At 43.4% G+C, this 144,179-nt stretch overlaps 2 protein-coding genes, 1 non-coding gene and 1 pseudogene across 6 annotated transcripts; 2 read left to right on the forward strand and 2 right to left on the reverse strand.

Moving 5' to 3' along the window:
• The first annotated feature begins 7,218 nt into the window (after positions 1-7,218).
• Positions 7,219-61,505, forward strand: LOC136489574 (uncharacterized; annotated as a pseudogene).
• Positions 61,506-67,856: 6,351 nt separating this feature from the next.
• Positions 67,857-70,521, reverse strand: LOC136489575 (transcription factor bHLH84-like). Its single transcript, XM_066486167.1, is given in 6 exon segments — positions 67,857-68,219; positions 68,433-68,498; positions 68,625-68,683; positions 68,749-68,965; positions 69,061-69,409; positions 70,001-70,521. Coding segments are annotated over 6 exon segments (1,308 nt in total). The 3' UTR covers positions 67,857-68,123.
• A 25,803-nt stretch (positions 70,522-96,324) lies between these two features.
• LOC136487193 (uncharacterized) lies at positions 96,325-104,151 on the forward strand. Of its 4 annotated transcripts, none has more exons than XM_066484318.1 (24): positions 96,325-96,576; positions 98,564-98,787; positions 98,953-99,052; positions 99,146-99,247; positions 99,375-99,434; positions 99,502-99,583; positions 100,094-100,241; positions 100,334-100,457; positions 100,585-100,762; positions 100,855-100,883; positions 100,991-101,139; positions 101,209-101,311; positions 101,415-101,510; positions 101,716-101,774; positions 101,868-102,006; positions 102,217-102,279; positions 102,425-102,484; positions 102,646-102,807; positions 102,914-102,987; positions 103,070-103,163; positions 103,272-103,408; positions 103,503-103,583; positions 103,680-103,785; positions 103,884-104,151. In XM_066484318.1, the coding sequence occupies exons 1-24, from the start codon at positions 96,385-96,387 to the stop codon at positions 103,938-103,940; spliced, it is 2,619 nt and encodes an 872-aa protein (XP_066340415.1). In that variant the 5' UTR covers positions 96,325-96,384; the 3' UTR covers positions 103,941-104,151. The 4 variants fall into 4 exon arrangements, with proteins under 4 accessions (XP_066340415.1, XP_066340417.1, XP_066340416.1 ...); XM_066484320.1 differs by having other exon boundaries at positions 101,871-102,006; XM_066484319.1 differs by having other exon boundaries at positions 99,505-99,583.
• Positions 104,152-133,768: 29,617 nt separating this feature from the next.
• On the reverse strand, positions 133,769-133,877 carry LOC136490328 (small nucleolar RNA R71). Its single transcript, XR_010767616.1, has one exon. It is a non-coding gene; the product is annotated as a small nucleolar RNA R71 (small nucleolar RNA).
• Between the last annotated feature and the right edge of the window lie 10,302 nt (positions 133,878-144,179).

Consider the following 144,179-nt stretch of genomic DNA (forward strand, 5'->3'; position numbering starts at 1 on the left):
TGAAACCGACAGTGATATTTATATATATTAAAAAATTTCTTTTATATATTGAATAAATAGAAGTATATGTATTTCTATGTCGAAATGGATTGAAATTTTTTTGGCAAGCTTGTACACCCGAATTAAGACCCCACACAGGATCTTAGGTTTTTTTGATCAATTTTTTATTTATTATATTTTTCTGTGTGCTGAATGAGACAAAAGAGGGTGAATTTCATCTTGGACCCAATAGATTTTGTCATCCACCTCTACAAAGTTCTTATCCCTATAGCACATTAGAGCCTGTGTAAAAGTTTGGCACCATTCTAGATCTTTTCGTGGGTAGACACAGTTCAACCTATAATTAAACTGTCTCGTTGCGCGGAAATTTAATTAAACCTCAAAAAATAGCAAACCATCTCTGAAAAATCTGAAACTTGGTGTTTGCTTCACACGTGGCGCGTGCAAGCCTAAAAAAAGTTTGAGACCAATACGATACCGAAATTCCTATGAACCACAGAAACCTTGATAACCTATGTGTATAGTCATGGTTCGATGAAAGAGCACATGTACCTCTGTGGAGCATGTGTACTCCGCCTATGTCAAAATGGCTTGATTTTTTTGGCAAGCATGTACACCCAAATTAAGACCCACATAGGATCTGAGGTTTTTCTGATTAGTTTTTTATTTATTATACTTTTCTCTGTGCCGAATGAGACAAAAGATGGTGAATTTCATCTTGGACCCAATAGATTTTGTCATCCACCTCTACAAAATTCTTATCCCTAGGGCACATTAGAGCCAGTGTAAAAGTTTGGCACCGTTTGGGATCTTTTCGTGAGTAGACTCAGTTTAACCTATAATTAAACGGTGTCATCGCACGAAAATTCAATTAAACATCAAAAGGTAGCAAACCATCTCTGAAAAATCCTAAACTTGGTGTTTCCTTCACACGTGGCGCGTGCAAGCCTAAGAAAAAGTTTGAGACCAATATGACACCAAAATGCCTATGAACCACATAAACCTTGATAACCTATGTGTATAGTCATGGTTCTATAAAAGGGCACATGTACCTCTGTGAAGTATGTATACTCCGCCTATGTTAAAATGGTTTGAATTTTTTTTGGCAAGCATGTACACCCAAATTAAGACCCCACACAGGATTTGAGGTTTTTTTGATCAGTTTTTTTATTTATTATATTTTTCTCTATGCCTAATGAGACAAAAGGGGGTGAATTTCATCTTGGATCCAATAGATTTTGTCATCCACCTCCACAAAATTCTTATCCCTAGGGAACATTAGAGCCTGTGTAAAAGTTTAGCACCATTCAGGATCTTTTTGTGGGTAGACTCAGTTCAACCTATAATTAAACGGTATCGTCGCACGAAAATTCAATTAAACCTCAGAAAGTAGCAAACCATCTCCAAAAAATCCCAAACTAGGTGTTTCCTTCACACGTGGCACGTGGAAGCCTAAGACAAAGTTTGAGACGAATATGATATCAGAATGTATATTTCTATTTGCCCAATAAATGTTACACGAATTACATGCATGACAATATTAAACACACAAAGCCTTTTTCAGATGCGCACCGTAGTGGATGGCTCTGTGAACCTCATGGCATCTCCAATCTTCGGCATTGCTCTATCTTCAGTAGCATTCTTCTAGTACATCTTGTGTGCACCATTTTGGTATACTACGACGCATAACGATATCTGTGGTTTGTTGTGAGAGGAAAACATTGTATAATGGCTGATAAGGCCTGCCTGAAACCAACATGGAGAGGCTAGCTCCTGGTTGAGGGCCATTTTATAGGGGCTAGCAGCCGTGGTATATTTTTATTTCTGAACTAAAGTTGTCTGGGTAGGTGGGAGCAGTGTTTCAACTGTTATGGTCAGTGGGAGCACTATTGGCATGTGAGAAGCATCTACACATCACTGTCGGTTTTAGTTTAAAAACCGATAGTGAAAGGGGACATCACTGTCGGTTTTGCTTGTAAATCGATAGTAATGGGGTACATTACTGCCGGGTCATTCTCCAAACCGGTAGTGATGTGGTTTAGCAGTTAGGTCTTAAGTATTATAACTTTTCATTTTGTTTCGAACTCCTCTGACTGTCTCAATGGTTAAGACCCTTCAACCAAGCCTCCGAGACCCGTGTTTGAGTCCCAGGTGGCCTAATTTTTTTTTGTTTTTTTATAAATTATTAATTTACTTAGGAAAATAGCTCATCACTGTCGGTTTTGATTGTAAACCGACAGTGATGGGGTACATCACTGCCGGGTCATTCCCCAAACCAGCAGTGATATGGTGTAGCAGTTAGGTGTTAAATAGGATAACTTTTCATTTTGTTTTGAACTCCTCCTACTGGCGCAGTGGTTAACACCCCTCAACTTGCCCCCGAGACCCATGTTCGAGTTCTAGGTGGCCCAAATTTTTTTGTTCTATTTTATAATTTATTAAATGAATTTTCTCTATGCACCTTCTTTCTTCGTGGCCTTCTTAGCGTTCCTCTTCATCTCGGCCTGATCTGGAGACTAGAAGAATACACGCATCAAATAAATGGATCACTCAACAGTCAACACACAAGCCACATACATTCCCATTCACATCTCTAGGAGCACATACATCAATGGTCAATGAAGGTTGGAGGAGGAATGGAGCTACTACACCTTTGCTCAATGCGGACTGTGGGCTGGGCTCCTTCGAGTATTGCGAGCAGGGACTACAAACTGGTTGGGGACCAGTGGCGCCGAGGAGCCGTGGATCCCTCACTACTAGTAGTAGCTCGAAAGAGAATGGCCGCCCCAATGTCCTTCTATCGGAAGTCTAGACATATATATATATTTATATTTATATTTAGCTGGTGTTTAAATTCAGAGAGTAAAGTTTAGAAATGTTATGTCCAGTGTCTAATCGAATGTTTGAATAGTAATAAGGTCAGTCTCAATGGTAGTTTTAAATTACTTTTATTCTCATTAATTGCTATGATACGTCGACATATTTGCTGAGTTGGCAGAGTATTAACGAGGAGGATAGAGGAGATGAGAGTTTCATCAGGATCAAACATCCTTCACGGTTATGTGCATAATGATTACATAGTTAACAATAATCAAACTATCTTTACGTGCATTAATAATGAGGGCCTCATTGTGATCAAGCCGTACGTAAGCATGTTCGTCACCCTCTTGAAGGATAGGTAGGGGTACGTTCACCCCAAATGGAGGCATTTCTTGATAGCCCCTGTAGTCTTCTTCATCCGTCACTCTATCGACACCGACAATCTTCCTTTTCCCTTCTAGGACTACTTTTAGCCTTCTTTTTGTCTTGTTGTTCCTTGCATAGAAGACTTGCATAACATCTCTTGCAAGGACGAAGGGGTCATCTCTATATGCGGTCTTTGTGAGATCAACGGTAGTGAACCCTTTGCTGTCAGTGTTGATTTCCTCGAGCCGGAACCACTGGCAGCGAAAAAGAGCTGCCTTCAACGGATCATAGGATAGCTCCCATATCTCCTCTATGAAACCATAGTATGTCGCCTGCACATTGCCGTTTTTGTCGTGAGCATCAAAACGAACACCACAATTTTGGTATGTGCTCTTTCCATCTTGCTTTTTTTTGTGTAAAATGTGAATCCATTGATCTCATACCCTTGGTACTTAAGAAATGTACTTGAAGGTCCCTTGGCTAAGGCATCTAGTTGATTACCCAACTTTATTCCAAGCAAGCGACGTCACAACAAGTTGACAAATTCCTCCTTATGTTTTTTATCCAGCCAAGCCTGTGACCTGCTTGGATATAGAATTTGTAGTGACTACCTATGCTCATCAATGTATGGCATCACACCCTCGACTTGCTAGAGAACAACAAACTATGCCTGTTTGAAAGAAACAGGGTCGTCTACTGTAACAGATTTCTCCCCAATCGTTCCTTTGCCACGTAGTCTTCCCTCGTGATGAGATTCTAGAACTCTGACCCTTTTGATGTCTAGATAATATGTGCAGAACTCAATGGCCTCCTCCATTGACCATCCTTCAACCATGCCCCCTTTTGGCCTGAATCTATTCCTAACATACCTCCTGAAAACATTCATCAATCTTTTGAAAGGGAACATCTGATGCAGGTACATTGGACCAAGGGCTCTAATTTGGACAACAAGATGAATGAGTAGATGCAATGAGATATCAAAGTAAGTTGGCGGGAAATGCATCTCAAGCCTAATGAGAGTTTCAGCTATGTCCCACAGCAGCTGCTCTAGCGTGGACATATCAATGACCTTTTTTGAGATCACGTTGAAGAATGAGCAAAGCTTTATGATTGGGGCGTGGACCTTTGGGGGGAGAATACCACATAGGGCAACAGGGAGCAGCTGAGTCATAATGACATGACAGTCATGGGCCTTCATAGGGCCATAGTTGAACTTGAGTTCTCTCATATTCACTATACTCTTCGGGTTCGCACAGTAGCCTATCGGGACTCTGAGTTCATTGAAGAAAGAAATAAGCGCACGCCTTTCTTCCTTCTTCAATGTCCATGACGCAACCGGAAGTTCGAACTGGCCATTCTCTAGCTCCATAGAATGCAGCTCCTTCTTGATTCCCAAGTGTTGCATGTCCAGGCGTGTGGCTAATGAATCCTTCGATGCCCCCCGGTGTCCATCAAGGTGTTAAGAGTGTTAGCGCACACGTTTTTAGTGATGTGCATGGGATCAAGACAGTGGCGTACACTCAGAAATGGCCAGTAAGGTAGTTTCCAGAAAACCAATTTTTCTTCCAAACGCTCCCATCAGGCGCTGCTACTGCATTGTCCCCCTTCCCAAGGACAACCTCTAGTTTGTTTTGTTCTCGAAGTATCGCAGGCCCATCTCAATATTTTGGAGCTAAGCGTTTCTCAATAGTACCGTTGAATTCGTTTCTATTTCTGCGGTAAGGGTGATCCTTAGGTAGGAACCTACGGTGTCCCATATAAACTATCTTTGAGTTATTTGAAAGATTTACCGCATCCATGTTGTCCAAGCACTCGACACATCTAGTATAGCCTTTTGTCTTCTCTCTGGACAACGAACCTCGACCTGGCAGGTCGGTGATTATAGCAATAAGTACTCCCTTGATCGTGACATGTTCCTTTTTGTACTCGTCCCAAACATCCGGCACACCCTTTTCAAACATCTCCACTAGTTCTTCGATCACTAGTTCTAGAAACACATCGATGTCATTCCTAGGTTGTCTTGGCCCTTAGATTCGCAGTGGAATCTGGATGTACGACCGCTTCATACAGAACCAAGGTGGAAGGTTGTATATAAGAAGCGTCACTGGCCAGGTGCTATGATTGCTTCTAACCTGGTCGAATGGATTCATCCAATCTGTGCTCAAAGCAAACCAAAGGTGCCTTACCTCTCCACCGATGTCCTTATAGAACATAGTATTGATGGTCCTCTAGTCATGCCTATCGGCGGGGTGCCTCATTATTGTATCTTTCTTACGCTCTTCGCCATGCCAGCGCAATAGCTTGACTGACTTTCCACATGCAAATAGCCTATGCACCCGTGGAGCTATAGGGAAATACCAAACGACCTTTACGGGATCTCCTCTGATCTTGGTACCCTCATCTGATGGCCCTTCCTTATACCGTGGAGCTTTAAACTTGTGGCACTTGTCCAAGTCTTTGTATTTTTCTCCACGGTACAATATGCAATCATTGGAACACGCATGGATTTTTTCAACCTCGAGGCCGATGGGGCAGATCATTTGCTTGGCCAAGTATGTCTTTTCTAGCAACTCATTTTTTTCTGGGAGCATTTTCCTTATTATACCTAACAACTGATCGAAGCCTTTATCGCTCAATCCGTTTGCTGATTTGAACTCTAACAACATGATGTCGGCTTCCAGTTTGCTCATTGGACAATTTCTATACAATAGTGTTTTGCCATCTTGTCTTATTTTCTCTAGCTTTCTCAGCTGTCTTTCACTAAGACATCTGGTCTCTACATTACGTAGCAGCTGAGAAATGCCATCGTTATCCTCGGTGTCATCAGCTAGCGTGTTCCTAAACACATTATTAACTGTGGCCATAGGTTTCGTATTGACACTGGGTTCCTCGTCAGCATCGTGGATGGATATGTCAGACATGTTCACATCATCATCGTTTTCCTGCAGAACATTCACACCAACCTCACCATGCATAGTTTGACTCAATTTGATGAAAGTTCCTATGATTCTTACAATCTTTGCATGGGCAGAAGACAGGGTTCCCATTCCCAGCATGGGCTTTGGCATCGGTGATAAACTGGCTGATGCCATGCATGTACCGCTTGTCCGTTCGGGACAGATGCATCCACTCTCGATCCATCTCTGCACAAAAAAATACTGAGACAGTAATTACAAAGAATTAATAAGAAATCGAGCTTCATGAACAACAATTGTAGCTCGAAAGTATCATTTTTGGAAAATATTATTATACACTAATTATTAGAAAATTGAAATTAGTAGCCCCGGCCCTGTAAATTGAAAATCATAGTAAAAAACAATTATTACGCAATAATGAAGAACATCTATTCCACTCTACTTCCAAGAGCTAATTATAATATTACATACTAACAATGATGATCTTGACCACAATGGAATAATTAGCTAGGAATTTAAATGTGTTCATAGACACCAACCGTTTGGACGACAGATTCACCACAATTTGAGCCTTGCACAAATATCCAATTGAAAAAGTGCTCTCTAGAATGGAGAAAGAACTAGAATGAGAATCAAGCAATGCAGCCATCAAAACGAAGCTAATTAAGCAATAAAATCAAAGGAGTGGATGTTTGTTACTAACCTTAAAGCAAAAAGATTAAGCCATTCTTCAAAATCCAAGCATTAGCTTCATGGTGAAGAGCAGCCGCAACAATGGAGGGAAGGGTCCAAACGCGCGTCTCTGTTCTCGGGATGGAAGAGAGAAGGAAGGAGAGGACGGCTGCAGCCTTTTTGTGTTGTAAGCTTATCACCGTTGGTTCTTGGCTAGAACCGACAGTGATAGAGCACAATCACTGTCAGCTCTTGGCTTAAACCGGCAGTGATGTGTGGCTGCCAAAATACTGCCGGTTTAAGCCACAAACCGGCAGTGATGGGGTCCTTCACTGCCGGTTTTAGCCCAGCCCCAATCATTTTTTTCATTTTCAAGCTCATAACCGGCAGTGAAGGTACATCACTGCCGGTTCTCACAAATCCAGTAGTGATGATGCCGACAGTGATGTGTAAATCTGGCGTAGTGGGCCTAAGTGGGCTAGTGGCGGCGCACGAGTTGGCGAGGAGCGGCGGCGTGCGCATCACCGTGTATGAGAAGGAGGACTATCACGGCGGCTCCAAGAACATTGCCGTCGACGGCGGAGCAGCAGGCGGCCGTGTCGTCGTCGACCTCAGCCTCATGGTCTTCAACCCGGTGCGGAACATGCATATATAAGCACCCAAACCGTTGTCTTTTTTGCTCTCTTTTGGATTAGTTATTATATAAATAAATTTGGTACCTATACTTTACTATATACATATGCCAAATGACATAAGGATGGTCCAAAAATCCGTTGACTGTGTAACAATCGATCAAAAAACAATGTTCAGCACTCGAATCAAAGTTCTTTCGTTATTATTTTAGAAGACAAAATCGTTCTGTCCAGCTATGGTAAGTTGCAGACAACGTGAAAAACGTGCAAAGATGAGACCACACAGATTCTGCATCGTGATCCATGAGAAATAATTAAGTGGACAAATATTACAACACGCTGTTACAAAATCTATTTAGCATAGGCGCTCAGATCGTACTCATTTATAAAAGCAGTAGGCCCAGCCATCTATAGAGGAAAATGGTATTCATTAATGCGCCATTTGGACAAACAGTGATCAGTGTTGCCCCTTCAAATCCATCTATAGAGGACCCCTTTTCAGAGCCAAGCCGATCTAAACCAGCCACATATATCATCTAATGCATTTCCAGATGTGCTGCTTGGCCTTGGGTCTGTCTCGAAAACTGCACGGTGGGCCCAAATCAGGCTGCCTCTGTTAAGTTTTTCGGCGACACTAGCGCCCGGATGTCCAGACATGGCGTCTGTTCGGACGCAGCTCCCGCGCTCCTGCACGACACAGCTCCCTCGCCAGCGCCTAACACAGCTCCCTTGCCCGCGACTGACACAGCTCTCTTGCCTGCACCCATCTGGTTCCGGGTGCGACGTCCGTCCGGATGGAGATCCCGCGCCCGTGCCATATGCAGCTCCCTCGCCCACCCCTATCCCGCTCCACATCCCACCCGATCTGCCACGACATCCCATCCAAGCCACTCCCGCGTCCACGGCCTCCATCTTCGCCACACCAGGGACCACAGCAGCTGACCTTCTCCATGTCACTGCTCGGGCAGCAACACAACCACCGAGGGCTTGGCCTTCCTCCGCACCTACATCCAGATCTACTTTTGCAACACTCAAATGAAACAATTGCAACATATGTCTGAAATAGATGAAACATTTGGAACATACAATTGCAGCATAGCCATTACAACATTTGCAACATCCAAAATAAAACGCTTGCAACATACGTGTATAGTCATTGCAACATGTGCAACATCCGGATCTATCTTTGCAACATCCATATGAAACACTTGCAACATACCTCATACATCTGAAACATCTGGAATATACGTTTGCAACACGCGTTTTCAATGCAACATGGCACGGGCGATGCGGCGAACTAACGGGTGGAGGCAGCCGCGACAGGTGGATGGAGGCGCCCCGGCGTGGTGGTGTCGGCCGCGGCAGGTGGATGGAGCGCCCACGGTGTCTGGAACGAGCTCGCGTAGCGCGGTGGAGGCAGCGAATCTGAGCAGGCGGGGGCGGGTGGCGCGGGCAGATGGAGATAGCCGTGGCGTTCAAGGCACGCGGCACGGGAGAGGGTGCGTGGCGTGGGCGGGAGCGTGTGGAACGAGTTGTCCTGATGGACGGACGGTCTAATTGTATCATTATCATTTTTGGGCTGTTTCCTAAAAGCTTTTATTTAAGTAGTGATAGAATGAAATTTATCATTTCTAGCTTTGTATGCTACATTGCTACTCGTCTATTGTAACACAAGATCTAATTGCAGGTGGCAAGCCCAAACACGATGGAATGGTTTGAAAGGCTAGGGGTGGAGATGGACACATCAGACATGTCATTCTCAGCAAGCATGCGGTTAAACAAAGGAAAAGGCTTTGAGTGGGGTAGCCGCAATGGTATGTCTAGTGTATTGGTGCAGAAGAGCAACTTGCTTAGCCCCAGATTCTGGTTCGTTATCCATGAGATATTCAAGTTCAAGAATCATGCCCTCAAGTGAGTTCGCAAGGGATTCAATGAGATGTTAATTTGTGCAATATATATGCCAGAAGTCATATTTAGTCATGCTTAATTAATGATAAATTTGATCCTTTATTTTGATTCTAAGGTACTTGGAGGACCATGAAAGACACCCTGACTGGAATGAAACTTTGGGGCAATTCATTGAGTCACATAGATATTCTCAGCTCTTCCAGGATGCCTACCTTGTATGTTACTAATTCACTTATACAAATTCTTCTCCAGCTTCTCATATCATTTCAAGACGCTGGAAAATTTGCATATTGTCTACAGATTCCAATGTGTGCATGCATTTGGTCCAGTACGCCACAGCAAGTACTGGGCTTCCCTGCCCTCTTTGTTCTTTCATTTTTCCGCGACAATCAGCTTCTTGAGGTGCCTATACTTCTACTTTAGATGCTTATTTTGTTCTCCATTCCAACTCATCGTGCATCGAAAGATCTTGTGAATCTGACGAGTATTATGATGCTAATTAATCAAATGGAATTATGCATGCCTTCAGTTTTTTAGTCGCTCACAATGGCTTACCGTCAAAGGTGGTTCGGGCTCCTACGTGAACAAGGTACTGCGTGCAACTCTTCTTCTGTAAAATATATAAACTGTTATGTATCACATGACCTATTTATGTATGTGCAGGTAAGGGAAGAATTGGAGAGCAATGGTTGTCAGATTAAGATCGGCTGTGAAGTCAGCTCTATTTCAAAGTCCAAAGAAGGTAAATTCATTGTTCCATATACTTACAAAACTATTTAATCAAACCATGTGCTCACATGGGCTAGAATTTCAGGAGACAATGACTATGTTTTCTCTTTGGTAATTTTTAAAAGTAACAGCCATGAGAGATATACATTATAGCTCTATTTAGTTGTAATAAATAAATCTATCAATTATTGATCTATATCTATTTTCATCTATATCCATAGTTTTTTTTCCTTAGGCTATATATCCATTGGCTATTACTATCAATGATGCTTATAGTCTACCGATTTGATGGCCAGATTTTTCTAATAGTTATAAGATTTTCTAGGATTTGTCTTCTTTTTGGGTCTCATGTGTAATAACATGGAGAGACCATTGGGACCTCTAATTAAAATTTCTAGGATTTCTTTTTTTTTTCAAGTGTGATACTATTGGTTTGAAATTTAAAGATAAGTTTTGCATCCATTTCAAGTGTTGCATCCATTTTGTAATATCCTTGATTTGAATTTTAGCTTTCAACATTTAATCAAGGTGCCTCTATTTTCTATCCATGTTCACTGCCGAGACTCTAATACTTATTGCATCACATATTCAAAATTTTCATATATTATTTTATTAAAAGAAAATTCCAGGAGCTAGGCTACCTCCTTAACTCTTACAATGGTATAAATAGTCATTTCAGCTTACACCAAGGCACTTAAAATATTGAACTTACAATTATATGGGTAACACCGACAGGGAAATTACAAATACCGACAGAAAAAATAGAAAATTAATTTTCCTGTCGATGTACCGACAGGAAAACACCGCCAGAAATAAAGCGACGGAAAAATACAATTTCTCTGTCTGTCGCTCAATTTCTCTATCGATAGACCATTTTCTCTGTCGGTACTAACGTCAACAGAAAAATTCCGTGCAGGAAAATTTGGAGCCACCAGGTCCAGATTCCCATGTAACCGATAGAAAAATGTAAATAAACTGATAGAAAAAGGCCTTCCATTTCTATCTGTTCATTTAAATTGAAATCCACAAAATAATCTCAAATTTAACTTGAGCCATTTATATTGCACAAATGCAATGAAGAGATCATATTGCACAAGGCACACATGGCTGAATTCTTCAAATGACAAGTGTAAAACAATAAAATCCATGTTTAGAAATATCATAAGTAAATTGGCACAAACCAACTTTGCCTCAAAACAGTACCAATCTACTCTAATTTATAAAAATAATGAATCTTCATGCCACTGTGTAGCACCCGATTTTAAGAACAAAACTAGATACGCACCATATGTGAGCCCAGGAAGTCAAATCTCACATATAGCTACAAATAAGGGTAATATCAAAAGTCAATGCTAAATATATAACGTACTTAGTATAAAGGATATAATCTTAGACAATGAACAGCGGAAAGACAACTCCGATCTTTGGGTGAAGACTTCAATCCACAGGGACAACTGTCTGGTTGATCACAAGCATAACTCCTCCAGACTAGCAATCTGGTACCCATCCGGAAAATTTTCAAATATGTGAAAAATAAAGCAAGCATAAGTACATGTCGTACTTAACAAATATAACATGGTGTTCATGAGGCTCAAAAGGCTGACACTGGTTTAAATGCAATTAGCTTTTAATGAGTCATCTTTTAGCAATTGGGTGGCAACAAGTTTATTCACAAGCCCATATAAACACATGATCAGGTAAACATAAATAATGAATAGCATAAACAGTAATCATTAGTGAGCATTTTTATCATCAGTTCATCATCTATTCCGTAAGGGTCCAAGGCCACTCATGACCATGAGCATGGCTAGTATACCAGTTTTGACATTCTGTAGAGGTTGTACACTTTCACAGTGAGTCGTGATTTACCCTTTCGCCTGAGGCGGCCAATGTCTTGACCAACTACCCAGGAAGGTCGGCAGGGTTCACTATAAAGCCTTTCAAAGGTTCATCTAATAAGTTAGGGCTGCTAAGGTTTCCTCAGCAATAAGCATAAACCTCCCAAGGAGTGACTAACAAAATACCAAGAAATCAAAGTGCACCCTATAGGAAGGTCGATATCATACTGTCGGAGCCCCTCTTACGCCATAAAGGTAACCACTAACAACCTAGAAAAGGTCCTTATACTGAGCTAAAGCCAGAGCCATGTAGCCCTCATAGTTGTACTGTAAGTCCTCGATGATCACTTACAGATAAGTTCTTAGGGAGAGAAATCTAGAGCACCATAAAAACAGCCCAATGCTCTAGCCCCCTTGTTTCATGTTGCTAAAAAACATTTATTAATGTTTATTGCATATACCATTAGTCAGGTTACAAGATCGTGGTTGTAGTTGAGCACTAGCATCATGCTGCCCAATGCATTACCCCATAGGTATCAAGGCACAAGGTACAAAGCACTAGGAAATCCTTAGGGGTAATGATGGTAGACACATGCAACATGAATTAAATGATTAAAGGTGTATAGGACAACAAGGATGATCTCATGATATAATTGCCTTAAACTCAGATCCTTCTTCCATTGAATTGTAACCTCCAAAAGACTTCTTCTGGATCACCAACTTCTCTTATTTCACCAACGCAAAGCTCACCGACTAGACATGATCATAAAGCACCACACAAGCATCCATGCAATCATACATGAAGCAAATAATAGATCTAATTTAGAATAGTACACCAAACATAAAATCAAGATAAAAAGTTTGTAAAACAAATCTACGTCTCACTACGAACACACATACGCAAAAAGCACCCTAATCGAAGCTATAACGAAAAAGTTATGAATTAAACAAGATTTCCTTTAATAAAATAATAGATTAAATCTAACCACAAATTTCCAAACTTGAAAATATATTTAACAGTAGGATGAACATGGAGATTACTCAATTACGAATCTAACGCAACTTGAATGGATCAAAACAGAGTTAAAACGAAGATTTTCTAGCCTAAATAAGACTAGTGGCAAAACTGTAAATAGATGAAAGCGTATTTTGGATCTAACCGAAGAAAGTACGTTTTTAAAAGAAGAAAACGTATTTTGAATCTAACAGAGGGATTTTACGCTTTCTGAAAGAGAAAATGTATTCTGAACCAACTAGAAAGAAACTACGCTTTTGGAATAGAAAAACATATTCTAGAAGTGCACCATGGACTGCGGGTTATATTACGCAAAACTGCAGGGGCTATTTTACAAATAAACCCGACGAAGGGTTTAGGTGATCTTGGACCGTTGGATTGAATCTGGACGGCCCAGATTAGAAAGTTGGGGGAGAGAGAGTTACCGACCGGAGATGAAAACCGGCACAGTAGGGCTCCACTACTGACGGCGAGAAGCTCCCCGGAGCGCTTGGTTTTAGTCGTAGAGGCCACGGTTTTACGAGCCGAGAGCACATGGAATAAGAGGAGGAGGTGACGAACTCACCTAGGGCCTTCTTGTGGTCGATGGCGGGTCTACGGCATCGGACGGCGCGGCGGCGACGGCGACGACGAGAGGAGGAGAAAAATCTAATTTACTACATGAGGGATTTCCCAAACTAGAGACTTCCCTTACGTTAGTTTTGGTGTGCTTTGCCCAAGGTGTTGGTACGTATTTATAAGGAGAAAAACTCCCCACGTCTACATCAACTAGCAATACGGTACTAATGGATGTTGCACCCTTCACATTTACTAATGGACCTAAATAATCATTAAAGCCCATTAGTAAATAAATGCATGGGCCTTTGAGATTTATTAGGATTATTGCACATGGGCTTTGAGAGATGATTGGAAAATGAGATATATTATTTATTTTCGGAATTAATTAATTTCGTGAATAAAATAATTCTAGAAAATTCTAGAATTGATATTTAAGTCACGAAAAATACTCCGAGACCTCCGAAAATTTGGGGAAAATTCCCAGAGACACTTTGGAACATGATGAATCCAAATAAAGTATTTGGTGCTCATAAAAAGATTGTTGGGAACTTGAACATAAAGATTAAGGCGAAGGAGGTAGGAATTAAATTCTAGAAAGAAGCTAGAAAATTCCTAGAGATAGATATTTGTCTCCTAAACGTATTTAAAAAACACATTTTGCACATAGAAACACAATGTGTGACCGGCATGAATGCAACAAACACGTTTCTACCTTAAGATAAATTTTAATCTAATGAAAATTTATTATTTCCCCATGTTTTCATGAACATAAAAATACAAAATTAAATCATTTTAGCTCTATTTCAAGAGAAACAAATTTTAGGGTGTTACACACTGATTTAGCCTATCTTGCATAGAGCATCTTTGCAAGGTTCATCTTTGTTTGATATAATAACCTGCAGAAGTATAAAGAAGACTATATTCAAGTAATAACACTTGCTATCATTTCAGTGTGATGGTTAGTTTGTAATTTGCTTCTGCATTCATACACACTACACTATTAGGATCTAGTACCTTGGGAGGTCACATCTATGAGGCTGCCATCACCATAACCAGCTTCAGATTGGTCTGCTCACATCTCTAGTCCTTGGAGCGATTTTGCCAGGCGCCAGCCATAGACATGATGACGCCGAACGCTAGCAGGAAATAGGAGAGCCATGAGATGGCAAAGTGGATGACGCAGAGGGAGAGATAGGGGAGGGTAGACGAAGGAGTACCCAGATCCACCACAGTAGCACCAAAACGAGGTGGAGACTAAGCAAGGGAGCCGGATCCGCCGCCGACCTTCATCCGCAGCCTCGACAACCGTAGCCTCGCCACTGGGAACTGAGCGCCGCCGCTTGGGGCGGGGGAGGGAATGACGTCGCCATTTGGCGGCCACGCACCGCCACTGCTTGAGGACCGGGGATGGGGTGCCGCCGCTGCTTGAGGGCCGGCGAATGGGGCGCCGCTGCTACTTGAGGGCTAGAGGAGGGGCCTCCACCGCTGCTTGAGGGCAGCATCCCTAGCCTCTCTCTTGGGGATTCTGCACCGCCGCTTAGGTATCGGAGGGGGAGGTTGGCGACGTCTAAGAGCAGGATGACCTAAGCTAGGGTTTCCTACTTTTATGTGTGCGCGGGCACATCGTGCCTACTTTTGGGCTGATTGAAAGGCCAGCGTAGCCCAGGCCCAGGTTGGCTATCGATTTGGATTCCAGGCGCATGTCAAATGAGATTTCCCTATCGGTGCTATGATAGACCGACAAAAAAATATAGCAACACATAGGATAATTGTAATTTTTCTATCGGTTTTCGTATTTCTCTGTGTGTTCTATCATAACCGACAGGATAATTGCAGTTTTGCTGTCAGTTAGTCTCACACCGACAGGGAAATCTTGGTTTCCAGTAGTGTAATAATATTGTTTTATAAAACATATATTGCTTAAAATTGAATTACTAATATACATATACACATGATACAATGTTTTAATCAAAATATATTAAAGCAGATGGGGTTAAATTTTATTAAGTTTTACTGATCTGAGGCTGCTCTTTGTCACACCCAATTTTATGAACAAAAGAGGATGTATAAAAGTCTTATGTGCACCCCAGGAACGGTCGCACACATAAGTGGACAAATTGTGAATTGTACCAACACAATGTTTATTACATAGCGAATAGATATTCAACACATAGTCTCAAACACAGATATAATAGATGCTAAGGTAATTCTCTTGCGCAAGCTCCAATAGGGACGTCAACTGGTGGACACGAAGCCTAATACTCATCACGGTAATCTTCAATCCAATCTTGATCTATTACCCATCTGGGATTTTTTTTCCAACATAAAAGATAAAGCAAGGCATAAGTACATGTCGTACTTAACAAGATAACTCAGGGTTCATGAGGCTCAAATATCTGACACTGATTTACTGCGGTTAGCATTTAAGTCATCATCAAGTTTAGCATTTATTAACATCAAGGTAGCAATAATCCCATACACATGATCATTAAACGTGAATAATAAATATCTTAAACAATTAACATAAATGATCATCTTAACAAGTAAAAGTCATTATCCCTTAATGTAAGTGTTCCAAGGTCACTCGTATCCGTGAGCACGGCTATTATAACAGTTTTACACTCTGCAGAGGTTGTACACTTTCACTGTGAGTCATGATTTCCAAATGTAAGGGTTTGCAAGGTCCAAAACATCGGAAACCATATAAAACCACCCAAGAGCTTGTCTAACCGGCCAGGGCCATAGGGTCATCAGATATAGGAACCCCCCTTCCACTAATAAAGTAAATAGAGTAAAAGGACCGCTTCCAAAGCTAGGCTCAACAGGACAGAGGCTGTCCTATACCCAACTCGCAGACCTCTAACCAGCTAGGAAAGGGTTTCTCAAGCGACTAGAGCCAGAGCCAGAGCCATATAGCCCTCATAGCTATACGTTAAATCCCGGATAATCAGTTACAAGACAAGACCTTATGTTGCTAAAAAGTCATCTTGTTTATGTTTATAGCATATTCATTAATCAAGTTTCAAGATCATGATTGTTGCACTAGCAATAGAACTACCCAATGCAAACCTCCCAAGGTGACAAGGTAATTGAGTATTCAAAATCTAGGAAATCCTACCATAGGTAGCAAGGAAGACACATGCATATGTATTTTAGTGAGCATTATGAATAGGACAACAAGGAAGGTCCCTAGCTATACTTGCCTTGATCAAAGTTCTCCTGAAAGTCTTGCTGGTCTTGCTGGTAGTAGAAGTTCTCTTGATCACCAACGTAAACCTCACCGTCTGAACTCGATCAACAACACCAAGCAGCAACATACAATCATCCGAGCAATCATACACGAAGCAAACAAAGACTATAATTAGAACAATACACCACCAGCAAGAAAATAGTTTGAAAAGTGTATAAAAACATTCTACTTGTCACTACGATCACATAGATGTGAAATTCATCGAATTTGGATCTAAAACGAGCAAGATACGAATTTTCCAAGTTTTCCTATAAACTATTAATGTATTAAACATGAACTCGAAATTTAAAACTAGAACTGAGCTAACAAGGACACTAACATGTAGATCATGAGATTATGAAACCAACGCAATTTGAATGGATCGAATCGGAGTTAAAATGAGCATTTTATAAGCTTTTGAAATCAGTGGCAAAACTGTAATTAGATGGAACTTGATTTTGAATCTGTTAAATGAAAAATATGTTTTCCAAAAGAGAAAACGTATTCTCTGGAATACGCTTTGGACTGCGGGTTCAAAATCTAAAGAGCTCAGGGGCTCTTTAGCAATTATTCCCCGCGAAAGGGTATCGGCCACTGCTGGCCATCCGATCCAATATGGACGGACCAGATTAGATGAGGGGCGACGGCCGGCCGGAGAAGAAACAACCGGCGGCGGCGCCATTGTCGGAAAACCGAGGACCTCGCCAGCGAACTCATACCGAGCGCTACAGGCCACGATTTTCAATGATTCTGGTGCCAAACGACAAAGGAGGAGACGGGGATCTCACCAAGCAAGAAGATGTGGTCGGGGAGGGACCGAGGTGAACAGTCGACTCACAATGGCGGACCTGCAAGTTCGGCAAGCTGATGAGAGCGGAACAAGGCGCAGGACGACGAAAGAAAAGAACTGGCGGCTTCACTAAGGCAATGCGGAGCTCGTCCAGGAGCTTACGGGGTCGGCGGAATCACACGAACAACAAATCGCATGCGGCTGCGGCGATTAGGGTTTCTAGCGGCTCTGCTGCTCAAGAGCGAGGTGGCGGGTCGCTTAGGGCTGCAAAGGGCATCGCGGACACGGTCGTTCAAACTTTATAGGGACCCAGACATGTGGATTGCACCAACGCGCAAGGAAATCATGTGGACGGGTCGGTGCCGGGTTCGGCTCAACTCTGACTCAGGGAAGAAGGCGATGCTCACGTGCGGGCCTGGTTCGTCAGCGAGACAGAGAGGAGAAAGGAGGCGGGCTGCTGGACTGGGCCAGAAGAATGGCCTAGATAACCATTGCGGCCAGCACAAGGAAAAGGCCACTCGGGCCAGAGTGAGGGAGAGGCCGAGCAGGCCAAATCAAGGAGGAATGGGCCTCGCGGCCAGGAACAGTAAGGAAAAGAGCTTCTCCCTTTTCTTTTTATTTCCAGAATTTTTCAAAGCAAATCCAAATAGAATTTAAACCCCTTTTCTCTTGCAACAAAAACCAGGCAATCAGAAATAACATATGCTCCAGCATGAGTGCATCAACATGTTCCTAAACTTATATTTAATCTTATCTTCACAAAAATTATTTATTTAACTATATTGACAACTTCACAAAATCACTAAAGAAATCAAATTCAACTATTTTAAATTGATGCAAATTTTTGGGTGTTACAAATCTATCCCCCTTAAGAGAATCTCGTCCTCGAGATTAGGCTGTGCTTACTCAAACAACTGCGGGTATGTCTTTCTCAATTCATCTTCTCTTTCCCAAGTTGCCTCTGCTTCCGAATACCGATTCCACTAAACCTTGCACATCCTAATCGTTCTGCTTCTCGTAACTTTCTCAGCCATATCCAAAATCTTAATTGGAAACTCCTCATATGTTAGATCATCTTTAACAGCAAGTTCCTCTAATGGTATTTGCTCCTCAGGTACATGCAAACACTTCTTAAGTTGAGACACATGGAACACATCATGCACACTAGACTGGTTCTCAGGCAATTCTAATTGATAAGCCACTTCTCCCCATCTCTTTAAAACTTTAAACGGACCAACATACCGTGGTGCTAGTTTACCTTTCATGTTGAACCTTTTCACACTTCTCATAGGTGATACTTTTAAATAGACATAATCTCCTTCTTCAAATACCAAGTCTCTTCTTCGATTATCTGCATAGCTCTTCTGATGGGTTTGTGCCACTCTCAGGTTCTCTCTAATCTTTCTCACTTGCTCTTCAGCGTTTCTAAGCACATCTGGTCCAAACACTTGAGTTTCACCTGTTTGATTCCAAAATAGAGGTGTTCTACACTTACGCCCATACAAAGCTTCAAACAGTGACATCTTGAGACTCTGTTGGTAACTGTTGTTGTATGAGAACTCTGCATAAGACAAACTCTTATCCCAACTAGTACCATACTGCAACGCACATGCTCTCAACATGTCTTCTAAAATCTGATTAAGTCTCTCTGTCTGTCCATCAGTCTGAGGATGGTAGGTTGTGCTAAAATTCAACTTTGTGCCCAGCGAAGTGTGTACCTGTTTCCAAAATTGAGAAGTGAACTGCGAACCTCTATCAGACACAATCTTCTTTGGAACACCATGCAGACTCACTATCCTTTCCATGTATAGTTCTGCTAACTTTGGTCCTCTATAAGTGGTCTTGATAGGTAAGAAGTGAGCAACCTTAGTCAAACGATCCACAATCACCCATATTGAATCATAACCTCTCTGAGTACGTGGTAACCCCACTATGAAGTCCATACCAACTTCTTCCCACTTCCACTCAGGTATCTTCATAGGTTGCAACAATCCTACAGGTCGCTAATGCTCAGCTTTCACTCTCTGACAAGTATCACATATAGCAACATACTCAGCTACATCTTTCTTCAGAGCATACCACCAATACTTCTCTTTAAGATCCAGATACATCTTAGTACTGCCAGGATGGATAGAATAAGTTGAATCATGTGCTTCACGTAGAATTGCATCATGAATGGCTTTCACTTCAGGCACACAGATTCTTTTCCCAAACCATAGAGTCCCATTCTCATCTATGCTGAAGCCTAGAGCTTTCCCAAGCACTACATTACCTGCTATCTCCCTTAGTTTCTCATCCTTCAACTGACCCTTACATATCTCAAGCTCCAGTGTAGGTGTCACTTCTATCTTCATAGCATTATAAATAATACCAAGGTTCAAGTGCTGAAACTCTTCCCATAACTCTTCTGGCACAGGCGCCATCTCAAGCTCATTGGATATCTCTTCCTACTAAGTGCATCAGCCACAACATTCGCTTTACCAGGGTGATAGTGCACCTCCAGATCATAATCCTTGATCAGTTCCAACCAACGACGTTGTCTCAAATTCAGATCCGTCTGAGTGAATATGTACTTCAAACTCTTATGATCGGTAAATATATCACTCTTATGCCCAATCAGATAGTGTCTCTAGATTTTTAATGCCTGAACCACAGCTACTAACTCCAAATCATGAGTAGGATAATTCAACTCATGTTTCCTCAGCTGTCTAGATGCATAAGCAACAACTCTACCCTCTTGCATGAGAACACATCCCAAACCTTGACGAGACGCATCACAATAGATAGAGAACTTATTTAGATCAGGCAAAATCAGCACTGGAGCTGTTGTCAACCGCTTCTTTAATTCTTCAAAACTAGCTTGACACTGATTAGACCACTCAAACTTAGCATTCTTCTCTAACAGGGCTGTCATGGGTTTAGCAAGCTTGGAGAAACCTTCAATGAATCTTCGATAATAACCAGCTAAGCCAAGAAAACTGCGGATCTCACTTACATCATTAGGTGGCTTCCAATTCAGTACATCCTTCACCTTGCCTGGATCCACTGCTATACCACCATTAGAAACCACATGTCCAAGAAAAGAGACTTCTCTTAACCAGAATTCACACTTACTACGCTTAGCATACAACTTATGCTCTCTAAGCTTCTACAGCACCAATCTCAGATGTTTAGCATGATCATCTTCAGTCTTAGAGAATACCAATATATCATCAATGAATACTACCACAAACTTATCAAGATACTCCATAAACACCTTATTCATCATATACATAAAGTAGGCAGGTGCATTGGTCAAACCAAACGACATAACTGTATACTCATATAACCCATACCTCATAGTAAAAGCTATTTTTGGTATATTAGTATTTCAAATCTTCAACTGATGATAACCAGAACATAGATCAATCTTAGAAAACACACAAGCACCTCTCAACTGATCAAACAAGTCATCAATTCTAGGCAATGGATACTTGTTCTTGATAGTTACCTCATTAAGAGATCGATAATCCACACACATACACTGTGTTCCATCCTTCTTGTCAACAAAGATCACAGGCACTCCCCAAGGTGATGCACTAGGACGTATGAACCCTTTTTCTGACAACTCTTTCAATTGTTTCTTAAGTTCTTCTAATTCGTTAACCCCCATTCTATATGGTCTCTTAGCTATAGGTGCAGTACTAGGTAATAATTCAATTATAAACTCAATGTCACGGTCAGGTGGCATACCTGGCAAATCATCGGGGAAGACATCTGGAAACTCCTCCACAACACGGTCCTGAGGATTAGCATCATTATCTAGTTGATTCACTGTAGCTGTTGGTGGTGGTTGCACTGTCACGCCAACACTGATTCGATCTCCCTTTGGTGTTGTCACTACTACAACTCTCTCCTGACACTGAATCACAGCTCGGTGTTCTTTCATCCAATCCATACCCAGAATCACATCGATCTCAAAAGTTCTCAACACAATAGGACTGACTGTGAAGTCTACCCCCCTTAAGGTAAGACTTGCTGAAGGGCAACAATGTGCAGCTGGTATTGATCCCCCCCGGTGAATTTACTAGCATTTGAGTCTTCACTGCAATTAAAGGTATGCTATGTGTTCTAACAAATGCTTGTGAAATAAAAGAATGCGAAGCTCCAGAGTCAAAAAGAACATTAGCGGGGATAGAGTTGATGTTGAACGTACCCATCATAACTTCTGGTGCTCCAACCACAGTCTCAGGCGCCACATGGTTCACTCTTCCAGTGTTGTATGCGGGCTTCTGGCTGCTATTCTACCTCTGAGGTGTCTGTTGATTCGGCTTCTGAGGGCAATAGTTAGCCTAGTGTCCCACATCTCCACACCGGAAACACCTATTGGGAGTACTAGGTGCACTGCTCTTCATCGGGGTGCTGTTGGGCGTTCCCTGGCGTGGAGTCTGATTGCCCATTTGCTGCGGTGTACGCTGGTTCCAATTCTGCTGTTGGTTCTGAGGGCGTTGTGGAAACTGACCATGGTTCCACTGACTGACTGGACCTTGATACCTCAGCTGATTATTATATCGCGGGCGTGTGTTGCTTCCGGCGGCCTGTCCCTTCATCTTTCTCTTCCTGTCCCTCTCCAATCGCATATTGTCAAGCACAATAGCGTGATTCACCAACTGCTGGAAATTAGCATATGTGTTACCAGCCAACTGCAACCTGAGATCATAGTAAATTCCCTTAAGGAAGAGACATTGCTTATCTGCATCCTCCCTCACGTCATTAGGAGCATAGCGAGCCAACTGAGCAAACTTGTCGTGATACTCACTGACAGACATAGAACCCATCCTGAGAGATCTGAATTCCTCCTGCTTGAGCTCTATCAAACCATCTGGAATATGGTGTGCCTTGAAATCCCTCACAAATTCTAGCCAAGTGATAGCAGGAGCATTGTTGGGACGAGTAGACTGATATGACTCCCACCAAGTCTGATCTGCTCCCTGAAGCTGTCCCGATGCATACAACACCTTTTGTTGATCATCACACTGAGCGATGTTGAGTTGTTTCTCCACTGCGCGTAGCCAATCATCTGCCTCCAAGGGGTCAGCGGCATGAGAGAAAACTGGAGGATGTCCTTGCATGAATTCCCTCCGCTTGTCTCATGGTGGTGGAGGTGCTGGTGCTCCAATAGGTTGGTTCTGAAAGAACTGCATCATGGACTGCATGAACTGTCCTTGCATCGCCAACAGCTCTGCTGCGGTCATGGTTGGTGATGGGGGTGGTGGGGCACCTCTCCCACGTCCTCTATCTCTTCCACGGCCAGACATCTGTATCCAACATGAAACATCACCAATATGTAAGAGATAGACAATTTTGAAAATTTCTGGACATGATGCAGAATCAGCAGGTCAGAAAAACTGTCATAACTCGAGTTCCAGATATCCAAATAAGATGATCTTTATACGGTTGGAAAGCTTAAGAAATTATCTACAACTTTCATTTAGACCACATTTTCTGATTCTGAAGTTACATTAATCAAAGACAGACCACAACAGAAACTATCCTCAGATTCTAGACAGCACAGAAGTTCATATTGTGACAGTCATAACTCTCAGGTACGAACAGATAAAAAGGTGATTCTTGTTCCATTGGAAAGACACAGAAGTCTATATACTCCCAGTAAAATTTCATGACCATTGCTCGAACAGGTGAAAAGTTATAACCAAAATATCATTGACTGCTCCAGAAAACAGCAAACAAAGAGACAGGCCCATACTATTTATTATAGCACTTTTAACCTTGCTATTTTTAACTAAGGAACTCGTGGACATGCCCACAAAGTTCCAGCACTCAACACAAAGATCCAAATCACAAATAAATCACAATAATAATCCAGCAAGCACACCAATAGTTCACAAATACTTAAAAGACTCGACTTGACTCACGACACTAAAATCGTGCCTATTACAATGGTTTCATAAACTTAAGGGGCGGCGTTCTTCTTGGTGGAGGGCTCATCTAACTTCTCAAACAGCTTGGGACGGCCTAACTCAGCGTTAAGGCCATCAATCTCTTTCTGGTATTCTTTGATCATGTCTTGTGCCTTCTTCAGCTCTCCTTCTAACGCTCCCACCTTATTTGTAAGTTCACGGTTTAACTCAACGGTGGCCTCAAGATTCTTCGTTCCTTTTACCACGACCTCTATGGTCCAACTATTTTCCTTCGGAAGATAGCATGGGTAATACAAGAGTCCATCGTCCTTATCATCAGAGAGATGGCCACGGTAGTAGGCAAGTGCAATGGAAGCAGCATCCTCCATGCTTCTTTCCGCGGTAGCTCGACTTACATGGTGGGTGACAACTGCATCTATCTTGTGAGTATTCGGGGTCTTGATCAGCAACCGAGTATCCCAAGATGAACCAATCAGAGGATGACTGTGCTCCGTAATGTGATACTCTAGAGTGGCTTGCAGGTCTGGATAATAGCACTCCAACATCATTGTCAGCAAGTCATGGTAGAAGGCATTGTCATCAGGCTTCTTGATGCTTAACTTGTCAGTCCAACCTATACGAGGCAGTGGCTGGAGTACTTCGTCTTCATCATTATTGGTCCAGTCAATGGCCTCCACACGTGCTAGGGATTGAGCTATCAGAGTTGGCGAAGAATGGACCTCTTCTCCAACCTCATTCTTCCAGTTCTTCCTCTGGATGTCCTCTCTAGGTTCCATTGGCTCATACGCAACACGCTGTGGTTGAAAGCATCCAACGTACAAGCGGGCAGACTTGCGGTCACGTGTCATCTACAGAAGTTTCAAATCATTTAGAATAGAATCAATTGAGTTTATAATAGAATAAGACAAAAAAAACGCAAAACTTAGCAAATAACAAGATTGAGGTGGAAAGCATGAAACAAGTGAAGCAAAAGAAGCTAAAAACGACCATTCTAACTAGGCTTGCGTCCTACAGTCAATAGTACTCTGATACCAATCTGTCACACCCAATTTTAAGAACAAAAGAGGATGTATAAAAGTCTTATGTGCACCCCAGGAACGGTCGCACACATAAGTGGACAAATTGTGAATTGTACCAACACAATGTTTATTACATAGCGAATAGATATTCAACACATAGTCTCAAACATAGATATAATAGCTGCTAAGGTAACTCTCTTGCGCAAGCTCCAATAGGGACGTCAACTGGTGGACACCAAGCCTAATACTCCTCACGGTAATCTTCAATCCAATCTTGATCTGTTACCCATCCGGGATTTTTTTTCCAACATAAAAGATAAAGCAAGGCATAAGTACATGTCGTACTTAACAAGATAACTCAGGGTTCATGAGGCTCAAATATCTAACACTGGTTTACTGCGGTTAGCATTTAAGTCATCATCAAGTTTAGCATTTATTAACATCAAGGTAGCAATAATCCCATACACATGATCATTAAACGTGAATAATAAATATCTTAAACAATTAACATAAATGATCATCTTAACAAGTAAAAGTCATTATCCCCTAATGTAAGTGTTCCAAGGTCGCTCGTATCCGTGAGCACGGCTATTATAACAGTTTTACATTCTGCAGAGGTTGTAAACTTTCACTGTGAGTCATGATTTCCAAATGTAAGGGTTTGCAAGGTCCAAAACACCGGAAACCATATAAAGCCACCCAAGAGCTCGTCTAACCAGCTAGGGCCGCAGGGTCATCAGATATAGGAACCCCCCCTTCCACTAATAAAGTAAATAGAGTAAAAGGGCCGCTTCCAAAGCTAGGCTCAACAGGACAGAGGCTGTCCTATACCCAACTCGCAGACCTCTAACCAGCTAGTAAAGGGTTTCTCAAGCGACTAGAGCCAGAGCCATATAGCCCTCACAGCTGTACATTAAATCCCGGATAATCAATTACAAGACAAGACCTTATGTTGCTAAAAAGTCATCTTGTTTATGTTTATAGCATATTCATTAATCAAGTTTCAAGATCATGATTGTTGCACTAGCAATAGAACTACCCAATGCAAACCTCCCAAGGTGACAAGGTAATTGAGTATTCAAAATCTAGGAAATCCTACCATAGGTAGCAAGGAAGACACATGCATATGTATTTTAGTGAGCATCATGAATAGGACAACAAGGAAGGTCCCTAGCTATACTTGCCTTGATCAAAGTTCTCCTGAAAGTCTTGCTGGTCTTGCTGGTCGTAGAAGTTCTCTTGATCACCAACGTAAACCTCACCATCTGAACTCGATCAACAACACCAAGCAGCAACATACAATCATCCGAGCAATCATGCACGAAGCAAACAAAGGCTATAATTAGAACGATACACCACCAGCAAGAAAACAGTTTGAAAAGTGTATAAAAACATTCTACTCGTCACTACGATCACATAGATGCGAAATTCACCGAATTTGGATCTAAAACGAGCAAGATATGAATTTTCCAAGTTTTCCTATAAACTATTAATGCATTAAACATGAACTCAAAATTTAAAACTAGAACTGAGCTAACAAGGACACTAACACGTAGATCATGAGATTATGAAACCAACGCAATTTGAACGGATCGAATCGGAGTTAAAATGAGCATTTTATAAGCTTTTGAAATCAGTGGCAAAACTGTAATTAGATGGAACTTGATTTTGAATCTGTTAAATGAAAAATACGTTTTCCAAAAGAGAAAACGTATTCTCTGGAATACGCTTTGGACTGCGGGTTCAAAATCTAAAGAGCTCAGGGGCTCTTTAGCAATTATTCCCCGCGAAAGGGTACCGGCCACTGCTTTCCATCCGATCCAATATGCACGGACCAGATTAGATGAGGGGCGACGGTCGGCCGGAGAAGAAACAACCGGCGGCGGCGCCATTGTCGAAAAACCGAGGACCTCGCTGGCGAACTCATACCGAGCGCTACAGGCCACGATTTTCAATGATTCCGGTGCCAAACGACAAAGGAGGAGACGGGGATCTCACCAAGCAAGAAGATGTGGTCGGGGAGGGACCGAGGTGAACGGCCGGCTCGCGACGGCGGACCTACAAGTCCGGCAAGCCGGTGAGAGCGGAACAAGGCACAGGACGACAAAAGAAAAGAACTGGCGGCTTCACTAAGGCAATGCGGAGCTCGTCCAGGAGCTTACGGGGTCGGCGGAATCACACGAACAACAAATCGCGTGCGGCTGCGGCGATTAGGGTTTCCGGCGGCTCTGCTGCTCAAGAGCAAGGCGGCGGGTCGCTTAGGGCTGCAAAGGGCGTCGCGGACGCGGTTGTTCGAGCTTTATAGGGACCCGGACACGCGGATTGCACCAACGCGCAAGGAAATCATGCGGACGGGTCGGTGCCGGGTTCGGCTCAACTCCGACTCAGGGAAGAAGGCGACGCTGACGTGCGGGCCCGGTTCGTCAGCGAGACAGAGAGGAGAAAGGAGGCGGGCTGCTGGACTGGGCCAGAAGAACGGCCCAGATGACCACTGCGGACAGCACAAGGAAAAGGCCACTCAGGCCAGAGTGAGGGAGAGGCCGAGCAGGCCAAATCAAGGAGGAATGGGCCTCGCGGCCAGGAACAATAAGGAAAAGAGCTTCTCCCTTTTCTTTTTATTTCCAGAATTTTTCAAAGCAAATCCAAATCGAATTTAAACCCCTTTTCTCTTGCAACAAAAACCAGGCAATCACAAATAACATATGCTCCAGCATGAGTGCATCAACATGTTCCTAAACTTATATTTAATCTTATCTTCACAAAAATTATTTATTTAACTATATTGACAAGTTCACAAAATCACAAAAAAAAAATCAAATTCAACTATTTTAAATTGATGCAAATTTTTGGGTGTTACACTCTTCCAGTGCCAGGGTGCATTTAGAGTTAGCTGAACCAATTAACTAACATATAGTTGGGTTCTGGAAAAGATACTTTTGAACTGCCAACTACAGCTAGTTGCTTACAGAAAATTACGCTACTTATTAACTAATGAGAAGAATGTTATGATACTGCAAGCAGGTTACCAAATTTTAGAGGTTGATGGTTCAGAGCAGATGTACGATAGGATCATATTAGGTATTAATGCACAGGATGCAGTAAAAGTACTAGGAGCTGAAGCAACACATGAGGAACTGAAGACTCTGGGAGCTTTCCAGTATATGCGCAGGTAACACATACACTATACACTATATATTGTGTTATTCCTCATTTACATGATCTGGTACAATAATTTTCAATTCTTGTATTTTTCGTCTTTGCAGTAACGTGTACGTCCACTGTGATGAAAGTTTGATGCCACATAATTCCTCCGCATGGAGCGCTAGGAACTTCTTGGGGACAACAAGCAGTGGTGTCTGTGTTACCTCCTGGCTAAATATACTTCAGGTGACTTTAGATTTAATATGTTTTTTGTGCATGATGGTTGATGAACGAATATATTTATAATATATTTTACACAATATGGAAGTGTTAACTTGGAACTTTCTCCTACATTTGAATTGCTAGAACATTGAATCTGCCGGGCCTTTACTTGTGACACTGAACCCTCCTCGTGTTCAATCATGTATTGCTTAAATGGCATACCAAACACCCAATTCCTTCCATTGCTGCTGCAAAGGCTAACCATGAGCTCAAGAACATCCAAGTAAAGAGGGGAATTTGGTTCTGTGGCCCATGTCAAGGTGACCACTTTTGTTTGACATCAACCTGGATGCAATTTAACTAATTAAAATATAAGTAAGACTGAAATGTTGCACGTTTTTTGAAGAACAGGCTACGGATACCGTGAGGACAGTGTTAAGGTATTCCATGTGAACTTGAACTTTTTAGGTTTCATCACTAAGGTGCTGAATATTAGGCAGATATTTATGGGAGTGCATTCTGTTTATGGCAAACTGAATTAACTCAGGCTGGGAAAGCAGCAGCTTCAGGATTGCTTGGTACCCAAAACCGATGGTCCCATCATGGACTGAGGCTGGCGCACGTTATTTGGTAGCAAGAAATTTAGACCAATACATATCTATTGGTAATTTCTGGTGAGGCTAGTGCAAATCCTTACACAGCACAGTCTCTCTAGTCAAGATTTTCACATCACTTTTGTGCACAGCATGCTCGAGGAAGGAGGCACTACGTTTAGCTTTGGTAAAGCATGTGAGAAATGCGATATAAAATCTGTGATACGAGTTCATGATCCCCAGTTCTATTGGAAGGTTCTCTTCTCTCTTTCCTGTTTTATTCGAAGTTTTTTTTTTTTTTGACCTTCCAAACTACATTCCGGTTTCTTCTTCACATCTCGTGTGAGATACATCTTTACTGTGCCTCATATTTTCATTAGGCTGCAACAGAAGGAGACCTTGGTTTTGCATCTGCCTACATCGATGGCTATATCTCATTTGTTGACCACCGGAACGGCCTTGTGAACCTTGTACGGGTAAGACAAGTGTCTGGCCGATTGGTTTTTTACATATTTATAAAATCCAGTGAAGTTAGGACACTATAGGAAAGCAAGTTCAAGATAATACTTCTAGCACAATTGATTCAATTCTTGTCTAATCTTTTCCAATATGTTAGTGGGAAAATGGTGGACATGCCTTTGAAAACATTAAAACTTGGATGCTGAAAACAAAGTTTTATTCTCGGAATAGAAAAGGGGAAACCTTTTTTTTTAAAAAAACTAATTATGTTAGTTGGAAAATTCTTAATAAAAATTTGAATTGTCATAGGCAAGTTTGATTGTTTAGTTACATGGATTCATATATCTACTCTGTTTCTGTTTGCTGACTAAATCTATGAGCCATATTGGCACAGATTACATTGGCTAATAGATGTGAACGCAAGAGGTTATACAGCACTAATAAGACAAGGTATCTCATCTTAATTCTAAGAAAAACATCTGAACTGTTTCATCAATATGAAGGATCGTATATGAATATGCTATTGCTGAACTTGTTCAAATGTGCCCTGCAGCGGTTATACAAGGAAGGCCTGGTGGGCACCGTTGCTTGGAATTAGTGGAGTTGGATTTGCAAAATATTTTCTGTGTCATGCCTGGCGGAAGAATAGTGTATCCAAAGCTCCTAAAAATATATCTGAACACTGCTATGATCTGGTTAGTGAGCTTTGTTTATATTTTTAAGAATAAAAAAGATAACTAACTGCTCGAAGTTTATAACTATTCTCCCTCCATCCATATGCTGGAAATCATTCACTTCCATTGTGTTGAACTGACTAAGTGGTGACAGATTTATTTCAATGTGAAATATTTTTGTGCAGAGTAATGATTTCTTTGCTCTTTATCTGGATCCATCAATGACATATTCTTCTGGTATTTTCAAGGTTTGCAAAATCTCATGATTTGATTTCCACATTATAAATTATGTAGCTCTGTTCTCGAACAAGAATATTATGTAGTATATCTACTCTTGTGAGTAATACTCCTCTTGAGATTGCTCAATGACCTCTATATATTGGTTCTAATGGTAGGCGGAGGACGAGAGCTTAGAAGCAGCCCAGCTACGTAAGCTTGACAGTCTCATCAATAAGGTAACAAAATCATAACATGCATTAATTGTGCTTTGTTTGAACTCTCTTAGATCATAAATCTCACCTGATCTTGGGACAACCCCAATATATGCATTACCTTATTAATTACCAGTAGCTTGCATATAAAAGTCCACATGACCTTTTATATATATGATGTCCTGTTGTTGCAATGAATCCATTTAACTGAAGGCTAAGGTGGAGTCAGGTCATCATGTTCTTGACATTGGTTGTGGTTGGGGCACTAGCAATACGGTTGGTGAAGAAAACTGGTTGCAAGTTCACAGGAATTACATTATCCGAGGAGCAACTGAAATACGCCAAGAGAAAGGTGAAAGAATCTGGATTAGAGGTAAGTCATATTCCTTTCTTGATAGTAGTGGCCCGAGACTGTCTTTTAGAAATATTAGCCAGCATTGGAAATTTAAAAAGCATGACTACAAATATCTATTGTATATGCAGGACCGCATAACTCTCTGTCGATGCGGGACCCATGGGGTTTCCCACGGAGAAGAGAGAAGAAGACCTAGTCCAACTAGGATTCCCTACATGTAATCCTACTAGGACTAGTTACATGTAATCCTACTAGGATCTCTACTTTGTAACCGACTAGGACTCCCGCCTCTCCTGGACTATATAAAGGAGGGCAGGGGTCCCTAGATCGGCACCTACACATAACCGACAGAACTCACAACCACAACATACCTCGCAACACAACAAATAGCGCAGGGCGCAATATAGTATCCACACCAGACTGGACGTAGGGCGCCGTGACTTTCCGGCGTGCCGAACCAGTATAAATCATTGTCTCCCTGCGTTTACCATCGAGTTCCTACAAACGCCGATACCCCTCCGAACAAATCATCGTCCCGGGTACCCTGTGACGGGTTGCCGGTGGTAAAACATCGACAACTGGTGCGCCAGGTAGGGGTTCTCGGCGCTTTGCGTTCGAGAGCTTGGTGGACTTCAAAAAAAAACTCGCCGCAGCACTCGTCGGCTCTCGTCGACAACTCGCTGCAGCTCAGAAGACCTCAAGACCAACTCATCGCGACACTCGTCAGCCTCGCCGACAACTTACGACGGCTCTCATCAGCCTCGTCAACAACTCGGCATACTGATGGACAACTTGCCATGCTCACAAAGCTTCATCAGCATCGTTCATGGAGGCAGGTCGGCAAGAAGAATCCAATAACTTCAGCCACCGTCTCGCATGCGCGTCGAACGAGTACAACTACTGATGCCTTTAATCATCATCACCACGGATACATCAAGAAATATACATCCGCACAAGCCACTCCATTGGGATCATCGAGCACAAGTCGGACTACAACGCCGCCTCCGTCTAAAGGCTTCAACACGGATCGTGGCAAGTACTCGGAATCGCCTGGCAGATGTACGCCAACTCTAGTCGGACAAGAAGTCAGCTCCCACACCAAGCAGAACTTGGACATGACGAGTTTTGGAGATCTACCTGGATACGACAAACCAAGACCATATGACAACGCATCAAAGCAAGATGACGTCATACATATATGGACCAAGATGTGATCAACCTGTACGTACATGCAACATGTACAGGCTTCACGTGCTTACTGGCAGCCAATGCCTTCTCGGTTGGATTTCTACTCCAAGACCAAACTGGAACCCACTGCTCTGTCATGGTGTACAACAACTCGACCATGGCAACTGACTACTCTGCCGTGGTGTCAACAACTCGGCGACTCCGTCTATGCTCAACGTAACAACGAACAACTACTCGGATGCTACACCAACTATTCGGCTCCACATTCGACTACTTGGCTGCACATTCGACTACTTGGCCGCGCCGACCGACCACCTGGCTGCGGTGAACGACAACCCGGCTGTGGTAATCGACTACTCGGCTGCGGCGATCGACAACGCGGCCACGAACCAAGCTAAGTCACGTCTCATTTTTTATATATTTCAGATATTATTCATATATGTCTCTGCGAAGACACAAAAATCATCATGCGAGCAAACATAGTGCTCTAAAGTCAAATCATCATGCGAGCAAACATAGTGCTCAAGATACAAAAAATCATCATGCGAGCAAACATAGTGCTCTAGGTCTTCTCTTAACGGTCGCCGAATTCCTCAGGTAGAACACGCCTTAATCCGTGAAGCTTGTCTACTCACATGGACGGTCACGAACCGAGTGCCAGGCTCACATGGTCACGTCATGAACCTCTGAACCATACGCCAGAGATTCAAGTGCTTAAACGTAACAGGACACTACCTGAGGAATTTGCATGGCCTAGCAAGAGCAAGACGCAAAAAGTTTATATGCATTTCATAATGCCGGGGCCCGCCCCTGATTGATTACTCAAATATGGGACATGCTCCCCACTTTATATCCGGAATGTCATTTACAACATATTTTTATGTTTAACATGCAGGAAAGCTACATCTGTACCATGAGATCAGGAAAACACGCTCCTGAGAGCTACTTTACTCAGATAAGTCAAGAAACAACCTGGTTTGATAAAAAAAGAACCCCGATGAGGTACGGCAAGAACCAAGACAAGCTTAGAAAGAACCCAGATTGATCAAAAAAGAACCCCGATAAGGTGCGGCAAGAACCAAGACAAGCTTAGAAAGAACTCGGATTGATCAGAAAAGAACCCCAACAAGGAGAGACAGAGATCAAGTCAAGATTAGAAAGAACCCATATTGAAGAAAAACAACCCAGACAAGTTGGGAACAGAAATCAAGACAAAAAAGAACCTGGAGTGATTAGAAAACAACCCGGATGAGGTACATACAAGTTCAGAAAGAACATGGATGAAGTGCAAACAACCTGGAAGAGGTACATCAAGAACCAGAGAAGTCTAGAAACGACCTGGATGAATAAAAACAACTCAGAAGAACATCATGGCTTAGTCAAACACTAAGCTCGGGGGCTCGGCATTCGCTTCAACTATGCCCGGGGGCTCAGTTTTAAAAACGAAGGACCAAGAATACAAGAACTCAAGACTACAACAAACGACAACACATCAAGACCCTTCATCCGATTTCTTTTCGAAAGAAAAGAACTCGAAGAAGGCTCGGGGGCTGCGGGATACATAACCCCAGAAATTTTTGAAGACAAGAATCTGGACCCTCCAACTTTTGCAAACAAAAGCAAGAGGCTCGGGGGCTACACTCAGTGAGTGCAATTTTTATGAAAAATTGCACCCACCGAAAAAGAACTCGGAGCAACCAAGAAGACTAAAGGGACCCTCTAGCTTCTTGTCCCAACAAGCAAGAGGCTCGGGGGCTACACTCACTGAGTGCACTTTTTTAGAAAAAAAGTGCACATCAGTCATGACGAACCAACCAAAAGAAGACCATCTCAAGGTTTCACTTTAGAAGAACCTGGAACGGATTTACAACAACTCAACAAAGACCAAGAAGAATAAGAAGGCTTTCGAAGCTCATCCATGAGATGCTCGGGGGTTTGTCGATGTGGGACCCATGGGGTTTCCCACGGAGAAGAGAGAAGAAGACCTAGTCCAACTAGGATTCCCTACATGTAATCCTACTAGGACTAGTTACACGTAATCCTACTAGGATCTCTACTTTGTAACCGACTAGGACTCCCGTCTCTCCTAGACTATATAAAGGAGGGCAGGGGTCCCTAGATCGGCACCTACACATAACCGACAGAACTCACAACCACAACATACCTCGCAACACAACAAATAGCGCAGGGCGCAATATACTATCCACACCAGACTGGACGTAGGGCGCCATGACTTTCCGGCGTGCCGAACCAGTATAAATCATTGTCTCCCTGCGTTTACCATCGAGTTCCTGCAAACGCCGATACCCCTCCAAACAAATCACCGTCCCGGGTACCCCGTGACGGGTTGCCGGTAGTAAAATATCGACACTCTCCTGCTTTGTGATTACCGTCAAATACCGAATGGCCAAAAGTTTGATAGGATTATAAGTTGGTGAGTGGTACTGCTGAAGTGATCATAGAAATGATAGCTCAGCTGCTGGTCTGATAACTATGTTCTCTTTGCTCATTTAGTGAGATTCTTGAACACGTTGGCCATGAGTTCTACGAAGACTTTTTTGCCTCCTGCGTGTATCATTTGGCAGAACACGGCATATTTGTCCTCCAGGTTGATCATTACCGATATATATTTATCTTATACACCATTGTATGATTGGGGATAATGTTAGTCTTCAACAAACTAATTTTTTTCTGAAAATTAAATTTATATGCATTCCATCGCAATCCCAGAGGAATTGTCACTACTACAGAAACCATTTTTAGGGGCGGCTCATAACCCTTTGTAGGGGCGGTTTGGCCAGCTACTCCTACCGAACCGTCTCTACAAATCATGTATTTGTAGGGGTGGTTCTCAGGCCACCCCTACAAATCGATTTGTAGGGGCGGCTCGTGTTACTAGCCGCCCCTACAAATCAATTTGTAGGGGCGGCTGTAGTACCAGCCGCCCCTACAAATACCTATTTATAGGTGCGGTTCAATCTAGAACCGCTCCTGCAGTACGTTTTCCCGCAAAAGAAAATTCAAATTTACAATTCAAAATCACGTTGCCGAACGTCCCGCGACCAATGTTCCAAACCGCGTTCGCGTTGCCGAACGCCCCGCGACCAACATTCCGAACCGCATTCGCGTTGCCGAACGCCCCACGACCAACGTTCCGAACCACGTTCGCGTTGCCGAACGCCCCGCGACCGCGACTACAAGCACAAGAGTATTCTATAAACTACAATTACAAGTCCAATTCACAAGAATATATATACAATCCATCATTAAATATACAAATTCCATATACATTGTTATCAATGTCCTAGAGCTAGCCTTTCAGTATCACGAAGGTGTTGGTACTGAGGATTTGTACCTAACTCAGACTCTCGGTCATGGTAGGCGCCTCTGACGTGGACAATCTGGTCCAATATGAAGTTGCAAAGGTCGTCGACGAGCTCTAAGAGTTGGTCATCCTTGTATGGGTCTCTTTTCATTCCTTTCTCTTCTCTCCACTATAAGAGAAAAAGTTTTGGTTTAGTATTTCATACCATGTACGAAGTTTTTATACTACGGGTGAAGAGGTTCAAACTTACCCTTAAGGGGTGTCTCCAGTAGACACTGGTGTTACTCATCATAGAACATACATAGTATCCATAATGTACACTCCCAGGCTTCTATTTGGGGCACTGTGTGTTTTGCATATGAAAATGTTAAGTAATGCTTTTGATAGTCATGTAACAGAGTACTGAAGAAGTAAGTTACACTTACCGCACATAGTGTTTTTATAGCCAGCTTTTTCTTCCTTGCTGGATCATGCCTTCCATGATGATTAGTGACATAGAACCTAAATGCCCTGTTCGAATTATTTTAGCAAATACAACTTGTTAGTATCTAAAAGTGAACGTTACAAGTATGTATACAAACATATAAGCTAATGAGGATTGTCGATATGTATACGTCTTGAGAATCGATATGAAGTCTTTGTATGTCACCGTGTCCCTATCTAATGAATCAAAGACCCATGCCATGCTCCTCCCGACATCGGTGGCTATACAAATCCAGTGGTTGCTGCATGGATTTAATCATAGAACTAGATAAGCTCTTTTGCATCGAATAAAATATATCGAACAAAGCTTTAAGTATAGAGTTGAACTTACTCGAAGTTGTATGGTAGCCATATAGTAGAGTGTTGTTGGAGATTTTTGAAAGATAGGGCAATGTATGCCGCAACCTTAAGGGACTCTTCCCTTAGTTTCACCGTACAGATGCGCTCTTTGTCCCGAAGAGTCTTTGCAGCAGCTAGTTCTTTGGCATCCAGTGTCCACCATTTAGGGTAATTAAAATTTGTTTAGGCTATAGCTTGAGGGTCTACATACCCGGCTTTCACATTTGGCATTTGTTTGACAATGTGCACTTACATTCTATAAATCACGGCATGGGTTAGTTACAACAAAATTCAAAGATTACATTCATATCATATCGGGAGGACAAGGACTTTCAATCACCACGTGCGAATTAGATTCATCTTCATTTCTCCTAGGTGAAAGCATGTGTGCATGTCATTGAAGTCAAAGACAATTTTCCTAGCTGGGCTTCCAAATGTGCCGGTGGGGAAGCATGCTTGTATGAGATCTATGTTCGTTGGGAGAACACGCGAGTACCAATCATGGAACCATCTCATTCCAAGTGGTAGACGCTGGATGTCCTGGTTTGGTAGGAAGGGCTTGCCTCTTTCATATGTTTTTGGGCAATCCTTTGACCATTTGATGGCATCAAAATTTGGATACTGCTTTGCAATTTGGTGGAGTTTGCTAGTGACAGCCTCCTCAGAACCCCGTGATGGGACTTTTTTAACGTGGTTCTCAGGCTTGAACTGGTCATGGGAAAACCACTTGGACACCGATGAGACGTCTTTGATCGGAACATAAACTGGCCTTATGGTGATTGGATGCTTCTTTCGAAGTTCTCATTCAGGCACGTCCTCATCTTCTTGTGCATCACCTTCTTCAGGAGGCACTCGTTGTTCATGTATCGGCTGTGCTTGTTGAGAAGACTGTGGTATCTCATGATGCACTTGCTGGGTACGAGCTAGAGAAGGTTGTCGCATCTCATTAGGCACATGCTCGCTAGGAGGTGGGGGAAGAATATGGCATCTCAGGAATGTGGGGGTCACGAGAAAGTGAAAATATCTCCCCAACCTCAACAACTCGCTCCAAATTTGGGAGAGGGGGAGGCAGCAAAGAAATAGTCAATATAATGTCCCATTTGTGCCAAAGGATGAACTGCCCCATAACGTCTCCGAGTAACACCAGCCCCTCGGGAGTTGCATAGTTTATCCTCCACTACATGAACTCGGGCTTCATTGTATGCACCTTGACCCTAGTGTAGTCCAGCGGTATCTTATTATTGTGGTGTAAGCCACTGGGAAGATGTGCCACACCCATTGCCACCTCCATCGCAGTGTTCTGCCGGCTGCTGAGAAACACCAAGGTGTAACTAGTTGGTTCCCGTATGCGATCGACGGGGGTTGTGGCTGCAGTGGAACCTTGGCTGCTAGGAACTTTCGGAGGGCTGCCAACGAATGCCAGTTCTCCCGGCGGCATCACTAATATTCATGGCTCCATAGACAGTCCTTGCTCCTCCAGCACCCTCGCAACTAGAGCCTTCACTTGGAGCTCAACACTAGTCTCCCGGTCTCTGCCATGTTTCTTGTACATGTGTCTGTCCTCTTCAAATCCTTGCTTCCAGGTCGCCCTTTTCCCTAGCCCCCTGGTGCGGCCTGTGTGCTCCTTGTTTTCCAAGCCAAGGCTAAGCTCATCCCTCTCTCTAGAAGGATTGAATGAGATCTTCTCCTTGTCTTTAGCATATTTCAGTATCCTTGATACTGCCTCTTGGGTCTCCGGCTTATCAAACTTAAGATTACCGTCGGATGATTCTATACTCCTCGCATATATCTAGTTCCTTGAGCGTACCTTCAAATTTGTCACATCGATATTCCCAGCAGCTGTGACCTCTTCGTCCATCTTCCTAAACTGCTCTTCCTTGGCATAGTAGCCACCGGGGCCTAGATGATGGTGGTGTTTGTTCCTCTTCGCTAGCTCGGTGTTACGGACGCTGAGCTCCAATGCCTTCAGTGAAGTCTTCTGAGCCACGAGCTCCTCCCATTGACTAGGAGTTATTTTGCCGAACAAAGGAGATTTGGCATTGGAGAGGGAGGAGAGGGGAGATTTGGCAAAAAAAAAGCAGGTGCTGCTTCCAAAACATAGAGGATAGGAAAGGTGGCAACAAATAGAGGAGAGGGGAGATTTGGCAAAAAAGCGGGTGCTGTTTCCCAGAAAAAGCAATAGCTGCCATACTGACTTTGCTCGATCACACATGAATATCATATGCTTAATATCTTCCAAACCTGATAAACAGATCGAATAATCAGAAGTAGTAGACAGTAGTAGTAGGGAAGTAGTAAAAGTAGCAAAAAAAGCAACAGCTGCTTAGGAGAGGAGAGGAGTAGAGTGGAGTAGAGGAGAGTAGTAGTAGAAGAGGAGTACAGAGAAGACAGCAAGTACAGAGAAGATTAGTAGCCACCAGCCACAATGGTGTATTTTTAATTTTTACTAAAACTTGAGGATCATCATAATACTGACAAATGACAATGTAAGAAGAATATATATCACTGCAAAGCCATGTGCATATATTAGAACTTTTGTTAGGCAAATTACTGGCAGACAATAGAAAAAGAGCAACCCTACTGAACAAGTTCAAATCAAGTGACCGACCCTACTGAACATAAGTAAAGAGCAAGTAGCACAAGACAATAAAAAAAAAGTGGAAAGAAATCATGTGGTACTGCTGCTTCGACTGCTGTTGAAACTTGCGGTTTCAAACTGCGTGGAAGTGGATAAGGCCTCCGCCTGACGGACGGTCGGCCTCGGGCGGAGGCTCGGGAAGGAAATGACAAAGGGGGAGAGTGTTAATGTTGAAACTTGCGGTTTCAAACTACGTGGAAGTGGCCAAGGCCTCCGCCTGACGGACGGTCGGCCTCGGGCGGAGGCTCGGGAAGGAAATGACAAAGGGGGAGAGTGTTGAGTAAGGGATTGGCTCGGAAAGCTAGGGTTTCATTAATTCATCCACCAACCAACCCTCCATGGTTACAAGTGTCCCCTATTTATAGGACACAACTACCACATAATAGAATTTATTACAATGCCCCTCAACTACTATAGTACATTCCTGGAATATTCTGCTGCTAGCCTTTTATTCGTGGGGCAGTCCCGCCACACCGTTTCTAAGCAATGGGCCTCCACGAGCGATCAGCCCACTATAGCTAGTCTTTGGCCCAAAGGCCTGGCTCCCCGGCGCCGGCCTTCATCCCCACGGCGCGCCGCTCCCTTGGCGGGCCTCCGCCGGGCGGTCGGAGATGCTCTCTGCGCGCTGCTGGCCTTCGCGTTCAGGGGCGCGCTATTGCCTCGGAGAGTCCCCACCGGTCCAGGCAGAGACATCACCAGCTGGTTTCCACCCGGCCCCTGGCCTCAGAGCCTTTGCCCTTAGTGGCGCGCCGTTGCCTTGGAGGGTCCCCGTCGGTCCAGGCGGAGACATCATCTGTAGGTCTCCGCCCGGCCGAGCTGGAGCCATGCTGGCGCGCTTGCACCCACTGCGAGCGCCCGCGCCTGAGTACCTGCACACACTTGGGCAAAATAGTTCGTTTGGTTAGTTTAGAGATAAGGCTGCCTTCGCCCGTAATACCGGAGACGCCCGCCTAAGCGGTCGGCGGGGTGCGTGCCTGGCCTCGGCGGAGTCCGTGATGACCCCTCGAGCATGGTCGAGAAATCTCCTAGTCAGCGCCCGGTCTCCGCCCGCTCGAAGATGCCTTGGTGACACCCCGCGGTCAAGGGCCTTCGCCACCCGCCAGGAGCCATGCTACAACAGTTCCCCCCTTTTGAGACCATGGTTCGCCAGAGCGTGCCGTGAGCTCAAAACGCCTTAGCCGAAGGCGTGCGCGGGGGCGGAGGCCACTTTTGGCGTCTTCGATCGAGACCCCGCTACTTCCCCCCTGGCCCGCTCTGGCGTAGCCATTGGTCTCGTCGAGAATAGCCGTTGGGCGGCAAATGTAGCCGTTGCCCCACGTTGCGGCCGTTTCCGCTGTGTCAGTGTCCGTTACGTTCTCCGCGATTTTTTTGGAGGTGACCGTTGTGCAGCGGGTGAAACTTCCGGAGATGACCGTTGTGCCCGCTGCCTATATAAGGGTGCTCTTGGTGGCGGGGTCCCCCCACACACCGCTCACTCGCTTTCATTGCGTCCGAGAAAACATTCTCTGCCCTCTTCGCTTTCGCCTCTCGCTGCCCTTGCTCGCTCTGTCTTTCTGTTCGCGTCTCATGCTTAGGTTGCTGTCATGGTGGCTCTCCTTTCCGCTTTCGCCCAAACTCGCCGGCCCGCCTTCTCCGGACCCTACCGCCACCTTCTCGGCGTTAGGGCCGTCGGCTGGGGTGCACGCTTTGAGGAGTGCATGCTTGCCTCTGCCTCCGCGTTGGAGTTGGAAAAGCTGGTGGAGGAGGATTTGGGGAGCGTCTCTGTGTCCATCGGAGACCTAGTCGCTGCGGACTCCAGGGACATGGCGATAAAATCTTGGGACTTCGGCCCGTCCTCTATTACTGAGGAGGCAATCACGGAGATGCTGAAGGAGTCATGTTTTCCTTCTTCCCGGGTGAAGATCCCTCCGCCAGGTCAGACTATTCTGGAGCCGGAGGAAGGATACGCGGTGGTCTTCTGGGACTTCTTCACCTGCAGCCTCTGATTTCCTTACATTCCCTTCCTCCGCTGAGTGTTGGAGACCTTCAACGTTTAGCTCCATCATCTGACTCCCACTGCTTTCCTCACTCTTAGCAAGTTTTGCTAGGCGTGCGTCTCTTATGGTGCTAAGCCGGATGTGGACACCTTTTGCACATACTATGAACTGCAGAAGCAGCCGAAGAGGAAGAAGGAGGTGCGAGATGGCAAGGAGGTGGAAGTGACCTATCAGTACGGTAGTTGCACTTTCATGTCCAAGAGGAACCAAGGCGTGGATCGTCTGGAGATATCTTTTTGCCAGAAGGGCAAGTGGGACCACGGCTGGCTCGAGCAATGGTTCTACGTGAAGACTTATGGGGTCCACAGCACAACTGAGGATGGCGAGGAAGTCTCAGAGTATCCACTGACTTCTTGGATGGAGGAGATGGCACCACACACGCGCGTGGATCTGCCGGAGGAGGTGTCTCCGACACGGGAGGCCTATGATCGGGCTTTTGCGGCCGTGTGCCGCTACTCTAGTGGTCGCGATCTGGTGGAGGAGATCATGGCCTCCAACTATTGGCCCTTGGGCAAAAACAACCCAGCTTTTCAGCTGGAATAGGTCAAGGTCCCCGTCTTCAGTCCAGAGGCCGGGATTCCATTCCCCCGCTTTGGTCAGTCTTTGGGGGAGGGGCTGACGGAGGACGGTTTCATCCCTGAAGTCGAGGAAGCCGCCATAGGACTGGTTGGCAAGATTTCCGAGCGTGAGTACACATCTCGGATGGCTATGGCGGGCACCATGCCATGGCTTAATAGAGTTTTCGAGGAGGTCGGTATCATATACCGGGAGCGCGAAGTTCCTGCTGAGGTCCTGGCCTCGATTGAAAAGAAGAAGAAGAAAGCCTACGCAAAGAATGTTACAGCGGAGGCCGAATCCAAAAAGAGGAAGGGCGCCGCCGTATCTCGGGTGCCTGTGAAAAAGAAAAAGAAAAACGGCGCCCCGCTGATCGCGCCGGCTTTGTCTTCCGCCGGCAGTGCGGGCGCTGCCTCCGCCAGCAGCGAAGATGTTGAGAGCTCCTCCGCCCTGTCAGCGGACGCTCGAGTTGCGAGCGGAGGGGATCATGGCTCTCCCGTAGCTCCTGCGCGCCCGTCGAGCATGGTGGTGAGCGGCACCGGGCGGCCGGAGAGTGGCGTTATCCCGGCGCGCCCCTCGCATGGTGCTACGAGCGTCGGCGATCGGCCAGAAGATAGCGCCGCCGAGCCTATGCCCGACGTTCTTGGCGGGCTATGCTCAAGCTCTGAAGAGGACATGGAGGCCGTCCCGCGGCGTGTTCCTTCACCCTCTGCCACTGTCATGCTTTCGCCCGCACCTGCGGCCGACGTAGGGCGGCCGGAGGCCGCTCTTGCTGAGGAGGCTCCGGCGGCTCGGTCTTCTTCGAGGCCTCCGCCCACCAGGCCGCTGGCTGGGGAAGTCCGTCCCCTTGGGCCCTCGTCACATGATGCGGCGGAGACCTCTGCTCAGAGGGCATGGCAAGCTGCTCTGCCCGGGCTCTTTATGAGTAAGCTCGTTTGGTGGACATCTTTATGTTTATTGTCTTCGCCTGGTTCATCCCTTTGCGTGTTGCGCCAAGTGCCAATACTATGCACCTGCTGCTTTGTAGGTGACGTTATGGCTGGACTTCTCACCCTAGAGGAGCGGGCAGCTACCGCTAGTGCTAGGTTCGGTCCAGGGCAACCGGGGCTAATGGCGCTGGGTCCGAGTAAGTAAAAATATTTTCATTTTGATCGTCATCTGGTTTGTTTGTGATCTGCCCTCCGACCTAAGCTGCTGTTGTTTCTTTTCTACATAGGCTCCTCCAACACTTCTATCTCAGGTTCGGAGGAGTGTTATCTTGCTGTTCTTGGGGACATCGGAGGTTACCTTTGGTTGTTGGTGCGTTTAACGTGAAATTTGCTTTTCTCACCTCATTGTTTCTTGTTTGTTTGTTCCTCTTTGAACAGATCGCTTCAAACAGCGTCTGAGGGATATGGATTTCTTCCAGCTTCTTCGCGTTCACCTAGAACACCAGAGCCTAGTGCGCCTCCGGCGGTTTTACTCCTTTCGTTGTTTTATTATTTTTTGCGTATGCTCGTTTCTAGTCTTATTCTTGATTCTGCTGTTGATCGCTTTGGGTTTTTCTTGTCGCAGGGGTATCACACGAGCGTTGTGATGGAAGAGCGTTGCACCCGGGAGGTCTCCGATCATGACGCCGCGATCGAAACGCTCAAGGTGGAAATCGAGTGCCTGGAAGGCGAAAAAGGGGGTCTTTCGGACTCTCTCACAGCTCTCCGCCTGTCTCTGGCGGAGAAAGAGCGAGAAAGGGATGGCTTGAGGGTCGATCTTGCCAAGGCCCGGGAGGCGGAGGTTTTGTCCGCCGAGCAGACTCATAAGGCGAGTGAGTTGGCCGAGGGTCTCCAGCGAGGGCTTGCCTCCGAGAAGGAGTCCGCAGCAGCGGTGAGGGAGTAACTTTCTCTGACGACGAGGCATTTGGACTCGGTCAAAGGGGTCCTCGCTGCGACTGTTGGTCACTACCGGGCCACCGTTGCCGAGCTTGGAGGCGAGACCTCCGCCCCTCCGGAAGAAGACAGCGTGTACGCCCTCGCTTCCTGGCTAAAGCGTCATCTTGCGAAGCTCCCTGGTCTGATCAACAGTTGCACGGACTACGGGGCACTAGCGGGAGTGGCGAACTATGCCAAACTCTTGGCACGCGGTGGGTGTATGCACACCGAAAGTATTCTGGAGGGGGCGCTGCCCGGTCCGGAGGAGCTCGGTGAGACCTCTCTTGGCTTGCGAAAAACCTTGAGAAATTTCATCGGGCACTTTTGGGCTCCGTTTGGGAGATCTGCTGCCCGGAAACTGGCGGAGGACAAGAGGGCGAAGGTACTTACAGTTTTTGTAGTCGCCCTTTTTGTCCTTTTCTTTTTTTGTTGCTTTTGGCCTTGACATTGCAGCCTATGCTGCAGGATGCGCAGAAGGGTCTTGCGGGCAGGCCTCCGTCGATTCCACGCTCGGTGTTTGCGGTTGGTGCCTCCGCCGCTGGTGGCGCTCCGGGGGGATCTACCATCGGCGGGGTCAGTGGTCAAAGGCCACAGGCTCCGTCTCCGCCCAACGCTGATGTGAGCTCCGCTCCAGGGACTTCCGCCGCCGCCGATGCGCCGGAGGTCTAGGCTCTTTGTAGCATTTAGCAGTTCTAGCGTGTACCTCGCAGTCCAACTGTGCTTTTGTGAATAAAGTTTATTTTGTTCTGAATGGTTTTGTGCAAAATTTTAATCTTGCGCAGGTTCCGAATCGGGAGCCTGCGCAAGACGTTGCTCCTTTGGCTCTCTACAACGATGGTATTTACGTGAGCAGAGAGCTTTGGGAGTATTGGCATTCGGCCTTCCCCCGCAGCATTGGGCGTGACGTATTTGAGTCGGTTAGGTTTGACATAGACGACGAGCGTGCTGGGTTTACTCGCGCGCTCGCTTGGCGTGGACCTCCGCCACAATAGTTAGGATTTTATTTCATGTTGGTGTTCTGTAAGAATGTTTCTCGACACCTTATGGAATACAAGACAGGTTCACTTTCTTGATTGTTTGTGCGGTATCTTGATCCCATCGTGGTGGTTTACATATCTCGTCTAGTCCCGAGCTCGCGCACCGTTGTCCTTCGCCTTGGCGATTGAGCGCGATACATAGGTGGTGGCTAGGACCTTCGCCCCAATTTTTCTCCTTCTCTGTGCTTGCTTGATGGCCGGGGTAGAAGTCTCCGCCGTTTTTCGACCGGCAGAGGCGTACTTGAAGTCCGCCTGGCGAGGCTTGCCGGATCATTGTTTGATCCGACTGGAGGTTTGGCGCAGCTTGTGCAGATGGCGGAGGCTTTTGATGTTTCTTTAGATGGGTGTTTTAGCTGTCTGGAGGCATGGGTCTCCGACGCCGTACTCCCATGGGACATGGTTGATCTTTGGAGATGGCAGGTTAGGTCTCCGGAGTCGGGGGGATGTTACGAGTTTTCGTGCAATATCCCCCTGCTTCCGTAGGCCTTCATCGGTCATCACCGTGCCGTAGGCCCTTTCTCTTTTCCCATTGTCTCCGACTATCTACCGTTGCTTCCGCCCTTCCGAGTTTTCGTACAATATCTACAGTTGACTTGGATATTTAAGGAGACCCTTGCCTCCATGGCTATCGTTGTGGCTTTTGCCTGTGCTGCGCCTTGCTCCCCCCTTGTGCCTTATGCCGACTGAGTTTCTTTGGGGTATGGGGGGAATCCATTTTTATAGTGTGGTGGTTGCTTTCGTGGGTTAACATTATTGTACGTTGTTAGTTGGAACATATCTTGGCTTTGATGGCCTATATCTTGCCTTATTTGTTTGTTCCCCTTGAGATCTTTTTGAAGTAAAGAGGTCTAGCGCCACATTGGTGGCAGTGTTTTGTTAGGCATTTATTGGTTTTCCTGTTTTGGATGGTGGAGACGTTTTTCCTAGGTTGGATGCCTGTTTTGCCAAAAGAGAATTTTGCCTTGATGACTGACTTTTGTCAGGTCTTTGTCATGGGTCGGAGGCCTCTTTGACCAAAAGAAATTTTGCCCTGATGCCTGTCTTTGTGCATGTCTTTGTCAAGGGTCGGAGGCCTTTTTGGCCAAAGGAAAATTTGCCCTGATGCCTGTCTTTGTGCAGGTCTTTGTCAAGGGTCGGAGGCCTTTTTGGCCAAAGGAAAATTTGCCCTGATGCCTGTCTTTGTGCAAGTCTTTGTCAAGGGTCGGAGGCCTTTTTGGCCAAAGGAAAATTTTGCCCTGATGCCTGACTTTGGTCAAGTCTTTGTCAAGGGTCGGAGGCCTTGTTGTCCAAAGGAAAATTTTGCCCTGATGCCTGACTTTGGTCAGGTCTTTGTCAAGGGTCGGAGGCCTTGTTGGCCAAAGGAAAATTTTGCCCTGATGCCTAACTTTGGTCAGGTCTTTGTCAAGAGCGAAGACCTGTTTGGCTGTAGAGGTCGTTTCAAATTGCCCTTGCCTATGGCTGGCGCTTTGAAAGGACCTGTTGTTTTTGTTTACCGAATATTGCGGTGCCATAGCTGGCCGCTTTCGGTTTTGTGTTATTTGAGGCGTTATTTTGGGGAATTACCTCTTTATACTTGTAGAGGATTTTTACACTGAGCCTGCCTCGTTAAAAACCTCACCTCCATTTGGAGTTCCCCTATGAGGAAAAGAGTGCAGGCTCTTTTACATTTTGTTTCGAATGAAGTAAAAAAAACTTAGGTAATTGCATATAGGGGCCTCCGCTTATATTTTGCGGAGGTTGCCCTTTGGTACATTGCCTAGATGTAGTATCTCCGAAGGCTGTCGATATTCCATGTGTGGGTTGTTGTGACACCTTCGCTGTCGGTCAAGTGGAAAGAACCAGGTCGGCCTGCTGCCGTTGCTGTGTATGGGCCTTCCCATTTCGGTTGCAACTTACCAACAAGTTGTGCGTTTGGTTTTCTCCTGAGTACGAGGTCTCCGTGTTTTATATCTTTCCTTACCACCTAAGAGTCTCTCCACTTCTTGGTCTGTGACTAATATTTTGTAATGTTGTCGACTGCTTCCAGTCTGGTGGCTTCTATTGTTTCTTTTGCATACTCTTCATCTTGCAACATCAGCTGGCTTGTTGTGCAGAGGCTTTCGTGCTTTATTTCTTCTGGCATCATGGCCTCTTCTCCATAGAGCAGTTTGAATGGTGTGAATCCTGTTGTTCTTGAGATAGATGTGTTGTGTGACCAAATAACTCTAGGTAGTTCATCTATCCATCTTCCTTTGCGTAGGCCCAGCAGTGTCTTTGATATTGCTGAAAAGACTATTCTGTTTGCTCTTTCAACTGCTCCATTGGACTCTGGGTGGTATATAGAGGCGAAGGCTAATTTCGTCCCTATGCTTTTGCAGAATTCTTTGAAGTTCTCTAAATCGAATTGTTTTTCATTGTCTACTGTCAAGATCCTTGGTACACCGAATCTGCAAACGATGTTCTGCCAGAAGAATTTTCTGATAGTTTCTAAGGTTATCTTCGCCAGCGGCTTTGCCTCTATCCATCTTGTGAAATATTCCACTGCCACTACTGCAAATCTATTTCCTCCTTGGGATGGAGGTAATGGGTCGACCAGGTCCATCCCCCATCTTTGCAGCGGCCATATCGGAGGTATAAGCTGGGTCTCCGCCGATGGTTTTGACTGTCCTGGAGAGAAAGTTTGGCATGCTTTGCATGTTCTGACCGTCTGCTCTGCGTCTTGTATGTGTGTTGGCCAATAAAAGCCTTGTCTTATTGCCTTTGCTGATAAAGCTCTAGAGCCAATGTGCGACCCACAGATTCCTGAGTGTATTTCTTGAAGCAGTTCTATGCCTTCGCTCTATGATATGCATTTGAGGAGAGGCTGGACTACTCCTTTCTTGTACAGTTTGCCATCTACAATTGTGTAATTTCTTACCCTGGCCTGTATTCTTGCTGCTTTTGCTTCATCTTCTTTGGTTGTTTTGCCTTCTAGGAATTCTGTTATCACCTTTCTCCAATCTTCATTTTGCAGGTGTAGTATGGGTTTTGGTGGTTTCGATGTCTCCGCAGTTGCCGGAGCCTTCAAGATCTGGTAAAAAGTGTTTGCAGGCAGTGGCAGTTTGTTTGCTACAGCCTTTGCTAATTCATCTGCCTCTGTGTTTTCTGATCTTGGGATGTGCTTCAGGGTGAAGCCCTCGAATCTTCGCTCCAAATTTCTAACAACGGATAGGTATTTGATGAGTTCTGGCTCTCTTGCTGTGTATTCTTTCTCTACTTGGCCAGTGACCACTTGAGAATCTGTTTTAACTGCCAATGTTTTTGCCCCTAGGGCTTTTGCTTTGCTCAGCGCTAATATCAGGCCTTCGTATTCTGCTATGTTGTTTGTTGATTTGAATTCTAGCCTTACTGCGTATTTTAGTCTGACGCCGGAAGGTCCCATTAGGACAGTGGAGGTTCCTGCTCCAGCTTGGCCCCAGGCTCCATCCGTGAATGCTATCTAGCCTTGAGCTATAGGTTGCGTCTTGGGCTCTGTCGGAGGTGTCCAATCTGCTACAAAATCAGCTAATGCTTGTGATTTGATTGCTGTTCTGGGGACATGTGAGATTCCAAACTATGATAGTTCTGTAGGCCATTTGCCTATTCTGCCGGAGGCTTCTTTGTTTCTGAGCAAGTCTTGTAGTGGCAGAGATGTTGGAACTGAGATTTCGTGGGCTTGAAAGTAATGCTTTAGTTTTCTTGATGCCATCAGCACTGCGTAGGCGATTTTCTCTACCTCTGTATAGTTTAGCTTGGCTCCGGACAGTGCGTCTGAGATGAAATAAACTGGTTTTTGAGTTTTGCCTGATTCTTTTTCCATCTCGTGGACTAAAACTACACTGACTGCATGGTCTGAATCCGCCACATACAGCAATAGGTGGCTGTCCAATTCTGGGATGGAGACCATCAGTGAGTTTGCCATATACTCTTTCAAGTCATGAAATGCCTCCAACTACTTGGGCCCCCATTCGAAGTTGTCTCCGCCCTTCGGGGCTTGGAAGAAAGGTAGGATGCGTTCTGCTGATTTTGAGATGAATCTGTTGAGCGCTGCTATTCTTCCCGTTAGCCTTTATACTTCCTTCTTTTTTTGGGCTCTGCCATTGCTATTATTGCTCTGGTTTTGTCCGGGTTTGCTTTGATGCCTTCGCTGCTTATAATATAACCGAGCATTTTCCCTTTTGTAACTCCGAATATACATTTCTCTGGGTTGAGGCGGAGGCCTGCTGTTCTGAGGTTGGCGAAGGTTTCCTGTAAGTCAGAGACATGATCGTCCTTGTTCTTGCTCATGACGACTATGTCGTCGACATAGGCTATGATGTTTCTATCTAGCTGTGATCCCAAAACCTCCTTTGTCATTCTGGCGAAGGTTGCTCCGGTGTTCTTTAGTCCCTCTGGCATTCTGGTGTAGCAGTATGTCCCGAATGGGGTGGTGAAACTTGTCTTGTCTTCATCTTCTTTTTCCATCTAGATTTGGTGATACCTAGAGAAACAGTCGAGGAGGGAGAACCTCTGGCATCTGGCTGCCTTGTCGACGGAGGCATCTATTCTTGGCAATGGGAAAGGGTCTTTGTTGCATGCTTTGTTCAGATCTGTGAAATCTATGCACATTCTCATTTTGCCATTTTTCTTTGGTACCAAGACTACGTTTGCGAGCCATTATGAGTACTTGACTTCCCTGATCACTTTTGCATCTAGCAATCTTTGCACCTCCGCCTTTGCTGCCAGGATTCTATCCTCCGACATTTTTCTCTGTTTTTGCTTTCTTGGTCTCATGTTTTTGTTGATATCCAGTTCATGTTGTATGATGTCCCTACTGACTCCGTGGAGGTCAAAGGCTGACCAGGCGAAGATGTCCTTGTTTTTGACTAGGGTTGCCATGAGCTCTTCCTCTTCTGCCTTGCACAATTTTGAGCTGATTGTTACTTTTCCGTCCGATAACTCTTTTTCTAGAGGGGTCAGCTTTATCTCTTCTTGACCTGCCATATCTATTTCTCCTTTGGGCATGTCCAGAGGCTCTAGTTCTTTGTTCGCCGACTCGACTGCATTGATGTTTCTTTGGGCTCTATAGATAGCTTTCTCTATGTTTCTTGCTTCTTTCTGGCTACCTCGAACTGTGATAATACCATGGAGTGCTGGTATCTTCATGCACAGGTAGGCCATATGTAGTGTTGCGTTGAATTTGGTTGTGAATCCTCTTCCCAAGATGGCATTGTATGGGTAATACAGATCGACGACGTTGAAGGTTATGTACTCGGTTCTGGCATTCGCTTGGGTTCCGAAAGACACTGGGAGTGAGATTTTTTCTAGTGCTTGTATCTGCTTGCCTCCGAATCCTATTAAAGGGGATTCGGAGGGTTGTAGTTGATTTCTGCTGAGCTTCATTTGGTTGAATGTATTTGCAAAGATGATATCTGCCGAGCTGCCTGTGTCGACCAGTATTCTGCTTATCTCCCATGCTGCTATGTTTGCCTTGATCACCATTGCATCCGCGTGAGGGTAGCTTTCTAGCTGGAGATCTTCTTCTGCGAAGGTGATTGGGACTCTGGACCAATCTGTGTGTTTCGCCGGGCCTTGGACTGCTACATTGTTTACCAGGCGGAGGTGATCTTTTTTCTACTTTTTCGTTTGAAACTCCATCAATGATCCTTCGGCGATTGGCAATATCATGCCTATTGTTGGTAGTGCTCCATGAGGGTTGACTTGGTTTTCTAGGTTTGGCTCATTTTTTGGTGTTGCGGGCTAGTTGTGTGGTGGTGGCGGAGGCAGTTGCTGCATGTGGTGCTGTGGCTGCGGAGGCTCGAACCTTATTCGGTTCTGCTCCGGTGGGTTTGTTTCGAGGTAGGTTATATGGGGAGATTTTGGGTTTATGTAGGTCAGGCTTGCCTCCGACCTGTAGTTGCTCACCAGAGTCTGCTACGAGGGTGATGACCGCCATGCTGGTAAGAAGTTTGGGTAATAGGTAGAGGCCAGTGTGGAGGGATGTATTTGTGTTGCGTTTAGCGCTGGGTACATTGGGCAGTACTGCTGGTGGCCAGTTGTGTATGTGGTGTTGACCCCTCTTGCGCTCTACTGAGTCAGAGGTTGGGCAGTCTGCTTGTTCTTCATCCTTTCTTGTGTTTCTTTTGTCTCTGGACAATCTTTGGTGCTGTGCCCTGCATTTTTGCCATGAAAGACGCAATATGGCTTGCGTTGTTTCTGGCTTTGGTTTCTGTTCCAGTTTTTTCCTTGGTAACCTTGGCGACCTTGGTTCCTTGTTTGGGTCTCCGGCCATGTTGGCGCTGGCTGTTGCCCTTGCTCATGTTGGGGTTGACCCTCGATACTGAGCACTTGTCCCTGGCCTGGCTTCTGATTTGATACATTCTGGTTTGTATAGGTTTTCTGGGAGTTTTTGCTACTATTTTGTTGTCTGTTCTGACCTTGCTCCTCCAGCCTCTTGCGTAGGTCATTGTCTGATCTACAGTACTTCTCAAACTCGTCGTACAACTACTGAATGGAGGTTGGTTTCTCTCTTGCTAAGTGTGCTGCGAATGGCCAAATTCGGAGGCCTTTGATCGCTGCTTCAATGGTGATCTCGTCTGGGACATCAGGTGCCTTCGCCTTTAGTTGCATGAATTTCCGGAAGTAGTCATGTAGTGTTTCTCCCTGCATTTGCTTGCACTGAAATAGATCTGTGGAAGTCAGCGACTGTGCTATTAGCCCTTTGAAGTTTGCCAATATCTTGTCCCGAAGGTTCTCCCAAGAATAGAGTGTGCTTGGTTTGAGCATAGAATACCAAGCCAGTGCGTCACCTTCGGCTGCAATGACAAATGACTTTGCCAAGACGGCATCGTCTCCGCCGGTGGAGGCTACTGCTGCCTCGTAACTCATGATGAACTGATGGGGGTCAGTCTTTCCGTTGAACTTGGGTAGTGTGATTGGCTTGTACGATGTTGGCCATGGCGATTGTTGTATGCCTTCAGATAGTGGGGACTTGGGATCGATAGGCCTCCGCATTACCTAAGATGGCATTATCGGCTGGCTGATCACTGGCGTAGAACCCTAAAGCATGGCTGCAGTTGTTGTTGCTACGGAGGCTGGGATTGCGGAGGTTGTTGCTGGTACTACATGCTACATACTTAGCATCTCAGCATGTAGGACTGCCAACTGCTGCCTTATTTCTGTTGCTTGTGCTGACGCTTGGATAGCTTGCTGATTAGCTGCGAATGTTGCTGCCATTCTATCCCTCTCTTATTGCGCTCTTTGCAACTGTGCATGTAGCTGTTGTAGCTCTTGCTCGGGTGCTGTGGCTGAGTTTGGTTGGGCCTCCGGATCTTGAATCTCTTGGTCTTGGGGTTCCAGTGGTTGACCCTGGGCGTCTGCTCTGGTGTCATCCTCCTCTGGCGAGGTTGCATAGGCGCTATGAATGTTACGCCTAGGCCTTCCTCGCTGACCTGAGGCCGCTGCTGCTCTGGAAGTGGTCTTTCTTTTCCCTACCATCGTTGGTTTGCCTTGGCTCAACCACGGTGGGCGCCAATGTTGAAACTTACGGTTTCAAACTGCGTGGAAGTGGATAAGGCCTCCGCCTGACGGACGGTCGGCCTCGGGCGGAGGCTCGGGAAGGAAATGACAAAGGGGGAGAGTGTTAATGTTGAAACTTGCGGTTTCAAACTGCGTGGAAGTGGCCAAGGCCTCCGCCTGACGGATGGTCGGCCTCGGGCGGAGGCTCGGGAAGGAAATGACAAAGGGGGAGAGTGTTGAGTAAGGGAATGGCTCGGAAAGCTAGGGTTTCATTAATTCATCCACCAACCAACCCTCCATGGTTACAAGTGTCCCCTATTTATAGGACTCAACTACCACATAACAAAATTTATTACAATGCCCCTCAACTACTACAGTACATTCCTGGAATATTCTGCCGCTAGCCTTTTATTCGCGGGGCAGTCTCGCCACACCGTTTCTAAGCAATGGGCCTCCATGAGCGGTCGGCCCACTGTAGTTGGTCTTCGGCCCAAAGGCCTGGCTCCCCGGCGCCGGCCTTCATCCCCACGGCGCGCCGCTCCCGTGGCGGGCCTCTGCCAGGCAGTCGGAGACGCTCTCCGCGCACTGCTGGCCTTCGTGTTCAGGGGCGCGCTATTGCCTCGGAGAGTCCCCGCCGGTCTGGGCGGAGACATCACCAGCTGGTTTCCGCCCGGCCCCTGGCCTCGGAGCCTTCGCCCTTAGTGGCGCGCCGTTGCCTTGGAGGGTCCCCGTCGGTCCAGGCGGAGACATCATCTGTAGGTCTCTGCCCGGCCGAGCAGGAGCCATGCTGGCGCGCTTGCGCCCACCGCTAGCGCCCGCGCTTGAGTACCTGCGCACACTTGGGCAAAATAGTTCGTTTGGTTAGTTTAGAGATAAGGCTGCCTCCGCCCGTAATACCGGAGACGCCCGCCTGAGCGGTCGGCGGGGTGCGTGCCTGGCCTCGGCGGAGTCCGTGATGACCCCTCGAGCATGGTCGAGAAATCTCCTAGTCAGTGCCCGGTCTCCACCTGCTCGAAGACGCCTTGGTGACACCCCGCGGTCAAGGGCCTTCGCCACCCGCCAGGAGCCATGCTACAACAACTGCTATTTCACACAGCCAAAGTGGGATACATTTGTTCAAAATGGGATAGACGGGGTGGGTGGGGATCTCCTGTTTTTCAATGACATTCACCAAGTTTTAACAATTCCCACATTTGCTTCATTCCGACATAAGAAATGGCTTTATAGGAGTAGGTTTGTTATATTGCACTTTTGCACTGGACAATTAGGTTATGAGATAGGGTACCGAGGGTACGTGTTCTATTCTTCTCTGTAGTACTGAAATATTCAAATAAAAGAATGGAAGATGCTGCAAGATTTTTCTGAAACTATTGCAAAAAAGTGTATGGACAACATAGCTTAGTCTGAGTGATAATTAAGATCTTTTGAACTTTGAGTGGATGTAAAACTGGTTCAGGTGCTGTAAAATCTTTGGCTGACTACCTATGTGCACATTGACATGAGTTGCTTCTGTGAATATTCATTCAGTGTACTAACACTTAATTTTGTAGTGTTCTGTCATACTTAACAATTAGCATGCATACTGTTTGTCCAAGTAATGCACATGTAGAACACACTACTAATGAACATAAAAAGATGGCCTCAGCTCATATAGCGGAATAATGTGTAGCCTTAGCCACATGATTTCTTCGCCAGTTCATACACTAGCACACCTAGGAGTAAGATATTCCCACAAGGTTTTTGGTCTTATGCTGAAAAGCTTTTTTATTTTTTGGACTATACATCATAAGCACAGAAACTAGCTATTAGCATTATGATATGAGCAACGCAGCACATTGCATCAAATATATAATAAATTCTATTGTTTCTAACTTCACTTTTATATCTCTACAGTCTTGCCCAGTTTGCTCGGCTAGGATTTCGAAGGACTTGTTGGATCATATAACCCTTCAGCATGGCTACCTATTTAAAATATCCTTCTTAGATGATTATATCTTTACAAACAGGTTTTACTAAACAGGGTTTTGCAAAAGTGTTTGTTGAACTGTAAGTGTCATATATTTCCTTAATGATGTGCACTTGCAGAGACATCACAGAGTACGTAGAGTTACTGGTAATGGCAACCACAATCTCTCCTATGCAGGGAGAGATCTTCAACTTCAAGAGACCTACTTAAAGGTGCTTCTTTGAAATAGCAGTCAAAGCAGCAGTACCAATGCGTCAAGTACAGTGACTGATTCACTGCTATCCTCGCTGTGTGAAATTACAAAGTTCACTACAAAAGAAATTACACAGTATATATGCTAGCTGTGACTACCCAATTTGTTGGAGTGATTATTCTGTCCTGAGCTCTAATGTGTTTGGCCTTGCTGTGTGAAATGCTCTGAATGATGAAATTCTCTAGAGAAATGTTCTGCTGTTAGTGCACTTCAACATCAAGTTTATCACACGTAAAGTAATCTTTTGTACAGCCTATCGTTTGCTGGGAAGATGACAATGAGTGAAATAATGTGGCTATTTTCTTTGCCTATACTATTCTAATGCTTATTAATACGTGCAAAACATGAACGAAAATTCAGAATTTTTCAGACCCTGCGGTACATAACATCAGTATTTCTTTTGAGCAAGTACATAACATCAGTATGTGATTGGAGGGGAGAGAAAGAAAAGAAAAAAAACAGTCAAGAGAGAGGCGGGGCAATTGGGGCTCAGTAGCGCCCAGCAGACAGCAGTAGAGGCTCAATTCAACCGCGACCGCCCAAAAATATAAAAACGGTAATTAAGTGGACTTTATCTAAAATTACACAGTATATATGCTAGTTGTACCTCTATGACACAAGTCTATACACCCATAGGGTAATTAAGTGGACTTCCCTCTAGTTTATTCTAGCTTCACCACCAATAGCAAGCATGATTAAAACATGTACTACACAGCTGAAGCATGCATCCATTCACAAAAAACCATATATATATACTGTGGGAATAGTTAGCTAGCGAGATACGAAGTTCATCTTTACCAAAAGGCTTCATTTTATACTTCAGCACCAGTGTCAGTATATGTTGTCATCATATCAGACTACAACTATTTGAAGTGATAAAAATCGACACAAAATCTCACAGGAGTGCATAGTGGAGCTGATCATCTTAGCGGCAGAGCTAGTTTTGCACAAGAGAGACCAAAGAGACATACAATATATAATAAACATCCATCATCTATTTATCATGCTGCATCTAATTAAATCAAACATCACAATGAGGAAACAATGCAAGCAGCAAGCTCGATCGTATCTTGCGCTGACATTTGGCACAGCCACACAGTCACAGGCATGCAGTTTGTAGTAGTAGTATATATAATGTAGCAGTAGTTTATATTACCTTCTTCTACTTAGCAGAGGATTAACTGAACATAAGCAAATCAACCAGGCAACACATATAAGAAGCTTATAACCAGATCCAAGTTCAAATTGCTTAGGGTTTGGGGTGCTCGGCTCCACAAAGGAAGGAAGGGGACAGAAGGTAGCGGGCATACCTGGTGGGTGATCGTCGCCAATAAAGATGTGGCGAAGTGGGGCGGGTTTCGCCCAGCCGTTGGAGGGGGCGCGCGGGTGCGCCGCCAGCCGCCGGTGGAGGTACGCGGAGGCCGCCCGCCGATGGAGGTGCGCGGACGCCGGTGGAGGTGCGCGGAGGCCACCCACCGTTGGAAACCCTAGTGCGGGGAGGGGGCGCGCGGGTGCGAGGAGGGGGTGTCGGGCCGGCGTCGGGACAGGTCCGGGAGGCGGCATCGGCGGGGCAGCCTGACGGCGTCGGAGAAGAAGAGAGCGCCCAACAGGCAACTCCCGTGTGCGGCCTTGAATTTATAGTCGGGACGATTTGTAGGGGCGGTTCCTGACCCAACCGCCCCTAAAAATGCATTTGTAGGGGCTGTTCCTGATCCAACCGCCCCTACAAATATTTTTTATTTTTTTAAATAATTAATTCTGTATTTTTTATATCATAAAACACAAAGTAATATAAAAACAATTATGTATATGCACAAATATAATATTTTGTATTATTTTATATATGAAGAAATATATATATATATAAACAATTGTAGTCAAAACAATATAGAAAACAAAAAAAACAAAAATTAAAAATTTGAAATTTAAAACTTCGACTATAATTTTATGACATTAAATGAAATAAAATGAAGATGTTGTAAACATAAAAGTTGTATAACTCATCAACATGTACAACTTTTATTTTGGTCATCTTGTCATGTGACTTTGTTTGAACGATTCAAATTTTTAAATTCAAATAATTTGAACTTGAAACAATATTTTGAAAGAGTAAATGATTTTAGATGAAAAACTCATGAATACCAAAGTTGTAGAAATTATCAATATGTACAACTTTTATTTTGATCATATTTTTATTTGACCAAATTTGAACAGTTGAAATTTTGAATTTCAATAAATGGCAACTTCAAACAAGATTTTGAAACCTTAAATGATTTCAACAATAAAAGTCATGAACATAAAAGTTGTTGAACTCATCACTATCTACAACTTTTATTATGGTCACTTCTTCATATGACAAAGTATTAGTAAACATTGTTCATAAATTCATATATGACTCATAGTTTCCTAAACTATACGAGAAACATGTTGATTTGTGAACAATGTTTAATATCACTTTGTCAGATGAAGAAATGATCAAAATAAAAGTTGTAGAACTTGATGAGTTATACAACTTTGGTATTCATCATTTTTTCAGCTAAAATCATTTAATGGTTGAAAATCTCGTTCGAACTTGTCCTTTTTTTAAATTTCAAAATTTCTTCATTTCATAAAGTGTTAAGTGATTTCATAAAGTTTTAGTAGTAATAGAGTAGATGTTCAAATAGAGTCATCTGGATGTTGCAAAGGGTAGTCTCACACACATGCATAAATGTAGTCTCACACACATACAAAAATATGTAGTCTTACACACGTACATAAATATATAGTCTCACACGCATGCATAAATAAAGTCTTACAAACACACACTTACACAAACACTCCACATTCAACAACTAGCTAGCCCGCTGTAATGACTTTCCCCTTGACACCTTTTCGCTCCCATGGCAATATGTCTTTGGGGAGGTTCTTTTCCACAACACTAATCTTCTTAGGAAAGTCTGTGAATAGCAGCATCTCATCGTAGTTATTGTAAGCTTCAACATCATCCACGCCATCAACTCCAATAATGTGCTATTTCCCAGAGGCAACCACATGCTTTGTCTTCTTCTTTGGGGGGAGGTTACTTTGTGGGTCAGACATATAGAAAACTTATGCGACACGTGAAGCGAGCACCCAAGGGTCATCTTGGTAGCCTAGATTCTCGAGGACCAGGACTCTCAATCCGATCTCGTTCAGTTGGTGTTGTTTGATCCAGCGGCATCGAAACAGGGCCACCGTTATATCCCTTCCATAGTCAAGTTCCCATATCTCTTCAATGATGCCAAAGTATTGGATCTTTTGCCCCAATCCATCGAGAGCCTCTATTCGAACGCCGCTGTTTTGGTTCACATATTTACTATCCTTTGCGTGGGTATAGTACGTATACCCATTGATGTCATAAGCATTCCAAGATGTCACTTGTCTCAATGGCCCCTCTACCGACCTACTGATGGTAATAGATTATGTGGTTTCTCCAGGCAGTATGTTTTGGTCCTTCAACCATGTAGTTAGTCATTGCTTGTGTTGTTTCATGACCCAATCATTCGAACGGCCATTTCTCTCTGCCATAATGATAGCCAAGTGTTCATCAATGTACGGTTGCATCAGTTGTGTACTTTGCAAGACACTGTAATGCGCCCGACTCACCTCTTTGTAATCATGGTCGATGAACACTTTTCTACCACTGGTGCCCTTACCAGCCAGCCTACCCTTGTGACGAGAATCAGGTTTACCAATCCCTTTCTGTACTTTTAGGTACTCTTGACAGCACTCGACGACTTCTTCAGTACTATAACCCTCTATCATGGAGCCCTCTGGGTATGCTCGATTATGCACGTATCGACTTAGAACCAACATGAACCGCTCGTAGGACCACATTTCATGCAAGTAGCAAGGGCCCAGCGCCTATATCTGATGAACCATGTGAATCATGAGATGTGGCATTATATCAAAAAAAGCAGGAGATAAACACATCTCCAGTTGGTTTTGTGTCTCCACCACAAATTCATGTAGGTCACTCAGCTCTTGCTTGCCAATTGTCTTCTATGAGATCTTCGAAAAGAAGTAGCACATGCGGGTGATGGCCATTTTCAAGAACTCTGGCTTTATAGCCCTGATTGCAATAGGTAGAAACACTGTCAGCATCACATGGCAATCATGAGCCTTGCAGTGTGTTATTGACAAGTCCTTCATCGACACTAGCTTCTTAACATTTGCTGAAAACCTAGTCGGGACTTTGATCCCCCTTAGGAAAGTGCATATAGCTCTCTTCTCGTCTGGTGTTAGGTTGAAGCACGCCGTGGGCAGAGTGTATTTTCCATTAGCCTCAGGTATCAGGTGAAGTTGTGGCATCACGTTTAGCTACACCATGTCTTTTCGTGCTTTCAGACCATCCTTTGACTTGCCTGTGTCCATCAAGGTAGCAATGAGACTCTCAAAGACATTCTTCTACATGTGCATAGCATTAATGGCATGGGGGACCTCCAAGTCTGACTAATAAGGCAGATACTGAAAGAAGATAGATTGTTTCTTGAGAGGTACGCCTTCGACAGGAGGTGTGCTTCTATCTCTGTTCATCCCATCCGGATTCTTCTTTCCATAGACGACGCGTATGTTTTTCACCATTCTGTACACGTGTTCTCCGTTATGATGTCTCTCCGGAGGGGGTTCAATCTCCAGGGCATTGTCATAAACTTAGGTAAACTATCTTCTTGGATGCATCCAGGTACACCCATATAGTACCATCCAAACAAACCAAGCATCCCGTCTTTCCTTTGATCTGTCCAGACAAAGCAAACAACGCGATGTAATCATTGGTAGTAACAAATATTATTGCTCTACATATAAAGTCCTCCTTTTGGAACGCATCATACATCTACTCCCCATGCCTCCATAGCCTCTCCATTTCTTGCATCAAAGGCTCGAGGAACACGTCTATATCAATGCCTAGTTGTTTAGGGCTAGAAATAAGAATAGTGAGGAGAAGGTACTTTTTCTTCTGACACAACCATGTTGGGATGTTGTACATGGTCAAGATCACTGGCCATGTGCTATGGTCGCTCATCCTCTCATTGAAGGGATTCATTCCATCGGTGCTCAAGCCTAATCGTACATTCCTTGGGTCATCGCTAAATTCTTTGTGCTTCTCATCAAACCTTTGCCACTGACTACAATCAGCCGGGTGTGCAATCTTATCATCATCCACCTTGCGCTCATCATCCCACCATGTCATGAGTGTGGCTTCTTTAGAGTTTTGGAAGATACGTCTCAAACAGTCGGTCACTGGCAGGTACCACATTACCAAGGCAAGAATTCTTCTCTGCTTTGCATCGTTGCCTAATGAAGTGTTCTTTGGGGGGCTGAGATTCTTGTACCACCTTTTTTGTACCCTTCTTATTCCTCTTTTTCCCCATGGAGGCTTCATCCCCACCATAAAGGTCATTGTTCTTGTATCCGCTGGCCCCACACTGGGGACATTTATCCAGTGACCTGAATGTTTCGCCATGAAAAAGTAAACAGTGGTTGGGGCATGCATGGATTTTTTTCAACCCCCATTGTCAATGGACTTATGACCTTCTTCGCTTGGTATGTGTTGGTAGGAACTGAGTTTTTTTGTGGCAGCACCCATGATAGAAGATGCAGTAGATCATTGAAACTACAGTCTGACCAGCCGTATTTAGCCTTCAGGATGAGCAGCTCAAGCACAAAACGTAGCAATGTCCAATGTGTCAAACAGCCCTTTTCAACACCATACACAGTCTCCTTCGATGCTTTTGTCACCCTTTCTAAATTTTCTAGACCTTTTAGGCTATTTAGTAAAATCTCTGGTCCAAGGGCTCGAATCATGTCCTCCAAATCATCTGCATCCCCGACACGTACTCCACCATCATTATTGGCACCACCTTCGTCGTTACCATCCCAACCACCAGCATCACCACCTTGTTCATTGCCAAACTTCAAATCCATTCGTGCATCAAGCTCTGCTGAATATTGGGACAGGGATTCTATGGTTTCATCATCGTATTTGTCCTCATCCTCGTCGTTAACAATAACCGTTTCACCATGATGAATCCACACTGTGTAGTCCTCAACAAATCCTCGCATAATCAAATGTGATATGATGATAGTCACATCTGTCCATGCTATACGGTTCTTGCAATCTTTACATGGGCAAATAATTGTATCCTTATTTTCTTTCAATGTCGTTGCATGCTTCTTTGCGGCTTCGATAAATTTATCCACCTCTTCACGGAAACCTGCCTTGAACCTTAACGAACCATACATCCAAGAGTTCATGTACTCCATCTTTTACAACAACAACAAAATAAACATTAAAGGACTACTTATTCAGATATATATAAAAATAAAAAAATTTAATAATTACTTGAGAATAATTGTATATACTTCAGATATATATGAATATAAATCTAATATAATTACATGAAGCATACAAACACACCATGGTAGAGGAAAATTAATTAATGGCCCATTTATCCATAACTAATTAAAATACATATTTATTGATTACAATAAACAATTTTAAAGACAACAATTAGCAACAATTATACTTTGCCCAATATCTTTCATACAAACCCTAGTCCAATTTCATCAAACATAAATTTACAAAAACAAAATTAATAAAAAAACCAAACCCAAGATCTAGATCCACATACACATGAAACATCCATAAAACTAACTAATTGTTCACTAAAATCAAGAAACATGGACCAAATAAGGGTATGATCTTGTTCCCCTCCCTAATTTACCCTAGTACATTTAAAACTTAGGTCTAATTTGCTTCATAAGTAGCTCAAGCACCATAGAAGAGAGAGAAAAACAAAACTCTAATTACTCACTAACCAACCATTAAAACTTCAAAAAAAATATGGAATAGCATTTTCTTACCTTTTACAACCTCTCCACCAAAGGATTTGAGACCAAAACTTTTCCCCCTTAGTAGAGCAATTTTTGGAAGGTGCCCAAGGCCTCCCCACCTTTCTTTCACGGGTTGGAGTGAGTGACTCGAGGAGGAAGAAGGTGCTGCAGCTGTTTTATATGTGGGTCATTTATAGGGGCGGCTGGTGATTGAGCCGCCCCTACAAATCGGAGCTATATATACGGGGGCATTTGTAGGGGCGGCTCAATCACCAGCCGTCCCTGCTATTCCATTTGTAGGAGCGGCTGGTGTCTGGGCACCCGAGCACGCCACTGTAGGGGCGGCTCCATCACTAGCCGCCCCTGCAAAAAAATCGAACCGTTGCTAAAAATTATTTTTTACGTAGTGTGTATGATTGGGGATAACGTTAGTCTTCAACAAACTATTTTTTTCTGAAAATTTTTGTATGCATAGGCCATCGCGCTGGTAGAGGAAATGTATGACAAAATGAGGTTGCGGCCTGAGTTTGTAAAGACATATATCTTCCCCGGTGGCTGCCTACCGTCTCTAGGCCGGATTGTGTCTGCCATGACTAAATGCATCAAGGCTCAAGTATGTACCCAACTATACTTCATAGCTATCGTTTTACAAAGTGATCTATGCATTATCACGCAGTTCTATATTGTTGAGTACTCCTGTGTGCAGCATACAACATGTTGAGAATATTGGGGACCACTACTACACGACTCTAATGAACTGGTGGGACAACTTCGTGGCAAATAGTCAGTAAATACAATACTACCTCAAACTCAAGTTTAGTTGCAACTGCTTATTTATTTATATTACTTAGTACTAGATTCTCTTATTTGTTTTGATGTTTCGCAGAAAAGCTTCTGCCCTGGGATTTGACGAAAAATTCATCCGTACTTGGGAGTATTATTTAGGTTATTGTGCGGCTATGTTCAAATCGCGCATTTGTATAGATTACCAGGTACGCGCTTACTATCCACACTATATAAGTTAACAATAGTAATTAACTTCAGTTATGTGGTAACTTTTAGTTGACTACTGTTTGTATGATATGCAGATAGTGTTTGCTCGGCCAGGCGATTCAAAGCTACCAAGCTGTGTTGCCATTGCATAAATGGAGGATGTTGTGTTTGAGCCTCTTTGGCAGGGCTCCTGCAGGGGCTTCAGCTCCGGCTCGTGCAGGAGCTGTGCCAAACGTCTGTTTTGAAAAGGGCTCCGCATGGGGAGCCGGTCAAGAGCCGGAGCCATTTTTTGATAAGCCTCAAAAACGAGCTTCGCGCGGCTCCTTGCTGTGGGTTCACGTCGTCTAGTGCAAGGAGTCGTTTTGCCAAACGTTTTCCAGAACAGCTTTAGCTCCTCCAGAGGAGCTGCTTCTTCAGAGGAGCCAGAGCCGGAGCCATTTTCAGAGGAGCCAGAGCCCTGCCAAACAGGCCCTTTATGTTTCCCAATATATGTTGTATCATAGGTGTCAGTGTGAACTTTATTCAGTCATGTACGTTTGTGTTGGAGAGCAGGTCAGCAGCTGCATGCGTCAGATAGTTTGATTAGAGAGGCACGTAAGATGCATGCTAGAAGTCCATGTAGGTGAATGTTGTGGCTTGGAGGCGTGGTCTAGTACTTGATGTCAAGGGAAGTACCTAATTGCATGGTTATTTGTGTTAGTGGTGCTTTACTTTGCATTAGATCGGTGCTCCACGTAAGATGCATCTGAGTGCTTCGCCGAGTCATGCAGCCAAACACTACTACAGATATTATTTGTAGGGGCGGCTCAAGACCATTTGTAGAGGCGGTTTGGCCAGCCGCCCCTATCAAACCGTCTCTACAAATCATGTATTTGTAGGGGTGGTTTCCCAGACCGCCTCTATAATTGTAGGGGCGCCTGGTGTTACCAGCCGCCCCTATAAATCGATTTGTAGGGGCAACTGTAATACCAACCGCCCCTATAATACCTATTTGTAGGGGCGATTCAGTTTAGAACCGTCCCTACAGTACATTTTCCCATAAAAAAAATTCAAATTTACAATTCAATTTCGACCATAACACTATTTGTTTCCGCGTATTCCATCCAGCGTTCGCGTTGCCGAACGCCCCGTGACCAACGTTCCGAACCACGTTCGCTCAAGAGTATTATATAAACTACAAGCACAAGAGTATTATATAAACTACAATTACAAGTCCAATTCACAAGAATATATACAATCCATCATTAAATAGACATAATTCACAAGGTAAAACCAATGTCAAATTCCATACACATTGTTATCAACGTCCTAGAGCTAGCCTTTCAGTCTCACGAAGGTGTTGGTACTGAGGATTTCTACCTAAGTCAAACTCTCGGTCATGGTAGGTAACTTTGACGTGGACAATCTGGTCCAATATGAAGTTGCAAAGGTCGTCGATGAGCTCTAAGAGTTAGTCATCCTTGTATGAGTCTCTTTTTATTTCTTTCTCTTCTTTCCACTACAAGAGAACAAGTACTTACAGGCACCACATGCGAATTAGATTCATCTCCATTGCTCCGAGGTGAAAGCATGTCTGCATGTCATTGAAGTCAAAGATAATTTTCCTGACTGGGCTTCCCAATGTGCCAGTGGGGAAGCATGCTTATACAATGTCTATGCTCGTTGGGAGAACACGCAAGTATCAATCATGGAACCTTCTCATTCCAAGTGGTAGGCGTTGGATGTCCCGATTTGGTAGGAAGGGCTTGCCTATTTCATATGTTTTTGGGCAATCCTTTGACCATTTGATGGCATCAACATTTGGATACTGCTTTGCTGTTTGGTGGAGTTTGCTAGTGACGGCCTCCTCAGAACCCTGTGATGTGACTTTTTTAACTTGGTTCTCAGGCTTGAACTGGTCATGGGAATATCACTTGTGCACTGACGAGACATCTTTCATCGGAACATAAACTGGTCTTCTGGTGATTGGATGCTTCTTTTGATGTTCCCATTCAGACACGTTCTCATGTTCTTGTGCATCACCTTCTTCAGGAGGCACTTGTTGTTCATGTATCGGTTGTGCTTGTTGAGAAGATTGTGGCATCTCATCATGCAATTGCTTGGTACGAGCTAGAGAAGGCACATGCTCGCTAGGAGGTGGGGAAGAATGTGTCATCTCAGGAATGTGGTGGTCGCGAGACGGTGAAAATATCTCCCTGCAACTCGCTCCAAATTTGGGACAGGGGGAGGCGGTGAAGAAGCAGTCAATATAATGTCCCGTTTGTTCTAGAGGATGAACTATCACATTATATCTCCGAGTAACACCAGCCCTCAGGAGTTTCATAGTCTATCCTCCACTGCAAGAAATCGGGCTTCACGGTATGCACCTCAACCCTAGTGTAGTCTGACGGTATCTTATTATTGTGGTGTAAGCCACCGAGAGGATGTGACACACCCATTGCCATCTCCATCACAATGTTTTGCTGGCCGCTGAGAAACACCAAGGTGCAACTAGTTGGTTCCTGTATGTGATCGACTGGGGTTGTGGCTGCAGTGGAACCTTGGCTGCTAGGAACTTTCGGAGGGCTACCAACTAATGCCAGTTCTCCTGGCGACGTCACTAATATCCGTGTCTCCATAGACAGTCCTTGCTCCTCTAGCGCCTTCGCAACTAGAGCCTTCACTTGGAGCTCAAGACTAGTCTCCCGGTCTCGGCCATGTTTCTTGTACATGTGCCTGTCCTCTTCGAATCCTTGCTTCCAGGTCATCCTTTTCCCTAGCCCCCTAGTGCGGCCTGTGTGCTCCTTGTTTCCCAAGCCAAGGCTAAGCTTGTCCCTCTCTCTAGAAGGATTGAATGAGCCCTTCTCTTTGTCCTCAGCATATTTCAGTATCCTTAATACCACCTCTTGGGTCTCCGGCTTATCAAACTTAAGATTACTGCCGGATGATTCTATACTCCTCGCATATATCCAGTTCCTTGAGCGCACCTTCAAGTTCATCACATCGATATTCCCAATAGCTATGGCCTCTTCATCCATCTTCCTAAACTGCTCTTCCTTGGCATAGTAGCCACCGGAGCCTAGATGATAGTGGTGTTTGTTCCTCTTCGCCAGCTGGGTGTTATGGGCACTGAGCTCTAATGCCTCCGGTGAAGTCTTCTGAGTCACGAGCTCCTCCCATTGACTAGGAGTTATTTTGCTGAACTCGTTGAAGGGAGTTAACCCCTTTTGGATATACTTCATGTTGAGCTCCAACCTCCAACGTCGGAATGACTCTCCCATCATCCTGATAGCATTTTTTTACCAATTCGTGCTTACCCTCCAAAAATCTAAAACTGACCTTCAGCTGCCTATCCCATAGTGCATTCTTTATGTTCTCTGGTACCGCTTTCCAGTTAGGGATTGCTGGGTTCAATTTATCTCTTACTAGGGCCCCGATCGCATTACGGAATCGTCCTCTTAATTCCTTTGGCTCAAGGATCTCCCCTGCTGGCCCGACCTCCGTTATCACATAGCAAGCCTTATCTGGATATAGATTTCCTTTTCTATCCCCTCATTTTCTCTTAGGCTTGGTAGTCGTGGTTGTGTCTTGAGTTTGTGGAGCAGAGGCATTGTGATCCGTCTCTGTGGCTGTTGCATCTGCTCTCCTTTCCTCTACTCCGTCTTGTCCAGCGAGATGTCGCGGACGTCGATGTTGTCTTTTCTGAGTTTCATGAGGGACATGTATATAGGACAGGTCAAAGTGTTAGCAGAGGTAACATAGCCAAAGCTTTAGCAAAATTTACAAGCTAAGGCTTCTTCCCTACCTCCTCGTTCGGGTCAAAATCCTTATCCAAATCTTCTTCCGTTGGCCTCATTCTTGGTTCACGTGGGAAAGGATCCTCGGGACTTTCATATCCCTCTTCTGAGTCATCATCATCATCCGCTTCTTCTTCGCCTTCAGCAGCCTCTCCTTCGGGGCCTTCCTCCTCGTCACACTCCTCCTGAGTAAGCATCACTTCTAGATCCTTTTCTACCTCATTATCGAACTGTTCCTGAGTAAGCTAGTCCTCTAGTGCTTGCTCCTCAAGGGTTGGCTGCTCATCATGCTCGGGGCATCGAGCTGCACTGTTTGTTGTCCGCAACATTATTTCACGCTTTGTTCTAAAAGATGCAAGAAAGTGTGCTTTAGGTACGCGAGAAGGTATAAGAAATCAAAAAGGTCTATAAACCAAAGTAGTCCTATAAAACAACAATATATCAAAAAACAAGTAGTAGCAGTAGTAGAGGCCTTAGAAATGTGTCAATCATCATCTGATCTTGAACTTGGAGCATCAAGGCATCATAACAGAGAAGAGAGGAGAAGGTAATGTAGGGGAGGATGCTAATGATGCCAAGTTCCTCACAAGTTCTTGATCATCCGCTCATATTCCATATAATGTATGGACTTAGACAATTTCATCATCGGCAAAACAAAGGAGAGGAGAGGAGAGGGGAGATTTGGCAAAAAAAAAACAACAGCTGTTTAACAAACATAGAGAGGAAAAGATATAAAAAAAGCAGTTGCTGCTTCCCAAACATAGAGGATAGGAAAGCAGGAGGACCCATTCGATCATCATGCCAATTTAGATACAGTAGTAGTAGTAGTAGTAGGACAGTGTATAGAACTAGCAGCCAGCAGTGTAGCAGCCAGTAGTTAAGAGCAGCAGCCACTTAGACACAGCAGTAGTAGTAGATAGAGTGGTAGAAGTGAGCCACTTAGTAGTATAGGGAAGTAAGTAGAGTAGCAGCCAGCAGCTAGGGAAGAGAGTAGAGTAGCAGCCAGCTAGTAGTAGTAGGAGTAGCTAGTAGTAGCAAGTAGAGTAGTAGTAGTTCAGTAGAGTAGTCTAGGACAGTAGTAGGACAATAGTATAGCAGTAGAGTAGTAGTAGAGTAGAGAGTAGTACAGTAGTAGTAGAGTAGAGAGTAGTTGAGTAGTAGTAGAATAGTAGTATAGAAGGAGTAGTACACGAGCAGATCCACTTAGTAGTGTAGTTGAGAGTAGTAGAGGAGTAGTAGGATAGTAGTATAGTAAGAACCACTTAGTAGTATAGGAAAGAGGGCAGAGCAGGGGCGGCACCAGCCGCCCCTGCTGTTCCATTCGTATCACCAGCTGCCCCTACAGTAGTATAGGGAAGACTTAATTCAGATTTGATGTTTCTATTTGTAGTTTAGTAAGTCAAACTGGTATTAGCAAATTGATAGCTATAGATTGAACTGAACATAATCTCTTATGGGTCCTAGATCAGAATAGAGGCAACTTGCGGCTAGTGGCAGTAGTGGCGGAGGACAAAATAAAATGAAGGAATGGCAAAACTGATAACATAGACAATGGAAGATCCAAAGTCAAAGTAGTGCATACACATGCAACACACAGTTACGTGCTAAGTATGGGCAGAGCCGGTAGATCAGAAACTAGATTATGAGATGTGTGGGCAGATGGTGCTTAGTAGTGATGCAGTTCACACATGTTGATGAAAATTTGATAAGGTGGCTGATTAGTTAGCGAGGAGCATAGAATTAGCATGCTCGTTTAGAGGTGAGGGGTAGTCACTTGCAAGCAGTACAGGGCGTGAGTGGATAGTTCACCGGCCATGTAAATTATAGTGCAAACATGGGAGGCTCAGCGTTGTAGTTTGGTGCAAGCCGTAGGAGTAGTGCAGCCTGTGGAAAGGAGATGCTGGCCGTGTAGTTTAGATAATCAAGTCTGAATAAGGAGAGGAGGCGCCGCGCGCTGTTGGTGGGGACGACTACCAGACCACACAGCCGGACGCGCAAGGGCCAGTGAGGTCGGAGAGGAGGCGCCGCTGGTGGCGGGGACGAATACCAGAGCGCGGCCAGCGAGGATGGGGCGGCGGCAGCCATGCGGATTGTGAGCTCTCTCGCAAACCCTAGCCGCCATGGCGGCCGGCCTGGGGAAGGCGGCGTTTGGGGGAGGAAGCGTGGCGGGCGACGGTGGCGATCAGAGGAGGACGACGGAGGTGAGAGGAAGCGGCGCTAGGGCACAGAGACGGTGGCGGCGGCAGGAACAGTTGGGCAGCCTGACGGCGTCAGGAGGAAGAAGAGAGCGCCCAACACTAGTTCACCCGAGCGCCTTGTTTTTATACTCAGGATGATTAAATTTAAATGTTGTGTGCGTTAATCCTCACAGAAAAAAGAACAGCCTGACAGAAAAATAATTTTTCTGTGGTTGTTACACGCACAGAAAAATTGTCTTAGCCCAGATTAAATTTAAATGTTGTGTGCGTTAATCCTCACAGAAAAAAGGAAAAGCCCGACAGAAAAATTATTTTTCTGTCGATGTTGTCCTGATAGAGTCGTAGACGCAGACTCACAGGAAAATTTTTATTTTTCTGTCGGTCTCGGTTAACGCACATAAAAATAACAGACCACCGACAGAAAAACCCTTAACCATGCAGCAAATTGGATACAATAATTATATAGAAATAGAACAGTAGCAACAATATATTAAATATGGACTGTCCATACTGTAATTTCATCACAGCATAATAGATAACATACATATAAAGATCCAAATATTCAGCACATTCATTAATGCACCCTAAAAAAATTCCCATTTCCGTGAACTGTCGATATCTCATATGACAAGGGAACCCATGGTCCAATTTTTATTTCAAAAGAACTTCTTGCTCATACTTGCAAGAAGTAACTGAAGAATGTAAAGTCAGGGCTAATTACAGATTTATGAAAAGATGGACCATGCACTGTGTTCTAGCTCCCATCTGATCAGTTCAGACAACTCTTTCCGGACGGTCATGATTGCTTCACAGCAACATTTGGACTGAGGTCCATGCTCATGTGGTTATAGGTAAGAGGTGCGTACATCCATGTATCTTCAGAGCTCAGGAGCTGTTACAAAAAAAAGGGAAGGTAAATGAGAGGCATGCTCCTACACATCGAATTAGTATTTTTAAATGCAGAGTATACAATGCTCTGTTCTCCCAAACCTAATATGTAACAATGCTCTGTACAAGTTAATGTTGCGCATGATGGAGAACTAGAATTGTGAACTAAAGTTTTTTCCAATGTTGATCTGACTTAACTAGGACACAAAAAAACTACCTTTATTTGCAGCTGCAGGAACTTGACATACTGAACTGTTTCCTCCAGCATAGTGCTCATGTCAACCTGCAAAGGCAAGAGAACAACTTATCTTCAGTGTTCACACAAAAGTTTGCGCAAATTGCTGGGCCTTTGAAAACACAATTTGATAGCAAAAAAGTTGATCACTAAATACAAAAGAAAAGAACTTACTTTGGTGCCATTAGGAATTAGCTGCTGCAGCGTGCTTAGTCTTTCATTGATTCTCTCTTCTCCTCTATTATATAGTAAGACTAAGCCATCAGAAAACAAAAATTGCAGATTCAGTGATCATTACGAAATTAGCATTAAGTATTTCTGACATTTGCGTAAAGGCTCTGTAAATCCTTTGAGGACCGACTACGACATCTTGAACTGGTACTTTGTTTCAGAACAACAGATTCTTCACATTCACCAATTGAATCATCTTCAGAGCTGCAACTCCAGGAAAAGCTCTGATTGACAAGCTCAGTGTTAATCTCATTAGCAGGAGCAATTGAACTTGTCCTTGATGCCTACAAAAATTGCACCAAAGGGTCAGAACAGCCTTTTTCTTTTCGACAACACATAATATCATAAAAGTCGGAGTACAAAATCAAACTTCACTTACCAGGGCAATGGTTCGGGGTTTCTTAGAATTCTTACTCTTCTTATTCTCATCCATAAGACATGCCCTCTTGTTACTTGTAACTCCACTAAAAATTGGAGCAAAGACCTGACTCTGGTGATCAAAGCACCAAACAGCACCAGTGTTCTGACATTGCACTTGCTCTTTATCGTAGCAGTCATTTTCATCAAGTGGAAGGAACAAGGTAGTAGGCAATGTGCTAGGTTCAACACAAGAACTAGTGCTGCTGTCAGGAGAAGAAAGGCAGGAATCAGCAATGCTGCTGCTCCAGAACATTGACTGCAGGTGAGCAATCATCTCAGATTCCTCGCTCCAAATAGAACTAATAATGCTATGCCAGATATCATGAGAACACAAGATTACTATGACACAATTAAGCAATGAGGTATGCAGACATATATAGCAACTGGATCATGCAGACATTAAATAAGAAGCAACATCCACATCATTTGCCAAATTGCATATATTCAACTGAATTATGCACCCAAGCCAGCACAGACTTGTATGGCACTTGAATCATGCAGGTGTTTATAAGGATATAATATCCAGCTTCAACGAAGACTCAGAATTCAAGTAGCTTTAAAAGTAGAGAACCCATGGTCCAAATGTTCAGCACATTCATTAATGGCATCCGGGCTACATATAGATGATGTCCAAATGGTCCGACATCAATACATTCAAAAGCATTACCATCTCATCTCAACAGTTCAAGTCTCAGTCAAGATAAGTAAAGTACCAGCATGCATCATTGAGTCATATTATAGCTAAAACTAAAGCTAACAGATTAGAGCCACCTACTAGTTATTGGAAGATAGCGCAAAACTTGGCTGTCTTCCCATGGAGATATAGCCTTTGCAGCCTATCTGTGATTGGAAGATAGTGCAAAACTTTGCGCGCAACCTTTGTTCGCCCTTCCACATACCGATTAGCACCATAAAAATCACATTTATCTTTGTCCTTGTTATCTTTGTAGAATAGCATGCAATTGTTATAGCAAACATCAATTTTGATATATTGCATACCAAGACCCTCTAATAATTTCCTAGATTGGTAGAAGTCATTAGGTAACTTGGAGTCAGGAGGAAGGAGTTCATGTACTATGCCTAGTATATCATTATATTCTACGATGGACATGTTGTACCGTGACTTCACAGCAAACAAGCGAGCTACAGCAGACAAGCGTGAGTGTGTGGTTCTATCATGCACCAACTCATCTGCACTAGCAACCATCCTATAGAAAGCTTTGGCATATGCTGACGGTTCAGCATCCAGTATAGGTGGATGGTGCCCAGCAAGCTCAACCAACATTTGATCCATCTGATCAACTTCATCAGTGCCCTCTCTATTTCCCACACCATCATATCCATCATGTGAAATCAGCCCCTCACCATGCTCAGTCCAAGTTTCATAGTCTTCCTTAAAACCATGCCTACACAAATGCATCTCTATAGTGTATCTTATATGCCTAAAGTAGTTCCGACATTGTGCACAAGGACACTTAATGATATCATTTTCAACTACACCAGGAATTAAAAATACACTATTCAAGAATTTTGTGGATCCATCAATCTATTCATTTGAGGGAGCTTTGCCACGTTGCCAACCATTATACATCCGTGTCTGGTTTGACATATTAACTAGTTCTGTTTCAAATATTAATAGAGTACTCATATTAATATATTAGATATCACAACAAAGGAAGCTCAATTATTTTTGTGCAAGGACAAACATTCCAAACTCGACAAGTGGGCACACAAATAAAATGTAGAATAACAACATACAACAAATAAATCCAGTGAAGAAAGAAGTATACCTTTGAGTCTCAATCACAGGTCCTGAACAATTCTTCACTATCTTGAAAGTAAACAGTACCTCCAATAGCAACCTTCAGTCCTTGCTTAGGCCAAAATCTCCACTGCAGTACATCAGAACCATGCTTTACTTCTGTATACATATAGCCACACATAGAGAAAGGAAGTATAATATATACATTTTTAGGGGAGAAACAAGGAACCTGAAAACTCGATTCAGATTTGATGGAGACAACACCGGTGGCCAAATCTTGAGGGAAGCAGACTTCAACTGAAAATAGGGGCAGTGGAGATCGACGGAGAGACGAGGGGCGTCGTGCCGAGACGTGCGCTGGACGGGAGGGAGACCAGGGGCAGTTAGCCGCCTGGGGATGTTCCTGGCCGGCCGCTGGCTGCCCTAGGGCCACGCCCGGATGGCCGGCGACGGGCCTAAGGCCACGCCCGAAGGACCACCCACAGGGCTAGGGCCACGCACCGGAGGGGCTACAGCTGCCGGCGGGCTGGTGGCTACGGCCGTCGATGGGCTAGAGGCAGATCTAGGCGACATCGGACCTAGGGAAGCAAGCGGCGGCCATGGAGCTAGGGTGCCTAGCGGCGGGCGGCGAGCGGCGAATGTGCGGATGGGGGTGGTCTTGTGCGGCGAGTGACGGACTTGGAGCCGGGAGCGACGGGACTACGGGAGCGGCGGACTTGCGGAGTTCGGCCTCTGGCGGCGCGTTTGGGATAGGGTTGGGGTGGCGGCCGTGGGAGGATTTACTTTTAGGGTGTTTTTGTTTTCTTTTATTTTTTTCACTCTCTTTTCTATTCTATACCGCGCCAATACAGAAGGCAGGCGCCAATGACGAAAATAGGGCGCCAAAGCCAAATCCATTCCTGTGCCCTTGTCGTTTTTTCTGAGTTAAAAAAACCCCACAGAATAATTGCTATTTCTCTGTGGGTATGCATTGTTTTTCTGTGTGTATTGTCACGCACAGAAAAATAACTCAATTATTCTGTCGGTTTTTCGATATTTCTGTGGGTATTTTTTGGTACCGACAAAATAATTCTAAATATTTTGTGTGTTCTGAGAAAAACGCACAGAAAAAATAATCACCCACAGAAGTATTCGAGTTTTCAGTAGTGCACACTCCACACCATTGCACGACCTTACACGGTTGTACCCTGGCCAATTTATTTTTTCGTGACAGACAAAACCGTGATGTATGAAATGGCTAAAAATATTATAAGCTTTATTCAGTTATTTATGATCCTAATGAAAACGTAGATTTCTCCCTCACGGGTGGTGCGACAGACTACCGAGAGTTTGACTTGTCTCTCGTCAGTTCATCAAACTTCAGCGTCCGCCATGGTTGAATCTCTGAGAATCCTTGTTCTGCAGGATGGCTAGTGTTACTGTTTTTGCAGCCCATGCGAGTTCCCACGTCGTGGAGGCAATCAGCGAGTTACGATCCCTGCGACGCTGCCGGCCACAGCGCACGAGCGCCAAGTGGAGGCGCGATCTACCGGAGTGTCGGGGTACTGGACCCACGATGTGCGGCTGTAGCGCTGCACGGCAGGACAAGAAACCTCCGGCGCTTAGGGCAGTCCCAATGATGTATCGATGATGATTTTTATTCTCATTAAATATTTTGCCACGTAGGTAAAATGTGTAATTAATGAAGAAAGAGAGCAAAAATCATAGAAATGGTTTCCTCATGAAGAAATCAGGTCTACTCTTGACCCAATGTACTAAGAAACCATGAAATCGTCGTTGGGGAGAAACCACCAATTTCTAGGGAGCTCGTGTCACACTCCCATTGGGGGAAAAAGATAGAGTTGGGAGAGAGAAAGAGAAAATAATTATTATTCATAGAAACCATGGGTTGGAAAGCAGTACTTTTTTTGTGCGATATTCTATGTTATAAAAACTACTTAGTTTTTTTTATTGGGACTGCCCTTAGAATTAACAGAGCACAATTACTCTGATTCTACTAGTCCACCTCCACCCGATCAGGGTAAGGGTTGTGGTGCTTCCTGGTTCCTGGCTGCTTATTCCTTGAACAGTAATTTGTTCATTTGTTCTTAGTTCACTATATAATACATTAGTGCTATTTAATTTTCACTGTTTAATTGCTCTATTTGATTATTTGGTGGTTAATTTGGTATCTCTGTTCATTGATTTAGGAAGCATAGCAAAATAAAAAAATGAATGCAAAGCAAAGGGCAAAGTCAATGGCTAACCGACAGGTATCTATTGAATTTTGTAAATTTTTAAATGACAGTTTTTTATACAAAATTATTTACCCTCGCGTTTTTATAAAACTTCGGTGAATTGGTGGCCATCGAGGTGCTATTTGGTTCTATACAAATGCAATATCAACGTTCAAGGGATAGTTCCGCGGCGGCAATGGGAATCAAAAGGCATGCTTGTTTTCACGCTGACGTGGGCGTGATCGTGGGCGTACTCGGCGTGCTCAATGCCCGAATCTATTTTCGTGCCATTTGATGATTACATAATACATGAAACAAACAATAACTAACGTGATCTGTTGGCGGTGTGAACGGATCACGCTACAAAAAATAAGATAATAACCAAACATCATCTTAATTGCCATGTACCTCGTCATGCCTTAACTTTTTAATCCTTCCTCCGCCGCTGTAGAGGTTAAGTGAGGCCTTGTTTAGATTGCCTCAAAATTCCAAGTTTTTTCACTCTTTCTTCATCACATCAATTTTTGGATGCATGCATAGAGTATTAAATGTAGGTAAAAAAAATAACTAATTGCACAGTTTTGTTGTAAATCACGAGACGAATCTTTTGAGCCTAGTTAGTCCATGATCGGACAAAGTTTGTCAAATACAAACAAAACGTGCTACAGTGTTCAGATTACAAAAATTTGCAATCTAAACAAGGCCCGAGAGTAGAGACTAGTTATACGAATCACTTTTCACACACAATAATGAATCACTTTTCACACACAGGCCTTGTTTAGATCACTTCCAAATTCCAAGTTTTTTCACTCTCTCTCTATCACATCAATTTTTAACCGTTTGCATGAAGCATTAAATGTAGGTAAAAAAAATAACTAATTGCACAATTTAGTTGGAAATCACGAGATGAATCTTTTGAGCCTAGCTGGTCCACGATTGGACAATATTTGTCAAATAAGACGAAAATACTACTATTCATTAGGTTGAAAATATTTGCAATCTAAACATGGCCACAATAATGTTTGTTACACAGGCTGGCACAGAGACATGCAAGCAGTGTGCAGTCAGCAGCGAATGCTCAACAACGCCGGCCAGCTGGCAGCAAACATAGGAAAGGTTAGCTGCTCGGCATTTAACCTCGCAGTGATGAGGCTACGACAATATATAGCTGCTACAGTACGAGGCTCCGTGCCGGTGGGCCGTCCGTCCGTCTTGCCGCCGGGCCAGCAGGGTTTCCAGCGGGCCGGGGCCCAGGTATCAGTCCGATCCTGTGGTCGATCGAAGGTGTAGATCTTTCTGTTGGTATAGACTGTACCGTCGACGCAGCACTGGACCGTGCTCATGCATTAATACTATTAATTAATGTCAATAATGGAACGAATGAATTCACACCTCTCTGTTGGGTGTAAAGGTTCATCCTTCGTCTAGCTAGAGCAAGGTCAATAATAAAGTTAAGTGCTTGGCTAATAATCATCAAGTTATAAGAGTCAAGTTATACGATAGTTATCTCATATTTATCTATAAAAAAGTCATTTATTATTATATGGTACCATGTCTTACTTTCTCTTTCCTACTCCTTCTCAAATACACTATTATTTAGGCCCACAAATGCCTATGCTTTCTTATCCAGATTAGAACAAGTATAATAGCAGGCTGTAAGCCGACGAAATGCTGAGGTGGAGGAGAGAGGGGAGGAGAGAGAAGAGAAGCGGACTGTAAGCTTACAGCCGGTTTGGGCACAAAAACCAAAAAAGTCTGTGAGAGAGATAAGTGAGCCATGTATTAACTATAAAGAGCTAACTACTATATGAGTGGGCTAAGAGAAGACTACAAAGAACCTTACAGCTAGTAAACCAGCTGTATTATTAGTCTTGCTCTTAGTACTAGAATAAGAGCTAAGCTCTCTTCTCTCTTCTCTCTTCTCTCTTCCCTCTCCACGTCACCAAAAGTGCTGGCTATAAAGCCCATTGCTGTACTTGCTGTTAGAGCTGCTTGCTGGCACCTCCGTAGGAAGCAACGCACATGCATCGCATTGTATTCTTTCCTAACAAGGACACCCTAGAGGGCTGGCTTGAGGTACCTGCTACACCAATACTACGTGCATCTGCTGTTAGGCCGCGTTTAGTTCCGAAAATTTTTAGCTTTTGGCTACTATAACATTTTTGTTTGTATTTGGTAAAAATTGTTCAATTATGGACTATTTAGGCTTAAAAGATTCGTCTCGCCAATTACAGACAAACTGTGTAATTAGTTATTCTTTTTACCTACATTTAATGCTCCATACATGTGCCGCAAGATTTGATGTGACGAAAAATCTTGAAAATTTTTGGTTTTTTTGTGGGATCTAAACAGGGCCTTAGCATTGCCAAGATTGTCCGATCGAGACATCCATCGCCATAAGTGATTGATGTTGTGCCTCCATGTGAAACCAAAATCTCGACCCAAGATATTCACTTCCGGTGAGAGACTTTGGTTTCGATCTAGTGTCTCCAATAAGAAATGTCACCTTACTCATCTATAATTAAAATAACCACGTTCAAATTTTCACCTCCTACGCACTATACTAGATAGACAATTTAGGTCACATTTGACATGGCTTCTTTACGGTCTCCTAAAGCCGTTTGGTTTTACCTCATTTGGCTTCTTCACTGGCTCTTCATCCAAGGAGCCCCTTAAAAATGCGCACTTCGTGCGTTCCTCCCTTACCACTCCACTCATACAACACTTTGTCAAAACCGGATATTTATCCTCCACATTCTATCTTCATCTGATTTTGAAAAGAGTATTTGGGACCTCCAAACGAAATCAAATGAAAAAGTTGTCAAATACAAAGTTTTATAACTTGTTAAGATCTACAACTTTGGCTTTGGTCGTTTCTCCATCTTAGGTCGTTTGGAAAAATCGAATTTCAAATATGAGAAATTGAAACATAATTTTCTACGCACAGATGAGTTGAAATGAAGAAGTTATAAACTACAAAGTTGCTTAACACTATCCTAGATCGGCACATCATTACCGATTTAGTTGTGCCGGTACAAAATCCGCCAGCGAGCAGGGTTGATCCGGCAGTGATGTGCGGATCTGCTATAGTGTTAAGTGAGAGTAGAGACCAGCTATATGAATCACTTTTCACATACGATGTTTCCTAGGACTCCCGGATGACTTCGTTATTTACAGGCTGGCACAGAGATATGCAATCTGCAGCCAGCAGCGAATGCTCTGCAAACAGTAACTGTTATAGCTGCTCGGCATTTGACCTTGAAGTGATGTGATGAGGCTACGACCATATATACCGCTGTCTGAGCCTCTGAAGCTCCGTGGCTGGACTCGGCCGGCATGGTCACCACTGGATCACAGCGTCCGTCAGCTGGTCGCCGCGCGCGGGCCAGGGCTCCCAGCGGGGGCCCAGGTATCAGGCCTGTCGTCGATCGTGGGGCTGCTTTGCAGGCACCTAGGGAGCAACGCACATGCATGCATTACATGTATTGCACGATGCACGATGCACCTAAGGAGCACCTAGGCACCTAGGGCTAGCTTTGAGGTACCTACTGGATGCACGATGCACTTAAGGAGCACCTAGGCCCCTTGCTCCGTGCATCTGCTGTTAGCATTGTCAAAATCGTCCGATCCACATCAATCGCTATACGTAACTGTTGTGCCTCCATGTGAGACCAAAATTTCAACCAAGATATTGATCACTTCCGAGGAGGAATCTTCCGTTTCTAGTGTCCGCAGTAAGAAATGTCACCTTACTCATTTTTAATTAACCTCGTTCCAATTTTCAGGTCCAACACACTACTACATAAACAATTTATAGTAACATCATCAGTTTTTTTTTTATCTATTCTTACTACTGCAAAAAGCATTTGTAGAGACCGCCTATAAAAATGGTTCCCAAAACGAGCCGCCTCTAGAAATGCTTCTGTAGGGCAGCTAGTATTTTCAGACGTCTCTAGATCTAGACGCCCGTAGAAATTGATTTCTAGAACTACAACAGCCTCACAGTCACTTGTGCCTCTAGCACAGGAGGTGTTGATCCCCATCTGTCGTAACAGCATTGTCATTGACGCGGGAGGGGGTGCGGCCATTCGTCGCCTCCACCGTGGTGAGGGAGAGGAGGTAGGAGGAGGCTGATGGGCCCCGTGCAAGAGAGTGGGGTGCAGTCAGAAAAAGAAAGAGTGGGAGGGGGGACGGGAGTGTGAGAGTGGGAGGGAAGGCTAGGGTTCCTAACTATTATATACTCAATCTCAAAAAGAAAAACTATTATATACTCCTAGGACGTTCACAGACTAAAATGGGCAGAATGGGCCTTTTGAAGAGATGATAGATGTGCAAATATTTTCACCACCATTGGTACGATGGAACCATTAGTGAAAATACTTGTCACTGCCGGCTTGAAATACAAACCAACCGTGAAAATCACTATCACGAATGGTTCATATGAACTAGCTGTAAAATGTATCACCAATGGTTTTGTTCAAACCCGGGTGAAAATGCCGTTGGTGAGAAACATTACTGTAATAGTGATTGTCCTATTTTGGTCATTGGAAATATTTTGTTCATTTCATAGGTTATTTAGTTAACCTTTGAGAAGTTTTGTGTAAACCTTTGTTATACGAATGTTGTAGATAATGGATTTTTCCTTTGCTGAGTATTTTTTTAGAATTGTTAAATGAGCAGTTGAAAATGTATAAAAAAACATGAAGGGACAGAGCTGTTGCCATGAACGGTAGTGCATTTGTAGTTGTTTAAATGATGGTTTTGGGTGTTTTAATGTGTTATTCGATGTTTGTACTTGCTTGCATGATGGGGTATATATGTACTGAGACTTGCTTCAAAAAAATGTGCTTTACCTTCCGAGCGTGTCTAGCTCTGTTGCTCGATCTATCAGTCAAGCTAAGTAAACATGGCATTGTGGTTCACAAGATTTAGTTTTATTGTATGAAATTCCTCCACTAGTTTTAAGTTTCTTGAATTATCCATATAAAATGAAATTTGAAGTTGTTACTTTACTTTGTAGTATGATTTTCTATAGCTTATGTTTTTTTTTTAAATTGTGAATTACGATGTATATAAAGTGCATGTATTGTAGCATTTCATTTGCACGCTCCCGGTTGATATGTATTTGTAGAAACAGTAGCTGGATTAGTGCGGTATATACTGGTACAGGAACATATTAAAATGGTAAATGTGGTTGCAACCTTCACCCTCTTCCTTGTGACATGTCAGTAGAGGCAATATCATGCATTGTAATGTATCATTTGCACTTACATTATGAAGTGATCCAAGTTGTCTTTACCATGCTAATTAAATTTGATGCTGACTCAATCTATAATTTGAATTGCTTTGTTAAAGGAGTTTAGGTTGTTGCTAAGGTTTTCCTTAAACTTGATACGCTTGCTCCCCATCTCTAGTACATGAGGTTCAAGAATGCTTGACAGAATTAGAGTAGCAGCATGAGTGCATAATTCTTGTTATACACAATACACTTGAAATAAACACATATGTTTGTAATAATGTTAAATGTTGGAGTTTTATCTTTTGCTTACCCATTGATGTGGCCGGTTGTAGCTCAAGTTAATTTGTTAGCGTTACATCATATCTTACAAGAACTAATTTAATGTTTAATCTAGATGACACGTTTTGCTTCTGCGTTCTTTTTCAAGATAATATTATTTACTATCATTTGTGCTTTCTTGTTATATAGTAGACGCCTGATTCAAGTGTGATAATGCTTGGGAACGTTTTGCAATGAGGTACGACACAGGCAATGAAAGTCATTATGAAACCGTTGCATTACAAGCAAATTCTTGGATTCTTCGGAACGAGACAAACATCAAGTCATGCAGCGCACAAGGTAACCTGACATCAAATTAAATGAAGTGGATAAAATTGGAGAAAATCATTTCTTATCGACGAGGACATAACTCCTATGGATACCCACAACACTCTTCAAGCTGCGATGCCATGAGCAATTACTGAAGCGCGAGCACGGCAAATAAATTTACAGTTGACCTCGTTCTTACGTACTTTATTTCATAGTTATGCTAAATTGCTACCTAAAGATATTATTATTATTAGGAAATACATGGAGGATAAGGCGGAAGTACTTGGGAAAAGACATGGAGGCTGGACGTTCATGTCTAGATGGAAGCCTAATCCATATAAGTTCGAGTCGAGCTTGGCCTCGAGGACCACCCTACGGGACACGTACGTTCTCCGTTTTCAATGGTCCATATATGGATGAAAAGATAATTCTATAAGCTCACCAACGCCATTGGTTTCGCCGAAAAATTCCACCAGAATAAACGGAATCGTCGAGATGATGCGGCCTCCTCCCCTGACCAGATCCGGTGGAGGGTGGCCGGATCTGGTGGGAGGCATTGGCAGCGGACGTCATGGCAGCGGCGGGCTTCCGTGCCCGGATGGACACCGGTTCAGGGCTTTTTTATTTTGATTAACAGAGGTGGCCATATAGAACCACCTCTAGAAAATCAGGTTAACGGAGGTGTTAGAGTACAGGCGTTAGCGATTTTTGGAGTCGGAGAGCCCATTTTCAGAGGCACTAAAAAAAACAACCGCCTCAGTAATTTCATTAACCGAAGAGGCCCGCCTCCGGTAATAAGGTCAAGCCCATTTGCAATTTTCTTGGCCCATATTGGCCGAATACCACACCTGGAGTATACATATGGGCATTTAGTTTCTTCTCATTATTCTCACCCCTCTCTCCATTCCAGTGCGGTGGGCCCTCCTTCTCCCGCGTGGCATGCTCTCTCTCTCACTCCTGCATGGCACGCTCTCTCTCTCTCTCTCTCATGGAGCAAGGGGGCTGGAGGTGGCCATCGCGTGCTCAAGCGGAGGTCGTGGGTGGCGCTCACGCTGAGCTCGTGGGCCAACGGGGGCCGGCGCTCACCCGGAGCACGCGGGGCTCAAAGCTCTAGTTTGGTTTTAGGTGAATTGATGAAACCCTTAGTGCTAACCTAATTTATCAAAGTGATTATGAGATAGGTAGCACTATTCCAAGTGGTGAAGCAAATGAAGATCATGACATGATGATGGTGATGCCATGGTAATGATCAAGTGCTTGGACTTGAAAAGAAGAAAGAGAAAAACAAAAGGCTCAAGGCAAAGGTATAAGTGGTAGGAGCCATTTTGTTTTGGTGATCGAGACACTTAGCAAGTGTGATCATATTTAGGATCGATAGCCATACTATTAAGAGGGGTGAAACTCGTATTGAAATGCGGTTATCAAAGTGACACTAGATGCTCTAACTCATTGCATATGTATTTAGGATCTAGTGGAGTGCTAACACCCTTGAAAATGTTTGTGAAAATATGCTAACACATGTGCACAAGGTGATACATTTGGTGGTTGGCACATTTGAGCTAGGGTTAGAAACTTCACCGACGGAGTGTCCGCTCGTAGAGTGTGGACAGTCCAACGGTGCCACCGACCACTGTATAGAAAAGACAGGGTTTCACCGAGTGCATCGGAAACGTTCGGTGGCTAAACCTAGGCGAACGGAGGTCACTGTGAGTGATCGGATGCTGGTCTCGGTAGGATCGGCGCGTCTGGTCAGTAGAAGCAGCGAAGACGCTGGCGTCGGTCTATGACTGGACGTTGGGTCACATAGTGACCGGACGCTGGAGGGGTGCGTCCGGTCCTGCTGACGTGGTAGCACACAGAGGAGACGCCAAGTGACCAGATGCTAGGTGAGTCCGGTTGGGTATGGTTTTTCGCTTCTGGATGCTTACTGGAAATGACCAGACGCTGAGGTCCTGCGTCCGGTCATTTCGAAGCAGCGCGTCCGGTCACAACTTAAATGTACTGATGACCGTTGAGATCGGGCGATCAGCGTTTGAAGCAGGGGACATGTGGCACACATCACGTGTTCGGTCGTCCCGTTTTACAGTGGACTGAGGAGCCAACGGCTCTATTTCGTGGGGGCTTCTATTTAAGCCCCATGGCCGGCTCAAGCTCACTCTCTTGGCCATTTGCATTGACATAGGAACCTTGTGAGCTTAGCCAAAGCCCTCCCACTCATGTCCATCATTGATTCATCATCTTTGTGAGATTGGAAGAGAATCCAAGTGCATTGCTTGAGTGATTGCATCTAGAGGCACTTGGTGTTTGTGTTTTGCTGTGGGATTCACTTGTTTCTCTTGGTGGTTGCTGCCACCGAGATGGCTTGGAGCAGCGAGGATCATCGAGCGGAGGTTGGTGATTGTCTCCAGCTCCGATTGCGGTGATTGTGAGGGGTTTTGTGCCTTCCCCGGCGGAGCGCCGAAAGGTAACTCTAGTGGATTGCTCGTGTCATTGAGTTACCTCACTTGTGGGTAGGTTCTTGCGGTGTCCAATTGTGTGGACGAGGTTCGTGCAACACCTCTTAGCCGCCGAACCACCAAGTGTTGGTCGACACAACGGGGACTAGTGTGCCGGCAAGCACATGAACCTCGGGAGAAAAATTGGTTGTCTCTTGCCCTTTGGTATTCTCTCGGTGATTGATTTGGTATTCATCTTGTGATTGGTTCACTCCTCTACACAGCGGTATAATCACCCTACTCACTCATTTATATTCTTGCAAACTAGTTGTAGCAAGCTCTTTAGTGTAGCTAGAATTGAGAGCTTGCTTTGTAGTTTAAGTTCATCTAGTGGAGCTCTTTAGTGTAGCAAGTGTGAGAGCTCTTAGTGAGTAGTGACATAGCAAATTATGTGTTTAGTGATCATAGCTACTAGAATTGTTGTATAGGTGGCTTGCAACCCTTGTAGAGCTAGAGTAAATTTGCATTTCGCTATTTTTTATACTTATCAAATTGCTCTAGTTGGTTTGTATATTTTTTTTAAATAGGCTATTCACCCCCCCCCTCTAGCCATATTAGGACCTTTCAAGTGGTATTGGAGTCGTGGTCACCGTTTAATTGAAGGCTTAACAACTTCGGTGTTAAATTATGGCTCAAGTTGTGTTCAACCATGTGGGGGGGGGGGGCAAACCACCGTTCTTTGATGGCACATGCTATGATTATTGGAAGAGAAAGATAAAGATGTATCTTGGTTCAATCAATGATCAAGTATGGGATGTGACCGAGAATGACTATGCTATCATTGATCCCGACAATCCCACCAACCAAGATAAGACCAACAAGCAATGCAATACAATGGCTCTCAACACCATATTCAATGCCATTGATTCCAAGGTGTTTGAGCAAATCAAAGATTGTGAAAGAGCTAATGAGGTGTGGAGGAGATTGGAGGAAACATATGAGGGCACACCGGCGGTGAAAAGTGCCAAGTTGTACATCCTCAAGGATAAGTTGACAAGCTTCAAGATGAAGGATGATGAGAGCATTCTAGAAATGTTCCATCGGTTGCAAGTGATTGTAAATGACTTGAAGGCTTTGGGAGAGAAGATCAAGGATGATGATGTCTCTCATCGGTTCTTGATGTGCCTACCTCCAAGATTTGAGATGTTGAGATTGCTTATCATAAGAGGAGGAATGAAGGAGATTACCCCTAACCAAGTACTAGATGATGTCATGACACAAGAGACATACCATGTGGAAAGGGAAGGGGTTGACAAGGATGACAAGAAGAAGAGTGTAGCATTCAAGGCTAGCTCATCATCCAAGAACAAGGGCAAGTCCAAGAAAGTATCAAGTGATGATGAGGATCTTAGTGACATTGATGATGAGGCCATGGCTCTATTTCTGCGCAAGATGGGCAAATTCATGAAGAAGGGCTATGGTGCAAGAAAGAGAAAAGATCACACCAAAAACAAAGAATATATGAGAAGATGCTACAATTGCAAGAGCCCCGATCATGTTGTAGCGGATTGTCCCTACAATAGTGACAATGATGAGGATAAGAAAAAGAAGAACAAAAAGGAGAAGAAGGAAAAGGAGAAGAAGATGACCTTCCAAAAGAAGAAGAAAGGTGTAGGCTATGTGGTTACTTGGGATAGTGATGACTCTAGTGATGATGGCAAGAAATTGGTCAAGAAAGCACTAGCAAGCATCGCCATCAACAACAAGCCCTCCATCTTCGACACTCCATCGACATGCCTCATGGAAAAGCCTACCAAGGTAAAATATGATGTGAGTGATGATGATGAATGTGAAAGTGATGCTTGTAGGAGTGATGATGATGATGAAGAGTACTCTAAGGAGGAGCTCATGGACATGTGTGAGCAAGTGCACACTTGCTTTGAGATGAAGAGAAAGGAGTGCAAAGAATTGAACAAGAAAGTCAAATTTCTTGAGCAATCTCTTGATTAGCTCAATGCCACTCATGAGAGGCTAATGGAAGCCCATGAGAAGCTTTGCAAAGCTCACTCTAAGCTTGAAAAAGCTCACTCCTCTCTCATTGAGCAAGTCAAGAAGGAGGAGGCCAAGACGGAGCAAGTGATCGTGTCTTGTGATGTGGGACTAACATGTGATCTTATTGATGAATCTTTTTATGAGCCCAATGTAGTTTCTCCCACTAACACTTCTTGTAGCACTACTACTTCTACTTCATCTTTGAGTGATGGTCTCACTTGTGATTCCTCACTAATGGTAGAAAATGAGACCCTCAAGAAGGAGGTGAATGAGCTCACTCATGCCTTAGGCAATGCCTATGGTGGAGATGCCCACTTGCTAAAGTGCTTGGGTAGTCAAAGGTTTTCTCTCAACAAAGAGGGATTAGGCTATACCCCTAAGAAAGGCAAGGCGGCCTTTGTCACTCCCAAAGTTAGTTTTGTGAAGGGCAATGGTCGGTTTTGCAATAGATGCAAGCAAGTTGGGCATGTAGAGCAATATTGCAAGATTAAAAAGAACAAGCTACCTAATGTATCCTCAATTAAATTTGATTCTTGTTACATGCTTGTTAAGGGTGCCAATAGTGTGAAGGCTAAGTTTATTGGTACACCAATTGTGGGCCCAAAGAAGAAGGCCATTTGGGTACAAAAAACTTTGGTAACTAACCTTCAAGGACCCAAGCAAGTTTGGGTACCTAAAAAGAATTGATCTTCTTTTGTAGGTCAATTATAAAGCCGGAGGAAGGCATTGGGTGCTTGATAGTGGGTGCACACAACACATGATCGGTGATCCAAGAATGTTCAATTCAATCAATGAAAATAAGAGCAATGGGATTGATAGTATCACATTTGGTGACAATGGCAAAGGCAAGGTCAAAGGGCTTGGTAAGATTGCAATATCCAATGACTTGAGCATTTCTAATGTGCTACTAGTAGAGAGCTTGAACTTCAACCTATTGTCGGTAACTCAATTATGTGATCTTGGTTTCAAGTGCATATTTGGTGTGGATGATGTAGAGATTATAAGTGTAGATGGCTCTAACTTGATATTCAAAGGATTTAGATATGAGAATCTATACTTGGTTGATTTCAATGCTAGAGAGGCTCAATTGTCAACATGTTTGATCACTAAGTCTAGCATGTGTTGGTTATGGCATAGAAGACTTGGTTATGTTGGAATAAAATAATTAAACTGATCAAGCATGACTTAGTTAGAGGCTTGAAAGATGTCACTTTTGAGAAAGATAAGCTATGTAGTGCATGTCAAGCTGGAAAGCAAGTTGGTAACACACATCCTAAGAAGAGCATGATGAGCACATCTAAGGCATTTGAGTTGATGCACATGCACTTATTTGGACCAACCACATACACTAGCATTGGTGGAAACAAATACGGATTTGTGGTTGTGGATGATTTCACTAGATACACATGGGTGTTCTTTCTTATTGACAAGAGTGATGTGTTTGCAACATTCGAATCATTTGTCAAGGGCATTCACAACGAGTTTGAAACAACCATCAAGAAAGTGAGAAGTGACAATGGAAGTGAGTTCAAGAACACAAGAATTGATGAGTTATGTGATCAATTTGAAATTAGACATCAATTCTCGGCCAAGTACACTCCACAATCAAATGGTCTTGTTGAGAGAAAGAATAGAACACTCATTGACATGGCAAGATCAATGTTGAGTGAGTACAATGTGAGTCATTCATTTTGGGCCGAAGCAATCAACACGGCCTGCTATTATAGCAACCAACTCTATTGTCACCCCATGATGGAGATGACACCTTATGAGCTATTGAATGGAAGAAAGCCCAATATAGCATACTTTTGGGTTTTTGGTTGTAAATGCTACATATTGAAGAAAGGCACTAGATTGAGCAAGTTTGAAAAGAAATGTGATGAAGGTTTCTTGCTTGGTTACGCCACTACTAGCAAGGCATACACTAGTAGAGAAATGACCTTTCATCTACTTCGATTTTCGGCTTTAGTCTCGATATTTTTTGCGTCCAGGAGTAGAGGGAGAATTAGTCCCGGTTAGAGCTACCAACCAGGACTAAAGGCTCCTGTCCTGGCAGGCTTTCGCAGCATGCCACCTTTAGTCCCAGTTGGAGCCTAAAACCAGAACTAAAGGTCAACCTTTTAGTCCTGGTTGGTGTTACCAACCCGGACTAAAGGTCCTTCAACCTTTAGTCCCGGTTGGTAACACCAACTAGGACTAAAGGGTGACCTTTAGTCCCGGTTGGTATCACCAACCCGGATTAAAGGTCTTTCACCCGGGACTAAAGGTACCCTATGGGTTAATTCAAAAGAAGAGTGTCTAGGACTCTGTCACATGTGGTGTACAGCTGAGTTGGTAAGGAGTTTATGCGCGAGGAGAGAGGTCCTGAGTTCGAATCTCATACACCGCAAGAGAGGTCTCCCTAGTATTTTGTTTATTTTTTCTCCTATGGATGAACCTTTAGTCCCAGTTATGTGCCTGGGACTAAAGGTCCCAACCTTTACTCCCGGATTGCTAATCCCGGTTGGGAAACCGGGAGTAGAGCTAGTTCCTAACCGGGACTAGATCTCACTTCTCCACTAGTGATGTAGAGTTTGGAATTTGGCTAGTGGTACCTTTGAGGAGGTTCATGATGTGGAATTTGATGAAACAAATGGTTCCCAAGAGGAAGATGAGAATGTAGATGATGTAAGAGGCACTCAATTGGTCAATGCAATGAAGAACATAGACATTGGTGATATAAGGCCTAGAGAGGTGATTGATGTTGAAGATGACAAGAATCAAGTGCTCTCTAACTCAAATATGCAAGCTAGTGGTTCTCATGATCAAGTTCAAGCAAGTACTAGTGATGACAAAGTGCAAGATCAACAACAAGTGGCTAGTTCATCATCTCAACCAAGTGATCAATCAAATGCTAGCAATCAAGTGCAAGTGCTTCAACCAACCAATGTTGCAAGAGATCATCTATTGGACACTATAATTGGTGATATTTCAAGAGGTGTGCAAACTAGATCAAGATTGGCTTCATTTTGTGAGTATTTCTCATTTGTGTCATCCATTGAACCTAAGAAGATAGATGAAGCTTTGAAGGATGTTGATTGGGTCAATGCTATGTATGAAGAGCTAAACAACTTTACAAGAAATCAAGTATGGGAGTTAGTTGAGAGGCCTAAGGATCATAATGTGATTGGAACCAAGTGGGTCTTTCGGAACAAGCAAGATCAAGATGGGATAGTAATAAGGAATAAAGCAAGATTAGTGGCTCAAGGTTACACTCAAGTTGAAGGTCTTGACTTTGGAGAAACATATGCCCCGGTTGCAAGATTGGAAGCAATTAGGATCTTGTTAGCCTATGCTTGTGCCCACAACATCAAGTTGTACCAAATGGATGTGAAGAGTGCATTTCTCAATGGGTACATCAATAAGCTTGTTTATGTTGAGCAACCTCCCGGTTTTGAAGATGAAAAGAAACCCAACCATGTTTACAAGTTGAGAAAGGCTTTGTATGGATTGAAACAAGCACCTAGAGCATGGTACAAGAGATTGAGGGATTTCCTACTCTCTAAGGGATTCAAGATGGGAAAGGTTGACACCACTTTCTTCACCAAGAAGCTTGGAAATGACTTGTTTGTAATGCAAATCTATGTTGATGATATCATATTTGGGTCAACAAATTAAGATTTTTGTGAGGAGTTTTGCAAAATGATGGCAAGTGAGTTTGAGATGTCTATGATTGGAGAGTTTAGTTACTTCCTTAGTCTTTAAATCAAGCAAATGAAGAATGGCACATTTGTGAGTCAAGACAATTATATCAAGGACATGCTCAAGAAGTTTGAAATGGATGATGCTAAAGCTATTAGTACACCAATGGGGACAAGTGGAAGCTTAGATAGTGATGCTAGTGGCAACATGGTGGATCAAAAGATGTATCGGTCTATGATTAGAAGCCTACTCTATGTGACCGCATCAAGGCCGGATGTGATGTTTAGTGTATGTATGTGTGCTAGATTTCAAGCCTCACCAAAAGAAAATCATTTGAAGGCAACAAGGAGATTATTGAGGTACTTGAAACATACACAAAATGTTGGATTGTGGTATCCCAAAGGAGCAAGATTTGAGTTAATTAGATATTTGGACTCTGATTATGCGGGATGCAAAGTTGAGAGAAAGAGCACATCAGGCACATGTCAACTATTGGGAAGATCACTTTGTCTTGGTCATCAAAGAAGCAAAATAGTGTAGCACTTTCAATCGCCGAAGCGGAGTGCATTTCGGCCAGTAGTTGTTGTGCTCAATTACTTTGGATGAAGGCTACTTTGAGTGATTTTGGAATCAAATTCAAGCTAGTGCCATTGCTATGTGACAATGAGAGTGTCGTAAAGCTCACCAACAATCCGGTTCAACATTCAAGAACAAAGCATATTGATGTCCACCATCAGTTCATAAGAGATCACCAACAAAAAGGGGACATTTTCATTGAGAGTGTGGGCACCGAAGATCAACTTGCCGATATCTTTACCAAGCCACTTGATGAGAAGAGGTTTTACAAACTAAGGAATGAATTGAACATACTTGACTTCTCCAATATGTGTTGATGCACCCCCCATTCTATGACATGCCTCTCCTTCGAGCAAAGCAAGGTAAAAGTTGATTGGCATGGCATACATACTTGCTATGGACATGTTTAGTGCATCTAGACATCTTTCACATTTAAATAGGCTCATTCATAAAAATCAAATGAATTTGATGCTTGTATGGTACCACTATTGCTTGTATGCTTGAAATGGTCTAGTGGTAGCATATAACATGTTTGTGGGCTTATAAACCTAGTGTTTGATCTAGAAAATGAACTCTAAGTGTTTAACTCAACATGATACAAGATAACCCTTATTTGGAGGTGTGAAGAAGCTTGTCTTTGGATCAAACCAAGCTAAATATCTTTCACAAGTGATCTAGATTAAACCAAATTAGGAAAATGATCCTCACTTCACATGATTTCACCCCAACCAATCTAAAATTTGAGCTCACCCTTTTGTGCTAATTGTTGACAAAGGGGGAGAGAAATTCACAAAGATAGCACCAAGATAGTAAGGTAGGGGGAGCAAACAAATAAAATGACATTGTAAGGGGATCAATCAAAATTGCACACAAGTAGGGGGAGCAAGCTTATAAACTTGTATGTTGTATTCAAAAGTGCATTTCATATATTTGCTTGCATGGCACAAGTTTTAAATTTCAATATCCATGCTTGTGTGGTGTATGCTAGTTGTTGGTTTGAATGATGAAATGAAAAACTAGCATGCATAGGTTAAGTAACTAGACTCATGCTCACATTATGAAAACTAGACCCTTACTTCTAATGTTGATATCATGGGGTATTCTAGTTTTTGTGTATGTCTAGTCACTAATGGTGCTAAGGATGGTATGTTGGTGCACTCCGATTGGTATCACGCTTTAAAGGTCCATCTTTTATACCTTAGCATCATTTGGTAGACATTGTCTCCTATATTACCTATCTAAGCATATGTGTAAGCTACGATTCAAACTCTTAGCACATATGTAGGGGGAGCAATTGCTACCATTTGGGGTTCATGAAACTTGTCCATATTCTTTTACACATGTTAAAAATGCTTGGGCAAGCAACATGGATTCAATTAAACTTCAATTTCATATCTTTGTGTAAGGGGTGTCATCAACTACCAAAAAGGGGAGATTGAAAGCTCTAGTTTGGTTTTGGTGAATTGATAAAACCCTTAGTGCTAACCTAATTTATCAAAGTGATTATGAGATAGGTAGCACTATTCTAAGTGGTGAAGCAAATGAAGATCATGACATGATGATGGTGATGCCATGGTAATGATCAAGTGCTTGGACTTGAAAAGAAGAAAGAGAAAAACAAAAGGCTCAAGGCAAAGGTATAAGTGGTAGGAGCCATTTTGTTTTGGTGATCGAGACACTTAGCAAGTGTGATCATATTTAGGATCGATAGCTATACTATTAAGAGGGGTGAAACTCATATTGAAATGCGGTTATCAAAGTGCCACTAGATGCTCTAACTCATTGCATATGCATTTAGGATCTAGTGGAGTGCTAACATGTAACATCCTAAAATTTGCAATCTTTTAAAATAGTAAATTTGATTTATTTATGTTATATTGTGTGCATTCAAATATAGGAAATTAATATTTTTTTTGTGAAATTAAAATCAATCATAAGTATAGATACATGTTGATGCACTCATGCTGGAGCATTGTATTTAATATGTTGAGTGGTTTGATTAAAACTCAAAAGGATCAAAAAATTATTTGAAAATGGAATTGGAAAATTCATTTGGAAAAAGAAAAGGCTTCTTCATTTCTCATTCCCTCCCCTCTTTCTATCTGGCCTGCAAGCCCTTTCTCTCGCCGACCACGCCTTCGCACGGACCGCCGCCGCTGAGCTTCCCCGTCCTCCTTCTTCCCCGCGGTGAGAACCCCCTGGCCTCCCTCTATCTCCCGGTACCGCTTGTTTTATTTTCTTGGCTTCTAGATGCCCTGGCCGCGAGCTCCGCAAGCCTTGGCCACCGGCCATGGCGGCCACCGCGCTACCCGCTGTTCCCGGCCACCGTATCGGCATGGCCGAGACCCCCTTCTTCCCCCGCATACACCGGTGCGCTCGGCTTTTCATTTGGTGAACCCTAGCCCCTAACCGCGCGCGTCCGAGACCTCCACGCCGCCGACAATAGTGCCTCACCGCCGGCATCACTGTTCTAGCCGGCCACTTTCTTCTTCCTTCCCCCTGAAATCATTCTTGGCCGCTCGTTTCTAATCCAACGGCCGAGATCTTCCAATACCCCTTCGCGTGGCTGATTTGCAAAAGAGACCCTGGACTTTTCTAAGTCCTAACCCGCAGTCCATGGCGTAGTTCCCCGAATGCGCATTTTTGTTTGGAAAACGTAAACTTCACGGCTTAAGTCAAAAATACGTTTTCAGTATTTACAGAAATGCCATTTGAACTGTTTCGCTTATAAAATTGTCGTTTTAGCTCCGAATTGATCCATTCAAATCGCGTTAGCTTCGTAATTTCATAAGCTACATGTTGGAACTATTGTTAGTCAAGTTTGGAACTTTTTAATTTCATGATTAGATTTAATTAAATATATGGCTATAGGAAAACCCGTTTAAATCATAACTTTTGCATTTTAGCTCCGTTTTTCGTGAACTTCGCGTTGACGTGATCGTAGCGAGACGTAGATTATGTTTACAAACATTTTATCTTGTTTTCAATACTGTTGGTGTAGTGTTCTAATGATAGGAATGTTTGCTTTGCATGAATACTTTTGGAATGTTGTATGTTGCCGTGTTGGTCGCGTTCAAACGGTGAGGAAAACGTTGGAGACCAAGAACTCTTCGACGACCAGCAGGACCAGCACGAGTTTGTGAACCAAGGCAAGTATAGCATGGGCCTACCTTGATGTCCTATTTCACTTTAATCAATTACTCATTTGCATGTGTCTAATTTTGATACCCGTAAGGACATCCTAGTGATTGTTTATCTTGTTCCTTGTCTCCTATGGGTTAAATGCATATGGGTAGAATGCTAGTGCTCTAACTGAACTTGATCTACATGATGATGAATGATTCTATGGAACTAAAAGTTTAACATAATTTATAACAAATGTTCCATAGGGCGAAGGTGCAAATGACATTTGATCATGTTGCTCCCAGCCCTCCATAAGGACTTATCTGTCGGCAAAAGCTGGGACAGATAGTGCAACCGGGAGAGTCATATGGCTCTGACTTTAGCTCAGTAATAGGACCTTTTCTAGCTAGTTAGAGGTTACCTTTTTGGCGCAAATGGGGCTTGCCACGTTGGGTATAGGGCTGCCTCTGTTCCTATGAGTATAGCCATGATGGATATGTGCCATAGGAAAGGGGGGTTCCTACATCTGCCTGCCAAGGAAACCTAGCGGCCCTAACTTGTTAGAGAAACCTATGAAATGGCTTCATAGTGTACCCTGCTCGCTCACCTTAGCAGTGACATGGGAGTAATTAACCCGGGCATATGGGGATCATGACTCGCGGTGAATGTGCACCACCTCTGCAGAGGGTAACAAACTATTATAACAGCCGTGCTCACGGTCACGAGCGGCCCGGAAAACTCACAAAATAACTAGATACTTGTTGATGATCATTTAAGATGTTCTATGATGTTATATGATACACTTGACCCTGATATCTGTTCATATGGGATTAAATGGGAGCTTAAGCATAATTTGATAATACCTTAGAATAAAAGCTTGATTTACTAAAAATGCTAACTGCAGTGAACCAGTGTCAACCTTTTGAGCTTCATAACCCCATGTTAACTTGTTAAGTACGGGATGTACTTACGCTTGTTTACTTTCTTTATTTGGATAAAAATCCCGGATGGGTAACACATGACAACATGTATGAGGAGTTTCCTAAAGATTATTAGGCTTATGGTCAACCAGTTGACCTTCCCTGTGATGGAGTTCCACGAGAGAGTTATCCTTTACTTTTCCGCTGTGTTATGTAAGACTATTTAATGTTATAGTTCGTGATGTATGAGACACCATGATGATACTTTATATGATTTGTCAGCTTGTGTGTGTGACTGATTCCTGGGCACACATGAGTTTAGTGCATTCAATTTTATCCTTAAAATTGGGTGTGACATAACACCCTTGAAAATGTTTGTGAAAATATGCTAACACATGTGCATCGGAAGCGTTCGGTGGCTAAACCTAGGCGAACAGAGGTCATTGTGAGTGACCGGACGCTGATCTCAGTAGGACCGGCGCGTCCGGTCAGTAGAAGCAGCGAAGACGCTGGTGTCGGTCTCTGACTGGACGCTGGGTTACTTAGTGACCGGACGCTAGAGGGGTGCGTCCGGTCCTGCTGACGTGGCAGCACACAGAGGAGACGCCGAGTGACCGGACGCTAGGTGAGTCCAGTCGGGCATGACCGGACGCGTCCGGTTGTGATTTTTTGCTTCTGGATGTTTACTGGAAATGACCGGACACTGAGGTCCTGCATCCGGTCATTTCGAAGCAGCGCGTCCCATCACAACTTAAACATACTGATGACCGTTGAGATCGGGCGATCAGCGTTTGAAGCAGGGGACATGTGGCACACATTGCGCGTCCGGTCGTCCTGTTTTACAGTGGACTGAGGAGCCAACGGCTCTATTTCATGGGGGCTTCTATTTAAGCCCCATGGCCGGCTCAAGCTCACTCTCTGGGCCATTTGCATTGACATAGCAACCTTATGAGCTTAGCCAAAGCCCTCCCACTTATCTCCATCATTGATTCATCATCTTTGTGAGATTGGGAGAGAATCCAAGTGCATTGCTTGAGTGATTGCATCTAGAGGCACTTGGTGTTTGTGTTTCGCTATGGGATTCACTTGTTTCTCTTAGTGGTTGCCGCCACCTAGATGGCTTGGAGCAGCGAGGATTGTCGAGTGGAGGTTGGTGATTATCTCCAGCTCCGATCACGGTGATTGTGAGGGGTTTTGTGCTTTCCCCAGTGGAGCGCCGAAAGGTAACTCTAGTGGATTGCTCGTGTCATTGAGTTACCTCACTTGTGGGTAGGTTCTTGCGGTGTCCAATTGTGTGGATGAGGTTCGTGCAACACCTCTTAGCCGCCGAACCACCAAGTGTTGGTCGACACAACGGGGACTAGTGTGCCAGAAAGCACGTGATCCTTGGGAGAAAAATTGGTTGTCTCTTGCCCTTTGGTATTCTCCCAGTGATTGATTTGGTATTCATCTTGTGATTGGTTCACTCCTCTACACAGCGGTATAATCATCCTACTCACTCATTTATATTCTTGCAAACTAGTTGTAGCAAGCTCTTTAGTATAGCTAGAATTGAGAGCTTGCTTTGTAGTTTAAGTTCATCTAGTGGAGCTCTTTAGTGTAGCAAGTGTGAGAGCTCTTAGTGAGTAGTGACATAGCAAATTGTGTGTTTAGTGATCATAGCAACTAGAATTATTAGATAGGTGGCTTGCAACCCTTGTAGAGCTAGAGCAAGTTTGCATTTTGCTATTTGTTATACTAATCAAATTGCTCTAGTTAGTTTGTAGATTTTTTTAAATAGGTTATTCACCCCCCCCTCTAGCCATATTAAGACCTTTCAGGGACGCCACCTCAGCGCGGTGAGTGTGAGGTGGCCTCCACCCCGGCGGCAGCATGAGTGGTGCCACTTCTAGCCCAGTGTCTGCGCAGGGGAGATGGCCTCCTCCCCTGACCAGATCCGTTGAAGGGAGGCCAGATCCGGTGGGAGGCATTGACAGCAGGCATCGTGGCTGTGGCAGGCTTCCGATCTCGAATGGACTCCTGATTGTGGGCCTTTTTTGTTTTTATTTTGATTAACGGAGGCGGGCATTTAGAACGGCCTCTGGAAAATCAGATTAACGCAGGCGTTAGAGTACAGGCGGACTCGCCTCCGATAATCTTTTTTGACCACCTGCAGAAAGATTTGTGTAGTAATGAAGTTAAATAACTTTGCCAGTTATGAGCAACCATGTTTATTCAAAAAATATATGATATGCCTCCATATACTATACTACAAAGCATTGACATGCTTACAAGTATGACCAACTGAAGAAAAACTTTATCATACCATGAGTGGGTCAACCCATCTTACTTGTTGGGTCAACTCATGCTTATTGGCTATGCGGAAATGCTCAACTCCAGTGTTTTTAGCTAGCCAGGCTAACGGCGTCACCGATGGTTTCCATATAGCTAGTCTAGGAAGAATTCTATTGACTATCAAAGGGTGAGATCAAATAGTTAGCGACTTCCAAATAGCTTATCTCTCCACTACAGTGGTCTTTGTTTATTATTTCTGAGCCTCATATAGCTAGCTATTTGCAATTTACCATTGGGGACGCCCTAAGACCCCTGGGTGGTTTGCTGGGGCCTGGCTAGGAGCTTTATTCAGCCAACTAAACTGACACAAGTTGGCTCCATGAAGCCTGACTAGTGGATAGCCAGGAACCAAACAGACCCTATGTTCCAACCCTGTTGACCAATTTAAGATTTTGGCTCCGTTCGCGTGCTCTTAAACCTGGCTTGATCCGCTTCTTTTTTTATCCGGAACAGTATTTTTCTCTCACAAATTCCTCCAGATTCATCCAGATTCCTCCAAAATTCCTTCAAGCGGCCTATGACCCATTAGCCTTAGTTTTTTTTGTGGGTCGGGTCAATTGGCCAATAGATGGACCCGCACCCAACCCATTCTCTTTTGCCTACACGTATAGGGCTTTAGATCCGAGAGTAAAGGCCCTTACTGTACATGGAAGGCCAGGACGTGGCCGAGCACTGCAATACGCATTCAGGCAAGGCTTGTCGCAGGACGCCTGCTGCGGTGCTGCCTGCCGTTCGCCAACGTGCTGTTGGCCTGCTACCGGTTAGTCCTCGCCGCGTTCTGGCTGCTTTGCGCCGCCGCCTCCAACCTCGACTACGTACCTGCTGGTCGTCGAGCCGCTTCACCTCCCGCGTCCGTGCCTGTCGTGACTCTACTTGCCGCCGCTGTCTAGCGGATGTCGAGTAACTGCCCTAGCCGCGCCTTGGCAAGGTTTTTTTATCGGCCGAAATTCATGGAAATTTTCGAAATTTCCGTTCTATCCACAGAAATTAGATATATCGGCTAAATTTTCCCCTTCTTTTCTGCTCCCACACAGACAACCCAAATTCAGCCACGCGACGGTCCCGCACTTATATGTTTTATTCTTGTTTTTATCTGTGAACAAGTAATGTTTAATAGCTTAGGAATAGTTTCAAGTTAAATTCTAAGAATTTTTTTCAAAACAATATGATTTTTTTTTTAAATTTGGTTCGATATTTCCGATATATCCTGCTTATCCTATTTATCGATGACCTCTGATAAATTTTTATTTCCGATAATGAAAACCTTGCGCCTTGGATCTACACCACCGAGCGCTCAACACCACGTGGGCCGCGCCTGCGCCGGTCTCGCGTGCTCGCCGTCGGTGTACGCTCGCCGCGTGCGCACGTATGCCGTGCGTTCCACCACCGCCGCGTACGCTCGCAGCTCGCCATCGTGCCATCGTCAGCCGCATGCGCGCCATCGCGTGGATCGCCTCCGTCGGCCTCGTGCTCGCTGCCGCTGTACGCTCGCCACCCTCGTGCCATCGTCAGCCGCGTGCGCGCCGCCGCGTGGACCGAATCCGTCGGTCTCGTGCACGCCGCTCCCGCACGCATGCCGTCTTCCACCCCTACCGGTCGCCTCTTCTCCCCGCGTGCTTGCCGTCTGGGCTCGCGCCACCATTACTCACATGCTTGATGTGCCCAGGATCCATGCTGCCTTGCCCTCATCAGCGTCTAAGGCACCTCCGCCGTCGCGTCTCCTCCACCGCATGATCACCGGCCGTGCTCGCGCCACTCCAGCCCCGCGCACGCAAACCACCGCCGGCTGCCTTGCTTCCGCCCGCGCACGTCGCTCGGCGCCGGACTCGGGCGCGCAAGGGCGGAACATGCTAACAGTGTTTTTAGTGCACACAAACTGTTTGTTGTATTGCCTAAGTGCAACTTAACGCTGTGCACATGGGAGTACTTAACGGAAAACCAACGGTAGTGGCATATATGGAACCACAATTACAAAACCAATGGCGATGAAGGAAATGTGTAATTTTCAATGGCATACACGAAAAGAGTATAGATTTCAAAGGACGGACCCAAACCCAACCCATTCTCTTTTGCCGACACGTATGCGCAGTCCAAGTACCAATGCTGCTGTGATAGGGCTTTAGATAAGGGAGTAAAGGCCCTTACTGTACCGGTGCTTGATGGGTAGTAAATTGGAGACAATAATTACAGAAGGAGGATGGTTGGTATGGCGTTGCATTTAGTTTTCTTATCTGCCATGTATCCAAGCTCTCCAATGTCTATATAAACTCCAATGTCTATATAAACGCAGAATCGCCAGCAACCCAAGCCGAACTAGCTTGCACTTGGAGTCGCTTAAGAAATACAGAGAGAGATAGATGATGAGAGTGGCGGTGGTGGGTGGTGGTCTAAGCGGGCTAGTGGCTGCGCATGAGCTGGCGAGGAGCGGCGGCGTGCGCGTCACCGTGTACGAGAAGGAGGACTATCTCGGCGGTGCCAAGACCGTTGCCGTCGACGGCGGAGCAGCAGGCCGTGTTCTGGTCGACCTGGACTTCATGGTCTTCAACCGGGTGCGGAACATGCATACACACGCAAACAGTTGCATTTGCTCTCCTTTTCCTAGATTAGTCTGCTACCTATATATGATATATATGTGCCACATGACATGAACATGAATGATCAATACCGTTAATATAGTTGAAGAGCGGAACACGCATACCATTGACTGTAAAATGGTGCGAAAAATAAAATCAAAGTTCATCATTCCCAAAAAAGGTTATTGGTCTTTTCTTTTGTATAGGTAGATAGAGATCATATACACCTGCACTCGATCTTGAACTCGAACAGTCGTGGGAATACGTCTGATATATGCTGGCGCTGCTTGTGGGGTGCAAGCAAATTGGCCAACATCAGCACCCTTCTGCACGGACAACCATGCATGAGTCCATGACGGAGATGCCTTGTGTTGTTGCGGTCTTGTGAATGCTCCTCGCAGCAATCCATGGTAGGCCAAGGTCATTTTGGTTGCAGTCTTGGAGGTTGGATTAGACATGCCAGAGCCCCACATTCATCTAGAAGGGAGCACCCGCCCTGTCCCCGTTCGTTACTGTTCCAGAAGCATATGCTGTTGTACCAAAAGCCATTAGACTGATTGACTTTGTGCTTAATCCTAAGAGATGAGCGAGCTGTCTGAACATATGATATTATTACAATTATGTCCTTTGAATTTAATTTGTAAATAGTTTCTGGCCCACCTAATTTCCTCGTACTAGGTTGATTTAATTTTTGTATCCATTAATTGGATCTAAATAAATGAATGTGTATCATTATTTCCAAGCAGCATAAAACTCCTATGTTTCTAATGGAAAAGTTATTAATAAGTCAGAATTAAATAAAACATTTTGGTATAGCCATTTTTGCTCATTTTAAGCTTCAAGTAAAGAAATCTCACACGTGCACTATACAGAATTGATATTTCAATTGTTCAGGCGGTTGTAGGAACCACCTCTACTCAGGGCATATAAATTAAGGATTTGTACGGGTGGATATGTTACCGCCACTAGAAATCTATTTCTAGAGGTCGTTGATGTTTCCTGCTGCTGCAACACAGGGCCGTTGATAATGTGGCCCACATATAAAGGTCATTTTCCAGAAATTGAAACAATATAGCAAAAAAATAATGTTAGAACAAAACTACTGGTCCTAAACTGCGGTGGCATATGATGAGTCAGAATTGACTATGTTTTTCTTGTGAGACACGTGCGCATGTGGTACCTAGCCTAGGACTCTAGTAGTCAAGCTCAAGACCTCATGCTTGCACGAACATTACCAACCACACTAGATCTCTTGTGACTAAGTATACGAAACTATCATTTTGCATGATTATCTTCTACTAATCACATGTTAAATATTTTGGCTCCTAAATGGCTTGAAATGTGAAAAGTGTTAGCCACCTAAGTTTTAGATCTCGTAGAGCACTACAACTTTTGTATACGACATATCTCGATCCTTGTTGGTTTAAAAATAAAATAAAATTGAATTTAAAATTTCAGAAAATAACATAGTTTTAGGACACAAAATGATTTAAATTGGAAAAAGATCATCAACTACAAAGATGTAGATCTGTTAGACCTCTACAAGTTTGCCATAAACATTGTATTAATCTGACTTTATTTGGAAAATTGTGATTTTTGTACTGCACATATTTTTATAGGCTGGTCAAATAAAATGTATATAAATGTATCAAACATAAATCTAGTTTAAATCATTTATATTTATCATTGCTCTTCAACTACTTGCAAGTAAGCAAAAAGGCTCTAATTTTACCACCGATGGTACAATAATTTCCATCTTGTACCTCCCCAAGGTCCAGCTCCCATGTTTGGGGATGGGTTCAGCACATACCGAGATTCCTCATAGCAAGGGACAGATAATCAAATGGACAACTATTACAACATACACATCCAAAGCATCAAATAGAAACAAATGTACCATTGGTGTATAGTATTCTATGGGTATCACCTCCTCTTCTACAATAACAAAAATAGTGAATTGCAGGTGACGTACCCAAACATGATGGAATGGTTTGAACGTCTAGGGGTGGAAATGGAGACATCAGACATGTCATTCTCAGCAAGCATGCGGTTAAACAAAGGTAATGGCTTTGAGTGGGGTAGCCGCAATGGTATATCTAGTGTTCTGGTGCAGAAGAGCAATTTTCTTAGCCCCAGATTCTGGCTCATGATCAATGAGATATTCAAGTTCAAGAACCATGCTCTCAAGTGAGTTTACTAGTTATTCTATCATCTGTTACATTGTTAGGATAACACTGTACAATGTTTGATATATATACCTATCTAGCGATCGATGTTTGTCCATTATTTTAAAGTCAAATATACATGGAAGCTGAATGATTGATAATTTTGCACCCTTCTTTTGTTTTAAAGGTACCTGGAGGACCATACAAGAAACCCTGACAAGAATGAGACTTTGGGTCAATTTATTCAGTCACATAGATATTCGCAGCTGTTCCAGGATGCTTACCTTGTATGCTACTAATTGAATTATACATACTCTAACCACAGCTCCTCATATCAGTTTTAAGATGGTTGCACAAATTAAATATTGAATTTGCTGCAGATCCCAATGTGTGCATGCATTTGGTCCTGTCCATCACAGAACGTATTTGGCTTCCCTGCTGGTTTTGTGCTTTCATTTTTTTGCGATAATCATCTTCTTGAGGTGCCCAAAACTCTACTTCAAATATTTATTAGTTTCTTCTGCATTCTAATTTGTGATACATCAGAAGAGCTTATCAGTCTGGCTAATATTATGCTCATTCGTTGAATGGAATTATGTATGCATTCAGTTGTTTAGTCCCCTACAGTGGCTAAATGTCAAAGGTGGTTCAGGGTCCTACGTGAATAAGGTAACTGCAATTCTTTGTCCAAAAACATGGAATGGAATATGTTATATGACCTGGTTTTGTATATTAGCAGGTAAGGGAGGAATTGGAGAGCATGGGTTGTCAAATTAAAACCGGATGTGAAGTGAGATCAGTTTCAAGACTTAACGGAGGTAGATCCATTGTTCCATATCTAAGTACATGTACCTGGTGATTCATGAGTATTTCAAGTGACATGCACAGTTGCACATATATTTCCATTTTCTTGTTTGCATTTGTTGGATTTTTTTGCATTGTACTTATCAGAGCGATTATTGATTTCAAATGGTATTATATCCTTTTTGTTCCATACATAAATGATATCTGGTCATAACCTTTATGTGTACATGTTATTTTTTTTTGGCAATTACTCATCTTCCAATCGTGTTATATCTATCAATTGTGGTTTAATAATTACATTATAGATGTTAAAATACCGCACAAGTTCTATATGTGCTCAGAGATAATCCGTAGTATGGATATGAGAAAGATTATTCAAATGACCCAATTGGCCCACTATAGTGACCAACATGTACATGGATTCTGAGGGACATGTTTTTTAAATTGCCTATTACAGTCACTTCCTTATTGTAAATTACCCTACTTATTCACTCATGAGAAAAATGTTATGATGCTAAAAGCAGGTTACCGAATTTTTGAGACTGATGGCTCAGAAGAGATGTATGACAGGATCATATTTTGTGTTCATGCTCCTGGTGCTCTAAAAGTACTAGGAACAGAAGCAACACCTGATGAACAGAGAGTTTTAGAAGCTTTCCAGTATATCTACAGGTATATCTAACCTCACTATTGTGTTATTCTTTACTGGTTTCATTTTGTTGATACAATGTTTTCACAGTTCTTAAGTTTTCCTTTTTTTGCAGTGATTTGTACTTCCACTGTGATGAAAGTTTTATGCCACATAATTCTTCTGCATGGAGTGCGAGGAACTTCTTGGGGACTACAAGCAATGGTGTTTGTGTTACATACTGGTTAAATATACTTCAGGTGCTGTTAGTTTGATTATTTTTCTTGTGAATGATGGATGATGATTGAATATTTTATATTATTTTTTCACATGACATGGAAGAAAGATTAAAAATAACCGTGGAAAATTGTCCTTTCAAAATGCTAGAACATTGAATCTGCCAGACCTTTTCTTGCAACACTCAACCCTCCTCATGTTCCCGATCATGTATTGCTTAAATGGCATACTAGTCACCCGATTCCTTCCATGGCTGCTGCAAAGGCTACTCTTGAGCTCAATAACATACAAGGGAAGAGGGGGATATGGTTCTGCGTCCCATATCAAGGTGACTTCACTCATTGTTTTCACTGAAACCTGCCATTATTTAACAAATTTTAGTATAATAAGTCTGAAATGTCCCTTTTTACTGAATAACAGGTTATGGAAATCATGAGTACAGCATCAAGGTAATCATTTCCCACTTGGCCTTTTAGGTTCAATCACAAAGGCGCCAAAATGTTACGCAAATACTCATGCAAGTGCATTCTGTTTATGGCAAACTGAATTAATTTAGGCTGGGAAAGCAGTAGCTTCAGGGTTGCTTGGCAAGAAATGTGACCTTTTGGTTAACCCAAAACCCATGGTCCCATCATGGACTGAGGCTGGCGCACGATTTCTGATTGCAAAAAATATGGGCAAATACATAACCATTGGTAACTTTAGGTGAGGCTTGTAGGAGCTTGTGTACTACAGAATCCCTGATAATGATTCTCACTTCAGTTTTGTGCACAGCATGCTCGAAGAAGGAGGCACTACTCTTAGTTTTGGTAAAGCATGTGAAAGATGTCAACTAAAATGTGTGATACGAGTTCACAACCCCCAATTCTATTGGAAGGTTCTCTTATACCTACTTCTTTCATCCTTTTACGCTACCTTCTAAATTCTTCATCACGTATCCTTATGTGACAAACATCTAGGCTTTTTCATCCTTCTATTAGATTGCAACGGAAGGAGACCCTGGTTTTGCTTATTCCTACATCAATGGTTATATCTCGTTTGTTGATAAAAAAGAAGGCCTTCAGAATATTGTAGAGGTACGTATACAGTGGTCTCTTCGATTGATCCACAAATATTTTTAAATCAAATAAAATTGTTATACTAAATGAAGGCACACTCAAGATAATTGTACCCATACAATTCATGAACTAAAGGCTGAAATCTCTATATATTAAGGTATATGGGTTCACAAAGCTGCTCCCTTTTTATTTGCTGACCAAATTTATAACCCATATGGTACAGATTACTTTGGCTAATAGAGGTGAACGGAAGAGGTTGAGCAGTAGCCATGCCAGCAATAGGTACCTTAATTTTAAATAAACATTTTGTTTCAACAAAGTGAGGGACCAAACATAAGTGTGCTATTGATAAACTCATTTAAATGTGTCTTGCAGTAGTTATATAAAAAAGGGCTGGTGGACACCCTTGCTTCGAATCAATGGAGCTGCAGTAGCAAAATATGTTTTGCATGAAGTCTTAAGGAGAAACACAATATCAAAAGCTCGTAAAAATATCTCTGCACACTATGATCTGGTCAGTGGATTTTGTTAATTTTTTTTTCTGAAAACATATTATTACCATCTGCTTGAGATTTTCTGCAACTATTTTACTTATGTCATTGAATCAATGTCATAAATATTTCTAATTTCTTCTGTCCATCCACATGCTACAAATCATTTATTTCTAGTATAAGTGAACAGTCAAAGTACAATCTTGTTTTGAAACATGCTTATTTGTATGCAGAGTAATGATTTCTTTGCTCTTTTTCTGGATCCGACGATGACTTACTCTTGTGGTATTTTCAAGGTATGGAAATACTGTGGTTCGATCTCCAGCTAGTATGTTACATTTAGCTTCATTGACGAACATGTAAATCATGTAACGTAGTGCTGTGAATAATAGTACACTATTTGAGATTACCTGGTTACCTTGATATTGGTTCCAATGATAGGTGGAAGATGAGAGTTTAGAAGCAGCCCAGCTACGTAAACTTGACAATCTAATTAATAAGGTAAAATGATCATAATATGTATGGTGCTCGGCTTGAACTCCGTCATCATAATTTTCTCCTGATTTTGAGCTCTCCATATTAACTTCAAGAGCTTGCATATATATACACCAACATGACCTGATGATGTCTTCATATATTGCAATGACACCATTTAACTGAAGGCTAAGGTGGAGCCGGGGCATCATGTTCTTGACATTGGTTGTGGATGGGGCAGTTTAGCAATACGGCTGGTGAAGAGAACTGGTTGCAAGTGCACAGGAATCACATTATCCGAGGAGCAACTGAAATATGGAAAGAGAAAGGTGAAAGAATTTGGATTAGAGGTCAGTTATATTCCTTTATGATAGTAGTGGCCTGAGACTGTCTTTTAGAAATATTAGCTAGCATTGGAAAAACAAACATGATTACAGATATTAACTGTATATACAGGACCGCATAACTCTCCTGCTTTGTGATTACCGTCAAATGCCGAATGGCCAAAAGTTTGATAGGATTATAAGTTGGTGAGTAGTACTGCTGGCGTGATCATAGAATTGATAGATCAGCTGCTGGGGTCTGATAACTATTTTCTCCTTGCTCATTTAGTGGGATGCTTGAACACGTTGGCCATGAGTTCTACGAAGATTTTTTTGCCTCCTGCGAGTATCATTTGGCAGAACACGGCCTACTTGTCCTCCAGGTTGATCATTACCAATATATATTTATCTTATACCCCATTGTATGATTGGCAATAATGTTAGTCCTCACCTGAATATTTTTAATCTGAACATTAAATTTATATGCATAGTCCATCGCGATCCCAGAGGAATTGTACGACAAAATGAGGACGAGGCCTGAGTTCCTGAAGGAATATATCTTCCCAGGTGGCTGCATACCATCTTTAGCTCGGATTGCATCTGCCATGTCTAATGCATCAAGGCTATGGTATGTACTCAACTATATATATACTTCTTATAGCTATCATTTAACTAAGGTGACCTCCATGATTATAAGTTATTTATTGAGTACTCCTCTGCAGCATACAACACGTTGAGAATATTGGGTACCATTATTACCCGACTCTGATTCACTGGAGGGACAACTTTGTGGCCAATAGAGAGTAAGTACTAGCCCTAAATAACTCAACCTCAGCTACAAGTGATTTATTTACGTCATTCAATCAGTACTATTTTCTTTTCTTTTTTTGTTTTTGCAGAAAAGTTTTGGCCCTTGGATTTGACGAAAAATTCATCCGTACTTGGGAGTACTATTTAAACTACTGTGCAGCTATGTTCAAATCACACATGGGTTTAGATTACCAGGTATGGGTTTACTATCCACCATATATAGCTAACAATAGCAGTTAATAGCTTCAGTTATGTGCCAACTTTTGATCGACTGCTGTATGTACAACATGCAGATAGTGTTTGCTCGGCCAGGCGATGCAAAGTTGCCGAGCTATGTCGCCATTGCATAAATGGAGGATGTCGTGCTTATGTTTCCCAATATATGTGAGAGATGATATTGTATTTTCTCTGTTTGTGTCCGTTTTAGTACTCATGTTTGTGTGCTTTAATTTGCATGGAGATTGATGTTCCACGTAGGATGTGAATTAGTGGACAAGCCATCGACCGAGTCCTTAGCGAAACATGTTGAGTGGCTGTTTATTTGAAGACTGGTTATCATATTGTTTAAGTATGTTGAGGTGTGTTAATAAAAGAGAAAAGGCACTGGGTTTTTTGTGGAACAAAAATTCCTTTGTGTGAATATTGTGTCTATAGACACTACTAGAGAAACGGTGTCTACAAACATCATATACATCCTGGCCAAATTAACAGGTAGTGATGATGTGCACATATCCCACACTTTATATTACAAGCTTGTAGCGATGCTAATAGTCAGTAATATATTCAGAGGTGCCTGCCCTCAATATATAGAGAGAATTCCTTATTTGACACTGGGAAAATAAGTCGTTCCTTTCTTGACCCTGAAATTTTCTTCGTTACTTATTTGACACTCACTTGAACTTTCATCCCTAATATGACACCACAGTCAAATCCGTTAGCTAACGGCGTTAAGTGGCTGTTAAAAAGACCTTTTTGCCCCTGGGCGCTGGCGCATGCATGCAGAGGCGCGGGCGCCAGCATGCAACGTATCTGGCCGCTGGCTGCTCACACGGCATGCTGGCGTCCGTGCCTCTGCATGCGCCAGCGCCCAGGGGCAAAAAGGTCTTTTTAACAGCCACTTAACACTGTTAGCTAACTGATTTGACTGCGGTGTCATGTTAGGGATGAAAGTTCAAGTGAGTGTTAAATAAGTAACGAAGAAAATTTCAGGGCCAAGAAAGGAATGACTCATTTTTCCAGTGTCAAATAAGGAATTCTCTCCAATATATTCTGTGAGCTACTTAAGTGGCCCATCACCGAAAATGGTCTTGATTTTCAGAGACGGACTACAAAAGTGGTCTGACTCTATTAGTTTATTTTCTGATATGGCGGTGTCTCCTAAAATATGTTGACCTTGCTTTGAAAATCACAGGCTATTTTTAGAGGCAATGAAGATTCTACCTGTCTCTGTTAATAAAATGAGTTGTCTCGTAAAATTGAAAGTTGTAGTTCTTAATACAATAATCTACAACTTTCTAGTATAAAAATTGTCAATTTACACTTGTTTAGAGTACCAAATATGTGTTTTTGAAAGTCCATTGGCCGAACTGATCTACATGTTTGTTGTTTATAAGTTTTTAATTTGAAGTTTTTATTCATTTTTTTAAGCTTCAATCAGTCTCAGATGGAGACACGCCCTGTACTAAAGTTGTAGTGCTTGACAAAATTTGAAACTTTGTAGTTGAAACTTTTATTCATTTGAGTTCACTTAGTAGCCAAACTATTCAATACAAAAGTACAAAATATTTATAAAAATGATAGAATACTATATATACTCACAGATGGTTTCGTGTTGCCGTGGTAGGGAGGTGTCACAATTGACTTGTAGATCGTGGGGTTGAGTCATGAATAATACCAATTCTTTTATTTATTTTTTTGTTTCTTTGGAAAGTATTAACAGAGGCAATAACAGTGACCATTGGTTAGAGGCGGTCGTTTTACCCGTCTCTCAAAATAAATAATGCCCACCTCTAAAAATCTTTTCTATAGTACCATATAGGTAAAACATTTAGCTTGGGTTCTCAGTCACATCGTCGCTCTTGGGGTATATCTCTCCCCGATGGCCCTAGTCGATGACGCCCCAATATATCTATTAGTGTCTCTTTCACCGTAGCTTGACAACATCCCTGTCTCAAACTGAGGCAACCCTCTATCTACCGTTCCCTTCGGTGGCAGGGCAAAGGCATAGCAACTCTCCTTGTATGTCATGACTTAGATCTAGTGGATGGCGTGCAAACTCCCCTCTTCCCATGCCACCTTGGCCTCCTCCTCATTGTTGGTCGAAGTAGTGGCTGTAGTACGGCGCATAGGGCATCGATTGGCGGGCAGGCCATTGTGACCTCAAACCAAGATCCATAGCACATGGATGCGGCCGCCAGTGAAACCATGCCCCCTCTTTGTCTATAGCCCTCCTCTGTCGTCTCTATATCTATTGCCCTCTCTCACTAGCCTTGTAGTCTTATCTGGTCGAGTGCGGCAAGCGAGCTGTGGCGCGGCGCAAGAGTCCTCCTCCTACCTCAAGTGGTGTGTGACGGGCTACAATCCTCTAGCGCGCAGCTAGGCTACTGGCCGATGATGACCTAAGCTGGCCGAGAACATGTTCACCAAGGAGGTAGATGCATGTCTCGTTGGAGGCTGCAAACTCGGTGATGGAGAAGCGGCGAGCTTGGTGAGAGGGCAGCATTTTGTTTTAATTTTTTAATCCACTATGACGACTAGGTTGTGTAATAAGCTAACAGTGATAAACACTTATCACCGCCTGTTTGCACCGGTTATAATGATCTTTATTATCGATACAAACTTTTACCATGAATGTCCCAAACTGATGGTGATACGGGATTTAGAACCCACGGTGATTATTTATGTGTAGTACCCATAGGAGGTTGCAATAACTGGAAGCCTATTTTCACATGCCAGTAGCGAAAACCGTAACCGGATATCTTGTTTACCGAGGCCTGTTTCTATAGAGGAGATACTGTTTCTGATCATTACCATATACTCCCTCCGTTCCAATTTGTAAGCTATTCTACCCACTCTACGTACATAGATTTTGCTATGCACCAAGACCTAGATATAGATTATGAGTAGACACATAGTAATGCTCTGTTTGGTTAGATGGGACTACTAGTAGTCCCTCCCATTTTAGTCTCAATTTGCCAAACAGATGGACTACTAGAGGGACTAAAGTGGGTTTGAGCTGTAGTCCCTTGAGGGTAGGCTTTTTGGTACTACTGGTCTAAGTTGACACCCCATGCCCCTCAATAATTGCGGTCCCCAACCAGCTGCATAGTGCGCTTGCACGCGACCGCGAGTTCACCTCCCCCGCTCACGCTCCCTCGCGCCCTATGAAAGGATCTAACAATGCCTAGGGGGGTGAATAGGCGTATCTAAAAAATTACTACAAATCCTAAGTTCAAATTTGCAACCACTGTTGAAAGTCCCGACAGTTTGGGTCAAAACTTCTGACATCGTCAGAAGTTCTGGCGCAAACTGCTAGAAGTCCCGACACCTATGTGAACTACAAAAGTAGTGCCAAATTTAACTTTGCGGATATATAATCTTACAACCGCACTTCCTAGTGGTTAGATGAAGATGTTGGGTCACTCCTTTGACGCCAAGATGCCTCCAAATCATAGATCGAGTCCAAACCCTAAAAAGAAGCTTGGGAGAGAGAGACAAACAAATACAAGTAATTTCTAGCAAATCACAACAACAACAAGCACCAGGGACATAAAGATTTATCCTGAGGTTCGGCAACCCTACAAAGGAGCTCCTACATCCTCGTTGTTGAGGTGACCACAAAGGTTGAAGTCTCTTCCACCTCCATGCCTCTCTCAAGGAAACCACAAAGGCCACTTGAGCTTTCTACTAAGAAATAGATGGTAATACAAACTTCCCAAGGCTCTTCCACAAGATGAAAGCTCTTGGGTGATGCCTTGCCGGCTAGGAGCAAAGCTCCAAGAGTAATTGACTCAAATCCAACTGTGATGTCCAAGCGCAAAGCTTTCCACGAAGAAATCAAGTGCTCAAGCTTACCAAAGTGATGTTCTCACTCAATCCGCTCTCCTATCACTCAAATCCTTAGGGGAATCGAAGTTAGGAGCAAAGGGGAGAGGAGAGGGGAGCCTTGAATGCTTGGGAGCTGTTTTGGATGAAGGTTGATGGCAATGAATGAGTGGATAACGGTTAGAAGAGATGAGAGAGCTATTTATACTTAAAGCAGAAATCTAACCGTTCAGATCTACGTCGGAAGTTCCGACGCAGATCTTGGGACTTCCGACCTCTAGAGAAAACACTGTAGAAAGCAAGGCCAAAGTCACTACAAACACATCAACATCAGGAGTTCTGATGTTTGTCGGGAGTTTCGACGGACGAAACTATGGGTAGGCCAAAAGGTAATGTGTCAGGACTGCCGGCCAGAGCCGGGACTTTTGACCGTTGGGAGTTCCGACTCATGTTAGGACCTCTGATGTCAGGGTCACCGAACTGGTTAAGACACTGGGCACTGGTACTTCTGGCTTGAGCCAGGACTTCCGACTCACGTCGGGACTTCTGACACCATAAGTCATCGAAAAACATTCTACGTGCTCGTGAAGTGCTAGAGTGTGTCCCTTTTAATTTTATTTTTATACTTGAGCACTCTATCTTCCTTAGACCACCTAAACTTGAATCCCTCTTTATAGTACGGCAGATCCTAAACTCAAAACAAAAGATAAGAACTTTGGAGAGCACTTTGAGATCGTCCACCTTTTTATCTTCAAGAATTGAGGGATACCATTTCATCTTAGATCAACTCTTTAAAACTTTCAAGGGACTAAACCTGCAATATATCTCATTAAGATCTCATTAGTCCCTAATTTGGATGTCATCAATACACCAAAACCCACATAGGGGGCAAATGCACTTTCACCCTCACATGGCCCTCGCTCCGTTTGTCGCGCCACCTCCCATGGCTGTAGGATCTCGGCGGGGCTACTAGATCTCCGCGGCGGTGCTGCTGGATCTTGCCGTAGCTCGCCCACACGTCGACTGGCGCGAAGCTCGGCCGGACCCCTCCCCTTCTCCTCCTCTTCCTCCGGTGCGCAAGAGTTTCAGCGACGGGGATGAGGAGCTGGAGGAGCAGGTGGTAATGAACATCTAGAGGAAGAAGAAGAGTATTTTAGTCTTTGTTCGGTAGCTTTAATGCCTTTTAGTCCCCTCTAGTCTATGGAACCAAACAGGGTAGGAGACTAAAGTTTAGTCCCTGTTTAAGTCTCTAGTCTCTGGACTAAAGAAGCAAACATGGCCTAAAGCTATGTATATAGAAAAGTTCGAATGACTTACAACTGGGTACAAAAAGAGTATAAACTATTATAATCTTTTTATTATCATAGTGTAGTTACCGAGAAGGTTACATTCAGAAATATAGAAAATTCCTAACTGATCAGCAAAAATTACAATACAAAGAATATTGTTACGAGTCTCCCACTAGTACACTGGAGCTCAGCACTAGCGGTTCCAAAGGCAATTTTACTGGCGTCTGCACCCACCGCCAGTGTGAAAGGCCAGTGGAGAACAAAAATACTACAGGCGGTTAGTTAAGATCCGCCGGTGTTAACACATTTTTACTAGTGGTTCCACTAAGGCAACTGCCAGTGATAATATTATTTACACAGGCGGTATAAGTAAACAATCCGCTAGTGTTAAAGTATTTGCAGTGGCGGTTCATTTAAGTCAGCCAACAGTGTAACTGTTTTAGCACAGGCGGTTGACCTAAATGTACCGCCTCTGGAATAATATTTCCAGAGGCGGTTTATTAGCAAAACCGCTAGTGAATTGTTTATAAAAATTCAAAATTTGGTGCCAAATATTACCCGCCAGTGAATTGTTTTTATTTCCCGCATATATGTTTCCCGCCAGTGAATTATTATATACAAATTGAAACGAATCCAAATAGAAATCCATAAAATTATATTTGCATGCATGAAAAAAGCAATGTTTGTTGGGAGTCATCACATGCTAATAATGTATACATAAAACAAAGTTTCTTCCACTCATAGCTAGCTCGGTCCCATGACGTACTCCTCTAATAATCTTCGTGGTTTAGCTCTAGGCTAGCAATATCTATGAGATCTCGTTACTATGGCTTAGCTAAGTTTGAGTCCAGATCAAAATACTTCCCATTGCAGTGAATTATCTCTTTCATGATGAACCGGCTAAAGTCCTCGAAAATGTTCATGAGCTCTCCATTGTCGAGGCGGTTATCGATGACAGAGCACTTGTATATCTGCAAAAATAATAATAAGATTTACAACTAATCAATACAGAGAAGGCATTAGTAATGACAAAACTTCACATATGACTATTACTTACTTTCTTAGGGTTGTTGGTGTATCTCCTGTTTTGTCTGAGGAATTCACACACATAGTACCCACAGTACACCAATCCTGGTGGTTGCTTGTGGCACTATATATATATAAGAGTTGGCAATTGGTTACTACATAGTTGCTACGTGTACAAACATAGAAGACAAATATATGTATGCTTATTTAAAATTTACTGCATAGTTACTCCGCACTGATAGCAGTTTCATGGCTTTTTTTTAAATCGTACCATCCACCCTTGCACTTATAGAACTTGTATGCCCTGCAGAGCTTGAATGAATTCAACAAGTCATATCCAAAATCTCATAGATAATATAGAAGTGTGGAAAAGCGCGCATGCAAATCTTGACTTACTGTTGTAAAATATTGATGAATTTTTGATAACTGCTCTGTGGGAAATCTGCGGAGTCATGGACCAAAATTCGTGCATCGTAGAGCCAAATGTACATACAGATGAAATGGCCTCTGCATGGATTTAATGAAGTCATGTGTTAAGACAGTAATAACTTTGTAAATAAAAATTATTAAGGGAGTTTACGACGAACACATACTTGAACATGTATGGTGCACATACAATTCTCCTATCTTGGTATTGAAGAAATGCATTTCCTATGTAGGTGGTCACTGCAGTTTCCAGCTTGTCTTGCTCCTCCACTCTAATTTTTGCAATTTCAGCCTCGCTCTTGCCCACAAACTTGTCATGATCAGGACCCATAACAACTGTGTGCTCGTTCTCGCTTATTCTTAACTGGTTGAGATACCCAACCTTTTTCCCCTCGTGAAGAAATGGATCCTCAGTAAACCGCATCTCCTGGTCGGCTTGTTGCATTCTATAAAGCCCACGACATTGTTAGATACTTCATATACCCTAACATTATATTGGTAATAAAACATAATTATGTACGAGTGACACTTATAGGCACCACACGGTCACGAGTTGGATGTCAAGTTTGTGGAGGCAAAACATCAACCAAATGTCCTCAAAGTCAACCATAACCTTGCCATGGCCACTCATAAAAGTTAGTGGTGGTACAACCGTGCTGAAGGCATTGATCCTAGCCAAAGATGCTCTCATATACCAGTCATGCAACATCTTCATCGCACGTGAAACACAACGGAGTTCGCACCACTAGAGTAGAGGCCTGCCTGGCACATATTTTATCGGTGGGGATATTATCGTAATCCTCTCTCGTTGGCTTTCGTATGGTGATCTTGTTGGAGGCGGACTTGGTAGCTTTTTCATTGTAACGTGTGATTGGTCTCCTTGTCAATCCGGCCATCCACTTCTTCATGACCGCCGGTGATGATGTCTCGTTACCAATGGGTGTAACCATTTTTGGCAATTTCTTAGGGTTTCCTTTAGGTTCCAAAGAGGCATCCTTCTTGCTCAGGGATGACAGTGGATTCATGGTTGTCGATGGTGGTGGGCTAGGTAGAGGGTCTGAGATGGTGTGGAGGCTAAATAATGGTGGTGGGTTAGGTTCTGGTGATGGTGGTGCATTACGAGATGGTGGGTTTGGAGATGTTGGGTTAGGTTCAGGGTCTGAAGGGGTATGAGATGGTGAGGCTACATGTGAGAACCCTCCTTCATTGTCCACTCCAAAAAATGGCATCAATGGAATAGGATCATTCAACCTAATGTCCCGTTGAGGCCATAAGATGAACTCATTGATAGCTTCACCAAGTTTCTCGACACCGTGAGGAGTGGGGATGTCTAGGAAGTCATCCCTATGTCCTTCCATGACTATCAACACTTCTACCTTGTAATACTCCTGTCATTTTCTTGTTGTGATAGTCGTGGCCTGGGATCACCATACCGGTGGCAACTTCTGTTGTACGGACATTGGTTATACCATACGATATAACTAGGGAGCAAGCTGTCGGTGCGATGATGTCATCAATTGCATAGTCCTCCCTATTTGCTTGGAATTACTAGAGAATCCGTGGGTTGCGTGATGACCATCTGCATCTGTGGCGTCTGTGTGATCATCTGTGGCCACTGCATTGTGGGCACTTGTTGACTTGACAAAACACTAGCTAATTGTTGCCTTATCTCAGAATCAGGATTGGCCATGATTTCAACCAACATCTATTTCATTTCTTCCTTAGCCTCCTTAAAAATATCTCTCATAGCTTCCTTGTAGTGGTCATGTTTTCTGTACATCTCGGCATGCTCAGGAAATCCTTCCTTCCAGCCCAACCGGGATGAGACGCCTCGCACACGACCGGGTGCTCTAGGTTACCCAGACCAACACTAAGGGTGTCCCTCTCTCTTGATGGCTTGAATGATCCTTCCTTCTGCTTAGCTGCCATGGCCAAAATGTTCTTGGCTGCTTCATCGGTCATTGGATCTGGCCACGACAAACTAGATTCACTTTCTTGTGGTTTCTGCGCACGAAGCCAGTTACCTACCCTTTCGAGTACCTCCTCAAACATCCCCGGTTACCCTGTCACCTTCCTTGCAGCTTCTTCTGCCCTCCATTTGGGAATCGCACGCTAGTAACCACCAGTGCCAAGGCAGTGGTGGTATATGCTCTTCTTTGCAAGTTCACTATTGGCTTGACTCTTAGATAGGAACTCTTTTGATGTCTTCTACTCAATAAAGGTCTTCCACTTAGCTGCTGTAATTTTTAGGTACTTCTTCGTTGCGTCCAACCCTTTCTTCACAAACTTGGTATTCAATTTAGACCTCCAGTTATGAAAGCTGATTGCAACTGCCTCATTGCGTACTCCTTCACGACGGCTCATGAATTGACTCCAAAAATAAACCTTGTTCTCAACTTTTTCCACAAGTCCTTTTTGGTTTTCTTCAGCACTAGTTTCGAATTAGAGATTGTGATGTCAAGATTGTCCCTAACAGGGAAATCGATGGTGTTTCGATACTTAGCTGCCACCTCTATAGGTTGTACGGTCTCTCCTTTCAGGCTTACTTCTGTAACAGAATATGTACGATCCGGCCTTCCCCACGTTTCCGCTTCCTATCTTCGGCGGTGGTCTCAGTTGCTTCTGGTGTGAAATCCGATGCATCTTCTTCCATTTGGTTCCGCAATTGAGAAGTTATCTATGAAGAACAACCAATCATATATATATGTATTTGGTACGTAGGTATAGATATGAATAACAACCCCTCGTAGCCCTTCACTGAAATTATTAAATTGTACCTCCTCATCTATTGGATTGTAAGTAGGGTCTCGGGTTTTGGCACAACGAGCTGCCCTATCTATGCTAGGGCAAGGATCGGACCCCAAACTCCACGATCCACTACTGGTGGTGTTGTGCTGCGAGTCTGATCCTTGGTCACCCGTCTCATAACCACTGTTTGGTTGGGCACCCGCCTCATCACCATTGTTTGGTTGGGCACCCGCCTCATCACCATTTTTTGGAGAACTCATCAAGCTAATTCTAATTTAGTGAATAATTATTGTTATGTAAGCATCATTTAACAACATGTACAACATATAAATACATAGCATCGAATGGACATGAAATTTTCATACATAGCACAAATAAGCTACCGTAAATATTCCACTCCAATCGGATAATAGAAACTATTACAATAAATTAAGCAATATAAAATTTGCTACCCTAGAAATAATTTATTTTTATATCCAACAATGTACAAATAATAACCAACATAATAAAAATTTAATATTCAAACCTAGCACTAATTTATTTTTACAGCAAAAAAAACTATCCTAGAATTTATTTTATGATTATAACACATAATATAGAAGTAAAAATGATGAAATAAGTCCTTAATGGGCCAGTTAGGGTTTTGGCCTAGGGACATGTGCCAGATGGGCCAGTCTAGCTAGGCGAGCGGCATGCCTAGCGGCGCTCTAGGGTAGGCAGCGCACGGCAACACACACGCGGGGGGGGGGGGGGGGCAGGTAGCGCACGACGACATGCGAAGCACATCAGAAGCATAGAGGCAAGATGCAGACCTGGACGGAGCGCGCACGGTAGACCTGGACAGTAGCGCAATCATCCTAGGGTTCTCTGACAATAGGGAGGATTGTCCTTCACAGATGGGCTCTGAGGGGCACCACGAGACGGCAGGGCTCCGGCGCAGCGAGACGGCGGAGCTCCGAGGCGACGGGGCTCCAGCACTGCTCTAAGGCTGGTGGGGCTCTGACGCGATGAGACTTCAGAGCTTCGAGACGGCAGGGCTCTAGCATGGCTCTAAGGCAGGTGGGGCTCCGGCCGAGACGGCGTGGCTTCGAGGTGGGCGGGGCTCCGAGGTGGGCTCCAGCGAGACTGTGGAGCTCTGAGACAGTGGGGCTCTAGCACGACTCTGAGGTTGGCTAGGCTCCAGTAGAGATGGCATGCCTCCGAGGCGGGCGGGGCTCCGAGGTATGATCCGATGAGACTACAGACCTCCAAGATGGTGGGGCTCCAGTGTGGCTCCGAGGTGGGTGGGGCTTCGGCTGAGATGGCGTGGCTCCGAGGTAGGCTTCGACGGCGCAGGCGGGGACGACGCGTGGCATAGGTGGGGATGGCAAATTTTGGCAGCCTGATGGTGTATCGAGGAAGAAGAAATGCACCACCAGACTTCAAATTTTTAGAAGCTCTACAGGCGGTTTGTCTTAGAAACCGCCTATACAAATGATTTTCACAGGCAGTGTTCCCATGTAGTGTCTCTATCTTTATTGCCATAGAACCATTGCTTTGCCGTTCCCAAGAGTGAGAATGGGAAAAGGCAAAGTAGTATGGCATCCTGGGTTACTCCTTTGACGGTGAAGGTGTTGCAGATCTCCAAGAAGTGTTGGAGATGTGCACTCGCATCTTCATGTGCCTTTCCAAAAAACTAGTTTGCTTGCACCATATTGATGAGAGCTGGCATAAGCTCGAATCCATTATCTTCGACATTGACTGTCGGTCCAGTATGGATGTTGGCCGTAGTTGGAGCAGATAATTCACGAAGAGTTCTGTTAGCCATCGCTTCAAATTTTGGTGTTAAGCTTCGCCTTATATGGTTGTCTTCTGACTTTAACACTGAGACTTTCTTGAGTTTAGCTCTGGTCTTCCTAATTATTGCTTCTAGATCTTCAACGTAGTTTGTCGGAAGGTCAAAACCGGTCATACATTACACTGCATAAGATATACAAGTAGACAAAACAAGGGTAAGCCTATTTGAGCAGAGGTCAATGGTTTCTTCGATAACATCAATAAGTATAAGTTTATCAATACTTCCTTTGCTAGTTACCTTCCCCGACAATGGTGCCAAAAATACTTGTTGGTATTTCTTAACATGTCACTTGTTTGAAGTACTTAGCCACCTATCATAAACCTATATCTCTAACTTTACTAGGCTGTCATCCCTAGTGTTGATGCAGAGATATTTGTTGGTACTACATAGTATTACTACTAGAATAACACTAAGTAGTTCTTTATTAATTATGTGACTAGAGAGAATATATATAAATCTATGAACCAAAAGTATTCGCAAGCGCACAGATAATATACAATTGTAGCATTTTACCCAAGAGTATTTCAGGTATCGTTATTTATATTTTTACCACTGGGAAGGTCTAGCATGGATATGTATTGATAACTTATACTATTGAAGGAGAAATAAACCATAACCAATTTTCTACTCATTACAATGATAAGTCATAGGATAAGATATGTATATAATAAGTAATAATAATGATAAATCACTCAGAGCACTCCTTTCTATAGCATTAGAATGGTCAGGTAGAATATTAGAGAAATAATTCCTAAGTCATTCTTAATTATAAGTCAAAGCATACATTTGATTAGTGAAATTACACAATGTCGACCACCCACCCCATGTACATCAGAGTGAGCGCTATACGAACTTATGCATAAACACAATGATAAACTAGCTATACTAAGGATATAATCAAAGTAGACGTTGAACATCATAATAAAGAACATGAATAAGATGAACATTGAGATTGTCATAACAATTGTAACTAGCATATAAAAATAATGGAGAAACAAAAGAGAGAGGGGTACAAAGTTTATACCAAACCATGCTCTTGACAAGATCGGAAATCCAAGCGAAGTCCTGTTTGCCTCCCTATAGATCTATCCTAACTAGCTATGCTACAGAGGAGGAGGAGCTCTGAGGAGATTAGGGTTTCTATCTTCTCAAATGACTTGATGACTTCTGATGGCTGGGGGGAGGCAGGGGCTGGATTATATAGCCCTGAGGGTTCAATGTGACCCTTTGGATCAAAACCGACTTAAGCAATGGCCTAGATGCATCCTCAAAGGCGGTGGGAGACCGACATACGAAGCTGGCTGATAGGTGGGCCCCTGCAGGCCAGGCGGCTCCACCTATCGGGGGTGGACCTCCGCTTTGGTGACGTGGATTCTAGACCCTTCTAGAGTCTTCCCATGTAGGTACCATGGCGGAACTCCATATTTTCCTTTGATGATTAGGTCCTCCTTGGCGGTTTTTTGATTAAACCCTGCTGGAAACACAGATTCACCAAAACTTGTGGAATTTATTAGTTTAAACCCCTAAACCTTCATTGCTGATTATATTTATGCCCTTATGCATGTTTAATTGATGGTTTAAATAGGTGGTTAACTACCGTCAACAATGCCCCACGGCGAGTCCTCTCTGTAATCCAATTCCCTCCTCCTCTCCCCGCTCCCCACTCACCCACGGCGACATCCGCCGTTGGCCTCCTATCGAGATTCCATGCCCTGTGCCCTGTGCCAGTGGCCTCCCGGCTAGATCTAGTGCACCGCATGCGCGCTGCGCCTCGTGGCCACCGATGCGCCGCCCAATGGCCTGTGCGTCGCATGAGCGCCTCACGACGGACCGTGCCCCACGCCCCCACTAGTGGCCTCTAGCTAGATCCAGTGTCCCACGCGCGCCCCGTGGTAGTCCGTGGCCCACGAGTGCATCGTTGTTGGCCGGTGTGTGCCGCGGTGGCCCGTGCCCCCCGCGCGCCGCCGCATCCCATGCCCCGCATGCGTGGCGCTGTGCCTTGTGCCCCGCGTGCACCGCTGTTGGCCGACGCGCACCATGACGGCCTATGCCCCACGTGCGCCGCCTCATCCCGTGCCCCGCGCGTGCACTACCACGCCGCGTGCCCTATGCGCACGCCGTAGGTGGCCAGGGCGCACCGTGGCGGCCCGTGCCCCCCTCGTGCTGCTGCACTCCATGCCCCACATTCGCGCTGCCGACCAGTGGCCCTCGTTTAGCTTGGCAGTTGCTAATTTTTCATCATGATTGTTACTAATTGATGTTCTGGTAGGATGACCATGCCTTGTTATGTTGTTTTTCGTGTCAAAGAGCCCGGTGTTTACCATCAATGGGCTGACTGCCACAATCAAGTCTTAGGATTTTGTGACAATTGCTATAAGAGTTTTGAGACCAAAGATGAAGCCATCATGGCATTTGGTGCATACATGAGAGGTGGCACATATGAGCAAAAGGTTGAGCATGGGGTTTGCAAGCAGGAGGCTGAGGTTTTGAAGCGGGACAAGGGTGGAAATCCAATATCGCCCAGCATGATTGTCATCGCTATTTAGTTTGTTATCATTATTGTTCTTTGCTCCGTGAGGTTGATAGATTAGTCTAGGCTTATTTTTAAAGATTCTGCTTGTAGTTGTATTTTCCAAACAATTGTTCGAATATTTGTTATCTCTTCAATGTGTGTGAGGAATATTTATCTACACTTTGACTTTGAATTTAGTAGTTGTATGGCTCATAGCAAAGCACGGGTCAACACACCTTGTTCATGCATAAGTTTTAAAGTTATGTCAATTAATAACTTTTTTCCTTGACATAAATTTAGGAGAAGAGATGGGCGAACTCTCTTCGTCAGATCTGCCAAGTGATTATGCATATAATCTGGGCTTCCAACCAACATTGTGGATGACAAACCACCCATATCCAAGCATAGTAACTAATATGTTTTAAAGACTCCTCTATAGATATTTTGTTCAGATATATATAATTCTTAAATATAGACAATTCATCCTATACTATAGTTTAAAGAGACACTTTCAAATTTTTGGGTTGATTACATGCAAGTTGATACATTCCCTATAGAGGGTGGACACATGCAATATCGAATTGGCTTTTCTATTGTCTCTAGGGCAGGTAACCAACAAGGTCTGGTTTTATACATCGATAGGACGGGTAGCGGTCAACCTCACCCCATTAGTGTGCAAAAATATGCTGTGCTAAAATGTTTAAGGGTGCTTCAAAATATTGGGTACAATATGCCTACATACTACTCCATGAGGATTGTAGCTTTGAATGTGGGCCTCCACCACGATATTGAACTGTTTTGTGCACGGCTTGCTGAGAACAACATAAATGACGTGGTCAGTCTCATAACTTATATCTAGATTAATTGTTATGTCTATATATATGCATGGTTCTGATAACCACATTTTTCTCAATATTTGCAGATTCAGCGGAATGATGTAACATACACAAGTTGTAGCTTTGAAGCCATTATAAATCAGGCCATGTATCAAATGGGTCGTTTTAAATGGGAATATGCTGGCCCTGTTCTCACTTCAGAGGGAATCTAGGAAAAAATTATTGTGACCAGGGGACATTTTGGGCTAGTGCTGATCATCGTTAGTAGACCTTGTGAACGATCTTGTGAATCAAGGGAGAGTGCACTAGTAAATACATTGCGCTACATTAGTGACATTAGGGCATATGAAATAAATGACCTGCACTTCTCCGATTACGTGGTACGACGTTGGGAAGTTTTAGGAATTTAAATTCTTATTGGTTGTAATAATGAATTGATCTAAATTATTATGGTTTGTAATGAACAAATTTAAATTATTATGTGTTTGTAATGAATTGATCAAAATTATTATGATTTGTATCGAATAATTCATTTATTTGGACTGTGGAAACTGTGGAAGAATGAACACAATCACCATACATTGTTACATACATGATGCATGATAAAATGACGTCAAACACAAAGTTTACATGATAAACCATTCATACAATCTGATACATGAATTACATGATAAATGACATCAAGCACAGGGTTTAGCTAGCTACTGTTCTTGCATGTCCATCGGGGTGCAACCAGGGCAATGAATTTGTTGGCATACTTCGATCTACATTAATTGTCTTCTCTGGTAGGTCTGTAAAGAGAGGCATTTTGTTGAACCGGTTCAAGCACAACGTCAACTCCTATAATTTGTTGTTTCCCAGAGACAACTACATGCTTTTGCTTTCCTGCCTTTTTGTTCTCAATGCTTAGGTCATGTGCATAGAAGACCCATGCAACATGGTTACCAAGGACCCACGGGTCATCCTTGTAACCCACTTTACTGAGGTCAACAATTCTCAGCCCGTAGTTGTCTAGACTGACACCTCGTTGTCCTTCAACCCATTGGCATTGAAAAAAGGGAATCTAAAAATTGACACCGTACTCTAGTTCCCATATTTCTTAAATGAAGCCATAATATGTAGTATATTCACCATTTTCGTCTAAAGCATCACATCGAATCCCACTATTTTGTGCCACACTCTTTTTGTCCTTCGAATTAACACAAAACGTGAAGCCATTAATGTCATACGTCCGCCATGTAGTGATCTGGCGTGATGGTCTAGAGGCCAGCTTCTTGATGGTATGTTCCTCCATTGTTTCCCCATCTGGAATCTTCTGATCCTACAGCCATGTGGTGAATGTACGCTTGTGCTCCTTCATGACCTAGTCCTCTATGTGCCCATTGTTTTGTTCGTGAAGCTCATTCATGTGTTGCTCGATCAATGGCTCCATTATCGAGAGTTGATGTAGGATGCTTTGGTGTGCCTCTAGGACTGTGTTGTAATCCAACAGGATGAATGACTTCCGTCCCATTCGCCCTTTTCCATACAACCTACCCTCGTGCTGGGATGGAGGCAAACCAATTACAATATCATCATTTAGGCATTTATTACAGAATGGACCTCCTGACTCAATGACCTCTTTGGTAGTGTAGGCCTCTATCATGGACCCCTATGGATGAGCACGATTTGATATGTACCCATTCATGACATGAAATGCTCGTACGTCCACATTTCATGCAAATACATTGGAATCAATGCCTCTATTTGAGCCACCAAGTGAACAACCAGGTGTACCATGATGTCGAAGAATGATGGAGGGAGGCACATCTCCAACTGTTACAATGTCTCCGCGGCGAATTCCGGCAGCGACTCCAATTCATCACGGTCAATTACCTTCTATGAGATCTTGTTGATGACGTAGCACAATCTTGTGATTTCCATCTTTACAAACACCGGCTTTATAGCCCTGATGGCAATAGGGAGGAAAGTGGTTAGCATGACATGATAATCATGGGAGTTGTAGTTGTTGAGTGTAAGGTCTTTCATTGACACAAGACTCTGATGTTGGAGCAGAATCTAGATGGAACTTTCAAAGTCTTCAGCCACACACAAATCTCATGTTTCTCTTCTGGGTTGAGGTTGTAGCTTGCTGCCAGGAGCAGGTACTTCCCATTTAGTTGAGGTATAGGGTGAAGTTCTTTTCTGATGCCTAAATTGACCAGGTCCAAACACGAATTGAGTCCTTCCTTTGTTTTGCCTTTTACGTCGAGTAAGATACCAATTATACTATCGAAAACATTCTTCTAAACATGCATACCATCGATCGTGTGTCATGTCTAACTCTTTCTAGTATGGCAAATACTTGAAAAAAATTGACATCTTCTTAAATGTGTCCCCTTCTGATGCGTTGACATCCTTTCTTTTCTTTCCATCTTTGGTCTTCTTCCCAAAAAAAATGTGACTTTGCTAACTATTAGGAACACTCTGTTACCTGCACTTGTACCCGATGGAGCAGTAGATTTTGATTCATCCCTTTTGTAGAAGTACTTGACCATCCTTTTCAAGCAGTACTTGTGTCCTCTCGGTAAGAAGCATCTGTGCCTCATGTACACTAGCTTGTTAGATGTAGTAAGGTACACGTGTGAGGTTTCATCAAGGCATACTATACAACCAACCTTTCCTTTGAATTGTCCGATAATGAAAAGAGAGCTGGATAATTATTTATGGTAATAAAAATCATTGCTTTTAGTGTGAATGCCTCCTTGCGAAACTCATCCCACATGGCCACACCCTCTTCCCATAGTTTTTTCATTTCCTCCATTATGGGCTCTAAGAACACTAGGTTGTGTAGGTCCAGAAATAAGAATGGTTAGCAAAAGGTACTTTCGCTTCTGGCACAGCCATGGAGGAAGGTTGTAGATGGTCAGGATCACCGACCATGTGCTGTGCTTGCTGCTCCTCTCGGCAAATGGATTCATTCCATCGGTACTCAGCATGAACCTTATGCTCCTTGGTTCGTCAGCAAAATCCTTGTATGTGTCATTGAAATTTTGCCACTGCTTGGCATCGGATGGATGTTGAAGTTTTCCATCATTTTTGGGCTCATCAGAAGCATGCCAGCACATAAGTTCTGCATCCTTAGGGTTTGCGAACAAACACCTCAACTAATCAACCACGTGGAGGTACCACATCACCAAAGTAGGAATCCTTCTCTGCGCGTAATGTTCTACTTCTTCATTGCTAGTGGTTTTTAAACTCTCTTTGGTCTGCTTTTGGGTCTTCTTTTGCTTCTTCCCTGTATTTACTCAAACTCCATTCTCTTTCTCTCGATAGTCTTTATTCATCTTGTACCTACTCGCATCACAATTTGGACAACTCTCTAAGTCTTTGTAATCGTCACCTTGGTATAGGATATAATGATTCCTACACGCGTCGATCTTTTTGACACCCATAGTCAGTGGACTAATTAGCTTCTTTGCATAGTATGTGGTAGCAGGCACTTTGTTCCCCTTTGGAAGGAGTTTTGCAAGAACATGCAAAAACTCATTGAAGCTAGTATCAGACCAGTAATACCGAGATTTTAGCATCAAAAACCGAAGGACAACTCTCAGTGTGGTGAATTCATCGGTACAACCCTTAGACTCTTCGTACAAATGCTCTGTTGCTGCCTTCTTAAAGGCCTCCTTTCCTTCGATAAGGAACATAGAAGGGTCACTAAGATCCGCCATAACAGGATCAGTCTAGGGCCTATGGTGTCGACTTGAACTTCGACTTGAAAAAGTTTGCTTGTTCACCTTTATCGACTTGAACTTCGTTGGCGTCTTCACACGCATGTTGGACACTGACATCATCATCATCACTAAGATCCGCCATAACAGGATCAGTCTAGGGCCTATGGTGTCGTGTCCCATCATCCATATTCAGTCTATCTGCATGCACTGGGTTGGCTTCTTCATAAGACGCGGAACTACCCTCTCCATGTTTCACCCAAATCAAGTAATTCTTCATAAAACCTCAACGAACTAGATGAGAACCGATTTCTTCTGCATCCTCAAATACAACAACATTTTTGCATTCGATGCACGGACAACATATGTACTTCGTCTTCTGTCTGCATGCATGCCTCCTAGCGGCATCAATAAACTTACGAACCTCCAAAAGGTATGATTTGTCAAATCTTGATAAGCTGTACATCCATAACGATCTTTCCATCTTCAGCTGTACAAAAATTATAATGGTAATGTGTAATTAAATAGGTACATTTAAAATTATTTGATTAAAATTAAAATTATTGTAATTATTTGAATAAACTAAAAATTATTGTAATTTCAAAAAATCTAGTTTAGTGAATAAACTAGATTATTTAACATCTTTTTAAACAATATTTCTCTCAAAACACTAGTTCAAAAATCTAGCTAGATGTAGTTTTAACAATATTTAATATTTTTTCATAACATATTTTAACTCCAACATTATTTATAACAACCATTAAAGCAAGTGATAATACCAATTCTCTCTATAATACTACCATTTTTCTCTCTCCCCCCATGAAACCCTAGGTCTAATTTTGAATCAAATTTATAATGGAGAATCAACTATGAGAGGTGCACCACTATAATCCAAACCTTATAAGACACCATGCATTGAAACCCTAAACAAAAATCTACTACCATTCTCTCTCTCTCAAAATACAAGCATGAAACTCTTTCATTATAAATTTGAGCTCAAAGTGAGAAGCACTAATGCAAAAAGACTTATGAGAGGCATTAACTAACCTTCTTAAGCCACCTCCTCCGAAGAAATGAAGAGCAAAACATCTCTCTCAAAACACAAGCATGAAACTCTCTCTCTCTCTCTCTAACTAGATCTAGTTCTAGCTCAAAGTGAGAAGCACTAATGCAAAAAGAGCTATAAGAGGCATTAACTAACCTTCTTAAGCCACCTCCTCCGAAGAAATGGAGAGCAAAACCTCCCCCCTTGTATTTTGCGATTTTTGGACCTCCAAGTTCGCCACCAATGGAAGGTGGCTCGGCTGAACAGTGCTGGTTGGGGGAGGAAGAAGCAGTATTTATAGCAGGTGTATTATAGGCGATTCACATAAAACCCGCCACTGTAAAAGATAATCACAAGTGGTTTACATAATTCAACCGCCAATGTAAATGTTTATTTACACTGGCCGTTTATGTAAGCAAGCCGCTAGTGTAAATGGGCTTTACACCGGCGGCTAGCTAATGCAAACCGCCAGTGTAAATAGGCCGTTAACACTGGCGGTTTTCTTACACGAACCGCTAGTGTAAAGGTTTTTACACAAGCGGTCCTTTAGGCTGGCCACACATTTCTCTATGCTGGCATCATCTTTTCCGAACCGCCAGTGAAAAAAAAAGCGTGGTGCCAGGAGAAATCACTGTGTACTAGTGTCCAACGACTAGAAATTTCATTTTCAATGAGTGTGGGTTAATTTTTTTTAATCCACTATTACGTGTAGTTTGTGTACGTTACGTAGGTGGCATAAGGCTTGCGGCAGCAATGGCATGAAACGGACCGGATTCAGTTCCTGTAAGGCGGGCCTGGGCCTGCACGGCGTAAGGCTGACTACGCGATTGTGCCGGCCGGCTTGGGCCTGCAGGACTGTCGCGTCACCTTAGAGTGTGCCTTACCGTCGTGTTGTTCCACGCTTTGCGTGTTCTCCGATTTGTGACACTTTTTCTTCAGCCAGTGATCTAATGAATGGCAATGTCTACGTACTGCAGTTGATGTGAACGTACACCAAACCATAGTGAGACTACGCGTTTTTCTTCCTCATTATTGATAGAATACTTTTCTCGTCTTTTATATGTGGAACAAACTGCTCCATCCATGGAGAGCTAAAGAAATATTGAATCAGACAAAAGTTCCGGTTGGAAAAAAAAGTAGTCCAATCCGAAAGAAAATGTACTATTACTGTATCTTTAAGCTCAAGAGAAGAAAACAATGACTACTACGGAAAGCTTTTTTAGAGAGCCGTTGTGACTGCTACTACTTATGTGTCTCTCGAAATGAATAATTTCTAGATGGGGCTATCCAACTGCTTCTGGAAATCGATTTCTAGAGGGGGAGGAACCTAAGCACCCCTGGAGATCGATTTCTGGAGGTATGCCAAAATGGAGACGCCTCTAGAAAATATTTATAGAAAATTGCAAATCAAGTAAAAATAGCATTCACTATGCTAGAAAAGCAGATTAGTGACGCGGAAAACATTCATCACTTACGTTGCGTCTGTGATGTGAACACATTAGTGACGCGTAAAAATGCGTCACTGATGACCCTTACCAGTGACGCATGTAGACAAAACGCGTCTCTGATGACCCTTACCGGTGACGCATGTAGACAAAACGCGTCACTGATGACTCTGCACCAGCGACGCATGTAGACAAAACGCGTTACTGATGATGAACTCATGAGTGACGTGCATGGTCTCTGGTAATAAATTACAAAAACAAAAAAAAACATGATGCCACGGTCATATACAAGGGGCCCTGTTTTATATAAATTACAGTCACACTAGCTACTAAATTACACATCCTAAATGAACTTAGTAGCTTATATTGCCCATGGAAGCCATCAAACTAAAACTCAAAAGCTCACACGTCATCACAACCATGATAGATATTAGGATGCAAAATATTGATTCGTCACAACAAAAGAAATCGTGTCCAATGAGTCCAAAATAAAACTAGAACTTGCATCCAATAGCAGTTTGATCAGCTTGATGCTTAAAAGCTGCTACCTAACATCTCCCAGTTCCTGAAAATAAAAATTGCATGCAATTAGCAGTTTGGCTCCATGCATCTAGCAGCCATATATGTAGTAGTATGTCTTTGGACAACATAACAGAGAGCAGCAGCATCTATCAAAAATTTATCCAAAAAATAGCAAAAAGACAGAAACTCTATCCAATCAGCTCGCACTCAGAAGGATTTCAGTTCAGCTCACTTACCCGTAGGTCTTGCTAAGTTGCAGATGCTTGTCATCCAAGAACCCTAGCTTGTCTTCTTCCTAGGCAGTTGCGTGCACCTGTGATCTCAGTCTTATGCACCTCCAAGAACAGAATTCAGACTATAATTTAGTCAGACAAAAACATTCAGAAACTACATGATAGAATGGGTCCAAAGAAAATACCACAGGTAAACATAACAGACCTAAATGTTACATTTCGGGTAAGTCTCAGAAGGACCTTTCATGAAACAATATAATAATGGCAGGTACATAGTTGGTCTATTCAAGATAGAAACTTTAGAAAGAAACTACAGTAGTTGGTCTATTCAAGATAGAAACAATACACAGCTGAACTGTATCATAAAAGGGACATTTCATTCAAAAGTGAATTGATGCTTAGATAAGAGCCAAGCTGCTGTGCTGTTATCCACCTGCTTTTGCACAAGAACTGAGTTGAAAGCTGCTAGCCTCTAGCCTTTGCAGTAATTCACAAACCTCCTCATCAGCCATTTAAATAGAAAAGAGATCAAAAGGCAACTGTTTCAGTATCCAAGCACCTGGTGCAGGGCATTCCACAAGAATTTCTAATAGAACTACACTAGGGCTCAACATTCTCCTATGAGAAAATAAAACATGTAGCAGTAGCCTATATATACGTGTAGCAGTTCTGGGATTTTGGAAGTTTGTATGTGATGCTCGTAAACCTGTCTAATTAGTAATGTATTAATCTGTACAAGGAGCAATCAAACATAGCAATATTCTATTCAGTGAACAGAAAGCGCAGGCAGGTCGGTACCTTATATTTTAATACAATGGCACAACATCTAACTGACTAACAAAGTTTTTAATGGCTGCAAAAGGATCAGTGATATTGCTACATGGCAAAAAACTAGTTCACCAAGAATTAGCATAGACAGATTGCAGTTCTAACAAATTTAAGTTTTAACAAATTTAAGAATTAGCATAGACAGATTGCAGTTCTAACAAATCTTAATATAAGCTAGCATAGAGATTGTAGTTCTAACAAATTTAAGTTTTAGACTATTCTGTGATGCAAAATTTCCTGTTTTGCCTCTTTACTATTGTTTCAGAAATACCACGTGATCAGTACATAAAACAGCAGGTGAGAACCACAAGCTCCTAGTTCGATAAGCTATCATCAATTGATAGATCAGAGAAAGTGACTGTCCAATTAGAGTGGATATACAATTAGAGTGGATGTTGTGATAATGCCTGTCTAGGTACATGAAGCAAAGTTTTCTGTACAGATCACAGGTTCCTAGTGGCATTACTAGACATTTGTTGATTTTTTTCTCCATGGCAAGTGATGCACTGAATAAGAGATGAACCATTCCTAGACATGCCCAATCATATCTGAAATGCTAGGAATAAGACCTACCTTACTGAATCGATATAGAAAATAACAATACGGTATGCCATCCATAACCATGAATGTGGCCTTTCTAACACAGCAGACCACTCTATACAGATAGAACACATTTTGATTCAGCTAGGCTCTCCAACCTATCACCTCTCTGCAAAAAACAGTGCATCACATTCAACTATATCAAAACTTGATATTCTACATGCAAATAAAATCTAGCCAGTCGCCGTGGTCTAATTGGTGATTTGCTTCTTTTCATGTGTTGAACTTATTCCTTGTGTTGCACTTATGCTTGTAATGCACTTGTGGTGGATACTTTAAACTCGAACCTTATGTTGGTATTGTGGTATGACATTTGTGTACCATTGTGGATTATTGTGATGTATGTGATATGTGGTGTGTGGAGATGATATATATATGTGATATATGTGCTGTGTAATATATCTGTGCTGTGAAACATATCTGTGCTATGATATATATATGTGCTATGAAATGTAATGCAAAAACAAAAAAAAAATACACATTTCTGAGGCTTTGCCGAGTGTTATGACCAAGACACTCGGCAAACCAAACACAATTTCCCGAGTGTTATCACCAAGACACTCGGCCAAAAGCTATTTTTAAAAAAACCAAATACTGTTCGAAAAATGTTTGCCGAGTGTCTGAAAGTGCGACACTCGGCATATGTTTTTAATTTGCCGAGTGTAGCACTCGGCGAAAAGGATTTTTAAAAAACCAAATACTGTTCAAAAAATGTTTGCCGAGTGTCTGACAGTTCGACACTCGGCATATATTTATAATTTGCCGAGTGCAGCACTCGGCGAAAAGGATTTTTAAAAAAACCAAATACTGTTTGAAAAAGTTTACCGAGTGTCTAATAGTGACACACTCGGCATATGTTTATCATTTGCCGAGTGCAACACTCGGCGAAAAGGAATTCTAAAAACCAAAATATTTTAAAAAAAAATATAAAACAAATATTTGCCGAGTGCCTTGCCGTTTGACACTCGGCGAAGTTGATGTTAACGGCGGGTCTGGCGTTACGACTGTTTCTTTTCGCCGAGAGCTAAACTGCACACGGCAACATGTTTGCCGAGTGCCCGATAAATGGCACTCGGCAAAATTGGCTTTGCCGGTACTGTTTATGGCGAGTGCTGTTCGCCGAGTGTTACACTCGGCGAACAGTTTGCCGAGTGTTTTCGGTAGTTTGCCGAGTGTTTCGGGCACTCGGCAAACTCAAGGAGTCCGGTAGTGTTACCGGTAGGTGCCTCACCGACTTGCAGATGCTTGTCAATCAAAGAACCCTAGCTTGCCTTCTTCCTAGGTAGCTGTGTGCACCAGTGATCTCCGTCTTGTGCACCTCCAAGAACAGAGTTCAGACTTTAATTTAGTCAGACAAGAACATTCAGAAACTACATGACAGAACGGGTACAAAGAAAATACCACAGTTAAACATAACAGAATTAAATGTTAGATTTCGAGTATATATCAGATGGATCTTTCATGAAACAATAAGCAGGTTCGTAGTTGGTCTATTGAAGATATACTTTAGACAAAAACTAACAGTTTTTCCCACATTGGAGTGAAAATATATGATGAGCAGTTAGCATAATGTGCAGATCTAAAATCAGGTAGCAAAATTTATACAGATAGACAATGACAAAATTACTATGCCATTTGTTTCATTCCAATATTTTTTTGAACAAGTTAACAGAATTAACCTCTTCAATACGATATTGCTCCCTGTCGCTCCCACCGGCCACGTCACCCGAAATTCAACCACGGTGTCCACGTTGTCCGCAAAACCTCAGCCACAAGTTCGCACCAAAATATCTTCGGCTTCGGCCAGCAGTTTCTTCCCCTTCCTCTCACTCGCTTTGCACTTTCCTCCGTCTCCCGGCTGCTCCGCCGCTGCCGTCAGCTCCCCCGCCTCCCCTTCCTATCTCCACTCCCTCTCCCTCCCGAAGTGGCGGCGCTGCCAGCCCCGACCACGGCAGCCATCGCCGCCGCCTCCGCTCGGCCCCTCCCGAGATTGGCAAGCCCTAGCGCGGCGGCACGGGCGTAGCCGGCCCTCGGCTCGGCTCGGGAGACCTCCAACACGAACCGGGAACCAGGTGAAGGTGCGTTGTCTTCCTTCATCCCCTTGTTCTGACCCTTCCCCTTCCCCTTCCCCTTGCCCTTGCCCTTCGTGGCATCCGGGACGGATGTCTATGGGCGCTTCCCCGTCTTGTCACTGGGAAGGGCTCCACCCCTTCACTCCTGTCAACATCGTCTTCTACCTCCTCATCCTGTCAGTCCACGTCCTAGAGGGAGATGCAGTGTGCTGTGGTGTTCGATGAAACCTTAGCTGTCGTTTTTTTGTCCCTGCTTTATTTAGTTTAGATTCATGATTCCTCTACTATTTGAATGTTGCTTTTCTAGGTATTTTTAGGGTTCTTTTACTCCCACAATACCGTTGGTGAAGAGGGATCGTCCTACAATTTTGCCACACTTAATAACAATTTAACCTATTGTGCTTATTTCTTATTGTTTATGCTTCTCACAGACAGATAACCAGAGTCCAGTCCACAATTTATAATTTATCACAACAAACTATGGCAAGCAGTTAGTAACACCGTACCACGTAGCCTAGCGCAACATATTGGGAAATAGGGGCATGTCAAAACAGAAAACTAATAATCCTGCAGCACGGGAAAAACTGTGATGATTGACAAGCACGGAAGCACCAAAGACGTGATAAGATTTGACAAAAAAAATAAGGCTAGCTATTAGCTACGGAAGAGATGGTCTTATCCCATGGCAAATTGAATGTTCCTAGCCCCACTGTTCGATCGCCAACGCACGTCCCTGACAAGTGAAACGAAACCGAATTTAAATTCGTGTGGACCACAACTCATGGTAAAGGAAGGGATGCATGTAAACACAAAAGCAACAGCTTCACGAAATGCTAACTGTACAAAATAAGATTGAATGAGCATACTACTTTAAGACAACAGATACAATTAGACTATTATCTAGGAAAGAAACTAAAAATAGAGTTGTCGTAATAACCACACACAAAGTCTATTATCTACGTCTGAATTAACAATACCCTTGGCATCTCTTCCAAATGAAATTCCAATCCATCAGTCACTTTCATGGGATCTGGAGTTAACCTCTAGAATCACTAGGAGAGAAGCCATCAAAAAACAGTAAAACCAAAGCTCCCAGCACATGCAAAGCTTAGGTTTCATTATATAAATTGACTGAAGATACCTGCACATCTCCCAACAGAGAGCCAATAGCCCAATACTGAAAATTAGTCACCGGCTACACCACAAGGATTAATCTGACAACTAGCCGAACCCACCTAAAGTTGTAACAAAACACAGGATACACCTGTATAAACTATCAACCAAAGTGAAGTGGCAGTCTAGCTACCATGTTTGAAACTAGCATTTGGTCTTGGCAGCCTTTTTTTAGAAGTGAGAAACCTAAAATACTTCAGGAAATTAAAAACTAGAGTGCCAATTCGCAAGTGCAGAGTTACTGAGCTGTCAGTTCGTCACTTTTAAGTGCTGAGGCACCCCAAATAGATGCTGTCTGCACCCCTTTCGGTCACTTCCTTTTTCCTACACAATCAACAGTTCCAATATTTCGACAGTTCAATATTTGACTAGTTTATTGGGATAGACCAGGAGTGGTATATCAACTGCTACAAATTAAATTAAGCATCTCTCTAATAATATCTATCTAGCTATCATCTGGATCTTCCTTATTGTTCCTCTCACGCATTCAGCTAAGACAAATAGATGCATGGACAGTGCCCCAATGGGGTTGGTCAGTATTCACCAATCACCAGCCATCAACTTGCCTGTACACGTACGGTACGACTCCCCCTCAGCCTCCACTGCAGGACTAGCTAAGTAGCATCCACGAGAAGGCTACTAATAGAACCCAGATAACTAACAAGCCAAGCCAGGTGGTAGAGTAAAGGTGGAGTACTTGTTTCGGAGTGGGCACGACATGGTGATCGGTGATGCCCTCCAGATCTTGTTCTGTGTGGACAAGCCAGCCACCACCTGCACCATCAGGGGCCATGCTGGGACCACGCCACCTCGCCGGACGGCGCGGAGGAGGCCACCGAGATGACGGCCACGATTCACCGCCACCGCCCAGCCCCGTCGGGATCAGCCTATGAGGGAGGGAGAGGGTGAGGGTGAGGGAGAGATAGGAAGAGGGAGAGAGGGTCCGCCGACCACTGACCCTAGGAGATGAAGCGCCACCTTCAGAGCCGCAGCTATAGGCAAATCTGGGCTTTCGTCAAGCAAGGTGAGGAGATCCGGAGGCCGTAGATCCGGAGCGCCATTGCGGATGGGGGAGGAGCTGCGGGGGCAGCGGTCTTCGCTGCGGGGGCAGAGGTCACGAATAGGGAGGCGAGCACGAGCGCGATGGGCATCGCGGACGGGCGGAGCATAGTCGCGAGAGATGGGGTATGGGGCGGCGGATGGATAGGGAGGAGACAGGGGCGGTAGATGGACGAGACGGGCCCACAGAGTGGTTCTGAACTTGACCTCTCAGTTAATTGGGTTTCTTAATTTTTTCGGGTCCGACGAGACGCGTTTTGGTGCAACGCGTCGCTCGTAGCCACACTTCATATGAGTGACGTGTCTATTTAGGAAGAGTCACAGTTAACATGTCTTTAGTGACGCGTTTTGTTTACTAGACACGGGCGACAAAAAATCAGCGATGCACACTACTACACAAAATCTTTTAGACAGCGTTTCACAAATGGGCTCTAAGGCAGTTGGCCTGGTTGTCCGCCTCGGTTATTCGAGGTAGGGCAGTGAGGCTAGCAACTGCCTCGGTTAAGACTTAACCGAGGCGGGCGCTCTAAAAAACCGCCACGGTGTTGACGGTAGTTAACAAACAGTATAAACCATCAATATAACATGCATAAGGGCATAAATATAATCACCAACGAAGGTCTAGGGGTCTAAACTAACGAATTCCACAAGTTTTGGTGAATCTGTATTTTCTATAGGGTTTATGCAGAAAACCGTCAAGGTGGACCTACATGTCAGATTTAATCATGCTTATCCACAGCTAAACCGACCCCAAAAGGTTCCAGAATACTCGAGAGGACTCCACACCGAAGCGAAGGGCGAGACACCACCAGGTGGGGCCAGCCGGCCGACCCCTGGGACCCACCTGTCAGCCCCCCATTGTTATGTCGGTTCTCCACCGCCTCATAGATTGCATCTACGTCATTTATTCAAGTCGGTTTGATCCGAGGGCATGGGATTGACGCTTCAGCCTATATATACCAGCCCCTACCCCCTCCCTCGGGCATTACAGATTGCAGATTGATAAGTCATTTGAGAAGATAGAAACCCTAATCATCCTTGGAGCTCCACCGTATTCTAGGACATATCTAGTTAGGCTAGGTCTAGAGGGAGGCAAGTAGGCTTCGCTTGGATTCCTGATCTTGTCAAGAGCGTGGTTTGGTATAATCTTTGTACCACCTCTCTTTTGTATCTCTCATTACTTTTATATGTTTACTACAATTGTTATGACAACATTGGTATTCACAATATTCATGTTCTTAGTTATAATGTTCATCGTCTACTTTAATTATATACTTAGTATAGCTAGTTTATCATTATGTTTATGCAAAAGTTCATATAGTGCTCGCTCTGGTATACACGGGGTGAGTGGTCGACATTATGTAAGTGTGGTACTTATACGTTGTTTACCTGCGAATACACCCTATATTCTGGGTCATGTGGTAGATCGTGGATATGACACTCCCATTGAGTCCTTTGTAGTCCACTCCGTAAATATAGGTGCAAGTAGGGTCCGATTACGAAGAAAGAACAAGCTATGTTCTTAATCTTCCTTAGTAATATCCCTTATGTGTAGATATAAAGATGACCTTAGCCATGACTATTAGGTGTAATTGCACTAATCAATGTATGCTTTGACTTGTAATTAAGAATGACTTAGGAATTATTCCTCTAATATTCTACTTAACCATCCTAATGCCATAGAAAGGAGTACTCTGAGTGACTTATCATTAATCTATACTTATCATATATAATTTATCTTATGACTTACCCCTGTTGTGAGTAGAATATTGGTTATGGTTCACTTCTCCATCAACAGCATAAGTTATTAATACATGTCCATACCAGACCTTCCCTGTGGTAAAAATATAAATAATGATATCTGAAATACTCTCGGGTAAAGTGCTATAATGGTATATTATTTGTGCGCTTGTAGATTACTTTCATTCATATATATCTATATATATTCTTCCTAGTCACATAAATTAATAAAGAACTACCCTAATAGTTTTACTAGGTAGTACCAACAAGCATTTCTAGCACCAACACTAGGGATGCCAACTTAGTAAAAGATGCTAAGGAATGTAAACAACATAGAATGACTACTTAAAACAACTGACACGTTAATAAATACCAACAAACATTTTTGACGCCATTGTCAGGGAATGTAGCTAGTCAAAGGAAGTATTGATAAACTTATACTTATGTAATCGAAATAACCATTAACCTCTACTCAAACAGGCTTACCCTTATTTGTCTACTTGTGTATCTTATGCAGGGTAATGTATGACCGGTTTTGACCTTCTGACAAACTACGTTGATGATCTAGAAGCATTACTCAAGAGGACTAAGGCTAAACTCAAGGAAGTTTCAGCTTTAGAGTCAGAAGACAACCATATAAGGCAAAGCTTAACACCAGAATTTGAAGCCATGGCTAACAAGACTCTTCATGAATTCTCTGCTCCAACTACAGCAAACATCCGAACAGGACCAACAGTTAATATTGGAGATAATGGATTCGAGCTCAAGCCAGCCCTCAAGAACATGGTGCAAGCAAGCTAGTTTTATGGAAAGGCACATTAAGATGCGAGTGTACATCTCCAACACTTCCTAGAGATATGTAGCACTTTCACCATCAAAGGAGTAACCCAAGATGCCATACTACTTCGCCTCTTCCCATTCTCACTCTTGGGGAAGGCAAAACAATGGTTCTATGCCAACAAAGATAGAAATACTATATGGGATAACTGTCCCACTGCCTTCCTAGCAAAGTTCTTTTCCATAGGCAAGACCAATGCTCTGCGAGGGAGAATCTCAAGCTTTCAGCAACAACATGATGAATTTGTCCCTGAGTCATGGGAACGCTTTCAAGATTACATTGCGTAATGTCCTCATCATGGGATGGACAATTGGCTACTCGTGCAGACTTTCTACCACAGGTTGACCAATAGTACCCGTGAGACTATGGATGCTGCTGCTGGAGGTGCTTTGCTATCACTCACCATACCAGCTCAACAGCTCATGTAGAGAAGATGGCCTCCAACCAAGGTTGGAATGAAAAACGTCTTCAGACCCACAAGAGATGTGGAGGTATGCATCCACTCAAGGAGGTAGACATTCTGTCTGCCAAGATGGATTTGCTGATGAAGAAGCTTGAAGATCGAGCCAATGAGAAGCAAGAAGTCATGCACATTCATGATTCTTGCATGACGTGTGAAGAGTGTGGAAACACTAGGCATTCAGGGAGCAACTGCCCTAGACCCAAGAGGATGTGAACTTTATCAACAACAACTACTCTCATCCTCAATAGAATCAAGGATGGAATCAGCAACAGAGGCCGAACTACCAAGATAACTATCAAGGTAATAATTTTTAATAATTTCAATGAACCACCCTTGAGAGAATTAATTGTTGGCCAATCCAAACTTATGGTGGATTATCTAGAAAGGTAGCTACCAATGATAAAATTCTAGAGAATATAAATAATAAAATGGATAGCTTTGCTTCTACCACCTTCCTGAACTAGTCTGCTTTTCCTCCCAACAAATTTTTTATTGTAGCTTTAGATCTATACTTTTCTACAATTAATTCATAGCTGCAGTTTGTATGGTCCAATTATGGTGAAATTTTTATAGTGGACTAATTATTCTAAGCCCACTATAAAAATTTCACCACACAATTGGACCATAGAAACTGCAGCTATGAATTAATTACAGAAAAGTATAGATATAAAGCTACATCAAAAAATTTATACTAAAGCATACCATATTATATGTTCACTGTGTAGATCTACTTATGTGGAGTCCAACAAAATTAGATTTTTCGATTTTATGATTTTTCTGTGATTTATTATGATTTTTCAAAGATTCTGCCAAAATAAATATAAAAGAAAAAGACAAAACAACCTTTCAAAACTACTTATAACTGGTCGGAGAGGTAAAACGAACAGTTTTAAAAGTTCAGGGACGTGGTTTACCAGGTTTTAGAGTTTAGGGATGAAAACAGACTTTCGTAAAAGTTGAGGGAGGTAACGTGGACTTTTTTCCCTAGAGAATGTTGAATTTGCTAGGCCACCGCCGCCCCACTCGAGAACACTGAATCCAAAGGGCCGCCATGGTGCGCGCTCGCATCTCATCCTTCTTCCTCAGGAATGCCACCAGCTCACCACCACATCTCACACAAGATCCACACATTTCATCGGGATTCAAGACAAGGAGGGGCCTATTGCAGATGCATTAATACTTGACCAAATGCCATCCAGGTCCAGCAATTGCATTTTTGTGGGTCTGCCCTTCTCCGCCTGTCATTTCGGCAACTAGAATTGCATCTGTATTATATTATTACGCATCCATATGAATCTAAGAACAATCAACTGCACTGAATAAATAATCCATATAGTGCAGTGCAGAAGCAGTTGGCCAAATAATCTGTCTGGCCGCAAAACGGGCTGCGTGTCACCTTCAGGGTGAGCTTGTTGGGTCAATTTATCAGATGTCTCCCAAGAGATGAATGAGATCAATTTAGTTTTAGCAATAACGACTAAAACACGGCTGCTAGATATATATAGTCGTTGACCATATTTGTTATAATAGATTCCCTGCAGGTCTAGGACTCTTGGTCAGGATTAAAATACTACTGCTAGAGACATCATGAGATTAAAATTCGGCTGCTAAGGACATCTGTTTAGCATGATTAAGTGCCTCCAGATTGGGCAGGAATACTCACTAGTACACTAGTGCTTTCTCTCGGTGCCATCCTTTTTTTCACTGACGGTTCGGAAAGAGCAGGCGTCACTAGAAATAAAATTGTGGGTCCAGATCATGAACCGTCGGTGTAAATTTATTTTTACTGGCTGTTTTCTTAAGTTTATCGCCAGTAAAAATACATGATTTCTACTGACGGTAGCTTTAAGAAAACAACCAGTAAAAATGTATTTATAGTGGCGGTTCTTATAACCTAGCGTCACTACAAATAGACGCCAAATATTAAAAATTAAATACTAAAATTTGAATTTTTTAAACGACCAAAGATGGAGAAATGACCAAAATAAAAGTTGTAGATCTCGAAAAGTTATAGACTTTGTTGTTTACAACATTTCTAACTGAAGTCATTTGATGTTTCAAAATACTGTTTGAAATTCAATTTTTAAATGGTTGAAGAACTCTGATCTCTCTTTTTAATCTCTGGCTTAAACTTGTAGCTAGTCTTTCTCCCTTGTACTATCTTCAAATTACTAGATTTTTTTTTCTAAAATTTTGTAAAATCATGCTCTATTAATTTATTGGGTTCTTACATCTAATATTTTGGTCATCTTTTCTTATGAACATTTTAAAAATTGAGTTTCAAAAAATGACAACTTCAAATAATATTTTGAAACATCAAATGATTTTAGCTGAAGAAGTCATGAACATAAAAGTTGTAGAACTCATCAAGATCTACAACTTTTATTCTGGTCATTTCTTCATCCGACAAAGTGATATTAAATATTGTTCACAAATGACATATCTCTTATATAGTTTTATGAACTATGTTAGAGATTTATGAATTTATGAACAATGTAGGCTATCACTTTATCGGATGAAGAAATGACCAAAATAAAAGTTATAGACCTTGGTGAGTTCTACAACTTTATTGTTGATGACTTTTGTAGCTGAAATCATTTGCTGTTTCAAAATCTTGTTTGAAGTTCTCATTTTTTGAAATTCAAAATTTGAATTGTTCAGACTAAGTCACATGAAAAGATGACCAAAATTAAAGTTGTAGATCTCGATGATTTCTAGAATTTTGTAGTTGACAATATTTTCATTTGAAATCATTTATCACGGAAAACTACGTTTAATTTTCTTAAATTTGAAATTTGAATTTTTTAAATGATCTCGGATGGAGAAACAACCAAAACAAAAGTTGTAGAACTCGAAAAGTTATGCAACTTTATAGTTGACAACTTTTTCATTTAAAGTCATCTTGTCAAGGAAAACTATATTTAAATTTCTGAAATTTAAAATTTGAATTTTTCAAACGACCTCGGATGGAGAAACAACTAAAATAAAAGTTATAGATCTCGAAAAGTTATGCCGCTTTGTAGTTGAAAACTTTTTAATTTAAAGTCATCTTGTCAAGAAAAATTACGTTCAAATTTCTCAAATTTGAAATTTGAATTTTTCGAACGACCTCAGATGGAGAAACAACCAAAATGAAAGTTGTAGATCTTGAAAAGTTGTGCAACTTTAGAGTTGACAACTTTTTGATTTGAATTCGTTTAGGGTTTCAAACAATCAATTTAAACTCGGTTGAGGATAATGCGAGGAGAAAGAAAATCCATTATAGGCACAAGTGAGTTGTGAGGTGTAGTGGTTAGATGTGTATAGCGCGAAGTGCGCAAAAAATGTCGTGACATGTGAATTCAACGGAGCTTGCGGGTGGCTGACTTGTGGGGGCCTCTCCGGATAAAAAAATTTGCTATTTTTTTAGCCTGATTTGCGATTTTTGAAAATCATATGTAGTGACAGTTTTCTTATGAAAATAGCTAGTGTAAATCATAGCGGCGGTTCTTTAGAAGATGACTGTGAAGTTCACGATTTTCACTGGCCTTTGCCACTGGCGGTACTGATAGACGCCAGTAGAAATAGCTTTGAAACTGTCGGTAGTGAGCTCTGCTGTACTAGTGACTAAAACATCACCTCTAGCCGCCTTTTTTTTGAAAGGAGATTTAGCATCTAGATCTAATTGTATGTCTAACTGTATGCCTAGTTATTATTACCAGACCGGACCGGCGGTTCGACCGCTAAAAGACCGAACCAGAGCCTAGACCGGTCCGGTTCACTTAAAAGATCGTTTGTGCAATCGAACCGCTAAAAACCGGTTGAACCGGCCAGTTTTTTACGGAACTGGTGAACTGGCCGGTTCCATACGAACCGATGAGTTTTTGAGTTTTTCCAAAATTACCCCTCTGTGCACTTAGGACGACCTTATCTAGTTAGGGGCATTATTGGAAATTGGCTCCAATTGCCTCTTTAGGGTTGTTTTGCCACTAGGAGTGGCCGAGTGGGAGGGGAAAACGCCTTTTTGTGTTTTGGGCGGCGGCGCGGCGCTTCTACTCCGTGCAGCGTCTAGCATGCGGTGGCAAGAGCGTCGGCAAGCAGCTACGGGCGGGTCGGCGTGCGGCTGGCGGTAGGCAACGGGCGGTCGCAGTGGCCGCGGCGGGCGGCTACGGCGGGCAACGGGCGGCCACAATGGGTCGAGCTCACGTCGTCCGCAACCAGCAGCGGCGTGCGGCTGCAACCTTGCTGTCTGCTACTCTGCTCTAGGCTCTACCCTCCAGGCCTCTAGGCGCTTCCCTGCTGTTCTCCAGTTCCAGACGACCATGCCAGAACTTCGCGACATGGCTAATAGTGAGCCTAGGTAAAGATCAAATTAGGCATATATGATCTGTCAATGTGAAGATTCATAAATATATGAAGCTCGTGTTCGTGTTAGAGTATATTAGTTATTAGGCATCTCTTTTCTCCAGATTTGATTAATTTAGGATTGATTTCTAAGTTTTCCACGACATGGCTAAAGTAGTAACAGATGAGCTGCATTTCTTATCGGTTATCATGCACTTTTGTTTTGAATCTAAAACTTGTGCAATTAAATTTGTGTTGTTTATTTATCATATGTCAATTATTAATTATAGCAAATATATATATATATACCGGTTCAAAGTAACCGTGGTCGGTTCAATTTGTCTGGTCCAAAATAATTGAACCGGCGGTTCAACCGGTTCTAAACGGTTGGACCAGTGAACCAGTGAACCGACGGCCTCGCCGGTTCAATCTCCGGTCTGGTCCTAATAACTGTGATTGTATGTCTGGTTCTATATGAAAAGAAATGCAACCAAAGGGTTTTATGATTTATTAACACTGAATTCATGCCCGTGAAATATATTCCGGACACGTCTTCTCCACGGTGGTCGACAAGACTCACCATTATGTACATATATACGTGGTTTTCACAATTTTTCTAGACCTTGATGTGATGTAGCCTCCTAAACTATATAGCTTTGACATTGCTTTGGTTTTAATGGCAAGTCATTGTCTCCTGCTCCAGGATGGGCTTTTGTAAAATTAATTGAAGAAGAGTAACTTCAAATCATATATTAGAAGTAGAGTTCACTGGTAGAGCATCCTCGGGCATATGTTTCATGAGAATACATCACACTAAGATACATCCAATAAATTTTAACAAGAGGTGTCTAATGAAGCCTTCGCGTTAATCTTTACAAGATTTGCTATGAAGAAAATATAAAGGTAAACATACATATACCACCTTGCCGATCATGTTCATTAAAAAAATAACACCTGCATTCATGAACGATAAATATATATGTTATGTTTTAGAGATCGTTAAAACAATTTCCTTAATGATTCATTCTAACAATACTAACAAATTATTTTAATATCCTTGACATGTAATTTGTATAAGTTATACTTAAATTATTATATTTATACATTTTAGCAAATATGTTTGACAAGTCTATATTGACAGTGTAACCATTATTGTACATATAATTCCTTGATAAGAAATTAAAAAATTTGGGGTTAGTGCAGATCATAGGTGCCTATATCTTCTACCATTAGGATTCCTTTAGGGTAAACAATCATTATAACACCTAGATATTAATATCCTCTAGAAATTAGCACCACTATCCCGTCCTAGATCTCACTTCAAGCTCAAGCACCAGTCTTATGCAATGTGAAGCTGATTATAAATGATTATTTATGCCATCATAGTTTTTAAATTAAGAGTGTAATCTACGACGTAAAACTCTTATTTTAGAAAGTACAAAAGGAAAGTTCATAATAGAGTTTATAAGGACTAGAGTTTCTAATTTTTTTTTAGAATAAAAAATTTATATAAATTAATAGGTTTCAAATTTAAAAATAAAAAAATAGATTCATTATGTCATAAGAAATAGGCTGCAACTAGTGTCACTATAGTTTAAGCTAATGTCTCAACTAAATTGCATATAAATGTCTGTTTGGCACGGCTCCGCCTACAACAGCAGATTCTACGGAGGAGCTGTACCAAACACTTGTTGAGGAGGATACGTTGTCTAGTGAATTATAGAAGAGCCGGAGCCGTTTTTGGGTGAGGAGCCAGAGCTAAAAAACTGGCTCCTCCCTAGGAGAACTTGAGGAAGAGCCGGAGCTAAACAAAAAGTGGATCCTCCTGATGAGAACTTGTGGAGGAGCCGTGCTTGAACGAACCCTAAAGATACACATAGATGACTTGGTTCAGCACCTAAAGATACACATAGATGACATGCAAAAGGAACGAATTATCGACATGGATGAATACATTTAGTTCAGTAATTGATAAGTTTATCATTACTGGATTGGGACTACAGAGTATCAAATTTACCTCACTACAGGAAACTGGTAATTTACCGAGTGTCGAATACTTTGCTGAGTGCCAAATATCGGGCACTCAGCAAAGACTCAGTTTGCCGAGTGCAGCCGTCGGCAAAATAAAACACTCGGCAAAGGCTATTTTGCCGAGTGCCTAGTACTCGGCAAAATATAGGCACTCGGCAAACCTTAATATGCCGAGTGTCAGGCCCTCGGTAAACTAGAGCACTCGGCAAATATTGTCAGAGCCATAACGGACCCAACGCCATCAACTTTGCCGAGTGCCAGGCGTTAGGCACTCGGCAAATAATTAAGTTTGCCGAGTGCCATGGATTGGCACTCGGCAAATTTTTTTTTGATTTTGGCCACCAATTTTTTTTGGTAGCCCTACAACAGTACCGGGAACCACATATTCAAATTTTGCATATTTTGACTGATTTTTTCTATATTTCATTAGTTTATTCCTTTTTGTTGATTTTTTTTCAAAAAATACGAGTTTGAATTGCAGGTGCATCGAATATTGGATTTGAATGATTCAAAAAATGACATTCATGTTTGTGAGTGTAAGTTTAGGCCAAATCCAGGAACTGACCTGAAATTTCTATCAACTTGCTCATGGGGCAACGCCACCAAATTGCGTGCGAGTTGTTTTTTAATTCCATAAAATGCAAACGAAATCAAAAAAACATGAAACTTGTGGAGATGCCGTGTTATCATATGCGTAGGCTGTGGTAAAAATTTGAGAAAGTTTCGAGCACGTTGTCACGTACCATGCTAACAAACTAGGACATCTCCACATGTCGGATGTCCTGGTTTGTGAGCATGGTACGTGACAACGTGCTCGAAACTTTCTCAAATTTTTACCACAGCCTACGCATACGATAACATGGCATCTCCACAAGTTTCATGTTTTTTCGATTTCATTTGCATTTTATGGAATTAAAAAACAACTCGCACGCAATTTGGCGGTGTTGCCCCATGAGCAAGTTGATAGAAATTTCTGGTCAGTTCCTGGATTTGGCCTAAACTTACACTCACAAACATGAAAGTCATTTTTTGAATCATTCAAATCCAATATTCGATGCACCTGCAGTTCAAACTCGTATTTTTCGAAAAAATCAACAAAATGGAATAAACTAATGAAATATAGAAAAAATCAGTCAAAATGTGCAAAATTTGAATATGTGGTTCCTGGTACTGTTGTAGGGCTACCAAAAAAATTGGTGGCCAAAATCAAAAAAAAATTGCCCGGCAAACTTAATTATTTGCCGAGTGCCTAACGCCTGGCACTCGGCAAAGATTTTTAAATAAAAAAAGGGAATCTTCTTTGCCGAGTGCCATAGATCTTGGCACTCAGCAAAGCTGTAGGCGGTTAAAAAAAATACGTCGGCCTCCCGGCCGACACACTCACACACACCACACACAGCGCCGTCGCCTTGCCTCCCCGCGCCGCACCGCCACGCTCCACCGCCCCGCCCCGCCCCGTGCTGCCCCAGCCATCGCCACCGCCACCCCGCGCGCCCCCGGCCCCTGGCCCCGGCCACCCCGCCACCGCCACCCCACGCGCCCCCGGCCCCCGGCCGCCAGAGGAGGAGGGAGGAGGAGTAGGCCACCGGAGGAGCCCCACCCCACCGCTCGCCTCAACCCGCCGGAGGTGCCCCGCCCTGGCCGCGCCGCCTACCCATGCCCACCGGCTAGCCCGCCCCGAGGAGGAGGAGCACCTCCGCGCCATCTGCCAGCCATCGGAGAAGGAGGAGGACCCCGCGCCACCAGCGAACCCCGTCCACGCTGTTCGCCGTGCCCACCCCCATTCCGAGTAGAAGGTGGGAGAAAGGGAGGAAGAGGAGAAGGGGAACAGGAGAAGAGAGGAGGCCGAGAAGAGAGGAGGAGGAGGTGCCCTGCCCCGGCCCCTTAACGTCGCCTCATCCATGGCCTCCGACGTCCCTCCGACGTCCAGGTATGCCCTTCCCTTGCTTCATGGTGTACAATGCTGGTGAAGGAGGAGGTCTAGGTGGAGGTCGAGGTGGTGGTGGCGTGCAATGGTGGAGGTGTAGGTGTAGGTGGAGGTGTAGAAGGAGGGTAGTGTTTTCATTGAGGTGGTGGTGGTGTGGTCGTTGTGGTGGATGTGGTGGTGTGGTCATGGTCGTTGTGGTGGATGTCATGGTGTGGTCGTGGTCATGGTGGTGGTGGTAGTGTGGTGGTTGTCGTGGTGGTGGTGTGGTCGTGGTGGTGTGGTGGTGGTGGTGGAGGTTGTGGTGGTGGTGGTGTGGTCATGGTTGTGGTGGTGGTGGTTGTGGTGATGGTGGTGTGGTCGTGGTGGTGGAGGTGGTGGTGTGTTGGTGGTGGATTAATATATATCTAGCTATCGGCCATCGTGCCGTATTTGTTCCCTTGATATGTGGTTGTCGGCCATTGTGCCGGTTTTTTCTTGCAGGTTTTGGAAACCTCCCTGTACAGGGGAGGTTCTGCCAAAATTTTCAACTTATAGTATTGTGTTTCTTCTTTTACAGAGAAGAGCACGCCAGAGGGGACTCGGCGACCCCGATCCTCTTCGTCGGTGTTGCGGGTCTGCTTGCATAGCATCGCCTCGTCACTGCCCCGACTCGCCACTGCCCCGCTAGCCTGACTCCACTGCCACCCTAGGTATAAATAAGCCCTCCTCCCTATCATTGTCTTAGATCGCGTAACCCAGTTAGGCGTCTCCCATCCGAAAGAGATATGGTCGTAGGTATGCGGATCTTTGCATATCTATGACCGTATCTGTTTCGGATTGTCCACGTTTTTTGGACAACCCGCGGATGCGTAGATGGGTTAGTTTCCATGGTCTGCTCTAGTCCGAGACCAAGTTTCGGTAGCTCTTCCCTGCTATTCTCTAGATACACACTCTCCCTGCTAGGACGTGTATCGGGAGAACAACGGGGAGGTGCTGCCAAAATTCCATCTTAGATAGGAGTAGAGCATGGAGACTAACCTTATCTACGCATCCGCGGGTGGGATTAGGACCTATCCTTCACCTATTAGATAGTAGGAACGCCGTGTATGTGAAATTGCTGGTTTTATTACTCACTTATATATATGTCAGAGGATGGATAACCGTGACTAGATGTACACGGGCCACGCAGAGATGACCCCAGAATGGATGTGCAATACCTCTGCTTTCTTAGACCATGCATTTGGCCCGACTGCTCAAGGGGCGAGTCGGATGCCATGTCCCTATAGCAAATGTGACAACAGGAAAAGAAAAAAATAGGAAGAAGGTGGGGGAAGATCTTTGCAAGTTTGGATTCATGCCAAACTATACCCGCTGGATCTTCCATGGTGAAGCGGATCGTATGAGAGAGGAGGTGGTGAGACAATGCCTTGAGGATTTTGATGGTGATGCCAGGGTACCAGACATGATGGATGACTTTCATGAGGCACAATTTGGTGAAGGAATGGAGGAGGAACCAGAGGAAACCGCAGAGGCGTTCTATGACATGATGTCTTCGGCACAGCAGCCCCTTCACGAAAAGACCGAGGTTTCGCGACTGGATGACGTTGGACGCCTAATGGGGTTCAAGTCGCAGTATAGCCTGAGTCGAGATGCCTTCGATGCTATGTTGGTAGTTGTTGGGACCCTGCTTCCGGAGGGTCACGTTCTGATGAAGAACATGTACGAGTCACAGAAACTTCTTCGTGCACTGAAGATGCCGTATCAGCAGATCCATGCTTGTCCGAATGGTTGCGTCCTATTTAGGAAACAACACGAGAAAGCAACGCACTGTCCAAAGTGCAAATCCTCTAGGTTTCTAGAGGTAGACTCTAGTGATGGCTAGA

This window comes from Miscanthus floridulus, chromosome 10 (genome assembly GCF_019320115.1).
Source record: "Miscanthus floridulus cultivar M001 chromosome 10, ASM1932011v1, whole genome shotgun sequence".
In the NCBI taxonomy this organism is placed as follows: Eukaryota; Viridiplantae; Streptophyta; class Magnoliopsida; order Poales; family Poaceae; genus Miscanthus; species Miscanthus floridulus.

Excerpts from the sequence above, each read along its gene's own strand:
- LOC136487193 (XM_066484318.1), top strand. The coding sequence starts at position 96,385 with ATGATGAGAGTGGCGGTGGTGGGTGGTGGTCTAAGCGGGCTAGTGGCT. Across the intron at positions 99,248-99,374 it reads GCGATAATCATCTTCTTGAG|TTGTTTAGTCCCCTACAGTG; the intron begins GTGCCCAAAACT and ends GTATGCATTCAG. Across the intron at positions 100,242-100,333 it reads GCTTTCCAGTATATCTACAG|TGATTTGTACTTCCACTGTG; the intron begins GTATATCTAACC and ends CTTTTTTTGCAG.